Genomic DNA, 144,179 nt, shown 5'->3' on the forward strand with positions numbered 1-144,179 from the left:
GTCCTGGGATCAAGTCCCCCATCAGGCTCCCTACAGGAAGAAGAAGAAGAAGAAGAAGAAGAAGAAGAAGAAGAAGAAGAAGAAGAAGAAGAAGAAGAAGACTAGTGGACCATAGAGTCAAGGGGTCCATTTCTGGGTTCTCTATTCTGTTCCATTGATCTATGTGTCTATTTTTGTGCCAGTCCCATACTGTCTTGATGATTATAGCTTTGCAATAGAGGTTGAAGTCAAGGGTTGTGATGCCACCAGTTTTGGTTTCCTTTTTCAACATACCTTTGGCTATTTGGCGTTTTTTCTGGTTCATTACAGATTTTAGGATTATTTGTTACCAGCTCTGTGAAAAAAGTTGATGATAAGCATTGTATTGAATGTATAGATTGCTCTCGGTAGCATAGATATTTTCATAATATTTGTTCATCCAATTCATGAGGGTGAACTTTTTTCCCATTTCTTTGGGTCTTCCTCAATTTCTTTAGTTTCTTATAGTGTTCTACAGTTTTCTGAGTACAGATCCTTTGCCTCTTTGGTTAGGTTTATTCCTAGGCATCTCATGGTTTTGGGTGCAACTGTAAATGGAATTGACTCCTTAATTTCTCTTTCTTCTGCCTCTTTGTTAGTGTGCAGAAATGCAACTGATTTCTGTGCGTTGATCTTATATCCTGCCACTTTGCTGAATTCCTGTATGAGTTCTAGTAATTTGGGGGTGGAGTCTTTGGGTTTTCTGTATACAGTATCATGTCATCTACGAAGAGGGAGAGTTTGACTTTTTCTTTGCCAATTCAGACGCCTGTTATTTCTTTTTGTTGTCTGATCGCTGAAGCCAGGACTTCTAATAAATACTGTGTTGATGGGCAGCCCTGGTGGCTCAGCGGTTTGGTGCCGCCTTTGGCCCAGTGTGTGATCCTGGAGACCCGGGATCAAGTCCCATGTCAGGCTCCTTGCATGGAGTCTGCTTCTCCCTCTGCCTGTGTCTCTGCCTCTCTCTCTCTCTCTCTCTCTGTCTGTCATGAATAAATAAATAAATCTTTAAAAAAAAAAAACACTGTGTTGAACAGCAGTGGTGATAGTGGACATCCTTGCCATGTTCCCAAGCTGAGAGCTTTTCCCCCAAGGTCAGGAACATTGAGAATGATACTCACTGTGGGCTTTTTGTAGATGGCTTCTGTGTGCTATCTACACTGTGAAGAGTTTTCATCAAGAAGGGATGCCATACTTGACAAAGCATACCATTTGACAAAATGCTTTTCCTGCATCTATTGAGAAGATCATACGTTTCTTGCCCTTTCTTTTATTTATTTATTTTTTAAGAATTTATTTATTTATGAGAGACACAGGGGGGGGGGGGGAAGAGACACAGGCAGAGGGAGAAGCAGGCTCCATGCAGGGAGCCCGACGTGGGACTCGATCCCGGGTCTCCAGGATCACGCCCTGGGCTGAAGACGGCGCTAAACTGCGGAGCCACCCGGGCTGCCCACCCTTTCTTTTATTAATGTAATGTATCACATGGATTGATTTGGGGATGTTGAACCACCCTTGCAGCCCAGCCATAAATCCCACTTGGTTGTGGTGAATAATCCTTTGAATGTACTATTGGATCCTATTGGCTAGTATCCTGGTGAGAATCTTTGCATCCATGTTCATCAGGGGTATTGGTCTGTAATTCTCCTTTTTGGTGGGGGTCTTTGTCTGGTTTGGGGATCAAGGTAATGCTTCCTCATAGAAAGGGTTTGGAAGTTTTCCTTCCATTTCTACTTTTTGAAGCAGCTTCAGAAGAATAGGTATTCATTCTTGTTTAAATGTTTGGCAGATGGGGATCCCTGGGTGGCTCAGCAGTTTAGCCCCAGGGCGTGATCCTGGGATCCTGGGATGGAGTCCCACATCGGGCTCCCTGCTTGAACCCTGCTTCTCCCTCTGCCTGTGTTTCTGCATCTTTCTCTCTCTCTGTGTGTGTGTGTGTGTATGTGTGTGTCTGATGAATAAATAAATAAAATCTTAAAAAAAAAAATGTTTGGCAGAATTCTCCTGGGAAGCCATGAGGCCCTGGGCTCTTGTTTGTTGGGAGATTTTTGATGACTGCTTCAATTTCCCTTGCTGGTTATGGGTCTGGTTAGGTTTCCTAATTCTTCCCATTTCAGTCTTGGTAGTTGATAAGTCTCTAGGAATGCATCCATTTCTTCCAGATTGCCTAATTTGTTTCTTATAGAGAATAGAAGTAGGAGGAAAATGATTTGTACTTTGTACCTAGCTACTCATCACATTTTTCTTAACCCCAGCCTACTTCTTCACTTTCATTACCTGTCCAGCCAGTAGGTATTTGTATTTGAATGTAGTTAAATCTCACCTAGCCCAGTTAGAATTTCTTCCACAGGGAATTCTATTATCCCCTTACTACCAAAATTTTAGAGTTTCAGTATTTCCAAGAGCTAGATATTATGAAGAAATAAGTTTCTTTTTCTTTTCTTTCTTCCTTCTTTTTACTTTTTTGTTTATTTGTTCAAAGTTTGGAGATCTTTGTTCAAGATTAGACAAGGAGTTTTATGGCCAAATGCCCTATATCCCTAGAACCAGACTAAAACAGAAAGCTCCACTATAGAGTTTGGTATATCTGGGGAAGGAGAGAGGATGACAAAGGAGAATAAAATTAGGGAAATAATAAAAATGTTCACTGAAGTTTCCATTAAGGAACTGCTCACTTATGGAAGGTCTTCCTCAGGCAGTTATAATCACTTTTTCCCCAGTAATATCCATTTTTACATAATTTAACAATATTCCCAAATATTTCTCTAATTTTGAAAGAATCATTATGTTATTATAATAGCCAGATTTTAACAGATTTTAAAAGTTAACTTTATGATTTTAAAGTCAACAGATTTTAAAAGTTGACTTTATGTTCAAAATTTCTGGATAGGAGATCCCTGGGTGGCTCAGCTGTTTAGCTCCTGCCTTTGGCCCAGAGTATGATCCTGGAATCTCAAGATCTAGTCCCACATAGGGCTCCCTGCATGGAGCCTGCTTCTCCCTCTGCCTTTGTCTCTGCCTCTCTCTCTCTCTCTCTCTCTCTGTGTGTGTGTGTGTGTGTGTGTCTCATGAATAAATAAAATCTTTTAAAAGAATTTCTGAATAATAGCAACATTTTGCTCAGATGCTAATACTTGAAATTACCCAAGGGTGGATAAAATCCTCATCTCTCTGGTGAAATTATTGTACTACATCTGCACACATACATACACATAGTTGCTTATACATAGGTCTTGGTGATTTGGTGATCCCAGTCATGATTTCATGATTTATTATTCTCTGATGATCAATCATGCACTGAAATTCATTAACAATTGGAAAATTTGTCATAGAATTTGTCCCAGGAATAATCATGGAGTCTTTCATTCTGCAAGTTCATAAGTTAAAAACGTTTTCAAATCACAAGAGTTGCCTTTAATTAATGGATTGCTGTCACCACCCTATAATACATAGTGCTAAAGTTCACTTCTGCATTTTGAGCAGAAAGCAACTAGCTGACAACAACAATTAAAAAGAAAACAACTTGCTGACTAATTAGTAGCTTCAATGTACTCTGTCCTCTGTTAAAAATAAAATCTTGTCAACTACCATGATGACAGTTATAATGCACCACTGTTATTTATAATGCTTGAGCCATTACTCTTTGTCTCTTCCTCGTGTCTCCCCCTTGAAGTTGGAGGAAAAACACTCGCCTCATCAAACCAGTTTAAAATAGGCAATGATGCCAAGCACATTCCGGTGTGACTTCTATGCTTCAGTAATTTTCACCACTCTTTTTGTTATTCTAACAAACAAAAACTTTATTGGTTTACTTACTTTAAATCCATCAAGTATTATTTTCACTAGAAAATGACTAACAATATTTTGGGTGGGACTTCAACATAAATGCAAATAAAATTGGTTAACCCAACTTTGTTCATGAATAAATGGTCAGGTGAAGGCAATCATCTCCTCACTGCTTCTTAAAATGGAGTTCCTGGAACTCCAAGAAACACAGACATAATCGTGGGGTCCCATAAGTCCTCTGTGAGTAAGTAGTGGTCATCTACTCTTTCGATTCAATATTTCTTAAATTAGAGCATACAAACATCTCAGGGATCTGAGAATTCTCTGGTTTGAGCATCCTAGGAAGTTGGTGATAGGATGCTGAATCTAGTGAACTGGAGGAAATGTTCTTTGAAACCAGGAAAATCCCAGCCTATGAGTCTGCCATTAAAGACCTTACAAACCAGATGGTTCATCAACACCTATGTGTTGAATGAGTTAAGGAACACATCAGCTTGCTCACTGTTGACTAAAGTCTCAGCCTCAAACTTTACAATTGACCTTCCTTTACAAAAGTGTATCAGGGGTATATTCTTTGCAACTTCTATCTGGAACATACTGTGACCCAGTCTGCCCAGCACTCCTAAAACCAAAGCAAATGACTCCACAACAGAGATTCTGCAAGTTTGTCTAGGAATGTGCTACTCTAATGAGGCAGTTTCTTCTTATAAAATTCCTATGGGGTTAGAGAAAGTGAGACAGAATATCAAAAATCCAGACCCACCACTACCTCAGTGTGATCATCTCCATTTGAGATCCTTAAAATGGCCCTTGGTTTTAAGGTGTAAAACTGTAAAACTTGGTTGAGTCAAGCTTTTATGGCCAGTTCATAACATCAAATTCACAGGAGACTGAGCCATGCATCAGATGCTTAGTGCTATGTATATTTTTCTAGTAGCCAGAACATCTTCAAAATAAAATGCCTCCTCCTTCGTTGTGTCAAAGGGTTGAAAGGCCAAATTTACAATCAAAAGAAATGAAAGCAAGACAGCTGTAGAGTGCTGAGGGTTGTTTCATCCATGGCCAAGAGAAATCTGGGGCAGAATTGCTGCTATGTGGCTAAAAGATGAGTTGCCACCTTCCAGTGCTTCTCCCAGCCAAGTTATACTATAAGCACTCAAATCAGCCTCTCTGGTTTCTCTCTTTCCTGATTCTACCTCGATTCTCATCTTCCTTTCTTAAATAGGTTTCTCCATAATCAGTGAAGTCATGGTTCCTTTCCTGTTAGTCATATTCTGGTCATTCTTCTGGGAAATCTACTCTAGCCACCTTCATGGGTCCTCCTCACATCTCTTCTGCAGCATATTTACCAGGTTTTCCTGTTTTTCCCCCCCTACAAATGACTCATGCATAGTTTTATCCATCCTTTAAATCACTTTTTGAAAAAAAGTGAGAATGGGGGCATCTGGGTGGCTCAATCAGTTAAGTATCCTACTCTTGATTTCGGCTCAAGTCATGATCTCGGGGTTGTGAGATTAAGCCCTACATCTGGTTCTGTGCTGGACACGGAGCCTGCTTAAGATTCTCTCTCTCCTTCTCCCTCTGCCGCTTCTCTCTCTCTCTTTCCCTCCTCATCTCTCTCTCTCTCCCTCTATGTCTCTCTCTGCCTTTAAAAAAAAAAAGAAAGAGAGAGTAAAGTAAGAATAAGTAATCACTTCAGAAATAAAAAGTGATGAGCAATAAATGTATGTTACATACATTCATATAAATGTATAAGAATTAAATGTGTACATTATTTTTATTGTCAAAAGATGTTCTTATTTACAAATTCTGGTGATCCGAGGATATCTTGTTCCATTCCCTTTAAATTGATTTTTTAAGTAGCTCCTAATGAAAAGGAGCTTATTCATCCAATAAGCAAATACAGACAGCATACTATTTATAAGGCAGATATTATGATAAATATTAGAAGTTTGAAGAAAATTAAAATGGCCCAGTACATGTGAAGAAACGGGCTAAGAAGGTCTATAAATACATAATAACCTAGAATGAATCCACTTTTGTCCCTTCTAATCCATTTTCCACTATGCTATTGGAGCAGTCATTTGGAAAGAAAGCATCAGCATATTTTAGCTTATTTGGTCTTACAGCCATGTGTAAGATCAACAATCCAGCATAGACTGGGTTATGCCAAACCCCATCCTATTCCTCATTATTGTCTCTTCTAGTAGAAGATAAAGACTCTGGGTCCTTGGCACTGATACAAAAGATCTGGATCTCCTCCAAGCAATTCTTGAATAAACCCACATCTGCCTCCCCAAGGTTAAGCCTCCTTTACTGTACCATGAAGTGTAAGTATAAAGTCAAGAAACCTTTCCCACCACAGAAGCAACTGAGTCCCCGTGTAATAAGGACTCAACTGAAAATTAATAAAGGAAACCTTGCTAAAATGGAGCCAGGAAGCCAGAAGGGGGAGCTCTCATGCCTTGACACTTAACATCAATTACAGCAAGAATTGCAATTATAGACTCCAACAGAACTGTCAGCAGGAAAACGTCAGCAGTTATAGGTCCCGACAGGAAAAGATATACATTGCATCTCTTACATAAGAAATCAACTAAACTAGGCACTCAGCCAGATAAGAAACCATCATCATCCTGAACTCTTGCTTTTATTTAATGGACTTTCATTCAAAACAACTCTTCCTAACATTCTTCTTCTCCATGAAATAGCATTCTTCTTCTCCATGAAATAGCATTCTTCTCCTCTGTTTGTCGGACTTGCCTATGGATTTGCTGTAGCTTGTTTGTCACAAATTCCAATCCTCTGCTATTCTGAAATAAACCCATTTTTGCTGGTACAATAGCTGTTTTATTTTTAAGGTCAACAAGCTATATACAATTATTTACATTTCAAACCTGGCACTGACTAAGACTTATGTCTAAAACATCCACATCCCTGTTTTTCTTTCAGGTTTCCCTAGAAACAAAGTATAAGTATTTCTTTATATTTGTATAATTAAAGAGTCTGTTTACAATTGACTCAAAATAAGATTTTAAAACATATTTTAGTTCCCTCTATCTCAGCTCAGGTAATCCTCCCTCTAGTTTTAGTCAAAACTTCCACACCTGATGTTCCTTTTTGGCTTGGCACTGGTTCTTTCCCCACCTCTTTTCCTCCCTAGTTATTTAGTCCTTAAGAAGACTTTCCTTGATCCCAACACGGTGGGGGTTGGGGGTGGGAGTTAGGTACCTTAATTATTCTATCTTCCTACAAAGTGTTTATCAGAATTGTGTAATTACATTATCATATGAGAGATTATGTCTTTAACATTTTTGTTTCCAATTAGATTATAAATTCATTTAGGGCAGACACTAACCTGATTTAAAGTAGATATTCACTAGTTGTGAATTCATGAATACAAGGAAAATATAAAGCAAGATTCCTATATTCCAAGAATTTAGAATCTTATTAAGGAAAGAAAAAAAATCCAAGAAACACTAAGCCCAGCCATCAAAAATTAAGAACCAAAATTTATTCATTCCACAAATATTTATTAAGTGCCAACTTTCATTTCAACACTATCTTAGGGATTGAAAATAAAGTAGGGGAGGGGACAGACAAATAAATCTCTACGTATATGAAGCTCACATTCTAGCAACATAATTGATGCTGATTAGAAAAATTCTATAGGAGTAAAAATACCTTTCTACAGCAGAGGAGGGTTTAAGGAGAAACTGGAACTCTAACAGGTGTGATATAGATGTGTAGAAAAGAGAGAAGACATGAAAGAGATTGTTATGGTCTGAATGTTCATGTCTCCCCACCTACCCTCCAGAATTCATATTATTAAATCCTAACCCCCAAGTAATGGTTTTAGGAGATGAGGCCTTTGCACACTGATTACGTAATGACAGCAAAGCCCTCGAGACTGGGCTTAGCACCCTTACAAAAGAGACCCCAGAAAGCCAATTGCCATTGGGTTATTGTGAGAAAGAGCCCTCATCAAACACTGAATCGGCCAGCACCAGGATCTTGGAATTTTCAGCCTCCAGAACTGGAGAAATAAGTGTTTACTGTGGATAAGCCATTTGGTTTATGGTGTTTTTGTAGAGCAGTCCAAAGAGACTAAGACAGGAATAAAAGAGAGTAAAGTTCAGGGAGGAGTAGGAGACCTCAGTTTTGTCTGGTCCCAGAAATTCAGCTAGATAGCTACCAAATCAATCTGAACACCTGCAAACTCAACCAGGGTGCTAAGAAAAGAATAGCTACAACTCTACACATAGAAAACAGACCTCTTTCGGCAAGGTAGGAGGTGTGGAGAAGTGAATCCGAGGCAATATATTGGAAGATAGACTGCCGGCGGAGGAGCTTCCAGCCCCTGGCACTGAAAAGTGATAGAGCAGCAGAGTACAAAATCAGAACTTTTAGAAGTCTGCTCCTGTGAGGGATGTCCCTGCCTGAAAGGTACACAGGTGCCCAAGCAGAGCAGAATCCTAGGTGGGACAGTGAGGTCTCAGGATCCTCGGGGTCACAAGAAGCGGGGGTTACCTGAGTGTGGCAGAGTTACAGACATCGGAGCTGGGAAACTGCCTGCAATCAGGAAGCCCACGAGTGGGCTCTCAGCTCAGAGTTGCCATAAATCTTGAACCATGGCAGGTCGGCGCAACCACTCTGCAAGCAGGGGCCTAGCAAGTGGCAGAACCTTCGAGGCCTCCCCCCTTCCAACCCACAGGAGGAATGGCAGAGAGCATGCTACAGGAGTCTGCAGGGTTTGGACACCTGAAAGGGGATGGCATCCTTGAGATAGAAACAGTATTAGGCTGGGTAGACAAGAGTAACTGAGTGCTTTTCCCTGAGGGTGCACTGAGGGATGCGACCCCCAGCTTTCAGCTCCTGGGCTGGAGATTAGGAGGCCATCCTGTTCACTCTCATCCCCTAAAGTTGGGCAGAAAGTCTTCAGGGAACCAAAATCATACAAATAATCTGGAGCATATTTCTGAGCCTGGCCCCCTGGCAAGGGCAGTGCAATTCCGCCCAGGGCAAAGACACCTAAGAATCAATGCAACAGGCCCCTTCCCTGAGATTAGCAAGAAGAGCTGCTAAAACCAAGTTTACTGATCATAGAGAACTGCAAAACTCCAGCACTAGGGGAAAATAATGTAAAGGATACATGAGGGTTTTTTTCCCACGATTCTGTAGTCTTTCCATTTAAATTTCATTCTCTTTTCAACCAATTTCTTATTTTTTCAACTCTTTCTTTAAATCTTTTTTGATTTTAATTTTTGCAGTTATATTCTATCCTTTCATTGTATTTAATTTTTATTTTGTACATATATAAGTTTTTCTTTGTTTACAATTTTGAAGTCTAAAAAAAAAAAAACAATTTTGAAATCTAGTTTTCTAACAAAGAGACCAAAATACATATAGGATCCAGTGGATTGCTATTTTCTGTCCACCAGTCTGATTACATTCTCTCTCTTTCAGTTTGAGGTCTCTTCTGATCTGTTTAGTGTATATTTCTCTGGAGTCATTGTTGTTATTTTAGTATTTTGTTCTCTTTCATCTATTCTTCTCTGGACAGAATGACAAGACAGAAAAACTCACAAAAAAGAGAACAAGAATCAGTACTGACTGCCAGAGACCTAACCAATATGGACATAAGTAAGATGTCAGAACTAGGGTTCAGAATAACAATTATAAAGATACTGGCTGAGCTTGAAAAAAGTATAGAAGACACTAGAAAATCCCTTTCTGGAGAAATAAAAGAACTAAAATCTAATCAAGTTGAAATTAAAAAGACTATTAATAAGATACAATAAAAATGGAGACTTAACAGCTAGGACAAATGAGGCAGAAAGAATTAGTGATATAGAAAAAAATGACAGAGAATAAAGAAGCTGAGAAAAAAGAGATAAACAACTACTGGATTACTAGGGGAGAATTCAAGAGATAAGTGATACCATAAAGTAAAACAATATTAGAATAATTAGGATCCAAAAAAAAGGAGGGGGGGGAATCAGAAGGTATATTGGAGCAAATTATAGGGGAGAACTTCCCTAATCTGAGGAAGGAAACAGGCATTCAAGTCAGGAGGCACGAGAGCTCCTCTCAAAATCAAAAAGATAGGTCAATACCCCAATATATAATAATGAAACTTGCAAATCTCAGAGATAATGAGAAAATCCTCAAAGCAGTTTGGCAAAAGAGGTTCACAACCTACAAGGGTAGAAACATTAGTTGGGCAGCAGACCTATCCACAGAGACCTGGCAGGCCAGAAAAGACTGGCATCATATATTAAGGGTGCTAAATGAGAAAAATATGCAGACAAAAATACTTTATCCAGCTAAGATGTCATTCAAAACATAAAGGGAGATAAAAACCTTCCAGGACAAACAGAAACTAAAAGAATTTGTGATCACTAAACCAGCTCTGCAAAAAAATATTAGAAAGCATCCTTTAAGTGAAGCAAGAGACCAAAAGTAACATAGATCAAAAAGGAACAGAGACAATATACAGAAACAGTTACTTTACAGGTAATACAATGAGACTAAATTCATATCTTTCAGTAATTACTCTAAATGTAAATGGACTAAATGCTCCAATCAAGAGACACAGGGTATCAGATTGGAAAAAAAAGGCAAGACTCATCAATATGCTGTCTGCAAGACACTCATTTTAGACCCAAAGACACCTCCAGATTTAAAGTGAGGGGGTGGAAAATCATTTATCATGCTAATGGACATCAAAAGAAAGCTGAGGTTGCAATCCTTATATTAGATAAATTAGATTCTAAACCAAAGATCGTAATAAGAAATGAGGGAGGATCCTATATCATAATTAAAGGGTCTATCCAACAAGATCTAACAATTGTAAATATTTATGCCCCTAGCATGGAAGCAGCCAATTATATAAACCAAATAATAACAAAATTAAAGAAACACACTGACAATAACACAATAATAGTAGGGGACTTTATTTTTTTAATATTTATTTATTTATTTATGATAGACACAGAGAAGGGGGGGGGGCAGAGGGAGAAGCAGGCTCCATGCCGGGAGCCTGACGTGGGACTTGATCCCGGGACTCTAGGATCACACCCTGGGCCAAAGGCAGGCTCCAAACCACTGAGCCACCCAGGGTAGTAGGGGACTTTAATATCCCATTCACTTCAATGGACACATCATCTAAGCAGAAGATCAACAAGGAAATAGGAGTTTTGAATGACACAATGGACCAGATGAACTTCACAGTTATATTCAGAGCATTCCATCCTAAAGCAACAGAATACACATTCACCTCGAGAGTACATGGAGGGATCCCTGGGTGGCGCAGCGGTTTGGCGCCTGCCTTTGGCCCGGGGCGTGATCCTGGAGACCCGGGATCGAATCCCACGTCGGGCTCCCGGTGCATGGAGCCTGCTTCTCCCTCTGCCTGTGTCTCTGCCTCTCTCTCTCTCTCTCTCTGTGACTATCATGGATAAATAAATAAAATCTTTAAAAAAAAAAAAAAAAAAGAGAGTACATGGAACATTCTCCAGAATAGATCATGTACTGAGTCACAAATCAGATCTCAACTGGTACCAAAAGATTGGGATAATTCCCTGCATATTTTCAGACCACAGTGCTTTGAAACTGGAATTTGATCACAAGAGGAGATTTGGAAATAACACAAATACATGGAGGTAAAAGAGAATCCTACTACACAATGAAGGGGTCAACCAAAAAATTAAACAAGAATTTTTTTAAATTCATGGAAACAAATGAAAATGAAACAAAACTGTTCAAAACCTTTGGGATGAAGCAAAAGTGACCCTAACAGGGAAATATATAGCAATATAAGCCTTTCTCAAGAAACAAGAAAGGTCTCAAACACACAAACTAGCCTTATACCTAAAGGAGTTGGAGTAAAATAGCAAATAAAGCCTAGGCTTAGCAGGAAAACAGAGTAATAAGGATTAGTGAAGAAATCAATGAAATAAAAACCAAAAGAACGGTAGAACAGATCAACGAGACTAGCAGCTGGTTCCTTGAAAAAAATAAGATTGATAAACCACTGTCCAGACTTCTCAAAAAGAAAAGAGAAAGGACCCAAACAAAATTATGAATGAAAGAGGGGAAATCACAACCAACACCAGAAAATACAAACCATTATAAGAGCATATTATGAGCAAATATATGCCAACAAATTAGGCAATCTAGAAAAATGGATGCATTCCAGGAGACTTATCAACTACCAAGACTGAAATGGGAAGAATTAGGAAACCTAACCAGACCCATAAGCAGCAAGGGAAATTGAAGCAGTCATCAAAAATCTCCCAACATGGATCCCTGGGTGGTGCAGCGGTTTGGCGCCTGCCTTTGGCCCACGGCGCGATCCTGGAAACCCGGGATCGAATCTCACGTCGGGCTCCCGGTGCATGGAGCCTGCTTCTCCCTCTGCCTATGTCTCTGCCTCTCTCTCTCTCTCCGTGTGACTATCATAAATAAAAATAAAAATCTCCCAACAAAGAAGAGCCCAGGGCCTCATGGCTTCCCAGGAGAATTCTGCCAAACATTTTTTTTTAAGATTTTATTTATTTATTCATCAGACACACACACACACACACACACACACACACACACAGAGAGAGAGAGAGAGAGAGAGAGAGAAATTGAGAGAGAGAGAGAGAGAGAGAGAGATATGCAGAGACACAGGCAGATGGAGAAGCAGGCTCCAAGCAGGGAGCCCGATGCGGGACTCGATCCCGGGATCCCAAGATCATGCCCTGGGGCCAAAGGCAGGTGCTAAACTGCTGAGCCACCCAGGGATCCCCATCTGCCAAACATTTAAACAAGAATGAATACCTATTCTTCTGAAGCTGCTTCAAAAAGTAGAAATGGAAGGAAAACTTCCAAACCCTTTCTATGAGGAAGCATTACCTTGATCCCCAAACCAGACAAAGACCCCCACCAAAAAGGAGAATTACAGACCAATACCCCTGATGAACATGGATGCAAAGATTCTCACCAGGATACTAGCCAATAGGATCCAACAGTACATTCAAAGGATTATTCACCACAACCAAGTGGGATTTATGGCTGGGCTGCAAGGGTGGTTCAACATCCCCAAATCAATCCATGTGATACATTACATTAATAAAAGAAAGGGCGGGCAGCCCGGGTGGCTCCGCAGTTTAGCGCCGCCTTCAGCCCAGGGTGTGATCCTGGAGACCCGGGATCGAGTCCCACGTCGGGCTCCCTGCATGGAGCCTGCTTCTCCCTCTGCCTGTGTCTCTTCCCCCCCCCCCCCCCGTGTCTCTCATAAATAAATAAATTCTTAAAAAATAAATAAATAAAAGAAAGGGCAAGAAACGTATGATCTTCTCAATAGATGCAGGAAAAGCATTTTGTCAAATGGTATGCTTTGTCAAGTATGGCATCCCTTCTTGATGAAAACTCTTCACAGTGTAGATAGCACACAGAAGCCATCTACAAAAAGCCCACAGTGAGTATCATTCTCAATGTTCCTTACCTTGGGGGAAAAGCTCTCAGCTTGGGAACATGGCAAGGATGTCCACTATCACCACTGCTGTTCAACACAGTGTTTTTTTTTAAAGATTTATTTATTTATTCATGACAGATAGAGAGAGAGAGAGAGAGAGAGGCAGAGACACAGGCAGAGGGAGAAGCAGACTCCATGCAAGGAGCCTGACGTGGGACTTGATCCCAGGTCTCCAGGATCACACACTGGGCCAAAGGCGGCACCAAACCGCTGAGCCACCGGGGCTGCCCATCAACACAGTATTTATTAGAAGTCCTGGCTTCAGCGATCAGACAACAAAAAGAAATAACAGGCATCTGAATTGGCAAAGAAAAAGTCAAACTCTCCCTCTTCGCAGATGACATGATACTGTATATAGAAAACCCAAAGACTCCACCCCCAAAGTACTAGAACTCATACAGGAATTCAGCAAAGTGGCAGGATACAAGATCAATGCACAGAAATCAGTTGCATTTCTGCACACTAACAAAGAGGCAGAAGAAAGAGAAATTAAGGAGTCAATTCCATTTACAGTTGCACCCAAAACCATGAGATGCCTAGGAATAAACCTAACCAAAGAGGCAAAGGATCTGTACTCAGAAAACTGTAGAACACTATAAGAAACTAAAGAAATTGAGGAAGACCCAAAGAAATGGGAAAAAAGTTCATGCTCATGAATTGGATGAACAAATATTATTATATTATATTATATTATATTATATTATATTATATTATATTATCTATGCTACCGAGAGCAATCTATACATTCAATACAATGCTTATCAAAATATCATCAACTTTTTTCACAGAGTTGGTACAAATAATCCTAAAATCTGTAATGAACCAGAAAAAAACGCCAAATAGCCAAAGGTATGTTGAAAAAGGAAACCAAAACTGGTGGCATCACAACCCTGGACTTCAACCTCTATTGCAAAGCTATAATCATCAAGACAGTATGGGACTGGCACAAAAATAGACACATAGATCAATGGAACAGAATAGAGAACCCAGAATGCTTAATAAATCTACTCTTTGTGTTAAAAAATTAAGGTGAAATGTTTTTCAAATATGCTACCCAAAATACAAGGCTTTAGCATATTAATTATTTTGAACTGAAGGCATAGTGACTCTATGGTCCACTAGTCTTCTTCTTCTTCTTCTTCTTCTTCTTCTTCTTCTTCTTCTTCTTCTTCTTCTTCTTCTTCTTCAGATTTTATTTATTTATTAGAGACACAGAAAGAGAGGCAGAGACATAGGCAGAGGGAAAAGCAGGCTCCCTGCAGGGAGCCCGATGGGGAACTTGATTCCAGGACCCCAGGATCACACCCTGAGCTGAAGGCAGATGTTGAACTGCTGAGCCACCAAGATGTCCCGGTCCACTAATCTTCGACAAAGCAGGAAAGAATATCCAATGGATAAAAACAGTCTCCTCAACCAATGGCGTTGGGACATTTGGACAGACACATGCAGAGAATGAAACTGGACCATTTTCTTATACCATTCATAGACATCGACTCAAACTGGATGAAAGACCTAAATGTGAGACAGGAATCCATCAAAATCCATCACAGCCTTTGTGTCCTTGGCCATAGCAACTTCTTATTAGACACATCTCAAAGGCAAGGGAAACAGAGGCAAACATGAACTACTGGGACTTCATTTTGCACAGCAAGGGAAATAGTCGACCAAACCAAAAGACAATCGATAGAGTGGGAGATATTTTCAAATGTCTTATCAGATAAATGGCTAGTATCCAAGATCTATAAAGAACTTATCAAACTCAACAGCCTAAGGACAAATAACCCAATCCAGAAATGGGCAGAAGCCGTGAACAGACCTTTCTCCAAGGAAGTCATACAAATGCCCAACAGAGACATGAAAAAATGCTCCACGTCACTTGGCATCAGGGGAATACAATTCAAAATCGCGATGAGATACCACCTCATCCCAGTCAGATTGGCTAAAATGAACAAGGCAGGAAATGACAGATGTTGGGAAGGATGCAGAGAAAGGGAACCTTCCTTACACTCTTGGTGAGAATGCAAACTGGTGTAGGCACTCTGGAAAACAGTATGGAGGTTCCTCAAAAAGTTGAAAATAGAGCTGCGCTACAACCCAGCAATTGCTCTACTGAGTACCCCAAAGATACTAACGCAGTGATCCAAAAGTTACCCGCAAAAGTTCATAGCAGCAATGTTCACAATAGCCAAAGAAGGAAAGAGTCTAAATGTCCATTGAATGATGAATGGATAAAGTAGATGTGGTGTATATATACAATGGAATATTACCCAGCCATCAAGAAGGGAAATCTTGCCATTTGCAATGACATGGATGGAACTAGAAGGTATCTCTAAAATTCCCTTCAATTATTGTATTATTTGATGCCTGCAACCAAGGAGAATGCTTAATAAATCTACTCTTTGCGTTAAAAAATTAAGGTGAAATGTTTTTCAAATATGCCACCCAAAATACAAGGCTTTAGCATATTAATTATTTTGAACAGAAGGCATCTGAAAAACAGCAAAAGCAGAAAGAGCACTCTCATCTACTCTTTCTAACAAAAAGCAGGTCATACAATTTCTCATGAGGAAGATGGCCTCCCTCACCAGGAAGAGAACCAATTCTCATTTTCTTTGATTTTTCTCCATTGTTTTTCTATTTTCTATTTCATTTATCTCTCCTCTAGTCTTTTTTTGAATACATTTTTACTATTTTTTATTTTTTAAAGATTTTATTTATTTATTCATGATAGAGAGAGAGAGAGAGGCAGAGACACAGGCAGAGGGAGAAGCAGGCTCCATGCCAGGAGCCCGACACAGGACTCGATCCCAGGACTCCAGGATCACGCCCTGGGCCAAAGGCAGGCACCAAACCACTGAGCCACCCAGGGATCCTCTCTCTTTTAGTCTTTATTATTTCGTTCTTTCTACTAGTTTTGGATTTAGTGTATTCTTTCTCTAGTTCCTTAAGTTGTAAGTTAGATTGTCAATTTCAGATCTTTCTCATTTTTTTTTAATGTAAGTAATTATAACTATGAATTTTCCCCTTAGAGGGGTGCCTAGGTGGCTCAGGTGGTTAAGAGTCTGCCTTCAGCTCAGGTCATTATCCCAGGGTCCTGGGATGGAGCCCAGTACTGGGCTCCCTGCTCAGTGAGGAGCCTACTTCTCCTTCTCCTTCTCCTTCTGCTGCTCCCCCTGCTTGTGCTCTCGCTTTCTCTGTATCAAATAAATAAATAAAAATCTTTTTTAAAAATTTCCCCCTTAGCACTACTTTCAATGTGATGCATGGTTATGTTTCATTTTCATTTATCTCTAGAGTTTTCTAATTTCCCCTGAGATTTCTTTTCAGGCTCATTGATTGTTTAAAAGTGTGTTGTTTAATTTCCACAAATTTGTGAATTTTCTAGTTTTCTTTCTGTTATTGATTTCTCTAACTGCATCCTATTGTGGTTGGAGAAGATACTTTGTATGACATCTATCTTTTTAAATCGGCTGACACTTAAGTGTGGCCTAACACAGTCTTTACTGGAACATGTCCCATGTGCACTTGAGAAGAATGTGCAAACTCCGGGTGCTGGGTGAGGTGTTCTGCACCGGTCTGTTAGAGCTACTTGGTTTATTGTGTTAAGTCCTCTCTTCTTCCCTCGCTTATCTTTTATCTGGTTGTTTCATCCATTATTGTGAGAGGGGAATTGAAGTCACCGACTCTCACTGTAGAGCTGTCTATTTCTCCTTTCAACCCTGTTGGTTTTTGCTTCATGTGTTTTGCTGGTCTGTTGTTACATATGTAAATGTTTCTAATTGTTATATCTTCTTGCTGTGTTGAATTTCAATTAATATATAGTATCCTTCCTTGACTCTCGGAACCTTTTATTATTTAGTCTATTTTGTCTGATATTTGTATAGCAATCCCTGCTTTCTTTTGGTAACTATTTGAATGGAATATCTTTTTCCATCCTAGCTCCTGCAATATGTGTGCAAGCTGCTCCAACAACACATGTATATCTGGCTGCTGGGGGGCTGGGAATGGGACCGGGCAACTGCTACTATGCTAGGAGCTGAAATTGACCAATTACTCTAGGTAGATGGTATCAGAATTGAATTGAATTGTAGGAAACTGACTGGTATCTGAGAATTGTCTGATATGTGGAAAACCCACATATCTGGTGACAACAGTATTGTGTAGCAATAGTATGAGAGCAAAGGAGAAACGTGCAGGATAAGTGTGGTTTGTCCATGCATGTGAAGGTTATGGGTTGAATTGCGTCCCCCAAATTCATCTGTTGAAATCCTAATCTCCAGTACCTCAGAATTTGCCTGCATTTTGAAATAGGGAATTTAAAGGGGTAACTAAGGTTAAACGGGGCCATTAGGATAGACCCTAATCCAATATGAAAAGGAAATTCAAATGTAGACATACACAGAGGAAGGACCATTCGAAGACACAGGGAGAAGATGGCCATCTCCAAGTCAAGGAGAGAGGCCTCAGATGAAAGCAATCTTACCAACACCTTGATCTTAGACTTCTAGCCTTCAGAATCGTGAGGAAATATGTCTCTGTTGCTTAAGCCACTCAGTCTGTAGTATTTTGTTCTGGCAGCCCTAACAAACTAGTACGGTAAGCATAGACCATTTTGAAAATTTGGGAAACAGTCATAAAGAAGATCACAAATTATGGCAGAATTCTTTGAGTCCATGAATAAAAGTCAACAACGTATTGTAAGCTAATAACATTCTACGCTTATAGATGGAATAAAAATGTTTTCTGATTTTATCTTTTAGAAACTTTATAACTCTATTGGCATATTGTACTATATACTATGTAGTGACCTTGAGAATGACTTTGTATAAAGAAAATGTAGTGTATATACACAATGGAATATTATTCAACCATAAAAATGAAAGAAACTCGACCATTTGCAACAATATGGATTAACCTTGAGGGCATTATGCTAAGTGAAATAAGTCAGAGCAAGACAAATACCGTATGATCTCACTTTATGTAGGACCTAGAAAAGTTGAATTCATAGAAACAGTGTTGAATGGTGGTTGCTGGGGCTGGGCAGTGGGGGGAAATGGGGAGATGTTGGTCAAAGGGTACAAACTGTCATAGTTATAAGATGAATAATTTCAGGGACTCTGATGTACAACATGGTGACTACAGTTAACAATACTATATTGTGTACTTGATATTTGTGAGGAGATAAGATCTTAAGTGTTCTTGCCACACACACACACACACACACACACACACACAAAGCCAAATATATGAGGTCATGGATGTGTTAACTAACTTTATTGTGGTAATCATTTTACCATATACATCTACATGAAATCACCACACTATATACCTTAAAGTATACAGTTTTCTTTTCTGTTTTCAAAGATTTTATTTATTCATTTGAAAGAGAGACAGAGAGAGAGAGGAGAAGCAGGGGAGGGGCAAAGGGAGAGGAGAAGCAGACCCCCACGGAACAGGGAGCCCTTTTGGGGGCTCAATCCCAGGACCCTGAGATCATGACCTAAGCTTAGGTCAGAGCCTTAACCAACTGAGCCACTCAGGCATTCCACAATTTTATTTTCAATTATACTTCAATAAAGCTGGAGGAAAAAAGAATGACTCTGTTTTGACCTGCATTATGTTTATGCTGGATCAGTGATTGGAGATTTAAAATAAAAAACACTGGCATGAATTTGGAAATGGAATCTTTGTGGCTCAGAGAGACCTTCACGGGTGATATGAAAAAGCAAGCACTCTGTCCATTTGGATCCTGAGATGCAGACACAAAAGCAGGATTAGATATGAGATAGCCATATTGGGGAAAATACCTGTGAAAGGTAAGGGAGAGACAAATGAGTAAGCAGGGAGAGGCTTCATAAAATCATGCATGTCTGACACCAGGGAAACAAGTAATGGAAGGAAGGAGGATCATGGAGGAGGAGTCTCAGATGCAAAACAAGTTAAGAAAATCTCCACCAGGCTGATAGGAAATCCTTGAGCCAAAGTCCTCTGCCAAAGGAATCTGGTTTCTCATGAGGATGGGCCTTCATCAGTTTCTCCATTGTGCACGCTGATTGGCTAGGAGCTGCCAGGGTAGGGAAATGTGGCCACAGCATTCACAGAGCTACAGGTGGAGGTTTTCAGTCAACTCCCTCCCCCCATAGGTTCCCTTGAAGACTGACTGGAGTGGAGCATATCTATGGCCACACACGTTCAATTCCCTTTGAGAAATTGTATAATTAATGATATGCTGTTAAGATAACTTCTATCTTCCTTTATGATACTTACTTATTTTTATGCACATTTGTTCAAAATTTGGCCCATGTCATGAGCACAACCATTGCTTTCTATATTCCTGTTATGATCCTTTTTATGGGAAAAAATGGTTATCTAAAAATGCAAATAGAAGTGTAAAAAAAAACATGGTTTTTCCTTGAAATAATTTGAATTTGCATTAACCCACCCATTTAAAATGCCACATCTACTTAATAGAGATAAATATTATTGGGTCCCAATTTTTTAAAAAAGATTTTATTTGTTTATTTATTCATGAAGAGAAGGAGGCAGAGACATAGGCAAAGGGAGAAGTAGGTTCCCCACAGAAATCCTGATGCAGGACTTACTCCCCGCCCTGGGATCACACCCTGAGCCAAAGGCAGAGGCCCAAACTGCTGAGCCAGTCAGGTGTCCCTGGTCCCAATTGAAAAAAAAAAAAAAAAGTACTTATTTATTTGAGAGAGAGAAAAAAAGAATAGGGAGAGAGGAGCAGAAGAAGAGAGAATCCCAGGTAGACTCTGCACTGAGTGTGGAGCCCAATGTGAGGCTTGATCTCATAACCCTGAGATCATGACCTGAGCCAAAACTAAGAGTCATTGGCTTAACGAACTGAGCCACCCAGGTACCCTCCTATGTCTCTTTTCTATTTTCAATGTCTCTTGGGTTTTTTTAAGGCTCTGAAAAATAACAGTAATAGCAAGAAATTATTAGAGGCCTAAGTCCAATTAAGGCATGTAGATGTGCTGGGATTGATATATATATATATATATTCTAGAGTGTTCAACTAATCCAATAGCTGGAAAATCCAATGGTTGGAAAGTCCAGTGGTTAGAAAGACTTTCAGTCACTTCAATTGTTTCAGAATAAAATTTAGGGATTTTAAAGTTCATTGCCAAATCATGGATCTTGATCCAAAGATCATGGAGAAAGATTTTGATACCAAGAACTATAAAAACTCTTGGCATTGGGGCTCCTGGGTAGCTCAGTCAGCTGGGTGGGCAACTCTCGGTTTCATCTCAGATCATGATCTCAGGGTCGTGAGATTGAGTCTCATCTTGGCTCCACTCAGTACAGAGTCTGCTTGTCCCTCTCTCTCCTGCTCTGCCCCTCCACCCTTCACCTCTACTCCCATGCACGAATGCATGTGCTCTCTCTCAAATAAAGAAATAAATAAAATCTTAAAACAAACAAATAAAAACTCTTGTCGCAATGACTCCAATCCAAACCCATTAACTAAGAGGCTTGATCAAACTCTAGCATGGTTCCTTTCAGACTAAGGCCATGTATCTGGGATGACCACCCCTCTACCACGGAAAAGTTCAAGACTGCCAAAAGAATTTGCCATTTGTTTTAGCCAATACCTGATGATAGGCCCTTGACCCTCCTTTCTTAGAGCATTTACTAAAAAAGGACTTCCAATTATAAATCCTTCCTCTGTCCCTTTGAGATATATTTGTATTTCCTATACCGAGGAATCTTTCTCAAGGATGCAAAAACCATACCTTTGAAATGTAATCATCAGGAAGGATAAGATCTTTGCCTCCCAGTCTTTTGGGGGAGAAAGGGAGCCTAATTTTGATAACTGCTAGTTAGCAGAAACAGATGGTCTAATGATATATTGACCAACACTTATCTTTTTTATGTAATTGTTCACTTCCCTGACTCCGCTCAAGCCTGTACTTGCTCCCCTCCTTATTTCCTCATTTTTCCTTAAGAAAAAAAAGAGAGAGATTTATTTATTTGACAGAGAGAGAAAGAGAGAGAGAAAAAGAGAAAGAAAGAATGTGGGAGGAGGAGCAGAGGGAGAGAATCTCCAAGTAGATTCCTCATTGAGTGCAGAACCCAACACAGGGCTCAGTCTCATAATGCATGCAATCATGACATGAGCTGAAATCAAGAGTCAGATGCCCAACTAACTGAGCCACCTAGGCATCCCCCTAACTCTCCCTTTAAAATGCCCTATCACCCCTGCACAAAATAGAATGGATCTCACTTATTTCCCCTATAGCACTGGTTACTGAATAAGAGCTGCTTTTCCACTTTAACCAATGCCCAGCCTTGTTTATATTTGACGATACCCAATGCCACCTTTTGATATATAGAGTGTTGGAGATCGATTTCCACTTTTGGAGGTCTTCTGCTTATGGAAACCACCTAATGAATCTCAGGATCAGATCTCCAGTGGAGCTAGATATCTGGGATCTCAAACACAGGTTGATGGTATGGACTGAATGGTGTCCACCCAAAATGCTTATGTTGAAAAGCTAACCAACAGTATCTCAGACTGTGACTATATTTGTAGGTAGGGTCTTTAAAGAGGTAATTAAGTTAAAATGAGGTCATTAGGGTAGGTCCTAATCCAAGTGACTGATGCCCTCATAAGAAGAGGATATTTGGATATACAAGAAGATCCTAAGGATGCTGTGCACAGAGGAAAGACCATGTGAAGACACAGCAAGAAGGAAGCCATCTGCAAGCATAAGGAAAGAGGCCTGAGAAAAAACAATCCTGCTGGCACCTTGATCTTGGACTTCTAGCCTCCAGAACAATGAGAGATCAATTTCTATTATTTAAGCCATGATGTCTGTGGTATTTTGATGGTAGCCCTAGAAAACTAATACATCTGGGAAGCACATTCCCACAGGAAGCTCCCACATTGGAGCTTAGGAAACCTATATAAGGTCCAAAATGTTCCTTTGTAGTATGTTTTAAGGCTGACTTCTATTGGTGTCTCTTATATCTTATGGTAGTACATGAAGGAGGAGTATGTCTAGTAACGATAGTTTTGGAAATCTATCTCATATATGTTGGACATATACTACGAAAATGGTATTTTGAAAATACTGGACAATATTAGAAATGCACCAGGGCGGAAACTGTCATGGCAGGAGTCAAACCAAGCTTCATGAGATCTTCCTATAAAAGTTTCATATGGTGAAAGTTTATGGAGAGTTTGAGGTAGAGATTGTATTATTATTATTCTGGAGTAAAACTTAAATGAAGGAAGATTATGCATTTTATGAAATTCAAACTGTTTTTGCTACTATACTACTGTATAGTAGATCATCTCATTTTATCTTCTTAGAGTTTGGGGAATGAGATGCACAATAACTTTCTGTAAGTGTCCTTCATAGTTCCTTAAGTATTTCACCTGTAAAATGGGTTGTTTTTAAAAATTATCCTTAATATACTATATTAAAGGAATCCCAATGTTGAAAAAACAAGAGTATATATATTTAGCAAAATTTAGAGCATGACAGAAAAGTTTCAATATGACGAGAAAATTTACAAACTGCTATTCAAACACATTCAAAGATTTATAATTTGGGTAACTGGAGGAGGTCCATTTGTAAAAAATTTTTTAAGATTTATTAATTTATTTGAGAGAGCATGCATATACAAGCAAGGGAAGAAGCAGAGGTAGAGAATCTCAAGTAGACTCCCCACTGAGGATGGAGCCCAACTCAGAGCCCAGAGCCCATTGAGATCATGACTTGAGTCCAAACTAAGATTCAGACACTGAGCCACCTAAGCACCCCTGTAAATTTTTTTTTAATTTTTATTTATTTATGATAGTCACACAGAGAGAGAGAGAGGCAGAGACACAGGCAGAGGGAGAAGCAGGCTCCATGCACCGGGAGCCCGACGTGGGATTCCATCCCGGGTCTCCAGGATCGTGCCCTGGGCCAAAGGCAGGTGCCAAACCGCTGCGCCACCCAGGGATCCCAGCGCCACCCAGGGATCCCACCCCTGTAAATTTTTAAAATAGTTCTTAAAGTAGAGACTTGGAAATTTATTCATTTTTCAAGTTTTCCTGAGTTATGCTAATTATAGATAAAGCAAACTAAAATAAGGTTAAAAAATTTTTCAATGGTACTTCAGTATTGTTTGAATCAGTTTGTCTCTGTCGTTGTGGATTATTCCTTACAGCATTTAGTTGTCCAGTTTCTTTAGTTGTATTTAATCTATTCTCAATCTTTGTGTTTCATGACACTGGCATTTATGAAGAGTACAGAATCAGTTATTTTGTAAAATGGTCTTCAATTTGAGTTTGTCTGTTGTTTCCCTGTGATAAAATTCAGGTTTGCACTTTTATTTTTTTATATTTTTTTAAAATTCAATTTTCCAACATAAAGTATAACACCCATTGTTTATCTCAGCATGTAGGTTATGCACTTTTAGCAAGAATATCACAGATATGGTGTTGTCTCAGAGCATCACATTACAATGCATCTGATCTTGTTTTGACTCTTTACTGGTGATGCTAACTTTTATTATTTGGTTAAGATGGTATTTGTAAAGTTATTTTTTCTCCTGTCATTCATAACTGTCTGTTACTCAAACTTTATCCACTAGTTGTAGTATCTGTTTCCTGTATTGATTATTATTATGATGATGATAGTTGCCAAAGGAGATTTTTCTAATTTTATGATTTCTTCTACTTTTATTAGTTGGCATTCTACTGAAAGTAAGAACTTTCTCTTACCTTAATTATTTGTTCATTAATTTATATCAGTTTGGACTCAAAGATTCCTATTTTATTTATGGGACATAATCCATTACTATCATAATTTTGGTAGTTAAATTGCCTCAGATTTGGTCAGTATCACCCTTTCCCACCTGACTCTTATGTCAAGTTGACTATTTATAGCATTCTTTGAGCCCATCTTTATTTTCTGGGATTAAAAAAAGTTCCAGGCTCATCTTGTATTTTCTCTACTTCAGTCCTTGCAAGCAGCCTTTTTCCCAAGGACTGCTAGATCCTTTCAGTGAAGAAAGGTACCAATTATCATTTTTTATAAAGTCTTTTTTTTTTAAGATTTTATTTATTTATTCATGAGAGACACAGAGAGAGAGAGGCAGAGACACGAGCAAAGGGAGAAGCAGGCTCCATGCAGGGAGCCCTATGTGGGACTCGATCCCGGGACTCCAGGACCAATGCCCTGGGCCAAAGGCAGATGCTCAACCACTGAGCCACCCAGGGATCCCTATAAAGTTTTTTTAAAAACAATTCTATTGTTTGCGTGAATCCAGTATTTAAACTTTTGGTAAATGATCTCTTTATGGTTCCATGGACCCAGTGACATTAGTACATTAGTCCTAACTAGTAATTAACTTTTATTTAAAATAATGTTTTTAATCATAAGACAGGGAAGTGTTCCTAAATATGATATCTTAGAAAGATTAAGAACATGAATGGAAATTTTAAATAAAAGGTCTTACATTTTTGTATTAAGAATGATTACCTTAAACACAATCAGAGGGATCCCCGGGTGGCGCAGCGGTTTGGCGCCTGCCTTTGGCCCAGGGCGTGATCCTGGAGACCCGGGATCGAGTCCCATGTTGGGCTCCCGGTGCATGGAGCCTGCTTCTCCCTCTGCCTCTCTCTCTCTCTCTCTCTGTGTGTGACTATCATTAAAAAAAAAAAAAAAAAAACACATTCAGAAGTTAAAAAGCATCTGAGAAAAAAACACTTTGAATATTTGACAGACAAAACCTAATACCTTTAATATATAAATGTTCTTTTAAATCAATAAGATATAAACAGCAATAGGAAAAGAGCAAATATATATTGATGTAATTCATGAAAGAACAAATAAAAATGACCAAGTAATGTCTCAGTTTCATGAGCAAAGTACCAATTATAATAATTGAAACTACCTAAAAGGAAATCTTTGACCCATAACGTTGGCAAAGACTCCATTTAGTGACAATTTTTTCAAGGCACTCATTTCTTATGAAATTGTAAATTACCACAGTCTTACTATAGAACAATTTGATGGTATGAAGTAAAACCCTTAGCAGGTTTTGGTTTTACAGTACCAGGTGTAGAGACTGCTTTTAGGCAACCAACTTGAGCAATGAAAATCTGAGAAAGGTAAAGGGGCTCACAGTGACTCCAAGGCTGAATATAAACAGGGCCATTAGGTGACCCACCTCACAATATCTATAAGCCCTAGCTGACCAATGGGCACAGGTAACAGGAAACAAAACAAACTCTCATATTTCCTCACCTGCTCCCCCTTAACTGTAGTCCCCCCCTCCCACCACCACTGCCTCCTGGCAGACACTCTCTCCTGTGCTGTACTGTGCGTGCTGCTCTCTTGCAGTGTATTCAATAAATTTCTATCTCCTTTGTTCTGCTTTGGGTGAATACTTTTACCTCCCATGCTGCTAGTGACCTGATCAGGTCGCCCCACACTATGTAGGAAAAGTGTCCCCTAGTCAGATATAATGTTGTTACAAAACAAAATTCAACTGAGTAAATTTTAAAGATCTTATTGGCTTTATTCAGCAATTCATAAATCAGGCAGCATCTAATCTAGCAGATAGAAAAGAGTTCTGGGGAGCTGTACAAAATGAAATAGTTTTTTTTTTTTAATTTTATTTATTTGAGAGAGAAGCGTGAGATCAGGGGAGGAGCAAAGGGAGAGAGAGAACCTCCAGCAGACTCCGTCTGCACTGAGCACAAAGGCTCAGTGGAGCTTGATCCCAGGACTCCCAGATCATAACCTTAGCCAAAACCAAGAGTCAGACGCTTAACCCACTCAGCCATCCAGGAGTCCCCAGAATGAAAGACTTTTCTGGCAGAAGGAAGCAGAAACAAGGAAGTTATACTAGACAAAAAAAAGTAGGTTAGTTATTGCAAGGCTGCCTTCCTTTCGGTATAGCAGAGGTCTATCAGGCAAATTGCCTAACCAGTGCTAATTAGTTTAAGATTCCATCTCTGGGAAAAAAAAAAAAAAAGATTCCATCTCTGGGAGAGCAGAAACTAAGTTAAGTTTCAGTTTGGGCAAGGGGCTTTGCAGAAATGACTCCACTTTAGGCCTGTTGTCTTGTTTTTAACAGTATCTTTTCCCATAAAACATTCAGATAAAGGAGACACAACCTCTTCACATAAAGCCTGTTGAAATATTACAATTTTCACTCAAACTTTTACCTTAATCCTATCAATTCTCACATTTCTATATTCTTTCAATCTAATTGCAGCCCACATTAGGGTTTTACCAACAGGTGTCGGTACCACAATGCATGTGTCTCCTGTGTCCAGGAATGTCTGATAATTCTTTTCTTCATCCTCCCACCATTTACCCATTCCTGAGTGTTAAGCTTTGGGTCCCAAGCCAAGGGACTCTGGCCCGTGTGCCAATTTTCATCTTGGTTCATCTACCTGACTATTGCCCCAGGTGATTCCAGGCCAGATTTCTCTTTGGTTTCCAGCTTTTTAAATTTCTCCAAACTGGGGTAAATAGAGCAAACTTGTTTGGGGGTATTTTAATGTTGGGGAACTAGAAAGGGGTTCATTTGGTCCACCCAATCTTCAACAGTGCTATATTAAAAACTTTTTTAACCCCATCAATGTCTTATTTCTTTCATTTTTAAAAAATGTTATTTATTTGAGAGAACAAGAGAGAGAAGGAGAGGGAGAAGCAGACTCCCCATGGAGCAGGGAGCCCAAGAGGGAACTCAATCCCAGGATGTCAGGATCATGATCTGAACTAAAGGCAGATGCTTAACCAACTGAGACACCCAGATGCTCTATTCATGTCATTTCTTAATAACCATCTAAAGACTTCCACTTTACTGGGAGAGTTTTTTGACTCTCCTCTCTGCCTTTCCCCATTTCCTTGTTAACTAATTTGTTACATTAGTTCCTGAAAGACCTATAAGAGGAAGCTGAGACAAATTTTATAAGGCTGCCTAGATATTTGCTTGCTTTTGCTCAGGGAAATCCCTTTAAAAAAAAAGATTATTTATTCATAAGCAAGCAAGCAAGAGAGAGAGAAAGAGGCAGAGAGAAGCAGGTTCTGTGCAGGGAGCTCCAGGTGGGACTCCGTCCTGGGATTCCAGGATCAGGCCCTGGGCTGAAGGTGGCGCTAAACCACTGAGCCACTCAGGCTACCAGTGAAATCCTATTCTTAAGGAGTTGTAATGGAGGTTTCATTACTTAGGCATGATTGAATTATTGGCCATTGGTAATTAAACTTAAGCTCCAGCGCCTCTCACCTAAGAAGTCAGGAGTGGAGCTAAAAGTTCCAATCTAACCAAGGTTTGGTCTTTCAGGCAACTAGCTCCCCTCCTTGCATTACCTAGCTCTTGCACCCTAAGAGTCACATTAGCAAAAAGATGCTTCTATCACACTGGGAACTCCATGAGTTTTAGGAGCACTATTCCTGGATGCAGGGACAAAGACCAAATATATTTTTTATTATACCATTGCCATCCTGATGCATATGAAGTAGTATCTCATTGTGGTTTTGATTTATTTCCCTAATGATGATTATCTTTTTATGTGCTTATTGGCCATCTGTGTATCTTATTCGGAGAAATGTCTATTCAGGTTCTTTGTTCCTTTTTTAATTGAGTTGTACTGTTGTTGAACTGTAATATATATTATATTATATATATTATTATAATAATATACAATATATCATTATAATAATATTAATATATAATTATAATATATTATAATATTTTATATTATATAGCTATAATTATATAATTATAATTATATATTATATTACATAATTATTATTTATATATAATATATATTATTATATGTATTATATATATATATATATATATATATATTCAGGACATTAATCTCTTACCAGATACTTGGTTTACAGATATTTCTCCAATTCTGTAGGCTGCCTTTTCACTCTCTTGATAGTATCCTTTGACAGACAAATATTTTAATTGGTGAAGTACAATTTGTATACTTTTTACTTTGGTGTCTGTGCCTTTGGTGTCATCCTAAGACATCTTTGCTAAATCCAATGCCATTAAGTTTTCCCCCTGTTTTCTTCTAAGAATTCATAGTTTCAGGTCTAAATGTTGACATCTTTGATCCACTATGAGCTAATTGCTATCTGTAGTGTAGAAGGCACCTATATTTATTCTTTTATATTTGTTGAAAACACTGTCCTTTCCCTAATGAACGATCTTGGCAACCTTGTTGAAAATTATTTGACTTTATATTCAGGGTTTATTTCTGGTCTTTTGGAACAGTGTTACATTTTATTTTTTAATACTTAAGATCATTACCATTCCTAAAACAGAAATTAATTGAAAAACCTTTTCATAAACGGTAATTTTGCTTTAAAAAAAAGGGGGGGAGGCAAGATAATTTTAGGTAATAAACCCCAAATTCTATAAATCTGTTTTCAAGGTGTTCCTCAGCCAAACACGGCTGTCACACAACAAAACCCAGAAATGTGCAATGCTAACTCGATTCAGTAGTCTGATATTTTTGCTGACTTTTAATCATTTAAGCTTTGCGTATTTGTGGGTGGAATATTGTCAAGCCCTGGTCATCCCACTGCCCTTACCATTGATATCAAATGACCCAACCCAGCGTGGCTTACATACCATTTAATGTGAGAACAATGCTTATCATCAGTGTATTCCTTAAATCACTCAGGGTCCTTAGTTTTCTAAAACTTAGCAAACCTTCAAGGAAACCCAAATCGCCCCAACCCACCCCCACGGGATGGAGCATCACTGAAGGGTTCTAGAAGAGACGATTTCTGAAAGGGTACTAGTATTCTAGAAGTTTCAATGAGCAGAAGGCAGTATCATGCACTTTGACACCATAAACACGGCATTTCCCATGATACAAGCAATGCTTCCGTCAGCATTGCTCCATCTACAATCTGCGTCTGTGCCGCGATGGCTCAGCAGCAGCGGGCCACCCAAACGCGTGCGGCCGTGGTCTGCACAGGCGTCCCCGACACCCAGCGGCCTTTAGGGACTCAAAGCGCCCTGCCCAGGTCACCCAGGGCCGCCCCCACCAGCAGAGGGCGCCCACGCCCCCCCGGCCCCGCCCCCCCGGCCCCGCCCCCTCGGCGGCGGGCGCGGCGTCCAGTGCGCCGGCGCAGGCCCCGCCCCCTCGCTCGGCCCCGCCTCGCCGCCGCGACGCCGAAGGACCCGGCCGGGCGTGCCCCGCCTCCGCCCCTGCCCGGCGCTGCGCTCGCGGAAGCATGGAGGGCGAGAGCACGTCGGCGGTGCTGTCCGGCTTTGTGCTCGGCGCGCTCGCGTTCCAGCACCTCAACACCGACTCGGACACGGTGAGCCGACGGGCGAGGCGGGCTGCGGCGTCGCCCCGGAAGAGACCGGCGCGCGGGCGCCCCCCCAGCGGCCGTTGCCCGGGCCGCGCCCACGAGCTCTCTGCCCTGGCGCTCCGCCCCCTCCGCTCCCGGGCTGTCCCGGACGGGCGCTCCCTCCTCCTCCTCCTCCTCCTCCTCCTCCTCCCCGGCGTTTAATCCCCCCCGACGCAGTGTCCCGCCTGCCGCCGTTTCTCTCTCCCAGCAGCCCCCTTTTTCTGTGGTGAAAGTTGGTCGTGGAAGGATGGCGAGTCCGCAGAGCCTTCTCCCAACTCCGCTAGGAAGGTGCCGGTTAACTTTCCGTTTCTGACGACCGGCGGTAGCTTTCCAGGACCGCCGGGTTTTCTCGTGCGCGGCGGCGGCTGTGCGTGTCTGTGGAAGTGCTGGGCTAGGGAGCGATCGAACAAGGTGCGTCCAGTCAGCGGCGGTTTTCCAGACCTTCGTGGGCGAGAGAGTCTGGACTTGGCAGAGCAGATGCCTGACTCCGCTTGCGGCGGTTTCCGATTCATGGGATTGTGAGGCCTCTGATGCCTTCAGTTATCATTAAAATACTTCAGTTTATCCTCAAATATCAGTCACTCTTCTGCTTCTGCCACGTTCAAAATCTCCGGGTGAAGTGGTAGTGTAAATACAGTACACGTCTTAAAAAAAAAAAAAAAAAAAAAAAAAACTTTTAGGAAGTCAGAGAAATACTATAAAACTTTGAGCCTGAGAAGTAGTGTGTTCTGTTTAAGTGCTTAGTGTGCTAGTACAGTTTAGAAAATACCATACTGAACAAAGCCTTCTAATTTCTGTAAGATGATTGTGCCCTTCACTTTACAGGGTCTGTTTTATCCAGAATTGCTTTTTGGCACAATCCTGATAAGGTTGGAATTGATATCTTTCATGTCTGCAATTTTATTTTATTTTATTTTTTTAAGATTTTATCTATTTATTCATGAGAGACACAGAGAGAGGCAGGAGCCCGACGTGGGACTCGATCCCGGGTCTCCAGGATCACGCCCTGGGCCCAAGGCGGCGCTAAACCGCCGAGCCACCCAGGAAACCCCCATGTCTACAATTTTAAATAACCTTGTAAAGTAACACCTAGCTAACAGCAAATACATGGCGATTTAAAATGTGGCGCTGTGGAAATTATTTTGGAATATCTTACTGCGAATATAAACAGAATGGATCCTTAGTCTCTGTAGCTTAAAATATTAGCCCTTGAGAAGTACCATGGAATTAGAAAGGCCCTTATTTCTTACATCTTTAAAAGGTGGTTTTCCGGGTTGCTGTACTTGCATTGACCCTGCTTTCCTTTCCCAGGGTTTGTCTAGAACACTGAACTATATAGAGTTCTGGATTTTTCCCCCGAGATTCTAGGAAAGACTCACATTATTGAAGCATTCTGTTTGTGGTTTTTTAACCACAACAGTTAAATGATGGTGGGTGGGGGGCAGCATTTTTAACTACTCATAAAGAAGTTAAAACCTTTATCGTCTCTTAAGCATATTGAGTCTTTAAATGTGTCAAGTAAAATATTTGAAAAATTACTGTTGTGGCAAATATCTGCATTTTTTTTTATTTTTTTTTTAATTTTTTAATTTATTTATGATGGTCACAGAGAGAGAGAGAGGCAGAGACATAGGCAGAGGGAGAAGCAGGCTCCATGCACCGGGAGCCCGACGTGGGATTCAATCCCGGATCTCCAGGATCGCGCCCTGAGCCAAAGGCAGGCGCTAAACCGCTGCACCACCCAGGGATCCCTGCATTTTTAAAACAAACAGGGCTCAACAGCTCCCCTTTTAGAAATCAGACTGAATTTTTGTACAATTTTTTATCTAAAAACACTAATCATTGTGTTACTTAATAGCTCAGAAGCATCTACTGGCTGCTAGAAGAAGCACATGCCAGTAATCCAGAGTCCTTGACTAGTTACTTGGGATGTCCCGTTATTGGCGCTACTCCTATTTATGATTTCATTACCCAGAAAAGAGAGCCTTCTCTGTTCAAGGCAAACTGCTCTGCTCCTCCTTCTTCAAACATTGTATGCTCATTCCTGGCTTTAAGCCTTTAGTGTTACAGGTGTGGTAAAATCATGGTATTTACAATCTCTTCTCATTTTATTATTTTATTTGCAGTCTCTCTACTGTTCATGTTTCCCAATTACACTGGAAGTGCACCTGGTCCTTTACAGACCTGGAGCTGTAGCACACACTTTGTGTACATTGTGAAACACTTGGGAAGTATTGGTTAGTTAAGTGAGTAGTAAGTCAATCACGGTATTCTATATACTGCTTATTTTTATCCTTATAGGAAGGTTTTCTTCTTGGGGAAGTGAAAGGTGAAGCCAAGAATAGTATTACTGATTCCCAAATGGATGATGTTGAAGTTATTTATACAATTGGTGAGTCATTTGTTTCTGTGTCTCTTATATTTGGTAGTTTATGCTGAATGGGATCAGCATAAATTAGTTTTTAAGTTGCTTTAAAAAATAAATAAAACATTTTAAAGCAGATCTTACTGCATTCATTTCTCAATGAAAATTATGGCTGTGGACTGCTAAAGCAAGAGTGTGGGACATAGGATGCAAATAAGACTACTGTGGGGAAACAAGGATGGAATAGCTCCTGCTCATATTTAAGTGTCAGGAAGATGGCCCAGCAAAAGGAGAAGGAACCAGCAAGCAAGCAAGCAAGCAAGCAAGCAAGCAAGCAAGCTAGCTAAATAAATAAATAAATAAATAAATAAATAAATAAATAAATAAATAAATAAATAAAAACAGTTCAGACAAAAACATTGAATGCTGCAGAAAAGTTGGAAGAGGAGAAATGAAAAAAAAAAAAAAACAGTGATTAGATCACTGAAAACCCTAAGTAACTTGTGAATTGTAATGAGGGAAAGGCCAGCCTACAGAGGGGTTGAGGAGAGGGCCGTGAAGCACCTGCAGCAGATGGTAGCTGTTCTCTCAGGAAGAAAGGGAAAGCGGAGCTTTAAAATGTATAGGGGGTTTTCTGATTATCTAACATATAATTTTTTCTAAGCATATTTTGAAAAGCAATATTGGTGGTGTGCTATATAAAAAATGTGGCATCATGACATCAGATTGTGTCATGACCACTTCCCCATGTTAAACAATCCTGTCATTTTTTATGACTGCATTGTATTCTTTAGTGATTTCAGCAGTCCTTTAAATTATAATCAGTTGTTTACAGTTTTTCATTGTCCTAAGTTACACTACAGTGAACATCCTTATACATTTTTCTACATTTGTTATACATAGATTCCTGGGGGTGGTATTATGGCCTAAAGGTATGAGCATTTTTAAGGTTCTTGATTAGTATTAGCAAATTGCTTTCCAGAAAGATTGTATCAGTTTATATTCCTGTATGTCATTTTTTGTTTGCCACTTTAAAAGGTTAAAAATGGAAGCATATGTGTAAATTTACATATGTATATAAATGTATACTTATGTAAATACAGAAATTCAGTCTCATTAGACTCTTCTGTGGCAACCACTGTTTTATAATATTTTTTTGCTCATTAACAAAACATAAGTATATAAGTGTGTATATATTTTTACTTACACAAATGGGATTATACTATTCCTATTGGATAAACAGTTCCAAGATAAATATCTCTACGGATACTGTTCTATTAGGACAGAATAGTATCATTGTGTATAGTCTGCCCTTCTTTCTAATGGCTCTATATTCCCACTGTACGTCACTTATGTAATCAGCTATGAGTGACTTGTTAATACAAACAATATAATGATAAATATATTTTATAAATATAATGATAAATATATAAATATATTTAAATATATATAAATATAATGATAAACAGTTTGCCTTGAGTCTATTGGAAAGTCAAATTCCTTGTAGACCATTGTCTTTGGAAAAGTCATGCTATCTAAAGACTCCACAATATGTAAAAGTGCCCAGGTCCCCATACTCTTCCCACCACTAGGTATTATATTACCCAATCTTTTCATCTTTGCCAGTTTGATGAGTGAAAAGAAGTAATTTTAATTTGTATTTCTTAATTACAGACGAGGTTATGTGTTTATTACTTTGGGGGCAAGGACAGGTCTATATTGCATGCTTTGACTGTATTTCTGTTGAATTATTTTGGTTTTTCTTACTGATTTGTAATACCATGTTACAGCTTAAGGTAGTTGGCCTTTTGTCATGTGTTATCCATGTTTCTATAGTTTGTGATTTTACTTTGTTAATTATATATATTTTTTTCTGTTCAGACACAGCTTTATTTTTTAGATTTATTTATTTGAGAGAGGGAGAGAAAGTCTTAAGAAGCAGGCTCTGCACTCAGGTTGGAACTGACATGGGGCTCAAATCTCAGGACCCTGAGATCATGACCTGAGCTGAAACCAAGAGTCTGGTGTGCTTAACCAACTGTGGCACCCAGTCGCCCCCAGACACAAGCTTTAAAAACCAACTCGTGGGGCATATTTTCCCTCTAGCTGTAATTGGCATGCCACCCAGGGTAATCAAACATATTTTGAGGAGTTTAATTAAGTAGCCATTTATTGAGCAACTCCATTATGCTGTGAACAAGCTAAGCTTCAAGGCATTAGGCAAGTGCTGTAGGAACATGTAAGTATTTGCTCAGATTATTTTAAAATGTTGGATCATTAACGAGTAAAATCCAAGATCTACAAATTACTATACTGCTTTGGTTAATGAGGTTTTCATCATTTTTTTATTTTCCCTTATCTATACCAGTGTATATTTGGCCAGTTATCAGTAACAAAGACTGTTTCTGTCAATTTTGTTTTGTTCTCCACACAGGGATTTATCAGGGTAACACACATTTGCTAGAAGAAAAATGTCTAAAGAAAATGATCACTTTTCCTTTTTTAAATAGAATTATTTTTATTAATATACACATAAAGTTACTGAAATGATGATTTCATGTAGTTTTCTCTCTAAAGATGGCACTTGCAGGTACAAACCTGTAGAGGTATCTCCAGCCTTCAGATGTTTACTTGAAGAGATTATTCAACAGTTTTGATAATGGGTTTCCTCATCTAGCTGAAGATTCACAGATTCTCTGTAATCAAACTAATGTCTTTGATTTAAGTGACTAAAAAAATTTCTAGTAATCTGGCTAGGATCTGACCAAGGAAGAGACGCATAAATAGAACATGTCACAGGAACTATCTCAAATAGATGATTGTTGTTGCAGTGATCCAGAAAACTATGTCTGGTAAATTTGTTTTTTTGACACAAGGGACACTTAAAAGTGGGAAGCCTAGAAGAACTTGTATTGTCTTTGTTTTTGTTTTTAAAGTAATCTCTTCACCCAGTGTGGTGCTCAGATTCACAACCCTGAGATTTAAGAGTCACCTGCTCTGCTAACCGAGCCAGCCAGGTGCTCCAGAACTTCTATTCTCTTGATAAGTTTCTGTGTTACCAGATGTGGATGTTTCACTCCTGTTTTTCCTTGAATAATTTTGAAAGATCCGAAAGTTTGGAATGATAGAGGGGACACCATATTCATCTTGATGCTTTTTACAAGATTTATAATGGTGTCTTATGCAATAGAATTTAATCTTCATTGCACAGCATCTGCAGCTACCAGTATTTAGATGTATTTAGATGTATTTTTATTAACAAGAATAAAACTTACTTCCTAAAAGATACCGTTTTTTTTTTCTTAGTCTATAGTTAATATTGACAAATCCTTTATGAAGGAACTACTTGGAATAACAAAAGATAATCCCTTTAACAGCTGTTGTTGTCAATGAGTAAAACTAGAGCATAACCTTTTTTAGAATTCAATGAAAATATACCAACTTTGAATTGATCTCTTGTGTTGCTGTTCATTATTAAACCTGTTTAGAGGGAATGTAGTGTTCTAGTTAAGCCTGAGACACTGGGTTTGAATTTTGGCTCCACCATTCTTTCCGCCTATTACCGCATCTTTAAAACAGAAGAAGGAATGATAAAACATCTGTCTCATAGGTTTGTTGTAAGGATTAAATGAGATCATGTTAAAGTACTTCTTTGAAGCTCACTATGTGCTATTTATATATGAAGTGCTCAATATATACTATTTAAATGATAATTAATGTAATCATAGCACAAAATTCCTTTTTTCCAGACATCCAGAAATACATTCCATGCTATCAGCTTTTCAGGTAAGTAGTAAGAGGCAGTAAATGATCCATTAAGAAAATTACTGTCTGTAAACGAAGTAGTTTTTAAAACAAATACCTTAATTATCCTTTATACGTAGTGGTACTGATAAAAAATAAGACTTTTAAAGGAAATACCTGAAAAGTCACTTGTTCATTTCAACTCTAATAGTTCTTTCTCTGTATTTATATGCTTGCTTTAGCTGTTCTCCACACACTCTCTCCGGTACCAGTTTACCTAGAGGATTGCTTTTCTCACACCCAGCACCTCATCACATATTATAAATTCAGTGACACATTCTCATACATCAACAGCAGCCCTCTTTCTACTCTTTTATTCGGCTTATTTCATCATTTGTCTTCTCACTTATCACATATTTATTAATCTTTTGTCTGTTATTTGATTAGGTTCTTTATCCAGCCTGCTTCCTGTTGCCTTCCTATGGTGAAAATTTGTGTTTTTAGTCCTACAGATAGTAATAGTCCTAATAGGCTATGATATTTTTAAAAACTTTTCACTGAGGTATAACATACATACAGAAAAGTACACACATAAATGAATTTTCGTAAACACTTGTAACCATAATATGTAGTTTTAATGAAATAGCTTTGATTTCTATAAAACGTATTTGAAAAATCAGCATTACTATCTTATAGTCACACTGTATGTACACATTGCTAAGGTTGTGTGAGAATTGCAGTGGAGCATGTGGTAAAGGTGAAAAAGATCTGTGGTAAGAGATGACAGAAATGAAGACTTTGGTCTTAAACTGCTATACCAGAAAGAGCTTGGGATAGTGTTTAACATACAGTGGACATACAAAAATATTTGTTGAATGAGGGATTCTTGGTGGAGACTCATAAAAAGTACTTCCTTGGGGTACTCTGGACCAGCAAAAGATTAGGAAGGAAGAGTGAAAAAAAAAGTGATTCAATATTTACTGGCAACTGCCTTAAATAACTATGCTAACTTAATAAAATCTTAGAATGGAGGAAGCCCATCTGATTCTCAGCCTTTTAGCTTTACAAGATAAAGGGGAGGGAGGCATAAGGAGAACCATCTGAGAAGGCTGTCATTCAGCAAAGTTCATGATATAACCAATGCCACAGAGCTGGTTAATGGTAGGGCAAAAACTAGAAGAATGAGGATTTCTTCAGTTCTAATCCAACAGCATACCATGGTGTTTCTTCCTCGTTTTAAATAATAACAGGTAAACATGTTAAAGCCTTTTGATACATACTTCTTGGAGTCCCAGTTGGATAAGCTTTAATACCCACTTTTTATGTACCAATACAGAGCATGGCAAAGTATGGCCCATTTTTATAGGGCCGTCTATGAATAGTTAACATTTTTTTAAAAAATATTTTATTTATTCGTAAGAGACACAGAAGAGACATAGGCAGAGGGAGAAGCAGGCTCCCCACAAGGAGCCCGATGTGGGACTCAATCCCAGATCCCGGGATCAGGACCTGAGCCAAAGGCAGACGCTCAACTGCTGAGCCACCCAGGCATCCCGAATAGTTAACATTTTTTGAGGGTTGTTCAAAAAACAAAAAGAAAAGAGGAATATGCAGCAGAGACTGTGTTCAGCAAAGCCTAAAATATTTACTATCTGGCCCTTTAGAGAAAAGTTTGCCAGCCCTGCTTTAATAACATTGCTTCTCAGTTTTCCACTGAAAAACACTGAATCACTTATCAAGAATCTAAAGGATAAAAAAAAAAAAAAAAAAAAGGATAAACACCTGGAAAACAGTCCACTAAAACTTAAAACTTAGTCACTTAAAAAACTATGCATGAATTCTGCACAATATATATTTCTATATAAAAATGCCCCCATCCCAGGAACTTAACATAAAATCAGTACTTGCACAGAATGTGTACACTGTTATCCTATTATTTCTTGGTGTACTGCCTTATGTCTGAGTTTGAGAAGTGGGAAGTGGATCATGCTAGAGAAATAACAGGAATAAACTCTTGTATTCAGAGTATTCATGTTAGAATAAGTAGGTAAGGATCCCTGGGTGGCGCAGCGGTTTGGCGCCTGCCTTTGGCCCAGGGCGCGATCCTGGAGACCCGGGATCGAATCCCATATCAGGCTCCCGGTGCATGGAGCCTGCTTCTCCCTCTGCCTGTGTCTCTGCCTCTCTCTCTCTCTCTCTGTAACTATCATAAGTAAATAAATAAAAATTAAAAAAAAAAAAAAGAAAAAAGAATAAGTAGGTAAAGTGGAGGGATATATTTGATCAGTTGAAATCCCCTTTGGGTAGGTGGAGCACTTCATTTTGTCTATTTTCCCATTAAAATTTTTTGATGGAAAATTTTTAATGTCTTTGTAAGTTTTAAAAAATCGCTTATTAGGATTTACTTTTTTCAGTTTGACATAACTAAAATTTTCTGAACACATTAGAACTGCCAGTAAAAGCCTATTATGGTGAATATTCTTTATAAAGGATTTTGCATAACAGATATTTCACCATCATAGAAAAGAATATTGCTGATCACAGTGAATGTGAAAGGGAGGAAAACATTATCTGCAATCCCTGTTATTGGAGAGGGAAGAAAGCTGGAATAAACACTTTAGAAAATTTTAGAATTATCTTTCAATTCTCCCTACATCTTTGACTTTCCAACAGAACAAAGACCACAAAACTAAACCAGTATCTAAACCGCTTGCTCCCCTCCCTCAGCCCCAAAGCCAACTAACTCCTAAAGCACTTCTCAACTTGATAGAAGTAAAGCTTTTGGAATTTGCAGTGAATAAACTGTCTTTTTGTTGTTGTGCTTCATTACTCATACATTCTTTTGTATGTATCAACAGTGTAAAAAAAAAAAGTTTTAAGTAAATTGTGAATGAACTGTGAACTGGCTATGTAGACTTTAAAACTTCTTATATTTAATGGGTAGTTTGTTTTAAGCTTAATGTGGTGCCCAGACTTCTTGAAGTTTCTCCATTCCTTTTCCTTTCTTGTTGCTTATGGGCCTCATATTTCTACCATTTTAAGTTTGTTAATTTGAGAACTTTCTCTATTAATATTTTTAGAACTTCATCTGACTAGCAAGTGGATATATGGATTTTGGTTTGGTAAGGGGTAACTAAAATTAAAAGTGCTAATAAGATCATATTTTTAGCCAATTTGAAATCCTTTTATTTTGGCTTTTACAGCTTTTATAACTCTTCTGGTGAACTAAATGAGCAAGCACTGAGGAAAATACTATCGAGTGTCAAAAAGGTATTCCCTGACTTAAACTTTTGTTTTTTTGTTTGTTTGGTATTATATGTATTATTTTCAGCTCCTAAAAATGTATAATACTTTAACAACTTTGAAGCAGCATTTGTCTTCACAGTGTCCTTTAAAGCAGGTGAGGAAAGGCTTGTTCTTTCCAGAAATCCAAAGTTTTGCCCTGAGAGCAAAACTACTGATTTAAAGTTTTGATTTTGTTCTCATCCTCAGCTATTCTAATTAGCTTCAACTTTTCCTCTTCTGCATCCCTACCATATCCTTTGCTAGTATCATTTATCCTAGGACTTAATTCATTACTCTTTTTTTACATGGCTGCAGTTACTAGCACTTAGCTACATAGAACCCTCCACAGCATTTTGGTGTTTAGTTAAGACTTGTTGAGTGATCAACAAGTATTTTGTATTTTCCAAACACAATATGGGGAGGAGGGGTACTTAAAACATTTTGATCTCTGAATTGAGAATAAAAGTAGATTCAGTAAAAGAAGTTTTCTTTTCTTTTTTTAAGATTGTATTTATTTATTCATGAGAGAGACAGAGAGAGGAAGAGAAGCAGGCTCCATGCAGGGAGCCCTGGCCCAGGACTCCAGGATCACACCCTGGGCCAAAGGCAGAAGCTCAACCGTTGAGCCACCCAGGCATCCCGTAAAAGAAGTTTCTTTCAAAAAACATCCTTTGATGAAAATGCTTTGGGCTTTTCCCCCAATTGTATTTGGTTATTTAAAATATACTTCTAGGGGCAGCCCGGGTGGCTCAGCGGTTTAGTGCCCGCCTTCAGCTCAGGGCGTGATCCTGGAGACCCGGGATCAAATCCCACATCGGGCTCCCTGCATGGAGCCTGCTTCTCCCTCTTGCCTGTGTCTCTCTCTGTGTGTGTCTCATGAATAAATAAATAAAATCTTTAAAAAAAAAAAATCTACTTCTAAAAACTATTTAGTTTTAAAAAGAGAATCCAGGGTTCCTGGGTGGTTCACATGGTTAAGTGTCTGCTTTCTTCTCAGGTCATGATCCTAGGCTCCTGGGATCGAGCCCCATATTGAGAAGGGAGCCTGCTTCTCCCTTTCCCTCTGCCTCTCCCCCTTGATCATGTTCTGTCTCTGTCTCAAATAAATAAAATCTTTTAAGAAGTCCTTTTAATTTCCTCTGTTAAAAATTGCTGAAGTTGTCATACACATCTCTAAGCAAAGTGGTTGCTTTTATAATTATTTAATTCTTGGTGAATGAGATTTATTTTTCCAGTTTAAAAAAAAAAGTTTAGGGGGATCCCTGTGTGGCTCAGGGGTTTAACGCCTGCCTTTGGCCCGGGGCGTGATCCTGGAGTCCTGGGATCGAGTCCTGTATCGGGCTCCCTGCATGGAGTCTGCTTCTCCCTCTGCCTGTGTCTCTGCCTCTCTCTCTCTCTGTCTCATGAATAAATAAATAAAATCTAAAAAAAAAAAAAGTTTAATACTAAGAAGTTTGTTCAGATGTTAACAGTTTATAAAACCATTTCATATGATCTTACTCAATTTTGAAACCAACTCTGTTGGATAGGTGATAGCAGTTAAAAGTTGTTGGATTCAGTTTACTTATTTAGCAGACCAAGTACCCAAACAGGAAGTTAACTTGTTTTCAGTGGCATTTTCTCTATTTAAAGATTTGACTAAAGACTAAGATTTTAAGATTTTTATTTATTTGATGGAGCTAGAGAGCATAAGCAGGAGGAGCTGTGGAGGGAGAGAAAGAAAAGCTCTCTCTTGGATTGTGGGGCTCAATCCCAGGACCCTGGGATCATGACCAGAGCTGAAGGCAGATGCTTAACTGACTGAACCACCCAGGTGCCCCTAAAGACTAAGATTTTAAAAGAGCAAAAATAACCATAAAGAAACCAGAGGAATTTAGGAATTTTTTTTCTCATGTATACTGAGTAAAATCGTAGCCCTGTAACTGAATGGAAAGTAATCTGAGTGTAAGTCAGTTTGCCTACTTTATAAAAGTAAAGTGTTAGGGGTACCTGGGTGGCTTAGTTGGTTGGGCATCTGCCTTTGGCTGAGGTCATGATCTTGGGGTCCTGGGATCAAGCCCTGCTCTGTTGGGTTCCCTGCCCAGTAGGGAGTCTGCTTCTCTCCTCCATCCGTTCCCCTGCCAGCTCATGCTCACTCTCTCTTGTTCTCTCTCAAATAAAATCTTTAAAGTAAAATTTAAAAAAATAAAGCGTATACTTAAGTTTGCGCTTTGTTTATATATGTCCTAAATCTTGCTAAATTTAAGAAAGCCATTTTTAAGGCTGTCAACTTTATTGCTTAATTATGATAGTAAGACACATAATAATTGTAACCATTAAGGTATACACCTGATATTTTTCTGTATTTTCTCTCAGGCTGTGGTTGGTTGGTACAAATTCCGACGTCATTCAGACCAGATCATGACATTTAGAGAGAGACTGCTTCACAAAAACTTACAGAAGCATCTTTCAAGCCAGGAACTTGTTTTTCTACTGCTAACACCAAGCATAATAACAGAAAGCTGCTCTACTCATCGGCTGGAGCATGCCCTATATAAACCTCAAAAGGGGTAAGTGTTGGCCAGTCACTGGCTATTTTCAGTTAATAAAAAAATATACCCAATTTTTTTTTTTTTAAAGATTTTATTTATTCATAGAGATGCAGAGAGAGAGAGAGGCAGAGACACAGGCAGAGGAAGAAGCAGGCTCCATGCAGAGAGCCTGACGTGGGACTTGATCCAGGGTCTCCAGGATCACGCCCTGGGCTGCAGGTGGCGCTAAACCACTGCGCCACTGGGGCTGCCCTACCCAATGTTTTCATTTACTTTTTGCCTCTTATCAAATATTTTCAAATATTATTGCATTACATTGTAACAATAACCCTCTGAAGTTGAACTACCATATTTCTTTATAGATGGAAAAATGAAGGTTAGATAAAGAAATTAGAAGCCCAGTATGGAATGGGTTTGTTTTAGGCACTGAGGATTTGTTATTATTTACCATAAGATGGAAAAAATAGGTATACGTTAGATACTGGTTGCTAAAAGACATAGTATGGAACTAAGCCTTGGTATTTGAGCAGGTTTTCTCTAACCTCTGCAAGGAAGCAAGGTCGTTCTTGCTGGCCCATAAAAATGAGTTAGTCACTCTCCTCCCCCCCTCCCCCCCCAGGTTATATAAATAACATTCTCATGGAATATGAGGATTAAGTAAAAGAGTACCAACTAAAATTAATTTTATTATTCATGGAAGACAGAATAAATCTCAACACTGCCTATTTTTACATGTTAAAATAGCCATTAAAGTACTGTTTTCACACAACTATCTTAAGGCTGTGCATATTTCACCACTTTTAAAAGGCATTTGCCTCAAGTCAGTAAATTTTATCTTGAGTAAGCAGTATAGCATGGGGTTTTTTTTGTTGTTTTATGATCTTGTAGGGGATCTGTACATAATATATATAAGTATATATGCGTTTTTATATGTATTTATATGTATTATCTGTACATAATATATATAAGTATATATGCGTTTATAATAGGTGGATAGTAATATTTCACTTTATTCTAAGTTTATACTTCTAAATTTTATTTCTTCAGGCTTTTTCATAGGATACCTTTAGTGGTGGCCAATCTGGGCATGTCCGAACAACTGGGTTATAAGACTATATCAGGTTCCTGTGAGTCTACTGGTTTTAGCCGAGCAGTAAAAACACATAGGTGAGACTGCTTCCCCTAAATTTACTCCTATTTGTTTTTTGACATTAATTTTTTATTACATAGAATAAAAATGAAAGGAAAACTAATGACCATGTTCCTCAAGTAAACCAGACTTTTTTCCTTTCTCCACATTTCTTTCCAACACTTGTACATTTATAATATACAAAAAAAGGGAAGGGGGGTTGTTGTGTAGCCTGTGTGTGTCAGCATGTGTGTTCTAAGAATAGTAGCTAGTCTCAAAATAATTTTCTAAGGCAGCAATTTAGATTATAAAGGCATGAAATTAGACTGAATATAAGTAATGACAGAATATGAGGCTTTATTCATAGGCTGTTAAGCTATAATTTTGTGTTTATTAAGGGAATAGTTAATATCAGAAATAACACTGGTAGTATAGAGTGCTTACTAGAGTGGAAATTGAGAATAAAGGACTAGATTTTTATTTAGTTTTGTGTTCCATAAAGATTAACAGTTTTATAGAAATTGAATACCACATTTCATTGATTCTGAGGTGCAGTTTTACATTTATCTCAAATTGGGATATTTTACAAACTATGCCTTCACCTTTTTTTTTCTTTTTAGTATATAAAATAACGTTCCCACTTTGAATCAGTGATGACTTAAATTCATTTAAATATTTTAAAAATTGACTGGTCCCCATTGCCAAGAAAGAACCCTCCTCCCTCCTACTTCAGTATTTATTTTTACTTAACCTCTTTTGAGTCCTGGCAATAGTACTTAAGAGGCTTCAAAGTCTGCTAATGTAAAGATATACGAACTAAGTTTTCTAATTGGCTTTGCTGTGAACAAGGAGGTTGACAAAATATGATCCCTACAAAACCAGTATAAAAAGAATCTTCTTTTGTTCAATTACAAATAAGTTTTTCATTGTTGCATTAAAATTAGTTCTATATATTTGCCTGACATAATGGTAATTTTTACAGCTCTGAATTTTTTACAGAAGATGGATCTTTAAAGGAGGTACATAAAATAAATGAAATGTATGCTTCTTTACAAGAGGAATTAAAGGTAAGTTAACATTCAAACACTTAAAGACTACTTCTAGAGTTCATATCAAATTGATAACTGAAATCTTTTAGAGACAGCTTGACATTTATTTGGATTTATATTTTTGTAACAGTTTAGGTTCAGTAACAAAGACCTCAATCTCAGTGGCCTACAAAAACAAAAGTTGTTTCACTAACAATATACCTTGGCTGTAGTTTTGCTCCTGGTATAAGTGCCATCTTCATTCTAGGTTCCAGACTGAAGGAGCAGCCCTCATGTGGGATGTGGTCTTCTCATGACAATAGAAACAAGCAAAAAAGCTGGTAGAAATTCACAACAGCTTTCAAAACTTCTGCTCAGAGCTGGCATGTCATTTCCACTCACGTTTCATTGGCCAGATTATATATCCCTATTTCATGGTAGTAGTCAAGGATATATAATCTTTTTACAGGATAAAAAGGGAAGTAGTATTTGAGAACAAAACAATCTACCACAGTACCAAATTCTATCTCATTGTATCAGTTGAGAAGTAGACCTCAAGATGGGATTAGACATGTAAGAGATTTATTAAGTCTGAGAAGGATAAAGGGGAAGGAGCAAGAGCAGGCAGGGAGACTTGTAATGCTGAGTCTGACACCTGAGAAAGGAGACAGTAAGGGAGGACAGGTGGTTAGAGAGAACTTTAGACTGCAGGGCCAGAGAGGTCTCAGCCAGTCTGATGGGAGTCTTAGCAAAGTTGTCCTACAGGGATGGATTTGTACCTAATACTCCTATTGGTTAAGAGCAGCCTAGGAGAAGTGTGGCTTCAGTAGTGGGCCCAAAAGTATGGTCACTGGGACTGTTACTCAACTACTCAGATTTCCATTTAGAGATAGTATATTCCATGGCCACCATACTCATGGATATAGTACATGAAGAGAAGTTAATACATTTTACACTACTAATATTGCACACTATTTTTTAATGTGAATAATACAGGAATCTTAGAGAAACATCCAGAATCCCATTGTTGTAACAACTATTTTCACTTTGCCACATTTTCTAGTTTTTTCCAAATACATACATGCGTTTACATAGTTGACAGTGATGAGGACTTATAAACTTGTGTCATGATTTTTATTTTATGTCATTAAGCATTTTTCATTTTAAAAGCATTAAGCATTTTTGCTACGTATTCTCCAGGATCATGCCCTGGGCCGAAGGCAGGTGCTAAACCACTGAGCCCACCCAGGGATCCCCATATTCTGTAGTTATTTTTAATGGCAGTATATTTCATATAGCAATATATTAGAACTCCTATCTCAAAAGTACTAACTTGGGCTAAAATAGGGAATGTAAAGGTATGTTTCAGAAACTAGGCAGAAAGCAGCTGAGCTTCAGGAAAGAATTGGAACCAGGAGCCTGAATGCCATCAGAATTACTTTTTCCCTTTTTGTTTATACATCGGTTTCCTTCATAGTATATACAGATCTGTTTGTTCATTCACTAGCCAGCCAGAGAACCGCATTTAGATCTATTCAGAAGGTATTAGGATTTGCCAGCTGGCTATGAGGTAGCTCTGCTTGGGTCAGTTAGGGTGAAAGCTGGTCAAGGAGTTACTGGTGAACTTTTATGGCATGGTAGACAAAATGGTGAGAAGTATGCTGGGCAGATATCCTAAAATGTATCCATTTTAAAGCTAAGTGTGGAGTAAAAAACTAACATTTTAAAACTAGATGTAACAACATATTACCCAGTGATTAGAAATTAGTTACTTTTGATTTGGTATACTTAGAAACATTTTTTTTTTTTTAGAAACATTATCTTATATAAATTTATATTATTTACTTTAAAATATATTCCCAAATGAAATCAAAGAGTATTTAATTAGTGTTTAAAATTGATGACATGTAAGGCCAGCCTGCTGTTCAAAAGTAGTTTCTTTTATACTAATTAAAAGTCTGTAATAGTTTTCTTTCATAACAAAACATAGTTACTTTTCTTTATTGTCAGTTTCTTAAATGTTTGCAGTAAATATGCATCTCTCAAAATACTGTTATTTTTTTTCTTTCAAAATAACAAGGTTTTTTTTTGGTTTTTATTTGTGTATTAAGCAGATAACTTGTACAATAAAGCTGTGTATAAATGGGAAGTTAATACATCTGGGAAGTATTTTATAAATATAAAGCACCATACAAGTGCTTGTTGAGTTCTTTCAGAAAATAGCAAAACAAAATAAAATATTTATAAGGGGCCAGTAAGGGGCACCTGGGTGGCTCAGTTGGTTGAGAATATGACGTTGGTTTCAGCTCAGGTCATGATCTCATGGTTGTGGGATTGAGCCCCAAGTCGGGCTCCATGCTCAGTGTGGAGTCTGCTTCAGATTCTCTCTCCCTCCCACTCTGCCCTTACTTGTGTGCTCTCTTTAAAAAGGAAAAAAAAAAAAAAAAGATCTTAAAAAATATATATATATAAAGGCTAACAATACTTGCGACTGTGTACCACAAAGGATTTTCTATAATTTGTGAACCAAGTTGATTCCTACACAACTTGAAATTTTATCTATGCCCTTAATTTCATTTTGCAGAGTATATGCAAGAAAGTAGAATACAGTGAGCAAGCAGTAGAGAAACTACTAAAGGATGTAACCAGATTGAAACGGGAAATTAAAAAAAGAAAACAGGCACAAACCCAAGCAGCACGTAAGTAAAAAGTTTACACATCACTACCTTTTGTGCTTTAAAAGAAATTCTCACTGATGTGAATTGTGGATGAGCTGGCTACAGTAAATGATGAACTTATCAACCTTAGGGTTAAAAATAGTAGTTTTTAATACTTTTAAATCTTGTTAACAAAGAACTTGGTATTACTATAGCTTTACTATATTGTTGATATTAAAAAATACAACTTAAATTTTCTTTTAGAATATAGTGGCATGGAAATTAGAATTTGGGATTATGCATACCACTTTTCTCAATTTAGAGGATTTGATATAACTGTTCAGTTGAAGTCTTTTTGACATTACCAACAAATAATACAAAAGCTTTGTAAAACAAATATTGTTTTGAATTTTTTTATTTTGTTTAGGAGAGAACATCGAAAAAGACCCTCAGGAGAACATTTTTCTTTGTCAAGCTTTACGGACCTTTTTTCCAGATCAAGAATTTCTTCATTCATGTGTTATCTCCTTGAAAAACAGGCATATCTCTAAAAGTAGCTGCACTGCCAACCACCAGCTCAATGTGATAGACAACCTGACCTTAATGGTAGAATACACTGACGTTCCTGAAGCTAGCCCAGCTAGCGGCACACCACAGATGCTTAAACGTAAAGCTTTAGATACCGATGATGGATGGCAATTGAAGAAGTCACGGCTGTTAGAGATACAAAACAAACCATCTAAAACAGATCCTGATAGTAGTAATCAAGAAAAAGCATCCACAGTGAGCAGCCCGGAAACAGATGAAGACATTGAAAAAATGAAGGGTTCTGGTGAATATCCACAGTCTCCTACATTTTGATCCTTTTAGACCAAAAGGAGATTTTTAATTAGCTGAAGGGTAAAGCCATTTATATTGTTTTTACCAAATCCAGGTATTTGCAGAAATACATACATTCTAGTGCATTTATTTCTTAAAGTACTTTATTTTAAAACCATAACCTTTTTTGCCCCCCCACCCTTTAAAGATTTTAAGTAATTCCTCCGCCCAACATGGGGCTTAAACCCACAACCCCAAGAGCAAGTCACACATTACACCAACTGAACCAGCCAGGTGCCCCCTGCCCCCTTTTATGAAACTCTTGAGGGAAAAGCTTAAGTGATATTCTTTTAAACTTCTATAGCATTCTTTTTTTTTTTTTTTAAGATTTTTTAATTTTTTTTTTTTTTTACTTATTTATGATAGTCACACAGAGAGAGAGAGAGAGAGAGAGGCAGAGACATAGGCAGAAGGAGAAGCAGGCTTCCCGCAAGGAGCCCAATGTGAGACTCAATCCCAGATCCCAGGATCACGCCCTGAGCCAAAGACAGACACTCAACCACTGGGCCACCCAGGCATCCCACTTCTATAGCATTCTTTAGAATTGGAAAAGACTAGCCTTATTTTCATGATAGGAAAAGGAAAAAAAGATGTCTAAGGTAATATGAAGTGTATTTCATTTTTAAGTCATAATTCCTGCTCTTTAGGTTATAAATGGCTGGGGTTGCCAGATAAAATACCGGAAAACATGCAATATTAGGCATTAAAAACTTATTCATTGTTTAAGTGAATAACTGAATCTGAATTCAAATTTAATTGCATGTCTTCTATTTGTTTGCTAAATCCGGCAGTTCTCTAATTATGGCAAAACTATAATGCAGCAGCACAAATACCTCTCCCTAGTCTAGAGTCCTCTACACAAAATTCAGTGAATCCAGAATTTGAGTACAGAACAAGCCTGGTAATGCAGTGTGTCTGAGATCAGCAGCTGGTCAAGTAGCTGAAAAGGCCAGTTCAAGTAGGGCTCAAAAATGGAACATATGTGTATATATGTATACATATGTCTATCACAGATTTCACTATAACATAAGGCAGAATTGTACCTTCATTTGCCAACCTTTTGTTGCAGAACTAGGAACTTTTCTGGGAGTATATTGTTGTTCCTATGTAAATCATATTCCTTACTTAACCTTTACAATTCCCAGTTTTAGTTTCTTTAAAGTGAATTAATTTAAAGAAACCTGGAAGCAAAGCAACCTTAGTACAAAACACTACTTTTTTCATTTCACAGCACCCTCCTACTTCCAGCCTTCAGTTGTCCTAACCACACCTAACTTGACAACTGTTTTCTTAAAGCTATTTTTTTTACAAGCCTTTCAAAAGCATTTACTTCATTTTCATTGCAACAATAACTTTGATGCTTATACTTCATTAATACAATGACAAGCAAGTGACACAGGTCTGGGAACAAAATAGCTGACTCTTGGCAATGTAAAACTCAATAGGTTTGAAGAGTCATGGGCTTCACTATGATTTTTGATGATGTAAAGCCCGGTTTAATTCAGTAAGTTGGTTAAGTGGAGGTTGGCTAACAGAGCTTTTATTGTGCTTTTGTATTTGTCTTTTCCATAATTGTGAGAATTTTCCATCAAGCCTATACATCATATGAAGCCTTCATGTTTTACTCAGTGGATGAAATACTGGACATAGACTTTGACCATTGCTTTTCTATCTGCTACTTCCTAAGTGACAACAAATTCATAGCTACTATCAAAACTGTCTTTTATCTGTGTTAACATGCGTTAGTTACTGTGGGGTGCTAATGAAGCCCACGTAACAGGGATGGCCTGTACAAATGAGTTTCTGTTGGGATTGCTTAACTGGTTGCCTAAGAAGCACTGTAGTGTAACATCACCAGGCAGAAGGGTAATATGTTGGCAGTCTGCAGCCTAATTTAAAAATAACCACAAACATCACTAGAGCATATAGAACACCACATAGAATGTAGATTAGGACTAAATGCAATAAACAGCTAAACTACTAGAGGTCACCAGAACACAGGACTGCTGGTTGACCTGTGAGCTGGATTGAAGCAAAGATTCTTCACCCCCTCCTGTCTTTGGAATGTACATTTTGCTTACTGTTGACACACTGGGAGCTGTTCCAAGGACATAGACTTAAAAAAAAGTAAGGTGTTGACACCATTTGGGTTGTGTGTGTGACTGAACCCAGTTAAGGTCTCAGTATAAACTTTTAAGAGTGGCAGGCAGGTGCAGAGATCTACTTGTCTTGTGGCTACCCAAGACAAACTTCCTAAGTAAGTTACCTTGCTTATTAAGCCTGCCTCCTACATACCTGGAGCTGTCTGCCTCTTCAGTCCTTCCCTGCCCTCCATGTACCAGTTTATAAACCAACAGATAAAACAGGCTAGACAAATGCAGAAGCAGTAAGTAACCAACATAAGCAAATGTCTTCTGAAGACCATAGCTTAAGATTTTTCGAAGACTGCTTACGAAGACTCTTCAGAGTTCATTTTGTTAAAACGCTGTATAGAATGTTACTTGAGTCATACTTGTACACAACAGTCCATCTTTGAGGAAAGATGCTAAACTTTAAATCAGAGAATCTTGCTGAGGTCAGTCAATACTGGCTAAACTTCCATAATTAAGTTTCATGACCCACATTTCAGGGTATTAAATGAAAAGAAGGAAACGGGTCCTTATCTCCCCCCCCCCCCGCCCCCCGCCAATTATCATCTTTTGGCGATTAGTTTGTATCACTGGACTAAGATACAACGACATAGTCATAGACCATCTACCTATGGATCATTTTAAAAATGTGCTATCAGTTTTAGGATAGACTAGCCCAAGATTAAATGTTAGATCCTGTGACTGCTACTACCCATCCCCATGTAAAAGCTCTACAAAGGGAAGATCCACTGTCCTAGCCAGGCAAACTTCTATTTGTTAGTTAGAAAATCTGAGCAATTTCAAATCCACACCCTGTCACATGGAATTTGTACATTGATACAAGCATTCCACCTTCATGCACCCATATCCCTTAAATCCTATTTATAAGACAGAATCTGGGCCTGATGGAAAATTACAATACAAATCATTCCTTCCATGTTTGAAATCCCAATGAGTTGTTTAAGCTAACTGGGACCATTGTACAGTACCAATTTTTAAAATTTGTATGTATGTATGTAAAATGTAATAAGTATTAACGTTTTAAGTAATTTGTTTACTTTAAAACAGTGAAGAGGAAGCTTTACTCAAATACATTTTCCTTATGAGATTTCAATTATTAATTAAAAACAATACTTGGGAATGCCTGAATGGTCAGCGGTTGAGCATATGCCTTCCACCCAGGGCATGATCCTGGAGACTTGGGATCAAGTCCCACACCGGCTCCCTGAATGGAGCCTGCTTCTCCCTCTGCCTAGGTCTCTGCCTCTCTATCTCTGTCTCTCATGAATAAATAAAACTTAAACAAAAGCAATACTTTGATAAGATTTAGCCTATTTTCTACCCAAAGTTTATTAAATCTTATCATTTGGATCAGTATTAGAATCATACAACCATTTATTGTAAAATATGTTTATTGATAAAACTCCTGTAATTTACTCCCGATACTTGATGTTACAAACTTTAGGGTCTTTGAGAAATGCAGGATCCTTGTATGTAACTGGCATAAACCCTGTAAAAAAGATAATGAAAGTGCTTCACAAAAGATAATGAGCAAAGTTTTAATTAGCTCAATTCAGTTTTTCAGGTGCTTACCCATTATTTGAGCTCTCTTAATTGCTTTTGTGATTTCTTTCTGTTTCTTCCCACAAAGACCTATAAAAAATGCTTTCATATTCATAAAATATATCAACACTCAAAAAATGCGTAACAACTAGGGACACCTGAATGGCTCAGTGATTGAGCATCTGCATTTGGCTCCGGGTGTAATCCTGGGATGCAGGATCTGGAATCCAGAATCCTGCATCAGGCTTCTTGCAGGAAGCCTGGTTCTCCCTCTGCCTATGTCTCTGCCTCTCTCTTCTCTATGCCTCATGAATAAATTAAATAAACAAACAAACAAACAAACAATCTTTTTTAAAAAAAATGCATAACTACTTATCTTAAGGCCAGGTTGGAAAACCTGTAAAAATAGCCAGGCGGTAAATATATTAGGCTTTGCGGGCCATACAGTCACTGTCATAATTACTCTGATGTAGCTCACAAAGCAGCCATAGACACAATGTAAACTAAGCTACTTAAAAAAACATGGCAGAGCAGACTTGGCCCGTAGGCAGTAGGCCCCTGGCTTGAATAAGTAATCCAGGAATTATTACAGTATACTGTAAAACATCAATGCAATTTTCTTAAGTCCTAATTTTTTTACATGTCCACCTACAGTTAACTCTGAGCATAAGACGACATGTAAAATAATAATCCTTTTGGCCTACAAAGAGGCCTTCTCAAAGTACCTGTACTATTTGGTCTACTATTGATTTATAGCACAACTTGAAAATTTGACAAAATTTTTCTTAAATAACAGAGGTAGATATGTATAATAAAAAACTTTTTATAAGTTTTTATAAGTTGCTATAATAGAAAACAAAATACCTGTTATGTGCCTTCCATAAATGCATCCAGTAAATGGAGAAATAAACTGGGACAAAAGCTGTTTTGAGTTTTTTTTGGAGGAGAAAAAAAATTTACATCAATACATTTGTTTAACCTTGATTATGTAAATTAAAGAATTATATATTACTTTCAAGTTATGTAAAGGTTTATTAATTTCAGACAAACTTCATGAAATAAAAATACTAAACTGTGCTCACTCTATTAATAGATCATCTTTTTAAATGAAAAAAAAATGACTACTAAAGTTTAACATCTCTTATCCGGTGTGTCAAGATAGATTGATGTGCACATTTTTTCAGTACTAAAGCTGTTTTCCTGACTTTTCCAGAGATACTTTCCTAAAATACTATTGTTTCTAACAAGGCACTAAGCATTTCATCTCTCATGATAGGCTACTACATTGTGTCAGACTACATACGGTGAGGTCTTCAAGAGATACAGGTACATCAGGCCACTTGCCATAATTTATGTTTTACTAATTTAAACTCTAGTACTTTTCAGGAACTGGGCACTGTTCCTGGCACTACACATAATGCTCCTGATACAATGCACCTTTAAAGTTCTTGCTTGGCTTTGCTTCTAAGGCAGCTACTAACACTTTATGCTGTCAGTATACTAATTCCAGCACCATTCTCTCCCCCAGATTTGCCACTTTTAATTTGCTGAGCCCAGGACAATAGATAAAATTACATTTGAAGCAGTTATATCAGTAGTGTTATCAGTACAGAGATCAAATTTACCAGGGGAGTTTTTTCCAAACTGTTCAACTCTACCAACTAAGAGTCACTGTATAGTAAGCTATTGGTGACCCTCAGGGCAGACAAGGGAAAGAAACACTGACCTGAAGTTAACAGTAGATGAGGGAGAGCCAAAGGGCTCTCATTTGAATAGAGATGCCTTATACATAGAAAACCATATTTGAAATTATGAAGTTACTAAAACAGGTGCCTCTACACAAAGCCTGTTATAAAACTGACTTGATTCTCCTTAGTTATGACTAACAAAGGAGCAAATCCTAAAATCAAATGTCATAGTGAAGTAAAACCATATCTCACCTGTACATTCTTATAATCCACACGTTTTCCACACAAGATACATTTTTTAAGAGGCTCCTTATAAGGATTTTCCATTGGAATGGGCTAAAATAAAGGAAAGAAAAAAAAAATTGGGTAATACAGCTTAATGTGTTAAATTTTTAAAAATTAAATCTTAAAGATACCAATTTTAATCTATCCAAAGGATTAGTTGTACCTTTCTTAATATGAAAAATAAATGCAACAGCTTGGGTTACAGAAGAAAAATTGGTGTTTCTGAAAAGGAATCACCATTTTAAAGATTTCAGTGTGTTCATATTTTGTACAAGTATTCTGGTTTGGCTAAAGAGGAATTAAATCATCAAGGAGGATTCTGGGATAAAATACAATCTTTGGAGAAAACAAAGGTTTATCAGAGAATAACTTTTATGGCCCCAGATTGCTTTATACATTTATGTCATCCTTTTTGGTTTTTCTGTCTTCACTACTGCCTCTAATTCTCTGTCACCTTTCTATAATCGGTATAGGCATGTCTCCAATCAAGAGATTCTTAATCTAGAAATGGCTTTAAACCCCTTAGCCCCCTGTAGTTGTATGCAAAATTTCAACTGAATGAGACTGAGTGTTTTTTTCCGAAAGCCTGTATTTCATCAGAACCTTAGGGGGAATTTATAATCTATAAAAGAGCTCTAGTAATTTCCTTTACTCTCCTGAACTATGGTGTGCATTAGATGGCCAAGAAGGATGCTCAAGGAACTAGAGGAGTTATGTGTTTTCCAACTCCTCAAACTTTCTTAATCTAAGTTATATGCAGGTCACACGTAATGACTATGTCCCTTCTTTACACCGTGCTAATTGCTTTGCATGGTTTGACTAGTGTCAAATCATCTTTGCAGGTGGCAAGAAAACCTACACTGGCCAAGTCCAATGCTAGTACTTGAAACCCATAAAAATATACCTACAGGCTAAAAGAAATTGTATTTAATGTCCTAGTATAGAACTGTAATTTTGATCCTTCACTTACTCAAATACCCACTCCCCACTCCCAGTACTAAATGGGACAGAGAACTGAATCTACAATAGGGAAGAGAGCTAAGGCATAGGTATACATTGCAATCCCTCTGTTGGATATTCTGCAATTATTGCACCCACCAAAACTACCTTTTTTAATTTCCAAAGCACATATTCTTAAATTTAAGATCTAGGAAGAAAAATATGGTGTTAGACAAGTGATGCTTATTAGGAATCTAGGTTCTCTTCAGATCTCGTGACAATTCACCGGTGAATTATAATTTTTAATCTCAGATTATCCTCTTGTTTTGTCCTCCAGATGAACTCTATTCAAATAGTTAAAATACAAGAATTTGGTCATATTTGCAAATACCTTTAAAAAGGAAGGTAAGAGGGACACCTGGGTGGCTCAGTGGTTGAGCGTCTGCCTTCGACTCCGGGCAAGATCCTGAAGTTCTAGGATCGAGTCCCACATCGGGCTCCCTGCATGGAGCCTGCTTCTCCCTCTGCCTGTGTCTCTGCCTCTCTCTCTCTCTCTCTCTCTCTCATGAATAAATAAAATCTTAAAAAAAAAAAAAAAGGAAGGAAAATAGTCTTACCAGGTCCTCATTGCTGGCTACCTGTTCATATTGTGAACAGCTTCTCCAAAGCACTGCAATTAAACAGCAACAAACCAGTTATTTTGTTAGCAACTTCAGAAAGACGTTTAAGATGAACGTGCTTTCCAAGGCTTTGGGGGAAAGGCACGTATTTCTCCACCCCTACCACCTCTCACCAGCTCTCTTCTGAAATTTATTTTCCCTTCACTCCATGGTTAGAGGCGGACTTTAAGGCATATACTTACGGGGAAAGCAACAGAAAGGCACTATTACACCAAAGGAAAAATGTAACAGACCCCCTAAAGAGCAGTTATTGACAAAGAAGATAAAATGCAAAAAAAAGGAAAAGAAGAAGAAGAAGAAGATAAAATGCATAAGAAGAAGATGATGATAAAATGCATAAATGAGAGCCCATGTCACAGTGTCACCCTGATCTGGGACTTTAGACCGCTCCCGTGCTACTGGGTGACTGGGGATGTCTCTTCCTTGCCAATTCTACCTGGAGCTCTCAGGCAAGTCCCTGTCTCTTTTTGAGAATCACGCGGTCAGTCTTTTCTGGACATTCACGCCTCCTTCTGCTTTAAAAATACTAGCCATGGGGATCCCTGGGTGGCGCAGCGGTTTAGCGCCTGCCTTTGGCCCAGGGCACGATCCTGGAGACCCGGGATCGAATCCCACGTCGGGCTCCCTGCATGGAGCCTGCTTCTCCCTCTGCCTGTGTCTCTGCCTCTCTCTCTCTCTCTGTGTGACTATCATAAATAAATAAAAATTAAAAAATAATACTAGCCATGGGTCATTAAAGATTCCCCCCTATCTTGGAGAAGCTCTTCATCGCCTAGAAACCGGCGTCGTTTAGCTAATAGGAACAAGTCCCCCAACCTAATCAGCGCTACGGCAGCAGCTGCGATGGCGCGCAAGAGCGGTGGATATGGAAGCTGTACCCGCAGGAGTCCCAGGATCTGTGAGGCAGAGAGCAGCCTTTAAGAAGTGCGCCGACCTCTTCCTCCGCAGAGCACCGCACAGCGCAACCAGAGCCGCCATGGCTCCTCGCTCCTCCTCTTCCTTTCCTCTTTCCAAATCGTCCTGACAAGTCCCCTCCGGTGCTCTTCCCCTGTGGGCCCGGTACTCGGTTCAAAGGTTCCGCCCGCCAACAAGAGAAGACTTGGGAAGGTTTTTTCTTTTCTTTTCTTTTTTAAGATTTTATTTATTTATGCATGAGAGACACAGAGAGAGAGGCAGAGACACAGGCAGAGGGAGAAGCAGGCTTCATGCTGGGAGCCCGATGCGGGACTCAATCCCGAGTCTCCAGGATCACACCCTTGCGCTGAAGGTGGCGCTAAACCGCTGCGCCACCCGGGGACCCCCCCGTCGGGAAGGTTTTCAATGCGCCTGCGCAGCACCGCGGCTTTCTAACCCTCGCAGCCACCAGGCCGAGACACTTCTGATTGGACAAGGAAAAGGCGGGCCCTACACTTGTGCCTCCACTTCCGGTCCGGGAGCCCCGCGATTGGCTTGTGGGCGTAGCCTCAGCTGGATGCAGAGGCGAGTGCGCTTTCCCTTAGTGGCTGCCCACGCCCTGCCCCCCGCGCTCTCTTCCTCGCGGGCTCGGTTCGGGCGGGGTCCTTGGCGCCTGCCATGGATGAAGGTGGTGCCCGCATCCGCCGGTGGGTGCGTGTTCGCCAAAGGAGCCGTCCTGGCCTAGGGAGCGTTTTTGCCGCCCCCACCGCAGCCGAGCTCGAGCCGGGCGATGAGGAGGAGGAGGAGGAAGGGGGGTTGAAGGAGACCGTGGTTGGGAGCCGGCGGGAGAAAACCGTGGAGGTGGAGGTGGAGGTGGAGCCGGCGCAGGTACAATCTCCTCGGCTCCCAAATCCCTTGAGTGCCTTGTCTAATGGCCCGCTTTGGGGGAGAGGATACAAACGCAGGCCTCCTGCCGCGCGGGGCCCCCTGAAGGAACGCGGAGCCCAGCTGCAGAAGCCAGGGAACGGGAGACTCCGAAATCTTGGCTGTTCCCTTCCTCCGTGCAGACAGTGGATCAGCTGCCTACTAGCCTTCATTTGCTTCCCTCGACTTATTATCGCTGTTAATCCTCACTTGGGAGGCATCGCTTTGCTATCCTCATTTTTTAAAATTATTTATTTATTTATTTATTTATTTATTTATTTATTTATTTATATTTATTTATGATAGACCTAGAAAGAGAGAGAGGCAGAGACACAGGAGGAGGGAGAAGCTCCAGTCCAGTCCCCGGACTGGGGGACTCCATCCCGGGACTCCAGGATCATGCCCTGGGCCAAAGGCAGGTGCTAAACCGCTGAGCCACCCAGGGATCCCCTGCTGTCCTCATTTTTACAGAGATATGAAAAGTAGACCCCAAGATATAACAGTTCATGCAGCAAATAAATGGCATGGTTGAGACGTACATCTAGATTGCCAAGTTACTGCTGCTCCTACTGCAAATTGTGCCTACCATTTATCGCACACCCATTGTGTGCTGGGTACTTTGTTAAGCTACATTATCTAGATTTGACAACAGAAGTCAGGCCCTAAGAAGGTAAACTACACTTCTGACTCCAAATCCTGTTTTCTCAATTCCAAATTCCTAGTAACAGAATCTCCTTGGAGTGTCCAGTCATACAAGCATGGTTTTGTTACAAGCCAGTCTCTGTAGATTGGGAGTCTGGGCGGGGGAAAGGTGCTGCAGTTACCAGAAACTTCTCATGAGATGACATCCCAGTAGATGGCTAATGGTCTTGCTACCTTTTAAGGATTTAGGCCTGGTTTAAGAATTAGGATCCCAGTATCACCATACCCTAGGAGTGCAGCTTAGGCAAATCACTTAAACACTCTGAGCTTCCATTTCTTCATCTGTAAAGTGGAAACGATATTATCCATTTCGTAGGATGATTTACATTTAGGTCTATGATCCATGTAATTATATACTTGGTGTAGCTCTACGTTGTGATTTTTATTCTTAATGAAGCTAGAATTGACTTTAAAGCTTTTCATTTTCTTTCCAGAATAATGACAGTGAAGAGGACATGTTTGGTGACTATGATAGCTTTGCTGAAAATTCTTTTTTAGCTCAAGTTGATGACCTGGAACAACAGTATATGCAAGTTCCTCAACTTAGGAAACATGCCTCAGACCTTACCATTAAAGATCTTTGTTCAGGAAGCATCAAACACAACAAACTCAGCATTACTACTGTAGGCAACTTTACTGAATTAAAAGTGGATGAGCACACAAAGAACCAAAGTAGGCACAAAGATGTCTTTATTGAACCTGATCTTCTGTATGATGTACCCTCTTCACAAGTTTTATATTTTGAAAATTTGCAGAACTCTTCAAATGATTTGGGCGATCAATCTACTAAAGAGAAGGATTGGAACTCATCCTCTCACAAGATTGGGAATGAGGAATTACCCCAGAATAGCACAGAACACCACCGGCAAATTGATGATCCCTGTTCTAAAGTCGGAACTAGTTCAGAGGAGAATAGGAGAAAAAGTCTTAAAGAACATCTAAAAAGTGCCATGACTGGAAATGCCAAGGCCCAAACACCAGTATTTTCTAGAACTAAACAGCTCAAAGAGACTCTCCTATCTGAAGAAATTAATGTTGCTAAGAAAGCAATTGAGTCATCATCAGATGACCTTGGTCCTTTTTATTCATTACCCACCAAAGTGAGAGACCTTTATGTTCAGTTCAAGGGAATTGAAAAATTATATGGTAATGCTTTTTGCTGAAATGAAAAAAATTTACCATTATTACCATAATACTAGTGCAAGTCAATAGAAGACATGCTTCTGTGGTCCTATATCTCATCTTAAAACAAGACAGAATATCAATCCTTTCAACCTTCCATCCCTATGCTGCTGCTACTGAACCTCTTTCCTTCCCTTCATGGTCACATTCTCAAATTCTTTTTTTTTTTTTTAAGATTTTATTTATTCATGAGAGACACAGAGAGAAGGCAAAGACATAAGCAGAGTCTAGAGAAGCAGGCTCCATGCAGACAGCCCGATGTTGGACTCCATCCCAGAAACCTCGGGTCACACCCTGAGCCAAAGGCAGACACTCAACCGCTGAGCCACCCAGGTGCCCCACACTTCTCAAATCAATTACCCTTGCTGCCTCCCTTTCCTCACCTTAAATAATTCCCAGCCCACTCCAGCTCTGGGTTCTGTGCTCTCACACAGTCTGTACCAAAACTTGAAGTTCCTTTGACTACTCATGTCCTAAGTGAGTGTCAATATTAGTAATACCATTGATTAAACTAAACATCTTTAGAGATAGCTGAAGAGTTACATGCAAGGAGATAGTATTAATAACAATATATGTTGTGATGTTTTTCAAAAATCTTAGGGCCTTGTGTATATTTCAGATATGTGTCATTTTAGACAAGGGACAGTTGTTGCCATCCTCAAAGATGAGCCTACCGACCAGTCACTTCATGAGTATTTCTCAAACTCCTATGTTAGTGCCTTATGAACCATATGAAAACATGGTTCTCACCTCAGGGAGAAGACAATCAGGTGGAAAAGTAGAACTACAGGAAATAAAGTCTAATATAAGACTACAAGAGTCTAATAAATTCTAAATTGTGAGGTTTGCAGTTAAAGAGCTAAAGGTGTGTATTGCCCTTGAAGTAAGTGTTAACTTTCTTCCCTCTGCTTTTCTCCTTGCACTTTGTTCTTTGTTTAATCTGCATCTCCTGCAGTGAGTACCCTGAGGACAGGGCTCTCTGACTCCTCTTTTCTTACGTAATTAGCACTGTGGCTGGTATGCTCTGGTAGGTTCTCAACTGCTGGGGTTCATCAGCCTAGTTACGAAGTCTGGTCCTGTCACTTAAACACAAGTTTTGCACTCTGAGCCTTAGCTTCTAATATATTAAAAAGGAATAATCATAACAATAATGGTTGTTTTGTAAGTTATGTTCTGTGTCAAGGATGTGCCAAATTAGACTGTGGTAATAATGCCTGTTAGTAACTATATTGGTAGCTTCTAAGTAAGAACTTCAGCAAATAAGTTTTTAAATCTCTTTTTACTTATAAATCTGGCTTGATGACCTGACCGATTTAAAGCATAAATAGTGTGCCAGTTTTCATTGCACTAAAGCAATGGTTCTCAAAGTGTAGTTCCTGGACCCCAGCATAGCATCACCTGGAAACTTGTAATAGACATTCTCAGGCACCACCCCAGACCTACTGAATCCACCTCTAGGGGTGTGACCTGGCAATTGCCTTTAACAAGCCCTCCAGGGGATTCTAATGTGCCAGATGTTTGAGAACCACTGAGCTTGAGAACCTCAACCTTATACTGTTATTTTTGCTTTTTTATCATAGAATTGCATGCTTAATGTGTTTTATGTAAATGTTGAGAACCAAGTTAATATCATCTTTTTTAATGTGTGAAGATAAGTGGTATCACTAAGTATTTGTTATTTTGGTCATTTTATACTTTAAAAATCTGAGTTGGATAAGATGCAGAAACAGTCAAGTTATATTTTCGCACAAATGTTTGCAGTTTCATATGTAATGGGTAATACCAGTCTGAAATTTTTTTAATATGTGTTAAATATTAAGCTTAAGTATTTTTAAAGTGGAAAAAAGTCATTTGCAAGTATTTGGGAATCCCCAGACTACAAGAAATTAAAGTCACTTGGCAGTCATTCAGATGTAACTATTTTTAACACCTTTGTAATATATTCTATAAGTCATTTTTTAAATTTAATTTTTTTGAAAAATGTAATACACCCAAGTCCAACTTTTTATGTATATATTCTTTTCTAGTATCTGTACCACAATTGGGTTTATATGATCCGATACACATTTATGATCTTTTACCTAACTGTATATTGAACATGTCTAAAAATCAGTCTACCAGCTATTTTCAAGCTGCAAAGAATATCATATAATTGTGCAATAATTCATTTAACCTTTACCCCTTGATGGCTCTTTGTTATATATAAACACTGCTATGATGAACATCTTACACATAATCTTTCTGTCCTTGCTTTTATTTCTATAAGTGTAGAGAGCTAGAACTGACAATGTGCAGTTTTATTTTCAATACTGTTAGTTTGCTTTCCAAAAAGATGATGGTATTTTATGCTCTCAGCAACCACACACAAGAATGTCTATTTGACCCCAGTTGAGTCAACTCTGGATTGTCCATATGTGGGGCTTTTTGTGTGTGTGTGTGTGTGTGTGGTAGTAGTAGTAGTAGTTACTTGTGTTTTATTTGTGTATTTATTTTGCCAACCCAGTAAATAACAGTTGAACATTTTTGCAGGTATTTCTCCCTGCTGTGAAATGTCTTATTATATCTTTTGCCCATTTTTCTAGTGATAGAATATTGATGCGTGTTTTAAAGACTTTTGATGATGCACATTATTAGATTAGCCTATAGAGTACTTAGACTAATTTTCACACTATGTTTTGGATCTGATGTGATCCTTTTCATCAATTCCATTTTGCTAAATTGTGGCACTCCTAGATGTGCTAGTTAATAATCTTAGTCCTTTATATTATTTTTTAAAGATTTTAAGTAAGGTCTACATCCAACATGTAGAGATCTTACAACCCTGAGATGAATAGTCACATGCTGTACTGCCAGGCACCCCAATCCTAGCCTATTGTGGTTTAAATATTCTTATAGTTCAAAATGGTATTCAGACCAGAGTTCAGCTCCCCATGACAGCCAGTTGAATAGTCTTTCTTAGTGTGTATGAAACCTCATAGATTTTTGTTTTCCTCCTTTCCCTATTTCTATCTATGATATTGTTTGTGTAGATGAGGAAGGGAAGCTTAAATAATCTTGCAGAACAAAGAGGAAAGAAAAGAAAGCCTTAGAATCCACACAGATCCTCATACTATGCTGTAGTTCCTCTGATGTCTCAGATGATGTCCGAGGCCACTTGGAATCTTAGACCTAAGTGTGCACCTGACAAATGAGTGGCCTAGTTGCCCACTTCACTGCCCAGGCCTGAATTAGAATTAAACTCTCACTAGCTGTGTCCACTGTGCCCTGGGGATGTTTGACATTCAACATTAATGTATAATTACACTCATCATTATTAGAAGATTGATATACAGAGTGGGATTTGATTTTTCCTTAGAAAACTTTATTGAGACTGAATTGTAGAAGGGAAAAGTAAAGCATTTTTTTTTTAATTCCACAGAATGGCAGCACACTTGCTTGACATTGAATTCTGTGCAAGAAAGAAAAAACTTAATATATTCCTTGCCAACGAGTGGTGGAAAAACTCTTGTGGCTGAGATTTTAATGCTACAAGAACTGCTTTGCCGGCGGAGAGATGTTCTGATGATCCTACCATATGTGGCAATTGTCCAAGAAAAGGTGTGATTCTTTTTTTTAACAAGCAGTATTTGCTAACATTTTCACATTCAAATATAAAAGCTAGCATAAATATAACAACTTTTTATTGACTGAGAAGAGATAGAGAATATTTTTAGGATGTGCAAAAGCAGATGTAAGACCTACCCAAAATCTCATCTAATACTAATTACCTGTTGCAAAAGGAATTCTATTTTTTTTTCTAAACTGGTGGATTAAATTCCACTTTAATATTGTTATTTGATATATTGATAGTTAGCCTTCCTTTTCAAGCATAAAGTAACCAATTATTTTATCAAAATAAGTTATTCAGGGATCCCTGGGTGGCGCAGCGGTTTGGAGCCTGCCTTTGGCCCAGGGCACGATCCTGGAGACCCGGGATCAAGTCCCACGTCGGGCTCCCTGCATGGAGCCTGCTTCTCCCTCTGCCTGTGTCTCTGCCTCTCTCTCTCTCTGTGACTATCATGAATAAATAAATAAAATCTTTAAAAAAAAAAAAAAAACAAAATAAGTTATTCTGGTTTTTTTTACATCAGAGGAGATAGTTTTAATTTACTTATGTAATTAATTTACATAACTATGTAATTTAATTATGTAGTTTAAAAGTTCCATTCATTTTGCAAAAAGCCACACATTAATTATGACATTTCTTAGATATATATGTCTTATATATGACCTTGTTCTTTTTCATTGGTATTATATGCTATTTTAGATTTTTAGAAAATCAACATGAGCACTTGATAATTGAGTTATTTATCGGACTTTTTTTGTTTGTTTATTTTAACTAATATTCTAGATTTCAGGTTTGTCAAGTTTTGGTATAGAACTGGGTTTCTTTGTTGAAGAATATGCTGGAAGCAAAGGAAAATTTCCTCCAATTAAAAGAAGGGGAAAAAAGTCTCTATATATTGCCACTATTGAAAAAGGAAATAGTCTGGTGAACTCCTTGATTGAAACTGGAAGGATTAGTAGTCTGGGTCTGGTTGTTGTAGATGAGGTTGGTAACTACTTTTATAATTTGTCAACATTTTTTATTATACTAACATTTATTATGTATATCTGCTTCGTACCTCTATGAAAATAAGTAGTTTATTTTATTAATACTGAATAATACATTTCATACTTGGTAATCTTAAATTCAGTTTTGTGTCAAGTATTTTTTGAAGAGTGAATATATGTGTATATATGTTGAATTTCATAATGGTACTTATGAATTCTAGATATGTTAGGATGTTGTGCCCAAACCTCATTAACCAAAATACCAGTGATATAATGCATATGTACTCTAGTTGCTATATCCAAAATGCGTAAGAGTTATAAAGCAAAGATTACTTCATTTCATATAAACACATGCAGGTTCTATATAGGTATTACATGCAAATTTACTTTTCTCCCTCCGTCCTTTTTTTAAATCTCAAAGTTGCACATGATTGGTGAAGGGAGCCGTGGTGCTATACTGGAAATGACCCTAGCAAAAGTCCTCTACACTAGCAGTAAGTATTTTTTCTGTTATGGTCACTAATTGATTTATACTCAGGAGGCCTATGAAAGACTTAATTCTATCGCTATCTGGACTATGTAACCTACAGTAAGACACTTAAGCTTCCTGCTTCGGTTTTTTATTTCTAAAGTAAAGTTATAAATTTTTGTTGGAAGAATAGGTATATGAACAGAGTTGTGAACATGAAGGAGATTAACATTTGAGGACATCCCATATTATCCTCAATTTACCAGCTATAAGTGTGTAGGCATATGACTCAGCCTTTCTATTTCTTCATCTGTAAAATGGGGATAATGATGGTACCACCCTGAGGGGATTGTTGTGAGGATTATATGAGTTAGTGTAAAGCATTCAGCAATTGCCTAGCACATAGCACTCAATAAGCATTTCTTGCCACTGGTATCATCATCATCATACCAATAAAGCAGTAAATGTAAGTGGTCACTTTAAGGAGCTATTTGCAACATCAGATGGTCTTTCAAGGTATATGAAATATTTGCTCTAAATGTCTTCTTCCCTATCTATAGATATGCTCTTATAGTAACTTGAGTTATATATTGCAATAGCTTATATATGGGAAAATTATTAACTATAAAGTTTAAATATTAAGAATTATTTTTAAGGGGTACCTGAGTGGCTTAGTCAGTTAAGCATCTGCCTTTAACTCAGGTCATGATCTCAGTGTCCTGGGATCGAGACCCATGTCCAGCTCCCTGCTCAGTGGGGAGCTCTTCTACCTCTCCTCCCTGCTCATACTCTCTCCCTATCTCTGTCTCACTCAAAATAAATAAAATCTTAAAAAAATAATTATTTAAAAAATTTTGATAGCAGTGGTGTTTAGGCACGTTGTAGCACTTTATAATCATTCATTGAAAACATTGAGTATCTACTTTGTGCCAGACACTATTTTAAGTGCTAAGGATATAGCAGTGAATATCACAAAGCCCCTGCCTTCATCAAACCTGTATTTTAGTGAAAGTGAGTAGACAATAAACAAATAAACAAGAAAACGTATGGTGTGTCAGATGGTGACAAATTCTATGGAAAAATTATAGCCAAGGAAAGGAGGAGAATCATCACCTATTTGTCAAATCCAGTGTACACTGACTGTCCTTGTCTTATTTTTCTTCAGCATTTGGTTGTTTATCATTCTTTTTTCCTTTGAATGCTGAAGTACTCTCTCTTGCTTTCCCTGCTGTCTCTATGGGGGGGATCATGTGTTACCACTGAGAGATAGCATAGCATAATGGTTGAGGACATACTCTGGAGCTGGATTAAAATTCAAACTTACTTTTAACCACCTTGAGCAAGTTATATTAACTGTGCCTCTGTTCCCTTAGGCATCAAAAATAGATAATAGTAGAAAGGGCAAAATACGTGAAGGTAATTAAGAGATACAAACTTACAACTATAAAATAAGTCATGAGTTGAAAGGTATAGGTTGAAAGGAATATAGTCAGTAATATTGTAATAAGATGGTAGCTATACTTATTGTGGTGAATAGTGTGTAATGTATATAATTGTGAAATCACTGTGTTATATACCTGGAACTAATATAACACTGTATGTCAGCTTTACTTAAATAATAAACAAAATTTTATAAAATGGATAATAGTAATAGAACCTGCCTGATTGAACTGTTTTCCTATGGAAAGCAGCCATTTTATACTGCCCAGAAGGACATGCAGCTTCATGACTTTCATTCCACCTTTGTGGAAAAAAAAAATTGACAACCTGATCACAAAATCCCCTAAGGGGATGATTTTGGCAAGAGTTCAGGACCTATTCAGCCCTGCATCCTACTCTGTACATCTGCCTATAGCTATACCTGTGAGACATATATTACAACTCTTCATAACAGTGGTCCAGATATCAACAAGCATATTTATACTCATTATTGTTGCTTAGAAGTCTTGGTAAAGAGCTGACCTTTTTGCCAAGGGTGAAATTTTGTAAAATTCCAAATAGTGACTGTCAAGATACCTAAAAGTTTTCAGCTTTTGATTGCCAGAATAATACTCTGCTTATATCTTCATATTTTTCGTACCTCCTCCCCACTCCCTCCTTTGAGTGATCCTTCCCAGATCACTCAAAAAGAATCCAGATCACAAAAAGGTTGCTAAAATTACTATTGTGTTAAACTTAATAACATTTTCCTCAATCTTTTTGTTTGTTTGTTTGTTTTTTTAGAAACAACTCAAATTATTGGCATGAGTGCAACACTGACCAATGTTGAAGACCTACAAAAGTTCCTTCAAGCCGAATATTATACCAGTCAGTTTAGACCAGTATGTACCTAAGGTTTGCATGTATGGATATTTTTATATATCATCTTACTTAGAAAGAAAAGTAGCAAACATACTATTTTTAAAAAAAAAAAGTCTATAGAGTAGTGAAGGGGCATAACTCCACCCCCATGGCTATATGCTAATAAGAGTTTATGTACAGAGAATGTAAACTGTTAGGGATCTTGGCTTGAGTCACTACTGTATCTGTAGCACCTGGGACAATGCTTGGCCTGTGGACCTTCAGTGAATTTTTATTGAATGAAATTTTCCAGACGCATTCTATTTTTCCACTCTTCTTATTCTGTAGGGGTGAATTTTTTCATTTGGCCAAAATTTAGTCAAGTTTTGAGTTATTGGCCATAAAAACATTTATCTTAAAAGTTAAAATATTTTCAAATATTTATGCTTTGGTAGTTACAGCGTTTTTTTAATAAGTTAAGACTTCATGTGGATTTAAATTTAAGCCCATAATAATGGTATTCCCAAAAAGACTTAAGTAAATAAATATAATTTATAGTTATTTGAAAGTCACTTATAATGAACATATACTCTGTCTGCACTGCTAGTGTGCATGAATTTTTGAGAGATATTTGCTGACTTTAATAGTCAAATTAGACACTATTCTTTCAAAAGTGCAATGAACTATTTATAAACATATTTGGCTACAAATGCTTAAATTAAAAATAATATGGTGGTATTTAGAATTAAAACTGGTGTCTGAGGGATCCCTGGGTGGCGCAGCGGTTTGGCGCCTGCCTTTGGCCCAGGGCGCGATCCTGGAGACCCAGGATCGAATCCCACGTTGGGCTCCTGGTGCATGGAGCCTGCTCTCCCTCTGCCTATGTCTCTGCCTCTCTCTCTGTATGACTATCATAAATAAATAAAAATTAAAAAAAATAAAAAAATAAAATGGACAAAAAAAACCTGGTGTCTGATAAGACAGAAAATTTTAGATCTTGAGGAATAACACAAGACAATGTGAACATTGACTTATTTATACTTGTAACAAATACAAGTGTCTGCTTTTCTTTTAGCTAGTGGCTGTTTAAAAGTATTTCTTCAAGGATTTAATCCCTATTTTGATTGAAAGAGGAAAAAGAGACTTAAAGAAATGATAAAAAAAAAAAAACTTTTAAATTGAGGCATGTTTTACATACCTTATAAAAGCTCAATTTTGTCCATTTTTACAACATTTTACAAAATTTAAAACTCTGGAAAGAGGAGGTTATATATGGTATTAACTATAAATGTCCTTCTAATTCAAGGTTGAATTAAAAGAATATTTGAAAATAAACGATGCAATATATGAGGTTGACAGCAAAGCTGAGAACGGAATGACTTTCTCACGTCTCCTTAATTGTCAGGTAACATTGATAACCCTGGAATATGAGCTTTCCAGACTTGATGCCCTGGGGCACCACAGAAGATTCACAGGGTACTATGAGATAGTTTAGATATTTTAGAGAAACAGCTGGTGCTTGACCTCTTTTGGACATCATACAAACTACTGGTTCTAAGTAGTTTCCAGTTTGGACATCAGATACACTGTATTCCTTTCTATGATAACATACCTTAGTGAAGTTTTTTGTTTGTTTGCAGTTACTGTAAACAAATACCATGTGAAAATCCATGTGGGACAGAAAAAGGGTAGTCATGTCCAATCTGATTCGAAGATTTGAAAGACTTCAGTGCCCAGTTGTGAGCACATCCTGTTAGTGGGCTATTTGTGGTTAAGAATGAAATAATATTTTCTTCATTCAACTGATGTGTGTTATTTATGCAAATGGCTATTAAATTGTGAGGAAATTCATACTTAAGTTGTCTGTACCTAAATACCTAATAAACAAAGCTGTTAGGTATTTCTTTTGGCCCTGGAGCTCCATGAACCAAGAAAATCTGGAGATCTCTGCTTTAAACGTTTATTCATTCAGCAACAAGTACAAAACAAGAAATTTTTGTGGGCTATGTAGTTCAGATACTAGGTCTGAAAACATTAATGTCTGCTATGTTACTGTTCTGTGACTTATATAAAGGATATTAAAAGGGGGAGAAAGGGATTTTACAATATTTTTAGAATTCTATAAAAATATATTATTCTAAATCTGTATCTTAGTTTTCAGTAAAGTTGAAAGAAGTGAGAGTTTTAAATGATTTTATATTTTTCTTTATGTTGGGTTCCTTGTGTCTGCTTGATGAATACATTTTCTATTTGTGAAAATATATCCTGTAGTATGATTGAATCTATGTTTATGAAAACTGCTAGTAATAGTAAAAGATATATCTTGTTTATGTGGTCCTTTGACTGTTACTAGGACCAATCTGTGTTTCTCTCTGTGGACTTTTTTGTTTTGCTTTGGTGGAGATGAACATGCAGGAGAGGCTATTAATAACATTTACTCTTTTCACTTCTTTAATTTAAAACCAAATATACCCTAAAACCCTAATAACCTAAAAGTGGGACTTAACATTTTGGTGTTTCATCTGCGTTTTATCTTTTCTTTTAAATGATTAGATTTGTTAAATGAGAAATTCAGAATTACAGATAGTTTCCTTACCTTTCAAAGCACTCTGGTAAGAGGATCCCTGGATGGCTCAGCAGTTTAGTGCCTGCCTTTGGCCCAGGGTATGGTCCTGGAGTCCCGGGATCGAGTCCCAGGTCGGGCTCCCTGCATGGAGCCTGTCTCTGCCTCTGTCTCTATCTCTGTCTCTCTCTCTCTCTCTCTCCATCTCTCATGAATAAATAAATAAAATATTAAAAAAAAAAAGCACTCTGGTAAGATGATAGGTTTTCATGGTTGCTAACTGCGTCTTTCCTGCATCTTGTACAGTATTCTGATACCCTGAAAAAGATGGATCCGGATCACTTAGTAGCATTGGCAACAGAAGTTATTCCCAATCATTCCTGCTTGGTTTTCTGTCCTACTAAGAAGAACTGTGAAAATGTAGCAGAAATGATATGCAGATTTTTAAGCAAGTACGTTAATCTTTTAAAAATACTGTTTTATTTTATCATGATTTATATGCTGTGTATTCTGTTTATTCAACAAGCACTAATTATTTCTGGTAGAACATCATATTAAGTTGCTACTCTAGATTCTAAAGGCCTAACCTTGAAGAAAGTTTAACTATAAAATTCATAAATGTGAAATAGTCAAAGAAAAATTCTAAGGCTTATAAGAGAATGCTTTATAATGGCTTAGATCAATGATAATCAATCTTAACTGCAAATGAATCCTCTCAAGGACTTTTAAAAATCCTAGTCCCCACATTACATCCCAGACAGATCAGAATCTCTGAGGATTGGACCCAGGCATCATTATTTTGTAAAACTCTCCAAGCAGGTTCAACATGCAGCCAACATCAACCATTGGCTACAATAGCCAAAGGACCAGTCACTGATCACTATGAATATGAATCATATCTTTAGTTTAGCCTTCTCTTTAATATAATACTGCTGCCTTTGTTTTCTTAGTAAACCACGCTTAAGCTGTAGGGACAGTTGAATTAAAATTCTAAAGTAATTAAGAAATTTATTAGTTTGTTACTTGATAGTATTTTAATATTGGCTCTGTTATACTCCTAGAGATAAGTATAAAGTGACCTTAAGTATGAACCATTCAGTTTTTTTCTGTACCTTTGTCTCACGTGTAGTTTTATTGGATTTTTCAGACTTCTTTTTGGCCCCTTAGCCAATTCTGTATCACCATAGACCATTATTACCCTGGATTTTAATCTAGTGAGTGCCTACCTCCCCTTCCAGTCCTACTCTCATGGATTGGTCTAAGAGAGTTAAAATTATTGACCAGCACAAAGATCTAGATGTTTGGAATAGAGTCAGGGAGTTTCCCATTGCATTAACTAATAGTCTGCCTTTGCAATGGTGATACTGATTTTAAAAATCTAAGGAAATTAAATTATCGAGGTAGTCTCAGTAAATCATTTGTTTAGTAGAATAATTTAAGGGAATTTTAGCACTGGCTAAGTGATGTAGAAATTTAGAAACTAACATTTGACTGAGAGACATGCAATTTATTAGCTGTACCTCTGACTTATTTTGCTTTTTGATGATAATAGTTTATTTTGATCATAAATGTTGATGTTTAACATTGAAGCACTTGAAAATTTGGTTTTCCAGAACGCTTAGTTAATGAATTATAATGGATACTTGCTACTTTTTTTTTTTTTTTTTTTTAAGATTTATTTATCAGAGAGAGAGCAAGTGAACAGTCAGGAGGAGCAGAGGGAAAGAATCTCAAGCAGACTCCCTGCTGAGTGCAGAGCTGCAACTATGGCTTTCTCATGACCCTGAGATCATGATCTGAGCCTAAGTCACAAGTCAGATGCTTAACAAAATGAGCCACCCAGGAGCCCTAATACTTGATACTTTTTCTTAAAGATATAGGATTTGACACTTTTTGAAGGAGAATTTCCTCTAAAATACATTTTGCATATTACTGCTTTCATAAGCTGAATATTCTAAGTATAGTTTAGCATCCCTTTTTGGTGACTATTGATTAGAAAATGGTGAATAATGTTTTGAGCATTCTATTTGATATTCTGTAATTTACATGTAGATGAAGTAAAATCTAGAGCTAAATGGCTTCTGATCTGAGCAATATCTTTAAAACATGATTTCTTTAGAGTCCTGGGATATTAACTGTATCTTAATTATTTGCTTCCTTATTATATATGGCATGAGAAGCTGATATGGTAAAACCACCTGGGCAGTAGAATATGCCTCTATGTCTACTTAAGTGCAAAGACTGAAACTTTTGTTTTTAACTTTTTTTTTTTTTAAGATTTTATTTGTTTTATTTGAGAGAGAGAGAGCAATCAGGGAGAGGGGCAGAGGGACAAGCAGACTTCCCATTCAGCAGGGAGCCCCAGGTGGGACTCATTCCCAGGACCCTGAGATCATGACCTGAGCCAAAGTAGGATGCTCAACCTACTGAGCCACCCAGGTGCCCCTGAAACAGATTTTCCCAAGTGATTATCTCAATCTCAAGAAAAATTATTATCTTTTTTATAGCTGTCACTACCTTTGACTTCTAAGTCAAAAATGACTTTTAAACACTATTTGCCAACAACCGTCAAAGATCTAGTCCTATCACTTTCCCTGAAAATCTCCCCCAAAATGATACTAACACAGTGCTTTCTTAGTCTAGAATTCAGGCTGGGATCCAACTTACTTCTCCCTCCTTATTTCTTCTACTCTTCATTCACCTTGCAACTCATGTGAACTACTCATTGTTTAAGCTTTGAACTTCTCATTTAGTACCTTTGATCATGCTTTATCCTTTGCCAGGAAAGGTCGCTTCTCTGCCTCTTGTCCTCTCTGACACTCATTCTTCAAGACCCAGCTCAGATCTCAATTTCTGCCATGTAACCATATCTTACCTGATCAGTTCTAAGTAGTGTCTCCCTTCTCTAAAATTATATGGTGATTATCCATATTTTCACCCCATGTAAGACATAATATCTTAAGAGTTGAGTTCATCCTACACATCCTTCCCAAGGCCCCACATGTTGACTAGAAAGTGATAACAGAGTCTGCTGTTCCCTCCTCAGCTGTCACTTCTAATTCTTGTGCCCATAACATCTGACCATTCTCTTGCCAATTCTTTATTGTTCTTTTATCTCCTTGTACCGTTTCTCAGCTTCTCATGAAGTTATTGGCTTCCTACAGTTAACAGCAGACTAATAGAGCCAGAGCTTTCTGTCCTTTCCATGCAGCACACTGAAACAACACAGGCTGTGGGTATAATGTGTACGTCATAAACTATATTTTTTTGCTACTGGTATTCAGAAGTCAGTTCCTAATTAGTTTTACTTACTCTTTAAGTCCTTTCTCTCTTTTCAAAAAGGAATTTAAAATAATAGGTGCTTTTAGATGCAGAGATATTGTGGGGTATCATTAAAACTTCTAAAATGCTAATATTTAGGGACGCCTGGGTGGCTCAGTGGTTGAGTGTCTGCCTTTGGCTCAGGGTGCGATCCCAGGTCTGGGGATCAAGTCCCGCATTGGGCTCCCTGCAGAGAGCCTGCTTTTCCCTCTGCCTATGTCTCTGCCTCTCTCTCTCTGTCTCTCATGAATAAATAAATAAAATCTTTAAAATGCTAGTGTTCAAATAGTGTTTTACATAAATACATATGATTTGATAGTATGTTTCCATTTTCAGAGAAAAAAATTTATGACTTAAATTTTTTTAAATCATCAATAAAAATGTATGTTCTAATGAAAAAAAAAATAATTGTACCATCTACCATCTATAGCAGGTGTCTAAACCTAGCATCCTTGGATTCATAGGCAGTATAAGAATGAACTTCAAGAAGTCCATGTCCATGAACTTATAAGCAAAGTGTTATGTTTGTTATGTTTTTTTTTCCTTAGCTTTAATCAGATTTTCACAAGGCTCTGTGATTCACAAAAAGGCGGAGAGACCTAATAGTTGATGGAATCAGAATCAAAATTCTAAGAACATTTTTATACACTTCTGTTAATGAAAGTAATATGTTTTTCAATAAAGAATGCTCACGTGCATCAATTAAATTAAAACAGGCACTTTGTCGCTGTAAGATTGAGGGTTCATATTTCTAACAGATCTTTTTTCCTAGACAATATCTGAAACACAGGGAGAAAGAAAAACATGAGGTGATTAAGAACTTGAAGAATATCAGCAGTGGCAACTTGTGTCCCATTTTAAAGCGCACCATCCCTTTTGGTGTTGCTTATCACCATAGTGGTTTAACGAGTGATGAAAGGAAACTCTTGGAGGAGGCCTATTCCACAGGAGTTCTGTGCCTTTTTACCTGCACATCCACTCTAGCAGCAGGTGTTAATCTGCCAGCTCGAAGGTAAGATATAAGTAGCTATTAGCTAGGCTCAGAACTTTTTAAAATTCTTAGCTTGCCAAGAGTTTTGTTGTTCTATTTTTTCTCAGTAGTGGTTGAGAATTTATCAGATATTTTTTCATCATTTGCTGAGTTGATTGGTTTATTTCCTTTATCTTACTTATTTATTCATTTGAGAGTAGGGAGAGGGGCAGAGGGAGAAGGAGAATCTCAAACATACTCCATGCTCACCACGGAGCTCAGTGCAGGGCTTGATCTCATGACCCTGAGATCACAACCCGAGCTGAAATCAAGAGTTGGCTGCCTGACCAACTGTGCCACCCAAGTGCCCTTGGTTTGTTTCCTTTAATATTTTAATGAAAAATAACTTTAGTAGATTTCCTGATATTAGAATTCCTTCTTTGGTGCTCTCCCTATCTGGTTTTGACAGTAGGGTTTATTTTTCTAATTGTAAACAGTTGGCAAGCTTTCTACCATTTTTTATGATCTGAAAGAGTTTATTTAACATAGAGATTTCCTTGAAACCTTAAAGAAGTCATCCATAAAGACTTCTGAGTCTAGTATCTTTTTTCAGAGTAGATCTTTGATTATCTTTTCAGTTATTACCAAAGCTATGGACCTGTATAGCTATGGGCCTTTGATTTCTGCTCTTTATAATTTTTATTTTAAAAATTTACTTTAAAATTTGTGATTTTTTTTTCCAAATGTGTGGGTGATTTTTAGAAATCATCCATGTTAAAAAACATATGTATCTTCTGCTGGATGTGCAGTTTTATACATCTCCAGGAGATCACATTTTTTAATTATGTTGTTAGCTCCCTCAGTTTTCTTACTGTTTGTGGTTCTGTGATCTGTCAATTTCAGAGAGTTATGTTAGTCTCGCATTATTACTATGGAGTTGTCTTTCTCCTTTTTGCATTTCTAGAGGTTTTTGCTTTGTATTTCAAAACTGTTAAGGTATATAAAGGTTCATTTCAAATATCTTACTGCTGAATCATATTTTTTATCAATATAATAGATCCTTGTTTTTTTTTTCACTGATTCATTTCACTTTGAACACTAGGATTACATTTTCTTGGCCAAGTATATCTTTTTCCATTCTTTTATTTTTGATCTCTGTCACAGATTAAATTTTCCATTTTTCAGACAATTGGAGGATAAAAAAGGAAGTTATATATCTTATTTTTCTTATCCCAGATGTTACTCTTAAAATTGTAACAGTTGTAATCAAACATGCTTTTCTGCCATTTTAGAATTAATCGATGACTGTATCCCCTCCTGAACATAACAACAGTCTTAACATTTGGGTATTCTCCTATACTGCCACTGTATGTTGCAACTACCTAGAATTTTACTGCCAGGTTTTTAATTTTCTTTCATCTTATAGTACGTAATTATTTAAAACTTCCTGTCAATTATGCTTTTTGTTTACCACTGCCTCTTGTATCCCATGGCTTCCTTCCCTGATTTATTTTTTATTTTGCCATCCTTGAATAATTATTTTTTTTTTTAAGATTTCATTTATTTATTTGAGAGAGAGAGGGAGAAGGAAAGGGAGAGAGCATGAACAGGAGGAGTGGCAGAGGAGAGAGAGAGAGGGACAAGCAGGCTCTATGCTCAGAAGTCAGACACTTAACTGACTGAGCCACCCAGGCGACACCCAATTGGAACTTTTTAAAGTTCTTTCTGTTCCCTATTTCTGTCAGACATTTATTCTGTATATTCTTTGCTTTTCTTTTATGCCCTTAGTTTTCTCCAAGTGTTTAATCCAAGTTATAATCTTGGCTGTCCTTGAGATTTGTAAAGGAGTAGGTTGATTAGCAGATAAATGACATAGGTTTCCTCTCACTTTTAAACAGGAAATCTGGCTATAGACTTCTATATACATGAACAGGGAAATGGCCTTATTTGTAGGTCAAAAACAGATGAAACCTGCAATTTTATGTAATTGACAGTAATATAAATAAATTAGTAAGTTGGTGATGCATGGTCAGATTTTTCGTTTATGGGGTATCAGAATCAGTCTTTGGAGACTGTTGTTCTAGTAACAATTAAGCTCCGTAGCTAGGCCAACGCATTCAAACCATGGCCCTGGTAATTATTAGTTCTGTGGGTTGAGGTAAGCCTCTTAGTTTGCCTCTTAGTTTTATTATATTACTTAATAAAGTAATTATCAAATTTAGTTTGCTTCAGTTAGCCTCTTTGTAAAATAAATAAATAAGTAAATAAAATAAGGTAAAATAATAAAGAACATTATTACCAAGAATTTTGTAAGAATTACTGATAATGTACATAAATAATCTAGGACGTTGTTGGTTCTTGTTAAATAGCAGTTACTTATTATTTTGAGTTAACTGTCATTAAATTTAATATCACATATAATGAAATTAAATTTTTAAAATAGATATTATCATAAATGGATTAGTACTTTTAATTAATATTATCAATTCCATAGAGTTATTCTAAGAGCTCCCTATGTTGCTAAGGAATTTTTAAAGAGGAATCAATATAAACAGATGATTGGCAGAGCTGGCCGTGCTGGAATAGATTCTATTGGGGAGAGTATCCTTATACTGCAAGAAAAAGACAAGCAACAGGTAATAATCTGATTGTTGTTGGCTTTTTGTTTTGTCTTTTTTTGTTCTTTGGGCTAGCCCTTTTATGATATCATCTTTTAAAAATTAATTACTAATATTGTTTTCTTTTTAAAGATTTTATTTATTCTTTATGAGATACACAGAGAGAGGGGGGCAGAGACATAGGCAGAGGGAGAAGCAGGCTCCATGCAGGGAGCCCAACGTGGGACTTGATCCCAGGACTGCAGGATCACGCCCTGAGCCAAAGGCAGATGCTTAACTGCTGAGCCACCCAGGCATCCCACTAATATTTCTTTAAATAATGATTCTTTCTCCTCTGTGATTAAGAATTAGAAAGAGTACAACAAAAAGTATATTTATCTTTCTCCCATTTTCATGAGAACACCTGCTAAATTCTTATTTGTTTGTCTTTATGTCCTTAACACCACCTGCTTCTATAAGATCTATACAAAATATAAAATTTTATATGGAACACTTTATTTTTTTATAATAACACAAAACATTGCTTTAACTTTTATAGGTATTGGAGTTAATAAGCAGACCGTTGGAAAACTGTTATAGCCATCTTGTTCAAGAATTCACCAAGGGAATCCAAACTTTGTTTCTCTCTTTGATTGGTTTGAAGGTATTTTTCATTATTTCTAAATCTTATTACCATTACCCAAGAAAATAGAGATTTGAAAGTTATGAGAACTGTAAGTATGAAAACAAATGTTAGCTTCTAATCTGATGTGGAAAAGAGCAGTCTAACAGAACTCTGAACCTAGATTCATACATACCTTTTTAAATGCTTTGAGTTGTGTGAAATATGAAAAATCAACAAATCATAACTAGGCATCACTACAAGTGAGAGACTTTTTGGATACTCTAGAGGATATAAGAAACTATAAGGACATAGGTCCTGATATGGGATAATCCATCATCCCTGCCCTTGTTAAGAATAAGGTTCACCTGTAGCCCTATGATCATTCTAAGATATTATAAACATTTGTGAAATCAGTATAGCCTTTATCAGGCAGAAAATTAAAAAAAAAAAAAGAACAGTAGGAAAACTTCTTTTTCTTAGAATTTAGCTCTCTTTTAGGATTACTCTTGAATTAAACTTCTTTGTTACTTTTTTTTTTTTAAGATTTATTTACTTATTTTAGAGAGAGAGTTTGCGTGAAGTTGGGGAGGGGCAGAGGGAGAGAGAATCTCAAGCAGACTCCCCACTGAGCAGGGAGGCCAAGGTAGAACTCTACATAGGGCTTGATCCCATGATTTTGAGATCATGACCTGAGCAGAAATCAATAGTCAGACACTTAACCAATGAGCCACTCAGGTGTTTCAATGGTTATTCTTAAATTAAGTAAATTTTAATAGTGTGTCCAAGGTCATCTGGCCATAAAGTGGCAAAGACAGGGTTTGAATTTGTTGTTCCACTACAAAACCAACCTATCATGCAGTCTGGGATGCGTGCATGGCTCAGCGGTTGAGCATCTGCCTTCAGCTCAGGGCATGATCCTCGGTCCAGGGATCGAGTCCCACATTGGGCTCCCTGCAAGGAGCCTGCTTCTCCGTCTGCCTGCGTCTCTGCATCTCTCTCTGTGTCTCTCATGAATAAATAAATAAAATCTTTAAAAAAAAAAAAAAAACCTATCATGCAGTCTACCTTCGTTAACCTGAATAGTTTAGGTGAAAATACAAAAAGTAATTATCAAATAAAAAATACCATAAGTTTTAATTACCTTGTAGATAAATAATGTTATAATATTCCCTGGCAGTTCAGAATAGTGAAAGGCTATAAGGAAGAAAAGGAATCAGTGCTGGGTAGTAAAGGAGATAGACATCTTAGATAAGCAGAGAGAAGGAATAAGCCATTCAAGGTACTTAATATAGAATTAATAAGAGACAGTTTAAGATGGTGTGAGATGAGTCAACAGACTAGATTCTATAGATCTAGAGGAGAGCTGCAGATCCTGAAGAGTTGAAAGTTGGGTGGAAAAAATTAAGTCAGACTGTGTGCTATAAATTGGGAAAAATGGGAGAGTATGCTTAAATGGTAGACTACAGAGTTGTAACACTGTCATTCATCAGAGGGAATTCTTTTTTTTTTTTTTTCTTTATTTATGAGTGATAGTCACACACAGAGAGAGAGAGAGAGACAGAGACACAGGCAGAGGGAGAAGCAGGCTCCATGCACCGGGAGCCCGACGTGGGATTCGATCCCGGGTCTCCAGGATCGCGCCCTGGGCCAAAGGCAGGCGCCAAACCGCTGCGCCACCCAGGGATCCCCATCAGAGGGAATTCTAAAGTGTACTTCAGAATTCAGTTCAGAAGCAATTGTAGTAATCCATATATAATGTAATAAAGACCTGTAGTAGGAGGGTTGCCAAGGAGTTAGTAAAGGAGGAAGAGATCATGAAGATCATCAAATTATATATTAAATTATATATATTAAGATATATATTAGATAAGTTATATATAATATATATTAGATATTAGATAAGTTATATATTATATAACAGACTCAGAGAATTGATGAGTAATCTAAGATCATTCAGTGAATTATGGTTTTGATGGGACTATAATGTAAGTTCTGCCTTGCTGGATTGTACTCTTTCCAGTGTACCATCATATGTGTGGAATATTCCTCAAGTGCACGTGAAATATTTCACCAACATAGATCATATTCTGAGACCTTAAACAAGTCTCAATACATTTAAAAGGATTGAAATAATCGAATATAGTAAAGTGTCTAATAGAAATAATTATTGTATACCAACAATAATAGAGGGATATCAGGGAATTACCTAAATATTTGGAAATTAAATAGCATACTCTGACTGTGGTCAAAGTAGAAATCACAAGGGATATTAGAAAATATTTTGAATGGAATGAAAATGAAAATAGATATATCAGAATTAGTGGCATGAAGCCAAAGAAGTGCTTAAAAGGACGTTTATGGCTTTAAGTGCTTATTAGAATAAAAGAAAGATCCAAATTCAATAGTCTAAGTTTTACTTTAGGAATGAGGGGAGGGGCAAAGTAGAAAGAAGGAAATAATACAAAAAACAAAAACAAAACAAAACAAAAAAACCCAGAAATGAAATAAAAAGTAGACAAGAGAAAAAAATAATGAAACTATAAGCTAGTTCATTGAAAAGATCAGTAAGATTATTGACTGATTTGATCAGAGGGAAAAGAGAGAATACATAAATTACCAATATCAGGAATGAAAGGAGGGTCATCACTAAAGATCCTAGAGATATTAAAGGGATAGTAAAGAATAATCCTTGAGTAACTGTATCCTTGAATACTGAAAATTGAATTCAACCACTTAGATGAAATGGGAAAAATTCTTGGAAGACAATTTCCAAAACTGACTGAAAAAGAAGTAGAAAGTCTAGTCCTATATCTATTAAAGAAATTGAATTTTTAACTTAAAACCTCCCACAATGAAGAGTCCAGGCCCAACTGACTTCATGGTAAACTCTACCAAACATTTAAGGAGGGAAAACACATTCTTCCAGAAAGTAGAGGAAGAGGGAACACTGCTCATCTCATCTTATGAGACCAGCAGACAAAGACATTACAAGAGGAGAAAAGTAAAGGCCAATATCTGTGGTAAAAATAGTTATAAAAATCCTTATCAAAGTATTAGTAATCCAGCAAAACAGAGTTTATTCCAGTAATGCAAATTCAAAAGTCAATGTAACTATTCATTTGACATTCAGAATTCAATGTTACTATCCATTTGACAGAATTCAGCACCCATTTATGATAAAAACTCAGCAAACTAGGAGTAGAAGAGATTATATTCAACCTGCTAAAGGGTGTTTATTTACAAAAAAAAAAATTACAAGTAACATCACACTTAATGGTGAAAGACTACATGTTTTTCCATCTAAGATCAGGAAAAGAAAAGAGGTCTGTTCTTACCTACTTTTCAGCATACATCAGAAATCCTAGCCAGTACAAGACAGGAAGAAAAACGAGGGCATATAGATTAGAAAGGAAGAAGTAAAACTGTCTTATTTGCTGATATTAGGTTCAAGAAAAATCCAAAGGAAAAAAACGTACAAGAAAACTAGAGTGTAATCAGCATGTCTAGGATACAGGGTCAATGTACAAAACTCAATTGTATCTACAAATAATACACTCACTACAAATAATTAGAAAAAACAACTTTCACAAGAGCATCAAAAGACATTCAGTATTTAGGGATAAATTTAATATATGTCAGATCTATACACTGAAAATTGTAAAACTGCTAAGAGAAATTAAAGGAGACCTAAATAAATGGAGAGAGATACCATGGTCAAGAATTAGAACAGTCAGGACACCTGGGTAGCTCAGCGGTTAAGCATCTGCTTTTGACAGATGATCTCGGAGTCTTGGCATCGAGTCCCACATTGGGCTCCTTGCAGGGAGCCCGATTCTCCCTCTGCCTATGTCTCTGCCTCTCTCTGTGTGTCTCTCATGAATAAATAAATAAAATCTTAAAAAAAAAAAGAATTAGAACAGTTTTGATCTGTTGATACTTCCTAAATTGGTATATAAATTTAGTGCAATTCCAGTAAATAGACTTGTTTAGTGGAAATTGAAGGCTAATAGAATTTATTTTGGAAACACAAAGTAGAATAGCCAAAATTAATTTTGTGAAAAAATAACAAAGAGTGTTCGCACTACTTCGAGACTTACTATAAAGCTTCAGTAATCAAGGCAGTGTGATATTGGTGCAAGGTTCATATAGACCAATAGATCAATAAGTCCAGAATTAGGCCCACACATACATGATCAATTTTTTTAAAAAAATAGTTTCTGCACTCAACATGGGGCTCGAACTCAGTACTCCAAGATCAAGAGTTGCATGCTCTACTGACTGAGCCAGCCAGGCACCCCTATAAATGATCAAAATGATCAATTTTTAACAAAAAGTGTCAAGATATTTAAATGGACAAAGGATAGTTTGTTTGTTTTTTTCAATAAATGGTGCTGGAACAACTAGGTATCTATATAGAACAAAACCAAAAGTTAATCTGTACTCTTACCTCACTCTAATTTTGTCCAGAATAATTAAAAATGGACCATAGACCTAAACTTAAAAGCTAAAAATATAATTTCTAGGACACATAGGAGAAAAATTTTTGTTACCTTGGGTTAAGATTTCTTATGCGGGAAACGAAAAACATAAACCATGAAGGGAAAAATTCAATTAAATAGACTTCATCATAATTTTTACGATTATCTTCAAAAGACATTGCTAAAAAAGTGAGAAGGCCCAGAGGAAATATTCATAATGCATACATCTGACAAGTATGTATATGAGTTAGGACTCAGCAAAAGTAGTGGAATTGGGAGGGAGTTGGAACTTCCCTTAAGATGGAAGTGCTCAGGTAACAGGGAGACTAGGAAAACTGACTTGGCCACAGGGATATGGTTTTCTGGACCTGGCAATACAAGATCTATGGGGCACAAACAGTCGCGTTTAAATTCTGTTTTAACAGTTGAAGTGCCCCAGCAAGAAATCAGGCAGCAGTTGGTTCAGGAGATTAGCAGGTAGGCAGCTGTTGTTCCAAGCTTGCCCATAGGAGGCAGAACTCAAGAAACTGGACCCAGTCAGGAGGAGGCCAGGCCAGCAGGGTTCCTCTTACACCATGAAGTGGGGGTTCACAATAGGGCTCTAGTTGTGGAAGAATGCTGGAATTCTAGACATGGTGGAGAGCAGGAAAACCTTTAGAGCTGGAAATGAAGCAGAAGTCCTCTAGACAGAAACAATCAGGTGGAAGAGAAGTGAGAAGCAAGAAGGGTGAGGTCTGTGAGTTGGGCAGTGAGGTCAGGGCAGGAGGGTACAGATGAGCACCCCTGGAGAGACTAGGCCGGTGTTTGGTGGAGAGAAGGAAACTCTAGGAATTGATGAGAGAACGTAACAGTGGTTGGGCCATAGGATTCAGGGAGCCTCCGGTTATCATCTATTTATCACAGCCACACCTTAGACACCCTGTTAGACACTTTATGTATTTAATCTCTGATCCTTGCATACCTTTGAATTAAGTAATGTGACTCCTCTTTTGTAAAAAGAATCTGAGGCAAAACGAGGCAGGTAATATAGGCTGCTTGCAGCCTGCTCTCTGCACCGGCACACTGGGGCCCGTGCTCCTGCAGTCTTCTGCCTGGGCAGTGTGATCGTCCCCTAACTGGGCTGACTGCCTTGCATCCATTCTGCCATGCTTTCCCACATCCTCTCCAAATAACTCTTCACAGACTGATCTTGTCAAAATGTAAACTCAGAATGTATTACCCCTCTCTCCTTAAAATTTGTCAGTGGTGGTTTCCATTGCCTTTAAGATTAAGCCCAAATTCCTTATCATGGTCTGCCGTGGTAGATTTGGCCTCTGCCTGTCTCCATCCTCATCTCTCACCAGCCTCCTTGCACTCTGCACTCCAGGTATACCGGCCTTTTCGGTTCTCAAGCGCGTGATGTTCCTTCCCACCCCAGTGCTCACTAAGTGTGAGACTGGTGCATCTTCCCCACCCCATCTCCTGTCTCACCCTTACCCACATAACCATCGCTTCCTCAGGGAAGCCTCCCTGTGCCTCTGAGTCCAGTCAGTTTATTGTATCTTTATAGAACCACATTGCTTTAGTAGAACCTATCAGTTTGTAATTATATTCTGGTTAGTGCAGTGATTTGGCTGATTTTACCCCCACAGGAATGTAAAACCTGTACAAGCAGAATCCATATTTATTGTTATTTGTCCCTGAATCCCAGTGCCTACCTAACACAATGCCTGGCATGTGGTTGGTGCTCTGCAAATACTTGAATGAATGAATGAATGAATGAATGAATGAATGAATGAATTGATTGATTTACTTTGGAGTTGGGCATGGGTGAACCTGAAGGTTGGGGCAACAGTGAAGAATCCAGCTTTGAGAAGCTGTGGAGGCCAGAGGCAGAGGCTGGACCAGTGGGTCTAAATCACTGTATCTCCAAGTTTTTCACAAAGGGATAGAAAGATAACATGATGGTAGCTAGAAGGATCAAGTAAAGGATTTTTTTTAATATCCTTAATGTTAACTATAATCAACCAAGTAGAAAACAATTCAGCTAAGTTCATCAGTAATCTACAAACTGAGTATCAGTCTTGAATACCTTAAAACTGCCGTTTTAGCCTCATTATATTAAGAAGGAGTTTTGGGTGCCTGAGTGGCTCAGTCAGTTAAGGATCCTACTCTTGATTTTGGCTCAGGTCATGATCTGAGAGTTGGGAGATCAAGCCCCACATTAGGCTCTATGCTGAGCATGGAACCTGCTTAAGGGTGTGTGTATCTCTCTCTGCCCCTCCTTCACCCACTTGTGCACACTCTCTAAAAAAAAAAATAATAATAATAATAATAATAAAAAGCATCAAACATTTTTTAATTGAGTTTATTAAAAAGAAAATAATAGTAAATGTCTCTGCCTCATCATATTTTTTTAACTCTTATATTGGTTTAGTATCAAATAATTACTTAAGTTTTCCAGTTGAAAAAATATCATCAGAACTGTAAGAATGAGTGATACATTTATTGATTGACTATATTTTAGTAGAACATGATGATTTCATTGAAATTGGCTAATATAAAATTATCGTAATTCAGCATTAACTTTATATCTGAATACCAAATGGAGGGTTGAGTATTACTTAATGATTGCCACTATAAGTTTTAAATAGTGACTAAGAGGGGGAGAGAGAAAGGCAGCAAAAGAACAGGAATGAGAGAGACAAAAGGAGAAGACTGCTATATATTTTTAGGTATATATCGGGAAATATTGCCTGATCCTGTTTCAGTGGAGACTTTCAGTTGTGTTTTGCACGTGTGTGGTGGTTTTTTTTTAATACAATTTTTATTGCTAAAGAAGACTTTCACAGGTGGATGGAAAGGGGTAAAGGAAGGATTTCTGAAGGAGGCTGAGTGAGAATTAGTGATAATTGGTTGGAGAATAAACAAAGCACAGCTTTGGAGACACTGAAAAATTATTTAAAAATGTGAGGAGTTTTAGGTGAAAAATATGTAGATGTTTTCATTAAAAGTATGAATATGATAACTTTTTTAAATTGTTTCTTGTTAATTTTAAAATGCCGCTTATAAAATTATCTTTATATGTGCAAGTATGTTAGTTTTATGCTAATTTATTTCAGTAGCTTTGCGGTATGGAGATTAACATGCATTCAAAACAATGTCTTAAATTAAGGAAAATGTTCCAATGATGTCTTGAATTGTTTCAGATTGCAACGAATCTTGATGACATATATCACTTTATGTGTGGTACATTTTTTGGTGTTCAGCAAAAGATTTTATTGCAAGAAAAAAGTCTGTGGGACATAACCATCGAATCACTTAGATACCTGACAGAAAAAGGACTTCTACAAAAAGACACTATTGATAAGCCCAAAGAAGAGATCCAATATAGTTTTCATATTACAAAACTGGGACGAGCTTCTTTTAAGGGTAAGAGTTTACCTAAGTTTCTGAGGAAATGTGCCGGGAAAAAAAGAAGTTAAATCATTCTCTTCCTTTAAATTGGAACTAATTTCATATTAATAACATTAATCTTATTAATGTTAACAATTAATCTTAACAAGCTATTATACTACTTTCGCTTTTAAAAGTTAAAAAATGGAGGCACCTGGCTGCCTCAGTCAGTAGAGCATGTGACTCTTCGTCTCAGGGTTCTGAGTTCAGGCCACATGTTGGGTGTAGAACTTACTTTTTAAAAAGGGTTTTTTAGTAAATAAATAAAAAGTTGAAAAAGTATTGGGTTTTTTGTTTTTGTTTTTGTTTTTTTAGAGAGGAAGTAGGGAGGAGCAGAGAGGGAGGGGAAGAGAGAGTTTTAAACAGGCTCCACACCCACCATGAGCCTGACTCATGGCTCCATCTTACAACCCTGAGATCATGACCTGAGCCAAAATCAAGAGTTGAACTGGCTGAGCTACTTAGACACCCTGAAAGGTGTTTTGAATTACAAGTAATTTAGGATACTCCAGAAGTATTTAGAGGGAAAAAGATTATCATCCCCCTTCACACACCCCTCTACTAACAATCGTACAAATCTTAATATCCTACCAAGAATAGCAATTTGGTATATGTCTTTTCAGACATGTTCTGTACATTTCATTTCAATGCATAACATATACTTAATATACAAGTTTAAGATTTTTTTAAGCTTTTGTTTTTAAGTAAACAATCATTGGTTTTGTTCCAGAACTTGCTTTTTTCCTTAAAAATTGTTTCTTGACAGGGAATAGTTTTTTTCTTAATGGCTACATCATAATTTACTTAATGAAAAATAATACATGTCTGTCATTTAAAAAATTCCTTAGAACTCAGAATTATGTAATGGAAAATCCCATTCTCCTGTCCCATTTCCACCCTCCAGGGGCAACCACTGTTAACAATTTGATGTGTATTGTTCCACATATGATTATGCATACAGATAAATATGTATATGTATATTATATATGTATGTTTATATGTATATGTGTATAGATTTTATGTATATACATGTATATACATTTATATATGTTATTTTGTAGTTTATTTTTAAGATAAAATCATAGTTGTAAGTATTTTTTGGCAGCTTACTTTTCTCACTTAAAATATTAAGGAGTACTTTAACATGTCAGTCCCTTTAAATTTACCTCATTTTTCTTTTACTACTATAATCATCCATAGTCTAGATACTGTAATTTAATTAACCATTCCCCTATTGATGGACATTTGCACTGTTTTTTTTTTTTATTTTTCTCAACTATAGACAAAACTGCAACGGGCATCTCTGTTTATATCTATTTTTGGGTATGTGTGGAAATGTTTCTCTGGGTTAGATTTCCAAAAACAGCAATTGGGTCAAAAGGAGTAATCTTATTAAATGTTGATGTATCAAACATTTGGAGGTCTGTCAAAATGACCTCCAAAATAGTTGTGATAAATTACATAAGAAGGGATTTTGGTGGAAGGATGAGTGAAATAGGCGAAGGGAATTAAGAGTACGCTCATCATGATGAGCACTGAGTAATGTTTAGAATTGCTGAATCACTACACTGTACACTGGAAACTATAAAACTGTGTTAACTATGCTGGAGTTAAGAGATTTTGAAGACTTTTTGCTATGCTTAGGTAACTTCTCAACAAGACATTTTCAAAAATCACCTTTCTCCCCCTTTGGTAATTATGAAAGATGAAATTTTGATCTTTCTTTTAGGGACTATAGATTTGGCTTATTGTAACATTCTGTACAGAGATCTGAAGAAAGGTCTTGAAGGACTTGTTCTCGAAAGCCTTCTTCACCTGATTTATTTAACAACTCCCTATGACATGGCTTCTTGCTGTGACCCCGACTGGATGATATACTTCAGGCAGGTGAGAATAGAAGGCTCTTCAGTATGGTCTGTCTTATTTATTAATGATGATGCAATTTTTATTAAGTGATTATTCACTTTTTTTCTCTACTAAAATATGTTTGTAATTGGGCCTTTCATGTGTCAGTTTTTAGAAGAGTAATATGGAAATAGCATTTTCAGTTTGTGTCACTTAAATATTACTTTTCTGTTAAATATAAACATGTTCATTATCAAAAAAATAACAAAAAGTGCAGAAAAGAAAAGATGATCATCCCTGATCTCATTCCCCGAAGATAGTTACTGTTATGTTTTAGGGGCCACTCCATTTTATGATGCCTACAATGTGAAGAAAACCATGAAAGCTGTTTTTTGTTTTTGTTTTTTTTTTGAGATTTTAATTACATGAAAGCTCTATCGGAGCCAAGCAAAATAACTAAACTCAGTGACGTTCACTACCTGAGAAGCAATATCAGTTTTATCACTAACAGGAAGGTGGAGCTGGTCCTACTTGTTACAAAACCATGTGGTAGAGTACAGTCTGTTAGGATTTTACTATGAACAGAGCAGATGCATGAACACATGGTAGGCAGAAGCAGTATGCTGCTCTTAATTTGCAGGAAATTAATTTTCTTTTTAATGTCATATTTTAAATTGTAACTAAGTTTTTTAAGTGGTCCTATATAATGCAGTTACTGTCAAAAGCTTTCCCTCCCCTTCCTCCCCGCAGACCTCTCAATTTTAAACATAACCACATGGACCATGGAAACCATAGTCCATAGTCACAGTGCTTGTGACCATGCCTTTAAGTATTCTACTAAAATGTTATGTTTTAATAATACATTTTTTGAGCTTTACAATATGTATAAGTAAAATTTGTGTTTTTTCATATCCTTTAAAACCATGATAATGTGATATCACAGGAAATACTAAATTTGGTTCAAATGGCAGATTTTTAAAAGTTACAATTTGAAAGGTGCCTAGGTGGCTCAGTCAGCTAAGCATCCTACTCTTGATTTTGACTCAGGTCATGATCTTAGGGTCGTGGGATTGAGCCCAGAGTCGAGCTCCACACTCAGTAGGGAGTCTGCTTGAAATTCGTTCTCCCTCTCCTTCTGCCCCCCTACCTCACCACATGCTTTCTCTCTCTCAAATAAATAAATCTTTTTTTTTTTAAAGTTACAATTTGATTTTTCTCTGTTTACTCTTTTCAAATGTAGTTTAGCCAGCTTAGTCCAGCAGAACAAAATGTAGCTGCTCTTCTTGGAGTCTCTGAAAACTTTATTGGGAAGAAAGCATCAGGTCAACCTATAAAGAAGGTACCATAGTCTTTTTTTCTCTCCCTAAATAACCAAGTTAAAATAGCAGAATTAATGCTGTTGTATCATTGGCTTTTGTTGATTTGGTCTTTTTGTTTCATATTTTTTTCCTTTAAATTAGTATAATTCCCATTTTACTATTTAAAACATTTGAGGAGCAGAAATTTGGGCATTTTTTAAAAGCAGTATTTATTTTTGAATGGTGTGATGGCCTTTTTTGTGTGTATACCTTTGCATTTCTGAAGCACTCTGTCATGCACATATAAGCTTCTTATCATAGGAAATGGTAAACCCTATTAATCTATTTTTCTTAGGCTACTTATGGCTTATAAAAAATGTAAAATATTTATTAAATGTTTTTATGATAGTATATAATCCTGAAATAAGTTCAGTTCAAGGGAAAAAATGAATTTTCTAAAAACTTGTTTTTTAAAATAATCTTTACACCCAACATGGGGCTTGAACTCATGATCCAAGATCAAGAGTCACATGCCCCTCTCACTGAGCCAGCCAGGCCCCCCTGACCTAGAAACTTTTTATTAGGCATTCTACTTGGTATTAGGGATTCTAAGATAGGTTCGGTTTGAGGTTTTTGTTGTTGTTGGGTTTTGTTGTCCTTAAAGAATTCCCAGTCTAATTAGTACTTCAAGTACATAGAGCTCTGTAGAAGGTTGAAGTTGATAAATTAATGCCTTTTTGTATAATATTCTTATATTTTAGTGTTTTGAAATTTAGTCAACAAATATGAAGTGTCTAATACACTAACTTTAAGAGGAATGGAAATAATCCATGCCTTCAAATTCCTTAAGTTAATATTTTCCACCTTATAATACACTTTTTATATTTATAATTTTGTTGGTAATCCAATTTTTATTGAAACCAAATTATCTTACCTGCCATTTCCTCCATATCTTTAAATTTACGTAAATATTACTAATTTCATTTTGAAAAGTGAAGATGGTGTCTACACACATTTGAATTGAATGATGCCCTGTCCTATGTACTGCTGAATCATAAAATTATAAATGTCGGTGTAGTACTTTAATGTTTATCTTATCACAGTATTTTGATTGAGTCCTTTACCTCAGAAATGCATACATTTTGTTTAGATGTTCAAAATGTTAAAAATATTTCTTAAACCTTTTATATACAACTTTAAAATATAAATTAAAACAAAATCATATTAATTTGGAACTCATTACCAAATAATAAACATCTGCAAAATCTTATTAGACTAATGCATCTTTTTAAACTTGAATCAATTTATTTTTGTTACATTTTAATGTAATATAGTCAATAAATGTTCAGCTGATTTAAATTCTAGAGAGCATATTTACTTAAAACCAGATTTATTTATACATTGAAAAAGACATCCCCACCTTTAAGTATTTCTTGTAAAAGATCTTGAAATTGGCATAAAGCATCTTATCTTGCCTTGTAATATAATTAAATCATTTTTCTTAGCTTAGAAAATATATTCTAAGCAAAATCTACATTGACTCAAATTATAGTTAATAATGAAGGTACACTAAAATTGGGAAATTAAAAAGCAGTCTCTCCCTATTAGCAATTCAACTATCATGGTTTTTCAGCTTAATACTTTTTAAAACGTATCAACACATAGAATCTGTAATTCATACAGTCTTTGATATGCCACTAAGTTCTCATCCCATTCTTTTACCATCATAAGGGATATAATTTTGTATTTTATACCCACTTTTTCTATTTTCAGTTTATCCTTTCTTTCCTCTGATTTCAAGCATGAGTTACTCAGTTTCTAAGTTTCTAAGTTTCTGAGTTTCTAAGTTTCTGAGTTTCTAAGTTTCTAAGCCTTGATATTGGCTATGAAATACTTTATACAAAAACTGACCACTAGATACTGCAAGCAAAAGCAGGTACACAGAAATTGTCAACTACAGGTAGCATTTTTCTCTTTCAGTGTTTTAACTTTGGAGACATTAATTATTTATCATGACCATGTGGAAATCATAGAATCTAATATTTACTTAGTTTACAATATGGACAAGCTTATTAACATACCTATCTAAATAAATGCATTTGTCTCATTACATTCACAAATATATGCAACCTATAATTACCACAGTAAATGTAAAGGGCTTCCCAGCTCCTTCCTTTATTCTTTTCCTAGGGCTACCCTAACAAATTAGCACAAACTGAGTGTCTTAAAACAGCAGAAATTTATTCTCTCGAAGTTCAGGAGGCCAAAAGTCTGAGATCAAGATGGCTTCTTCTGGAGGCTCTGAGGAGGAAAATATGTTGCCTTTCTCCTAGCTTTTGGTGGTTGCTGGCAACCTTTGGTGTTCCTTAGATCGTAAATGTATCCCTCCAGTGTCTCCATTGGATGTTGCCATCTTCACATTGCCTTGTCTATGTCACTCTGTGTCCTTTCTTCTTATAAAGACACCTGTCACTTAATAAAGAGCCCTAATGGGTCCACTGTACATCCAGGATGATTTCATCTCAAGATCTGTAGCTAATTACATCTGCAAAGATTCTATTTCCAAGTAAGGTCACTTTCACAGCTACCACAAAAAGGTATGGGGTGGCAGACACAATTCAACCCACTACAGCTCCCCTGTAGAAGGGAGTTTAAGTTGGAAATAATAAATAAATAAATTGGAAATAATTTGGCTTATTTTCTTTTTTTTTATATTTGGAAAAATGATCATCTGAAAGTACATATGCTGAATCTTAGTTTTATTTCTTTGGAAGCATTCTAGTCTGGCTTTCCTGTCGTATAACTTCATTCACATTACCTTTTGTCCAAATTCAACATAAGCTACATTCTTAGCAGGTCCAGTACATAAATTTGTTTGTGTCTTTCTAGAAGGTGGACAAGGACATTGTCAACAGACTGTACCTGTCTTTTGTTCTTTATACCCTGCTCAAAGAGACCAACATTTGGAGTGTGTCTGAAAAATTTAATATGCCTCGAGGCTATATACAAAGTCTTCTCACTGGAGCTGCCTCATTCTCCTCTTGTGTGCTACATTTCTGTGAGGTAATTCCATTAACTAGATGACACATGCCTTGTGCATCTTTTTGTTTTAATTGCTGCTAAACTCATAAACTGGTTAGTCATTATTTCTTCATTGTTCTACTAATACAGAGCGCTCAAAACTTATTTAAAATACATTTGTTGGGCAGCCTGGGTGGCTCAGCGGTTTAGCACCGTCTTTGGCCCAGGGCGTGATCCTGGAGACCTGGGATCGAGTCCCACATCAGGCTCCCTGCATGGAGCCTGCTTCTCCCTCTGCCTGTGTCTCTGCCTCTCTCTCTCTCTCTCTCTGTGTGTCTCTCATGAATAAACAAATAAAATCTTTAAAAAAATAAAATTAAAATAAATAAATAAAATACATCTGTTTTTTTCTGCTTATAAGAATCCTATATACTAACTTATGGTAAAGATACAAAAATGACAGAATCACTCAAAATATATAGCAAACAAGTTGAAAGCACTTCGTTCCCCTACTCTTAGAACCATCACTAATAGTTGCAAGTATTTAGAATCAACTCTTAAAACAACAGTTCTCCATTGATATAGACTGTGTAGGAGTATCTCTCATGGTGATAACCATGGGAAGTGTTTGTTTGGTGCATCACCAATACCCAGGAGCTGCCTCGTCACTACTTGGGACCACTTGGATCACTCCCGTGATCGCCACAGTATTTGGCCTTTTTTTTTTTTTTTTTTTTTTTTTGGCCATTTTTTATTCTAATGTCTGGCAGCTGCTTTAGGTTTCTATGTCAAATGTTTAATTATAAAGTAATTCAAGAATAAACTTTATTTTGGCCATATGCATTTGGGATGGATTTGTTTAAGACTTTACTAAAAGAAGCTTTCAGACTTTCCTTAAGTATCATAGTAAAGCTTACCAGACTTTTCTACTTGGACAGTTTTGGGGATGAATTTACTATAGAAGCCTTTTTTGGCTGCATTTAAATTTCTTTTAATTGAATGGTGTAATAATCCTTTCCATATTTGTTTCTATGCTCAATTTTTTAAAAAACATTTTTCTTATGTGAATTCTATTTTTAAGTTTGAAATCTTCATTTTCCTATCTTGAATCTCCATATTTTATATATATATATATACATATATATATATATATATATATGGAATTATTTCTGTCATATGTACTCATAAGTAAATAATACAAAATACTTGACTTTGGGTTGAATAATAATTATTTTAGCAAATTCATATTTCTTAATATCTCCTGCTTATGCTAAGTTTTAAATATTAGCTTACATTCTGTAATCACATGCTAACTAAGCAGTAGACAAAAATTATAGGTAATAAGGAGAAGCTAGCTTTAAAATGTATTTTCTTAACTTTTCTGTGTTGTTCCTCATATTTAAAGATACTTCCCCTAATAGTCTATCCCTTTGTTTTACTTAGGACTGTAAGGACTTCAGCCTTATGGAATTGTTCAAGTAAAAGAAACTGTATTGAACTTGAAAAACAACTATAATCTGATGGTTGATCCTAGAAACAGTCTACCTGACAACTTGTACCCTCATGAGTGTACTTTCAGTATTTTAGTGTTTTTTTTTAAAGTTATGTAAGTGGTATAAAATAGTATACCAATAGTATTAGTTAAGATGCCTTTAACTACAAATTATGGAAAAACCCCATAGAAGTTTAAACAATAAGGAAAAAAGATTATCATGTGCAGGAAAACTGGAGCTAGGGCAGTTTATTATTGATGGATTCATCGTTCTGTTGAAGATTTTCTTCTCTTTACTCTGCCAGCTTTAATGCATTGACTGCTTTGCTAGTGGTCACAGAATACCTCCACATATCTCATAAGCTCACAGTGGCACCCAAGGTTAGGAAGCAACCTTTAAAAAACTATTATAGAAGATTTCAAACATAAGACAATATAATAAATGTCCATTTACCCACTCAGCTTTAACAGTTATTGATCCATGGCTTCCAGTATTTTTATTGTCTTAAATACTGCTTTCATTATTTTAAAGTATTGCTACATCTTGTATTGGAATCCTTCCACATGTGATATTTTGTCTTCAGGGTAAATTCCCAGAGGTGGGAATTGTTTTCAGTCATCTGGGAAAGAAAAACTATGCATTCACTTGCTGGTGTTTTGATTAAAAAATGAATAGAACTCCTGTCAATTATCAGTCTTCTTCCTCATCCCAAAACTACGTCATCAAATTCCTCAGTCTCTGCCATGTTTCCTTATGCTAATTTTGTGTGGAATTATTGTTCATCTCTGGCTTAATCAAGTTTCAGAACTTGTATCAGGGAACATCCTCTCTGAACCCCCTACCACGCCAATCAAACTTTGAAATAACTTACCAGATTTCAATTCCGTTTATTTCTTTATATTCTGCAGGAACTTGAGGAGTTTTGGGTGTATAGAGCCCTTTTGGTAGAACTTACCAAGAAGTTGACTTACTGTGTAAAGGCAGAGCTAATCCCTCTCATGGAAGTGACTGGAGTTTTAGAGGTTAGTAGTTTCCCAGTTTCCCAACTGAGATGATTTCAACTAACAAAAAAATCAGATTTTACTAATTAAATAGTAAAAGACTTCTTCATAAAATAAGTCATACCACAGGTAAGTAACAACAGCCTTATTCCTCATTTGTCATGAGAGGGTGTTTTGTTGTTGTTGTTTTTTAATAAAGTGTTATGGCCTCCCAGAAATCCCTTGTAAATCTGGAAGCCATCCTGATTGGGAAAAAAAAAAATCACATTTGTGAAAAAAAAAATAACAGTAGGGTTAAAAATGAGACTCCCCAAGTGTATCTGAAAAACAGTAGGGATAAAAATGAGACTCCCCATTTGTCTTTAGCATCTTTCTTCCTCTGCTCCAATGAAGAATTTTACCTTCTGTCAGTTTAGATTCCCTGCTTGTTTCAGGAAGTAGTGATTCGGTGGGAACAAGGCTTATTTCCATTTCCTAAGGGAGTGAGAAGAGAGTATCCTTACCTGGTTTCTCAGCTTTCTGGGTTTTGTTTTGCTTAAAGAGTTTATTTATTTATTCATGAGAGACACAGAGAGATAGGCAGAGACACAGAGAGAAAAGCAGGCTCCCTGCAAGGAGTCCAATGTGCGACTTGATCTCAGGACCCTGGGATCACACTCTGAGCTGAAGGCAGATGCTCAACCTCTGAGCCACCCACGCGTCCCACAGCTTACTGTTTTTAGCCAGCTGTTGATTTCAGCGTGTTCTGTCATTCAGTCCTTCAATCAGAAGCATTTTTCTGCCCGGGAACACACACGCCTGTGTTCCCCAAGTGCCCTAAGTAGATGGTGAAAACATTTTAAGGATATTGGACTAGAACATTGTGATTGGGTGTCTAAAATAATGCCCCTCCCCGAATGCCTTAATGGATTCCTCATTCCTGGTTGCAACACACATCAGTTAACTTAACGCTGCTCAGAGAGCTATCTTGCACTCAGATTGGAACCACCCAAATTTATCTTTTAAAATTTCTCAGGGTTGGGGATCCCTGGGTGGCTCAGCGGTTTAGCGCCTGCCTTTGGCCCAGGGCGCGATCCTGGAGTCCCAGGATCGAGTCCCACGTCGGGCTCCTGGCATGGAGCCTGCTTCTCCCTCCTCCTGTGTTTCTGCCTCTCTCTCTATGCCATAAATAAATAGATTAATTAATTAATTAACTTAAAATTTCTCAGGGTTCAGATGTGTTACCTCTTCTAATAACTTTGAAATGATTACTTCGAAATCGAATAATTGATTTCTTATTACCTAGTCTATTTCTGTCTCTTGCATGTGAAACTTTTCCCTTCAATAACAGTTGATTATTTTTTCCTAATCTCAAATTCTGGCCCTAATGATTTTTGTAATACTTTTCAGGGTCGAGCAAAACAGTTATACAATGCAGGTTATAAAAGTCTGACGCACTTAGCTAACGCAAATCCTGAAGTGCTAATAAGAACAATTGATCATTTATCAAGACACCAGGCCAAGCAAATGGTTTCATCAGCAAAGGTGAGCAAACAAACCATTTTTTACCCTTCATGATATTTTGTAATATTATCTCCTTAAACTCTGGTCATAGAAGCAAAAACATTTAACTGTAGATACAGAAGTGTATACTCACAATACGTGAATAAAAATAGTGCATCTGTTACAATACAAGGCTTGCCAAAAAGAGAAAAAGCACCGCTTAGAAATTAGACCATCTCAAGAGTCCCCTGAAGTACAGGGAATGTGAGAACTTGCAGAATCCTGCCTCCTCACCCTTTTCACAGAAGTCCCTTCCTCAGCATCCCTGACATTTGGCCTTCCCACCATTGCACGCCTTCACTGACAAGGAGTTTACAACCTCAAAAATTAGGTAGTTCTATTTTTGAACACTTGTAGTGTAAAGCACCCCAATCTAATGAGGCAACTGTTGCCTTCCTACAGTGTCCACCATTACATTATAAGTACTGCCCTCTAGAACTATTCTATTTTCTTTGTTCCTCCGGTAGTTTTTCACATATTTGAAAACAGCTCTCTTCACCTCCAAGAGTTTCTCTTTTCTGATTTTTTTATTCACATTAAAGGATCTAGTTTTAGGCAATTTCTTTCCCAAATGACTGAAAACAATTCCCACTCTGGGAATTTATCCTGAAGACAAAATACCACATGTGGAAGGATTCCAATAGAAGATGGAGCATTACTTTAAAATACTGAAAGCAATATTTAAGACAATAAAAATATTGGAAGCCATGGATCAATAACTATTAAAGCTGAGTGGGTAAATGGGCATTTATTATATATACTATTCTAGTTATCCTTTTCTAGATGCAGGCCAATTTGTCTTTTTGACCTGTCCCTATCATTATTGGATTTTCTTACTTTTGGGATATATCTGTCAGGGTATAATTATTAGGAACAGAAACCACACAGTAATTTGAAGAGGAAAGTTTAATATAAAGAGTTAGTAACTAGTAACCAAGGTGATCAGATGGCTTCTAAGGGCTAAACAGAACTTCATCAACCATGGAAAGGAATAATGAGAAGAGTGTCCACTCTCACCCCATGCCACCCACTGTGGATGGGAGTCATACTTCCTTGGAGAGGGTGTGGCTGTGGCTCACTGGACAGCAGATAAGTTCATTGTGTCGCAGCCAAGGCTGGCAGGCAGGAAGCTACCCACTAGGATGCCAGCAAAACTGCCAGGAAGCTCCCTGGAGTGTGCTTGCCTGGAAACTAGCTTGAATACCCATGGAACATGTTGGAAAGCTGTCTGCAGGGATGCTGTTGAAACTCACTGGAATGAGTGCCACCAGATATTCAGCATCCCGGACTAGCACTGCAGGAGCCATAAGAAAAAGACACCTCAAAGCCAGGAAAGATAAACCCCTTCCTCCCACAGTCCCTCCAGTGCCCTCTATTGGCAAAGCTTAACATTGTAGCAGCTGGCAAAGAAGAAATGTTGACAAGATCTAGCCCTAGTATCTATCTCCAACCGGACAATGAAGAATGATTTGGAGCTGAGAAACAATAAAATTAATAACTAGTACTCTTGCACAGGATGTTCCACGTTCAGCCTGCCTTGGTCATAGAATCAACCATTTTTCCAGAAAGCCCTAGTTCTTTTTGGTGAGGAATGGTATTTTAGAAACTTAAGTTTTAGGGGCAAATATGCTCATTACCGGAGAGAGATAACATTGTTTCTAGGTTCTCTTAGCAGAGAGAATCCATATAAGCCTGTATATTTTTTTATACTTACATGTAAATAATTAAAAGCAATGAACTCATACTGAGAACTCCAATTCTAATTTTTCCAGGTACATTCTGCTGCATAACAAAGTTTTACCTCAAAATTTAGTGGCTTACAGCAGCTATTTTATGTTTTTGTGGATTAGGAATTCTGGAAAGGTTTAGTTTGCATGATTCTTACTTGGAGTCTCTTTCGATTACAGTCAGGTTTTGACTGGGCTTGACTGAATTGGATATCCAAGATGGTTCACTCACATGACTGGCGGTTGCAAATGGGGGCTGTTATCTGCCACTTTCAGCTGGAACAACTACATATGGCGTTTCTATGGGGCTTGAGTTTCTTATGGCAGCACAGTTTCAAGTGGAAATGTCCATAGAATGAACATTTTGAGAGATCAAGGCAGAAAAGGCAGGAAATCTTCTGAGGTTGAGTAGTGTCACTTCTGCTGTATACTATTGGTTATTAGAAGGCTGTTAAGATCAGCCCAGATCTAAAGGAAGAGGAATTAGACCCACCTCTACATGAGGGGAGTCCCAAATAATTTGCAGTCATTTGTAGTGTCTGCCCTCTGGCCACAGGTTATTTACATTCCTCCCACATGCAAAATATACTCATCCCTAAAAGATTTATCCCTTTATGGCATCAGACTCCGGCTCAAGGTCCATTCAATATTTCTTCTAAATCAAGTCTAGGTGCAGGTGATGCTCCTTGAGCACAATTTCACAGGTCACTCTGAAGATCTATGAACTAAAGAGGTACACATACAATGGTGAGCAGAGATAGGATAACTACATTATACTCCCATTCAAAAAGGGGGAAAATGTGTGGTATGTAGAAGCATTTCTGATATCCAGTCATGCATACGTGGCCAGTTCCTTGATTAGGACTTAATTCTCCCTGGGAATGATTCTTCCTGGCTTTGAATTTTCTCATCTAGATCATTCTTTCTTTTCCATAAGTAGAGGCCCATGTTTGCAGCTGAATAGCTTTCTCCGTCTTTTCTCTGTCCTTAGAAGTTCAGGGCTTCAAAGGTAACTCTGTCCCATTTTATTTAATCTGGTATAATTTCTTTAAAATAGTGTGTGTTTCTTATTTACCTATAGCTTAGTCCTTTTTCTTTTTCTTTTTTTTTTTTTTTTTAAAGTAAGTTCTGTACTCAACATTGGGCTCGAACTCATAATCCCAAGATCAAGAGTTGCAAGCTCTACTGACTGAGCCAGCCAGCTGCTCCTAGCTTGGGTTTCTTATAGCATGGTACTGGGATATGGGAGGGAGCATTCAAGAGATCTTGGAATGGTCTCATCCTAAGAAACCAATGCAGAAGCTGCAATTTCTTTTGACAGGCCATTGGAAATCATGCAGCATCATATCCATTACGTTCTGTTAGTTACAAGTGAAACACAGGTTCAAGAGAAGAATTAGGTCTCATCTGTTAATGTAAACATCAAAGAATTTCTAGTCACCTTTAATCCACATTGATCCCACACTAAAGGACTCATTGTAGTCTTACTCTTCTCATGTTTTTAGTTCCTTTCTCTAACAGTGAGAAACCCAGCTCCTGTTTTCATCAGTGTATTTGTTTTGCTCAATACTAGAATGTACTGCGAATAATTTCAGAATTATTAAAGCATACCATTGCAGGGCAGCCCGGGTGGCTCAGCGGTTTGGCGCTGCCTTCCAACCAGGGTGTGACCCTGGAGACCCAGGATTGAGTCCCACATCGGGCTCCCTGCATGGAGCCTGCTTCTCTCTCTGCCCCTCTCTCTCTCTAAATAAATAAATAAAATATTTTTTTTAAAAAGCGTACCATTGTGAAAAAACTAACTAAAGTTCAGTATTATTTACAGCTTTTTGTCTTTCGTCTGAGAATATATAATTGAAATAATGTGTTCAAATGTTACTTTTTAAAAAAGTCTGCTTCACCATGCTTATGTTACTCATTTGAAGAGCAGTTAGATTCTGTTTGTATTCTGAGTTCCCCCCATCCTTAATATTTTTTTTTAGTATGTAAAACATGAACCTATTTTCTTAAGTTGAAATAATTTTACTAAGATATCTTCGTTTTCTTTTATTTCTGGAAGTTTCCTTGGATTGTAGTTTTTTAATTAATTAATTTATTTGAGAGAAAGGTAGCATATACGTGCATGCGCACCTGCGAGTTGGGGGTGGGGGACAGAGGGAGAGAATCTCTAGCACAGCCCTTGCTGAGCATGGAACCCATCAGGGCTCGATCTCACAACCCATGAGATCATGATCTGAGCTGAAGCCAAGAGTCAGACACTCAACTGACCAAGCCACCTAGGCACCCCATAAACTAGTTCTAAGTATTAGTTCAATATGATCCACTGTTTGATTTTTTCTTCTTAGCAACTCCAATTATATGTATATTGAATTTTCTTTGCCCATCTTTCATTTTTTATCTCTCTGGCCATTTTTACTTTTTTTTTTTTTTTAAAGATTGGTTTATTTGTTTGAAGGCAGGGGAGGGAAGGGCAGGTGGGCAGAGGGAGAGGGAGAGAGAACTCTAAGCAAACTCTGTGCTCAGCACAGAGCCCAGTGCAGGGCTCAGTCTCACCATCCTGAGATCATAACCTGAGCCGGACACTTAACTGACTCTGCCATCCAGCTGCCCCTTTACTTCTTTACCTCATTTTCATCATCTTGTAATCTTGCCCCCTACAACCATCCCCACTACCATCACCCTAATTAAGGTTTATTATAATCTGTTCTTCTTTGGGCACTTTTTTAATTTTTATTTCTAATATGATTTTGCCTATTTCTTCTTTCTTCCTTAAATTTACTCAGCTTTTATGTCACTTCTTCCTGTTCTCGGTCCATTTCTGTTCTTAGTTTGGGGCTTATTCAGGATATGTTTTCCCCCCATATCTCCAAATGTTTATTTGGGAATATTTAAATCAATTTAGAATGTTGCATTACAGTTTTCTGCTTCATAGTTTGCTTTCAGGAGAGGACATTTTTATGAGTTGAAGAGCTTTGATTCTCATTTTCAGTTTCCTTTTATGTAGTAATTTAGTATAATAAGAACTGCTTATGCCCCTGCATTTCTCAGACAGAGATGGCCATCTGGAGCAGTTGATGAGAATTCTAGTTCAAGAGTCTTCTGTCAGTGTAGCAAAGGTTAGTTCAATGAACAACTTATGGTGGGAGAAGAGTGCAAGGGAGAGTGTGTTCTTTGATTTTTTGAATTTCCTTATGTCCTACAGGACCCTAAATTTTACCCTTTATTTCTTTATCCCCTCCCTGCTCGGCCTAAGGGGCTCCCTAAGGGGCTCCCCTCTCTTTTTTACTCATCTTCTCCCCCATAGGCATTGCCTTTCCAAGACTGCCTTTCTAGAGTTTCATGTACTTTAAGTCCCTTCTTATAGACAGTGTTTCAATCTGCCAATAGTTTTTTCTCAGTATTTTTATACTTGGGATAGCCTTTCTCTCTCTGAAGGTGACAGTATTTACTCTAAGATCTTCTGTTTCCCTATTCTCCTTCCCTTGTATTTTTTTTCCTCAATCTCACCTTGATCTCTGCAATCCCTTGGAGTGGGAGCTTGAGAAATGGTTCTACTGGAAATTGGCAGGTAGTCTTAACTATAATATGAAGATGATAGTGTTCTCTGTATTCTAGTAATGCTGGCACATGGGTTTTGTGCAGTTTACTTGCTGTTCTCATTGATCTGAGTAGTTTTTAGAGGATATATTGGGAGATTAGTTTTACATGGTCACCATTACCTCAGCTACTGGAAAGCTTACTGATAGCATTTTAATCCATCCTATATATAATGCTGTGTAATGCTATGCTTTATGTCAAATGGGTAGAGTGGGCCTTTCACTTTCATTTTATGTCCTGTGAATTTTGCCTTGATATGATTTTGCTGAACTTTTTTGTTATAAAACTTTTAAAACAGAAGGAATGCAAATACTGCACCCTAGTATACACAACAACCAGCTGCAGCAAATACCAAAACTGTATTTTTGGTTTTTTGCTTTTTGTTTTTAAAGATTTTTTTAGTGATCCCTGCACCACTGTGGGGATAGAACTCACAACCCCAAGACCAAGAGTCTTACACTGAGCCAGTCAGGCGCTCCTATTTCTGGTTTTTAAAAGAAAGAGGGAAAATCATTATTCAGCAAATATTCTTTGACATCTACTATGTGCCATGTTCATAAATACTTTCTTGGCTCATTATGTTTCTTTTGAAATTAGCTATGTTAATTTTAGGAGCTTGAATAAAACTTTTCTTTGAAACATTGATAGGTTTTTAAAACATAGCATACTAAACTTTGAAGAATAATAAAAAGTATATATAAAGGATAGCATTTTAAGAGCTAATTAAATTTTTGCAAAATTGCCTTAAATTTTATAGATCAAAAGTTAATTTTTAAGTGGTTGAGTCTTCAATAAAACAAATCTTTGAGAGTATTAAAGCTCCTTTATTTTTGGTATACCAAATGCAATGATCAGCTAAAATGACTTTAGCTAAATGCTTCAGTTTCATTTACTATAATCGCTTGTGCTTAAGTGGCTATTTTTCAATCTCATTATTAGTTTTAATGTCTAGAGTACTGATGTGCAGGGATTCAAGTATCCAATAGACAGTGGTAAAAATGTTAGCAATTCTCTGGCAATGTATATTTTGGCCTCATGTCTTGATGTTTTTATTGTAGATGCTGTTACATGAGAAAGCAGAGGCTTTACAAGAGGAAGTGGAAGAGTTATTGAGATTGCCTTCTGATTTTCCCAGTATTGCAGCCTCTTCTGAAAAGGCATGAAGCTGTCTGACAAGCACTTTCAAATATGAATGATTTATTGTACATATTTTTATTAAGTATTCTCTATCATTTATAAATGAAAAAATACATTTTAATTATATATTAAGAACTGTGGATGATGTTTGAATATACCTCTCACCCTTCCCACTAATAATCCGTCTTCTTCAATACTTGCACATTATCTCTCTGCTCAAAAATCTAGTGTCCACCACAAAATGAAATCCAACGACCTCAACATATCTGCAGCTTACCTTTATAGCCAGACCTTTTATTATTCTCTTATACATTTTTTCATCAAACTAGACTATTTGAAATCCCAGAATTTTCCCTGGGATTTCCAAACCCTTCAGTTCCTAATTGTTTTATGCTACCCCTAGTATATGAAAAATTAGTTTAAAATGTGCTGTATGGGGGCACTTGTGTGGCCTAGTTGGTTGATCATCCAACTCTTGATTTTGGCTCAAGTCATGATCCTCAGGGTGGTGAGATCAAGCCCCGTGCCCCCTGGCCCTCCCCCAACTCATTTGCACACACATACTCTCTCACTCAAGTAAAAAAAAAAAATTTTTTTTTTTTAATGTACTGTTTGGGGACACCTGCATGGCTCAGTGGTTGAGCATATGCCTTTGGCTCAGGTTGTGATCAGGATCAAGTCCCGCATCATGTTCCCTGCAGGGAGCCTGCTCCTCCCTCTGCCTCTCTCTCTGTGTCTCATGAACAAATAAATAAAATATTTTTTAAAAAACATACACTATATGCTTCAAATGTCAACTACAAATTCTCAAATACTGTCTCCTCTATGAAATTGTCCAAGTCCATCCTCATCCCACCCCATACATGGGTTCTTCCCCTCCTCAGAGTATCCTGAGCCCTTTATTATGCTCGTGGCTTTTTTCATACCGCTCATTTGAAATCTCCTGGAGGGTCTAGACCTTTTTTATCATCTTAGTATGCCACATGGCACTCAGCCCGTCCTTCATGGAAAGTAGGAACCTGGGCAAAGAATGAACACTACCCAAATTAACAATTCAAAGATTCTCGTTAAACACAACTTAAATATTACCTCTCTCCCATCCCTTTTTTAGATTTATAGTTCAAATGTACATGGATGGTCATCTATAGGAAAAAAGGTAATAACTAGCAATGTTTTTGAGCGCTGGCCTGGCTTAAAGTTTTACTCGCCTATCTGAGACATCCACTGGAAACATTGCAAGAAGATCCACAGTCTGAGTTTTTTGTGCCTTAACATTTTAGACTATTAGAACCATCGTTTACCTAGTAATTTCTATAAGCCAAGTACAGTTATACATCCTTCATATGACTGATTTAATCCTTACAACAACACTGTAAGGCCCATATTATTATTATTATTCCCATTTTACAGAGGAGTAAGCTAAGACACAGATAAAATAACTTTTCCGAAGTCAGGTACAAGTTAGTTGCACAGGAGAGATTCAGACCCAGGCTCTCCCATCTAAAGTCTATGCACCTAACATTCATACAATATTGTCTTAGTAGAATCTGCCCATTGTATCCCTTCCTAAGTGTCCCTTTCCTGGCCTTGATTTTATCCCTAGCATTACATCTCTTCATTTACACTCCACCCTTCATAAGAACCAAAGTATGGCATCCAGTGTCTTAGTAAAACCTTGGGCTTCACTACACATGTCCCACTTGTTGCAGCTAAAGAGGTTCTAAAAGAGCAGCTGGCTAGCCTGCTGGCCACTTGGGATGCGCTCCTAGTGGTTCAGAGCCCAGTCATTTTTTCTTGAATCCAGAAACCTCCATTTCATTAATCTGTCCAAGTAAGCAAGCCTGAAGGTAAGCCCGATTCTTGCTAAACCAATTTACAAGAAACTGAGTAGTAACCTCGAATTAATTTATTCTTATTTATTTTTAATTGAAGTAGAGTTGACCAACTTAATTTAGGATTAGAGATGGCAAGATTGCGGGGGAGGTGGAGGTGGTGTGGGACCTTTACAGAAACCAAAATAGCTAGATCTGCAGTCCAGGATGACCTTCCCCTGCCCCAGTCAATGGTTTTCTAGGTTAATTCTACTAAAAGGCTGTATGAAGCGTAATGATGGGGACTTAGTCCTAAAGATTTTAAAATGTAGAGAAATTTAAACACTAGAGAAGAAGGGAAAAGTAGATCAGTGGGAACAGAGTGAAAATAAAAATAGACACAAATACACTTAAGAATTTAGTATATAAGAACGTTTTTCCAGTTCAAGTAACAGCAACCCACACAGATCTAGTTTACACAAAAAGGAATATTTAGTGATCACACTGTCAAGCCACAGCAGTGATAGAACTGGCCTCAGGACAACTAGAACCAGAGCCTCAGCATGATGGGGACTTGCCACCCCTTCTTGATCAGACAACTCTAGACTTCCTTACACATTCACGATCAAAGCAGATAAAGCTCTCTGCTACCAACCCCAGGTTGAAAAGTTCCCTGGGACGGATTCTAATGGTCTGATTGGTCTTTTGCCCACCCCTGTGGCCAGGGTGTAGTGTTTTGGTTTTGTTTTCATTTTTTCAGAAGTCAGGGAGAAGGGGTTGGTAGGCAAAGAAACCAATAGCTACTACAGGCTATAGTCCTGACTACTTGAGTCCCAGTGGAAAAGAGCAGTAACTTAGTGACTGGAGTTGGAACAATTGGCTACATTATGATTTAGAAAAACTGTAAGCTGAATTTCTACCCATCTCCTTAAACCTGATTCAATTTTAGGGAAATGAAAAGATTTGAATGTGAAGTCTTTGATGATGTCACCTGACTGTACTGAAGCACCAGGAATGTACCTACAGTTCCTTTACATCAGGCTTGAAAACATTAAAATTTCAGCAATTCCAATGTGTTGTCTACTTTTCCTTTTAGTTTTTATGTTTTGGGGGAGGGGTCGGGAGAGGGGGAAGCTATGAACCAGCTCACCCATTTCTAGGATACTTAACTTCCCCAAGATCTTTCTAATGTCCTGGCTTCTTTTGATTTGCCCTATGAGCTTCAACAAACCACCACCAAAAAAAGGCTTTTCTATTAGGTACATCAAAGTTTAAATCTTTTCAAAGCCAGCTGCCCTCTCAATAAATATCTAAACTGATATTTTTTCAGGAAGGACTAACTAACACAAGGCTTTTCGCTTTATGCTTCCATTTGTAAGGATCACAAAAGAATCACTGAAGCTTTTGAACTACATCCCATTATGGCAAAGGTAACACACCAACAGTATGTAAGCATTGTTATACTTGGTTTTCTTTGACAATTTCCAGTAACTTATAATTACATTGATCAGTGTATATTTTCTTTCGTTACTCTTAATGGTAATAAGGATGACAAGAAACTATCATTTATTGAGGGCCTTGTCATGTACCCGCACTACTAAACATTGTGTATGTGTTATCTAGGCAATTCCTCTAGGCCATGTTATTTTTTCTTCTAAATATTATAAACAAAGAAAATGTGGCTTGACCTGGATCACCCCATTAAATGACAGAGCCTCATTCCTGGAACATGTTAATAATTCTTTTTTATTATTATTGTTGGGTGTATTTACATTAGGAGCTACCCTACAAGTGTTTGGAAAAGAGTTAGTTGATCAAGATGGCAGACTGAGCATATGTATATTAGCCCTTCCTCCTGCCTAAAATCCTGTCAAATAATTAAAAATAAAAATTTGATGTGCTAAATTAGCACACTTCATTTCCTCCATTTTGCATTTTAAAAAGAGTCTTTGATCCCTTTCTTCAGTAAGTTGTTACTCAAGTGATAAGTGGCCATTTGGAGTACTTCAAGATGTGGCCAATTGTCTTTCAGGAAAATGTTAAGTATGTAATGTGTGAAAACTTTGCTATTTAGAATTATAATTGACACTCTGGAAGAAATTAATGGCTTTGCTCTAGCTGAACAAAACATGTGACACAATTAAACCTCCCCCAAGATGAGATGCACACACAGAAACTGCAGGAGAAGCTTCAGTTTAAGGGCTACACTAAAACAAATGAAATTGGCAACCCAAGTTAATACACTGGTAGTATCTGGTGTTTAAAATTTGGTACGTCCTATCTTCCTGTAGCTTTGTTTCCTCTGAATGTATTTTTTATAATTTTTTAAAGGATTTTATTGTTTTGAGAGAGAGAGAGTATGCACACGTAGAGGGTAGGGGCAGAGGGAGAGGAGCTGAGCAGGGAGCCCAACTTGGGACTCGATCCCAGGACCCTGGGATCATGACCTGAGCTGAAAGTAGATGCTTAACCAACTGAGCCACCCAGGTGCCCTTGTTTCTTCTGAGTATTTCAAATAATTAACCTGTTTTTGTTGTTTTAAGAATTTTCACTCAAAGCAGCCCAGGTGGCTCAGTGGTTTAGCGCTGCCTCCAGCCCAGGGCATGATCCTGCAGACCCAGTATCGAGTCCCACATCGGGCTCCCTGCGTGGAGCCTGCTTCTCCCTCTGCCTATGTCTCTGCCCCTCTCTCTTCTCTCTATGTTTCTCATGAAAGTAAATAAATTTAAAGATCTTTAAGAATTTGGGATCCCTGGGTGGTGCAGTGGTTTGGCGCCTGCCTTTGGCTCTGGAGACCCAGGATCAAGTCCCACGTTGGACTCCCGGTGCATGGAACCTGCTTCTCCCTCTGCCTGTGTCTCTGCCTCTCTCTCTGTGTGTGTGACTATCATAGATTAAAAAATCTTTAAGAATTTTGACTCAAATACTGTATGTTTTCATTTATATGTGGAATCTAAATAAGCCAAAATAATAGAAACAGAGTAGATTGGTGGTTTGCCAGAGGCTGGAATGAGGGAATAGGAGGGATGGGGAGATTTTGGTCAAAGGGCACAAACTTCCAGTTATAAGATTTAAGTTCTGGGGATCTATGAACAGTACGGTGCCTATAGTTAACAGTACAGTATTATATACTTGAAAGTTGATAAGAGAGCACATCTTAAATGCTGTCACCACACACAAAAAGTAATTATGTGAGAGGTTGGAGATATTAACTAATTTTATTGTGGTAATCATTTTGCAATATATGTATGTATCAAGTCTTCACATTGTACACCTTACATTTATGTATGTTATATACCAATAATGCCTCAATAGACCTGGGGAAAAAAGTTTAACTCAAATGTGTATGATATCTGGTGTGGTAGACAGAATTAACACCCCACTACCCTACCCCAAAGATCCCTACTTCCTAATCCTTGGAAAGTATAAATATGTCATGTCACATGACAAGGGGGAATTAGGGTTGTAGATGGAATCAAGGTTGACCTGGGGATGGGGATGTTATCCTGAATTATCTAGGTGCCCCACTATAATCACAAAGGTCCTTATAAAGGAAAGAGGGAGTCAGGAGTGTCAGAGGCAGTCAGATGATATGATGTAAGAAACTCTTGCTGGAGTTGAGGGTAGAAGGAGGCCTCAAGCCAAGGAATACAGACAGCCTCTAGAAGCTGGAAAAATCAAAGGGACAGATTTTCTCTTAGAGCCTCAGGAAAGAACTCAAGTCTGCTGACACCTGTTAGCCTACTGAGACCTTGAGACTTCTGACTTCAGAACTGTAAAAATAATAGAATTATATTGTTTTAAGCCAGAGATTTGTTGGTAATTTGTCACAGCAGCAATAGGAAACTAATAAATCTGAAAGTAGCATGGAACACAGTTGGAAAACCACCATTCTGGAGGACCCCTTGTGGATCACAGCATACGAACAATCTAAGTTAAATGTGTTATGCCTGTCGAAGGGATGATTTTATATTCCTGAAAATTGTAGAAGTTAACTGTGACAAATGCCTGCCATTTTCATTATTTTTTGAAAGATTTATTTATTTGAGAGAGAGAGAGAGTACAGTAGGGAGGGGCAGAGGGAGAGGAAGAGAGAATCTCAAGCAGACTCTGTCCTGAGCATAGAGCCCAATGGGGGGCTCAACCCCATGTCCTTGAGATCATGACCTGAGCCAAAATCGAGAGTCTGATACTCAACCAACTGCACCATCCAGGTGCCCCACCTACCATTTTTATTAATCACACTTTCTCCAGTGCAAAGGTTTTTTTTACTTATGCTGTTAACAACAGCTTAAGTAAAATATAAAAGTCCTACCCCTGGTTGATTAAAACAAAACAATAAAAAACATCCAACTGCTATGGACATTGGAAGTTTGAGTCCCTAACTCTGAAGAGTTTTATAAGCCAACTAGTCTATGACATTTTCCCATATCTTTCTTTCTCTCTCAAATAGGCATAGAGGGTGTTAGAGTAATAAAGAGATCTGTGTAAAACTATGAAAATGTATGCCAACAGCAAGGTAAGTATAAAGAACTAGGTGTTATAACTTACACTATACAACTTTTTTTTCTTGTGGTAAAATATAATATTGTCTGATCACACACAAAATTGGAAAAAATCCACAGGCAATAGACTGGCTCTCTTCATTCTGTATAAAATGCCATAACAACACTTCAATTTGCATATATTTATAAGCACTTTGAGCATTATAATAACAGCCTATTGCCCATCCTAGAAATGATGAAGGAATTTAACCTCATTTTCTTAAAATTTATCAAAGCTGTTTGAAAGCTCAATGAGTATGTGTAAATGCATTTTACTGAATGGTTTCAATACACTGAACCTGATGCTTTGACACTGATGGAAAACATAAGGTGATTGGATTATTTCTTACATAGTTACATAAACCATGAGCCACTGATGTAACAGAATGAAACAAGGTACAAAAGACAAGTGCTTATAGACACTAGTGGGAGGTGGAGTTTTTGAGAAAGACCTGGTGGAAGATGTAGGCCATGAACAAGATGCTAAAAGGGCAGGAGAATTGTGAATGTCTGAGACAGAAAAGGAGAAGGGTATCTGGGGGAGGACAGACATAGAGGTAGTCTTTTAGCTGAGGTAAAGACAAAGTGAAGGCTATATGCCATACCATCTGGATATTTGAGCTCTTAAAAAGTAATGAGAAGCCAAACCAAACAAGCAGCAGAAAATGGTTTGTGTTGAGCCATCCCTACTTTCTAATCTGATGTCCCCTGTGATCAATGAGAGGCACTCATGAAACACCTGACAGAGGTGTGTGCATGTGGTCACGATATGGACAGAGCCATACGGAGATCAAATTCATAAACTTAGTCCTGTTAGCACTGTGGTCTGGCTAAACTAACCTTTGCTCCCTAGGGCAGATACAAGAGGATATGGATTTGCCTTTGTCAAAAATAAGCCAGACACTAGGATAGACTTTTCTCAGTAAAACCACTGTAATGGGGAAGAAGTTCTAGTGTGAACAGAGTTCAACTTCTGTCCATGCAGAGGTGATGGGTGTTTTAAAGCTAAGATGAAGGAGGAGGGAAGGGAATAAGTGCGAGACCCAGCAGACTGGGTTTATTCATCACTCCTTATCTGAAGGAGAAGCAAACATCTAGTATCTTTGTGACTGGAGATAGTGGTGCAAGTTAGAGCAAGCTGCCCATTGCCTCGGTGGGAGAGCAGGAGTTGTTGTCCTGCATGTTTGCATTTCCACAGGTAGCTCTGGGTTCTTGAGAAGGTGGTGTTGGGTGGTAGAGGGTCTGCATCTCAAAGCTGGGGAAATGTTCTTTAACCTCCATGTATTTGTGGTCCTTCCAAATTTTTTCCTTGTGGTTGACTTCTATTATGGCCTGAAAATATGCATGGTATGATCTCAATCTTTTGGTATCAGTTGAGACCTGATTTGTGATCCAGTATGTGATCTATTCTGGAGAATGTTCCATGTGCATTCAAGAGAAATGTGTATTCTGTTGCTTTAGGGTGAAATGCTCTGTATCTGTGAAGTTCATCTGTTCTAGGGTGTCGTTCAAAAACCATTGTTTCCTTGTTAATCTTCTGTTTAGATAATCTGTCCATTGCTGTGAGTGGAGTGTAAATGCATTTTAGTCCCCTATTATTATTGTATTATTATCAATGAGTTTCCTTAATTTTGTTATTAATTGGTTTATATATTTGGCTGCTCCCAAGTTGAGGGCATACTTATAATTATTAGATATCCTTGTTGGATAGATCCTTTTATTATGATGTAGTGTCCTTCTTCATCTCTTATTAGTCTTTGGTTTGTTTTTTTTTTAATATTTTATTGTTTAATTATTTGAGAAGAGAGAGTGAGAAAGAGCACAAGCAGGGGGAGCAGCAGAGGGAGAGGGAGAAACAGGCTCCCCACTGAGCAAAGAGCCTGATATGCCACTAGATCCCAGGATCCCGAGATCATGATCTGCCAAAGGCAGATACTTAACTGATTGAACCACCCAGGTGTCCCTACAGTCTTTAATTTAAAATCTAGTTGGTCTGATATAAGGATGGCTACCCCAGCTTTTTTTCATGTCTGTTAGCATGATAAATGATGCTCTATCCCCTCATTTTCCATCTAGAGATGTCTTTGGATCTAAAATGAGTCTCTTGTAAGCAGCATATTGATGGTCTTGTTTTTTTTTTTTTTTTTAATCTATTCTGATACCCTGTGTCTTTTCATTGAAGCATTTAGTCCATTTACATTCAGAGTAATTATTGAAAGATATGAATTTAGTACCATTGTATAACCTGTAAAGTCACTGTTCCTGTATTGTCTCTGTTCCTTTCTGGTCTGTGTTACTTTTGGGCTCTCTGTCTCTGTTCAAAGGAGCCTCTTTAATATTTCTTGTTGGACTGCTTTACTGTTCACAAATTCCTTTAGTTTTTATTTGCCCTGGAAACTCTTTATCTCTCCTTCTATTCTGAATCAAAGCCTTGCTGGATAAAATATTCTTGGCTGTATGTTTTTGCCATTTAGCATGTTGAATATATCATGCCAGTCCTTTTCTGGCCTCCCAGGTCTCTGTGGAAAGTCTGCTGCCAGTCTTACATGTCTACCCTTATAGGTTAAGGACCTCTTGTCCCAAACTGCTCTCAGAATTTTCTCTTTATCTTTGAAATTTGCAAGCTTCACTATTTTATGTCAAGGCTTGACCTATTTTTATTGATTTTGAGAGGGTATTATACTAACCAAAACAAGTCAGTCAGAGAAAGACAAAAACCATATGATTTCACTCATCTGTGGAATTTAAGAAACAAAACAGATGAACATAGGGGAAGGGAAGAGAAAAAAATAAGATGAAAATAGAGAGGAAAGCAAACCACAAGAGAATCTTAACTCTAAGAAACAAACTGAGGGTTGCTAGAGGGGAGATAGATGGAGGGATGGGGTAACTGGGTGATGGACATTAAGGAGGGCACTTGAAGTAATGCCCTCTGGATGTTATGTGCAACTGGTGAATCACTAAATTCTACCCCTGAACTAATAATTCAGTATATGTAAGCTAGAACTAATTTTTTTAAAATGTTGAGGATATTACCTATTTTGAGTGGGGGTATTCCTGAAGCCTCATTTTTACCAGGTTTGAACTGGAACAAACAGTAATTTTCTGAGCAATTTTTTCAAGTAGATACTTTAAAGGGCTCTGGGATTACCCTAGGGGTGCAGCCTTGAGCATTTAGAAATTATGTTAGTGTTTGTTCAGGTCTTTTAGTAGGGGCTTCCTGGAGCTGGAGAATAGATGAAATCATCTGTTCTGAGAGTCTGCAGGTTTCATAGGTCAAAGTTGAGGCCTTGTCAAAGAGAGAGCCCTGAGAAGCCTGTCTGAAGTGTGGTCAGAAAAAAAAAAAGAAAGAAAAAAAAAAAAAAAACCTAAAAAGCAAAGAAACAAAACACATACACACACAAAAGTGTAGTCAAGGAGAGGACTTCCGTCACTCTTTAGTTATGTTAAAAATGCACCACTTACTCACTTAAAAAAAATGCCATCATCAATATTGATATTTGGTTTCCTTCTATCTATATTACACAACCTTAGTTCTCGGTTCTTTTTCTCAGCGTGATCACAGGGGAGTAGGAAGAGAGTTTTGCATAAATAATCCCAGCTCTTCACATAGCTTTTAAATCAACTTTCAAGACCCCTGTAGCAGGAAGAAGCTGAAATGACCTTGAACAGCTTCCTCTATCCCTCGCTTGGGCCTGAGCAGGTGCAGTTCAGAATGACCTCAAAGGGGCTTGAACTTTTATAGGCAACAGGCTGCACTTTAGCTGTTCCAGCCAGTGCAGACATACTAAATCAAAATTAAATGTTAATGATGGTGGTGTCTGTGCCACTCTACTGGGGAAACTAAAATGCCAAGAAACGAGGCTCTAACAGCTGTCAGTAATTGGGTCACTGCCTTCCCCTGTGCCCTGGCTTCCTAGATTTATGCCAACTCCCACTATCATTAATGGTCCTGCTGCCAAAAAGACTCGCCTTTGCCAGGATGTTGGGCTGGAGGAACATGTGTTCTTGCAGGAGAAGCTGAAAGTCCTTGAGAGAAGCACAGAGGAGGGCATGAGTCCACATCCACACAGAGAAAGGGTAAGAACATTGTGATGCCTCCCTAAATGGTAGAAGAACAAGAGGAACAAGCTCGGCAATTGCTGCATCTGTCCTGTTACTGAGGGTAGTGCATACTTTGTTATCTTTTTCTGCCAAATGAGCAGATTCCAGAAAGTGCTGCCAAAACTTCTTTCTTGTCAAGAAACTCCTTTCTTATCAATTTGACAGAGAGAAAGTTTTTCCCATTATTTATTCCAATGCGTGATTTGGGATGTTTCTGATTCATAATAGCTGGTGATTTCATTCATAAATAATGGTTGATTGGATTTCTATGTCTGATACAAGCCACTAAGCAGGCTAAGACCAAAAAATCCCATTCCAGACTTCTGCTCTTACATTGTGAACTTCAGTGATCTCTGGAGAAAGAGAAGGTGAATCCCAGCCTTGGAACAGGTTCCCTGGCTGGTCCCTGCTAGAATTGTACTGCAATTGTTCCACAGGTACATTGACTTCATTCCATATCTCTGGGAATGCTTGTCACATCTATGTTGTGAATTAAGAAGCTTCCAAGTGTTATTTGGGTGTTTTATTTAGATAGTTTAGTTTGGTGTTGCTTATAAACCAAGATATCAGTAGTTTTCATGTATGTGACTGTTGAGGGCATGGTGGAAGTCTCTCAAATACAAAGCTCTGCTGGCTATTTAGGTAGTACCACTAAGCCACTTAAGTAGACCCAGCAGTGAATCACTGGGCTTGCTGTTTGACCGGTGGGCATTGTTTCCTTCACAATGCAGGACTTGGGAAGAGGCTAATGGTAAAGCTGTATACCACAGGAGACCACAGAAAAAGAGGCCCGTCATTTGCCTGTTTGCTCTTAGAAGCATTCCCTGCTTCTTTCTTCTCTGAATTTGAGAGCCTGCAAACTGGACACTTGCATTTCCCAGGCTCTCTTGCCCAACTGACCCTCCACGGTTAAATCTATGGAGACTGAAGGGAAGGAAAAAGTTTTTCTCAACCCACCAAGGTCCCTGGCTGGGTCTGAAAATTAAACCAACAGGAACAGATTAATAAGAGAAAAGCACACAAATTTATTTATTTTTTTAAAGATTTATTTATTTGCTTATTTATGATAGACATAGAGAAAAAGAGAGAGAGGCAGAGACACAGGAGGAGGGAGAAGCAGGCTCCATGCCGGGAGCCTGACGTGGGACTCGATCCCGGGACTCCAGGATCGTGCCCTGGGCCAAAGGCAGGTGCTAAAACCGCTGAGCCACCCAGGGATCCCCCCACAAATTTATTTAATATAGGTTTTATGTAATGCCAAAGAAACAGTTAAACCTGAGTATTTTTATGGTTTAATGAAGAGTGGGCAGTTGTATAGAAATGTAACAAGTAAAAGAGTATGGGATAAGTATAGTAGAGAAAACTTAGTAAGGCTTGTTTGTTCAGATACTTCCCCATGTCCCTTTGTCTTTAGAGATAAGGGTGTTCCTTCCCTGGGGTAAAGGGAGAGTACTTCTCACATGAGGGTTTTAATACCTATTTTGGAAGAAGGGCACAGTGACCTTCCCGCTTCTGTTTTCTCAAACTCCTTCAGCTTAGAATATTCAATATGCTACGTGACATATTTGCAGGTGGTGTATCCTGAAACTGCCTTCCTCTGGAACCCCAGAGTTGGTATAAAGATTATCTTAACTTGAAGATATTTGATTCAACAGATATCATAAGAAGCCCCCTCAGAACTTCTCTTACCTGACTAAAAGGAGAAAATTCTGGGGTGCCTGGGTGGCTCAGTTGATTGGGTGTCTTCCTCTGGTTCAGGTTATGATCTCAAGGTCCTAGGATCGAGCCCTGTGTCAGGGCTCCCTGCTCAGTGGGGAATCTGCTTCTCCCTCTGCCTCTGCCCCTCTCCCTGCTTATACTTTCTGTCTCATAAATAAATAAATAAATAAATAAATAAATAAATAAATAAATAAATAAATAAAATCTTTTTTAAAATAAAAGGAGAAACTTCTGAGAAATTTAATTTACATAAATTCCCTCTAGGAGTGGGTCTGTTCCCAGGAGACAGCAAGAGTAAGCCCACCATATTTCCCCTCTCTAGGGGAATGTCATGGCAGAAAGACCACCTGCACCCGTATAAATAGACATCACCACACATTTTCTTATCTCTTATTTGTTCTCCTAAAAACCATTTGTCTTTCTTAAAGAAACCTATTTGTTCCAGTAGAAGCCTTTTCTTCAGCCTCCCCCTCCCTTACTAACTTAGGTATATAAACTCCCAAATTCTAACCTCCCCTTTGAGTTACTCATCAGAACATTCTGGCGTGTAAACTAATTGCACACACTAACTCTGCCTCTTCTTTTGTTAATCTGCTTTTTGTCAATTAAATTCTCAGGGCCCCCGTTATTCAACCTGAGAGGGTAGAGGAAAAGTTTTTCTTCCCCAATTTCTCCAATAAGAGGCACCGGTAGGAGATTGGACAGCATCTCTGGCCATGGTTCCCCCAAAGTTCCAGCTTCTGTCAGGTAGCCCCTCCTCAGTCTCAGCTCCTCTGGCAGTGTGGGTAGTTCTGTCAGGGAGCAAGACCTCATACCCCATTCATGGTCCTTCTAGCCAAACTAAGAATCAAATTGACATGAAACAGATTAGCAGGAGAAACAAATCAAATGTAATAGTATATACACAGAGAATCTACATAGACATGGAAACTCCAAAGACAGTCAGGCAACATGAAGTGTACCTGTCATTCTGAACCAAGCAGAAAGGGACAGGGGTCTGAGTCTTCCCTTAAAGGGAAGAAATGCAATCTTCAGGAAGAATGAAAAAAGTAAATGTTTAGTAAACAGATGTTTGCTGGGCCACTCAGAAACAATGGGACATAGAGGATTTTGATCCAACAGGCCTCGCTAGGTTCCTCACTGTCTACCATGATTAGTTCAGAGTATATGTAGTTGTCTATGGTGAAAGCTCTATACCTGAAGCAGGACCTCTATCTAAATTCTTTTTAGGCAGTTATTTGGGGATTGGGGTGGTAAAAAGCTTTTCCTGAATTGGCTGGGTCTTGATTGCTTTTAACTAAAAATAATCTTTATGTTAAAGTAGTCCATCTTGGGGTGGCCTGCCCTTGGCCCCTACAGTTCGCCCAGATGATAGTAGCTCTGGCTTCCAGCCTCTTGATACCATCTTCTCCCTAATGGCAGCTTTCTGCTATTGCTAATATATGGCTTATTCCTCCCTTCTTCCTCCTCCATCCTTTCTTTCTTTTTTTTTTTTTAAAGATATATTTATTCATGCAAGGCACAAAGAGAGAGAGGCAGAGACACAGGCAGAGGGAGAAGCAGGCTCCCTATGGGGAGACCGATGCAGGACTCAACCCTGGGACTCCAGGATCACCACCTGAGCCGAAGGCAGATGCTCAACTGCTGAACCACCCAGGCGTCCCTCCTCCATCCTTTCTTTGACTTTTCAACTCTTTCAACACTTTGTAAGCAGTTGCCTACATCACATTCCCTCAACTGAATTATCTAGGATAGACTCTGTTTTCCAAACTGCATTCTTTCTGATAAACAGATAGTCACAGCTCCGTCTTCCTCAGCAACATCAGGGATCTTCCACTGCCTTCCATCCTTAAACTCTTTACAGGAACAGGGAATCCACTGATGTTATGAAGACAGCAGGAACTTGGGAACCATTGTCTGGCAAAGAAAGGGATAATTGAGGTGTTAGGCCATGGCATGTGTCCCTAGCTATGAGCAGGGAAGAATACAGAAAAAGGAGAGATGGACTCCAAACAGTTAAGGGGCAACAAATGAGCCCAGTTCCCAGAATCTGAACACTGCTAAAAATCTCCCTCTAATCTTACTGCAAAAATCAGGACATCAATTTAAGACACACGTAGATCACTAATTGTGGTCCCCATTGAAGCTGTCTCATGTAACCCGTACTTTTGAGGGCCTGATGTATGCTGCAGAGGATACAAAGATGAATCTGATAGGATCTGGCCCTTAAGAAACATGTAACTTAGTAGCAGAGAAGACATTCTCATAAATAAACCATAACAAAAGTGATGAGAGAGGAGCTTCAGGACAAAAGTAGATTAGTGCTGAGGGAGATTAGAAGAGGATGTTAAGGGGCACCCGGGTGGCTCAGTCAACTAAGCACCCTCCTGTGGCTCAGGTCATGATCCTGGGGTTCTGGGATGGATCCCTGGGTCAAGTCCAATGTCAAGCCCCTTGCTCAGCAGGGAGCCTACTCCTCTGTCTCTCTCTGCTCCTCCTCACCCCCCCCCCCACTCTTCCTCTCTGTCACTTTCTCTCAAATAAGTAAATAAAGTCTTTAAAAAACCCAATGTGTTAATAACCATTTATGAAAATTAATAAACTCATACCAATACAATATTAATGAAGCAAAACTTTATTAAATTTCACCAAATGTTCCAATAATGTATTTCCAATAATTTTTCTTCCTGTTCCAGGAACTGAGATTTATATTGCATTTAGTTATCATGCCTGCTTAGTTAACTTTGGTTCCTAACAGTTTATCGGTCGTTTCTTGTTTTCATGACCTGGACCTGAAGAAGACCAGTCAGTTATTTTGTAAAATGCCCCCACATGTTAGTTTGTCTCATATTTTCTCATGATTACACTGAGGTAGTCCATTTTTGGAAGAAATATCATGTGGTACAATATCCTTCTCGTATCATATCAGGGAGAACAACGTACCGTCCTTCATTATTGTTGGAGATGTTTCCTTTGACCACCTTAGTTCAAGTGGTGTCTGCAGATCTTGATACTGTGGTTAGTACAGTTCCATGTCCATCCTCTACTCTCTAGAAGTGAGTCACTAAGTCTACTTAGTTCATAATTAAGGGGAGACAAATTTAGCTCCACTTGCTTGATAGCAAAGTATCAAAGTATTTGTGGAAATATGTTAAAACCACCACAGAAATAAAAAAAAATATTTTGAGGCAAAATTTTTGCAACTAAAAAAAGAGAGAGAGAGAGGATTAATATCATGACTCTCATCCCCCTCCTCCACCCCATCCATTTGGGAAGAAAGGAGTGCGTGGAGAGTGTGTGAGTGCTGTTGAGTGTGCTGAGTGAGTGTGCCAGTTGCACGCTAACTTCCCAGCCCCAGCTTCCATGACTCACAGTAAGAAACGATTCAAAAGCAGTGGTTTCAGACTTGGCTAGAGCCAGGGCTGAAGGTGTGTCCTCAGGATACTGTCCCCTGTTACCCTAATTCTCTTCCCCCCAGATTGCCTCCATTCTCAATCAGGCTCCCCCATGATGGTGGCCAGATGGCAGCCGGCAGGATCATATCCTCTCAGCCAGGCAAAACCATCCAAAAAAGGATTCCTCCTTTCTCTTTTTCAGGGTAGCTCTGAGAGGGAGGGGGAGAAGCAGGTTCCCCACTGAGCAGGGAGCCCGATGGGGGACTCTGGGATCATGACCTGAGCTGAGGGCAGCCATTTGACTGGCTGAGCCACCCACGCGTCCCTTGTTTTGCTTTGAGAGAGAAAGAGAGCTTTTGTTCGCAGGCCTATAAGCACCAACCAGGGTGGGGGGATGAGAGGACAGGGGCAGAGGTGGGGAGAAAAAGAGAGCCTTAAGCACACTCCCCTCTGAGCACTGAGCCCACGGTGGGCTCGATCTCACGACCCCAGTTCATGACCTGAGCCAAATCAAGAGTCAGATGCTTATCAGACTGAGCCACCCAGGAGCCACCCCAATCATTTGTTGAAGCCCGTACTTTTCAACGGAGGGTGATTCCCACCCTCACTCCACTGGGGGCATCTGATTATAACTGAGACATTATTAGTTGCTGTAGTGTTACAGGGTTACTGGGTTTGTCTCACGGAGTCAAAAATGAATCTCACGGACACAAAAGGGTGAAGTGAAGTGAAAGTTTACAAGGTGCAGGTGAGAACAGAAATAAAAGAAAAAAGCTCTCTTGAGTGAGATGGGTCCCAAGGGGGTTGCCATTGAGGGCTTTGAGGGGCAGTCTTTTATTGAGAACTGACCGAGGAACTTAAATCTTCTTGATGCCTCTCTCACTGAAAGCACCATGTTTACTTTTTGTTTGAAGTTTGGTAACTCTCAGTGGTCCAACTGTCACTGTCATAGAGATATCCCATCGCTGTCGTTTAGGACAAACAAGGTAGTCTCCTCAGTCCCGTTATGTTCCCTTACCTCTGGTTTTGTCCTCAGCATTTCCCAACATCTGGGATTTCTGTGAGTCTGGTCACGTAGGCCCCTGCCTGAGCCTTGTCAGGAGAGTGGGGCAGAAGCAGGGGCTCCTGTCTCTCCCAGCCTATTCCTTAGCACTTTCCTCACTCAACAGGTTGGGGAGGGGGTTATCCTACTGGCATCTAGTGGATAAAGAGGCCAGGAATGCTGCTAAACATCCTACAATGCACAGGACTGTCCCAACCACATAGAATCATCTGGCCACAAAATGTTAGTAGTGCCATGGTTAAAAAACCCTAGTCTAGGCAATCAGAAAAAGAGTATGCTTCTGCTGTTTTGCAGAAAAGGAAAAACTGCATACCTGACATTTGCTGAATTACACCCCCACCCCCACTGCCCCCCCCCGCCCCCGTTATCTGACACACAGTAAGTGAATTGAGAAGTCACCCCACAGTATGTGTAAGGGCAGGTAAGGGGCTTAATTCTTCCTTTTGGAAACAAGGAAACAAACCTCCCTTTCCCTTTTCTTTCAGAATTTCTTTCTCTGTTTTTTCAAATGTATATAAATCTTTGTAATGGCTAAATAAGCCTCTTGCCAGTCTCACGACTCAGGAATGTTTTCCGGAGGACAGAGGACCTGGAGCCATCTCTGTGAAATGTAATCATCAAGGAAGATCATGCCCTACCTCCCAGTTTGCTAGGAGAAGACAGGCCTAACTTCAACTATCAGCTGACTTCAAATTGCAAAACCTACCGAATGTCACGGGTGCGATCACTCACTCAGCTGTAAGAGAGCAAGATTTCCTTCTGTCTTTGCCATCTTTAGCAGATGGCCTGAGATGTGCATCACATTCTGTCTTAAGGCTTATTCAATAAAAAAAAAATTTTTTTTCTTTCTCTTTGTAGAGACGTTTTCTGCGTCATGAAGACATTTCATCTTTAATTATATTTCCCCAACAAATGCCAGTTTATTAGAATAGTTAAAAAGCAAAATCTGTCAGAGATGTGAACACGCATTTCTTATCTTTTCCTCATAAGGCTGTTTGACACCAGTTTATTCTTATTTTCTTTTTATCTCGATTCAGTTCAAGGTTAAGTTTTCTGTTAAGTGTTCTTATAATCTGTCCTTAACCAAATTATAATAAACATTAGTATTGTTTTCAAATAAGTAGTATGTGATCTTAAAATCACCTTTGTTTCAAAAGGACATTTCACTATTTCACCTTCCTTTCCAAGAAATCATTCTATCCTTTCCTTTGTTAATTTCTTCTTTCCTTTGTTAATAGGAGCTGTGCTTGATAAAAGCAGCACCCAGAGCTAAGCTCTAGTAAAAAGTTGTGACCAGCTGGAGTATTTTTGGCAAATAAAATAAAATGAGTTCTGGTTTCAGGTTTGGGAGGCAAATGTTCAACCTCTGCATTAAAAAAACCAAAATTCAATTGAGTAAATTTTAAAGATCTTATTGGTTTTACTCAACGATTCACAAATCAGATCACATCTAGCAGATAGAAAGGAGCTCCAAAGAGCTGTACAAAATGAAAGACTTTCATAGGCAGAAGGGGGCAGGACAAGGAAGTTACTAGCAGAGTGGATTTTTCGTGGCTAAGTCACCTTCCTTTTGGGGACAGCAAGGGTCTGTCAGGCAGAATTCCTCTCTAGTTCTAGTCAAGTGATTCCAGACTGGTTCCAGACTCCATTCCAGGGTGAAGACAGGGTTTGAGACATGACCTAAGCATAAAAAGGAGTCCCCAAATGTTGGGTAAGGTCATCAAAAAGAGGTGACCTCCAACAGACCCCTGTGCTAGACTGGGGCACTTGGGGACACCCCGTCCTTGGAATGTGGGTTCCACTTGCTTTTCCCGCTCCTAGAGGCTGCTCCAAGGACATAGTGTTGAGATGGTGACATGATGTCAAAAACACCGGTACAGTTATGTTTGACTGAGCCCAGTCAGGGCCTCTTTATAAACTCCTAAGATTTGGAGGACAAGTGCGAGGGTCCATTCATCTTGCTGCCGCCCAAGATGAACTTCGCATCTAAGTTCCCTTTGCTGTTCTTAAAATTGCCACCTGCCAACCTGGAGTGGCCTGCCTCTTCCTTTGGTCTCTCCCTGCCCTGTGAGTACTGGGGCAGGTTTCAGATTACACTGGGAAAGCTCCCCAGAGGGTGGTGAGCCAGGATGAGAAAGATGAGACAGTGCTTTTGTGAAACCAGAGGTCATCTTAGGCGCCCAGCTACTTGCCCAGGTCTGTGCCTCCCTGGTCCAAGCACATGCTGGTGGAACTCCCCGGGAGGTGCTGAATTACAAAGAAATGCAAAAATCTCAGTGGTTAAGGATGTCCAGGGAACAAAACGAATGCAAAAACTAACAGTCTCTACCAGGCCTGGAAATAGTCAGATCAGATCAGAGACAATAAGTCAGCGCTGTTTCAAAAGTAAGCAGGGCCCTAGCCCCTTCCCATTGTCCCACTTTCTTCTGCCTGTTATGTTAAAATCTCCACCCAAGGAGGAGCGCAAACCTCCCTGACATAACATACAAGGCACGCACAGTCATGTTTCCGTAAAATGCACGCACAACTTCATGCCTACCTCAACGTAAGATGACAAAACTCCCCTTTCTGAAGATTTATCTTAACTCCAAATAAAAAAAACCCACTCTCGCCCGCTCCAGGAGTTATGGCTTTGGAAGTTACTCCTTGTGATCTTCTTACATGCCGCAAATAAAATTCCCTTTGTGTGACAACTTCATTTGGTATAGTCTCCGCCTGTAACTCACCAAGGAGCAAACTCACGTGAGTTCAGTTACAATCGTGGTTACATTTAGTTAGGTATTAAGTCTTGGTTTAGCGATGTGGGTTTGCACAAGTGACTCCATTTGGGGCCTGTTGTCTCTTTCTCTCTCTCTTTCTCTCTCTCTCTTTTTTTTCAACACTTACCTCGACTACAAAACCCGAGAAGAAATGACTCTACCTTCTAGGTGACCAGCGAGCAAGGAATGTTGAATATGCAGTTAATGTTTAAAAAGCCATGTCAAATCTGGATTGAAGGTAAAAAAAAAGAAACAAAACAACAACAATAAAAAAAAAAAAAACACACACCAGCAAACGAGAGTGGTCTAGGAGAAATCGCCTACCTTGTATTTCTAATTGCTTACTTTTGTTTTTAAAATATTTATTGAGAAAGAGCCTTTTTATTATAAAACCAATATTTTAAAAAACCCTAATATTCGCTGCTGAAAATTTACAAAATAAGGGTCCCCCCCCAAAAAAAGGACATTTTAAAATGTCTTCATCCAGAAATAATTCATGCTGACACTGTGGTATGTATTCTTTCCTTCTTGCCTTGGGAGCCTACACATTTTAATGATGTATATTACACGTGCTCCCTGTTCGTTCTGTGTAAGGGAGAAAAGGGTCACTGTGGACATCTATGGTTCAGACGTGGTTCAGCAGTTGCTAGAAGCTGTTGAGAGCAATAATGATCAGACTGTTTTATGGCAGAATCATCCATCCTTATTAAGATAATGTTCCAGGATGTTTGTATTTGTACATAGTGGAGCCACACAGCCAAAAATGAAAAAAAAAAAAAAAAGAATTCTTTTCCAAACCCTTCGTAGCAAAGGAAAGACTTTTTCCTCTACTCGCTTAGGTTAAGTGCCCAGGGCCTGTGAATTAAACTGACAAAGGACAGATTAACAGAAGAGAAAGGTTTATCAGTATGCACACAGAGCTAGTAAAAGAAGTAGCTGGCTAGTTAAATGGTTAAAGACTTGTATGTCTAACAGCTTCTATGGGAAGAAGAAACAGACTCCTCTAGCAAAAACAAATGGATTTTTAGGAGAACAAATGGGAGATCAAAAAAATTGTGAGAATGTTTGTTTATACATGTGCAGGTTGGCCTTTCTATCTTCTTCATGGCCTTGAAACACCCCTGGAGAGCGGATATATAGAAGATTTATTCCTGGTCCCGCTCCTGGGAGTAGAAACCACGCCTAGGAGAATTTATGGCAGCCTCATTTCTTAGGAGTTAGCCAGATCAGGGAAGCTCTGAGAAGGCTTTTCTCTACATCTGTTGAATCTCAACTATCTTCACCTTAAAATAATCTCCATACCAACTCTGGGGGTTCCAAGTGAGTCCCCACACCTTCAAAGACAGAAAAGCAATGAAAGGGTTGGAAGCAAACACTTTCTAAACCGTGGCACTGGTCTGGGTCTTTTATTCCCACAATTCCACAAGTTAGTTTCAATTAATTCTATTTTACGAATAGCAAACTAGAGGCTCGGAGGAGCTAAGTAGTGGGCCCAATAATCTGAGCCAAATTGTATTCGAGAGTCTAGAACATCCTACTTTTGTTCAACAAGCTTTTGGCGAGTGAGTCCTATGTGGTGGGTTTGATACCAGGCACTGAGGATGCCAAATAACAAATTGCTCCTGCCCTCAGGGCATTGCAGGTTAAGGAAAGCAAAGCAAAGTGGTGATTATTGTGTAAAATGTAACAAGTGTTGTGATAGAGACGGGTCCTCTGCACACAGGTAGAAACAGGTGCTATAGAAACACAGCGGAGAAACACCACTATCAGCCAGCTGACACCCCTCCGGCTGAATCTGGCCTTCACAGGTCTCTTATTTGACCTATATAACCATTACGGTTGGAATTGTGCCCTCCAAAAAGATTTGTTGAAATCCTAACCCCAAGACATCAGAAGGTAATCTTATTTGGAAATAGGTCATCATAGAAATAGTAAGACAAGGTCTTCATGGAATGGGCTGGGCCCTATGTCCCATATGGCTAATATCCTTCTGAGAAGATGACGTGAAGACACAGGAAAGAATGCCAGGATGGAGGCAGAGACTGGAGCAATGTGTCTACAAGCCTTCTCTCAATTTCCTCTTAGGAATGATCCTGCCCTAAGAGAGCCTCTATTCTGTCCAGCTCTTCCATGTTATGAGTGTTACGGGGCAGGCTTCCCTTTGGGGGTGGGTCTTTGGTTAGGTTCCCCAGAAGCAGAACCTGAGATGTGAATTCACGTTCAAGTGCTTTACAGGGGAAATGCCTCAGGAGCAGCGGAAGGGGGAAAGCAGGACAGAATAGGGGAATAAAGTGAAGCAAGCATGTGGTCTCCATGGAAGCCTAGCTCAGTCTAATAACCCGGAGATGCCCTGGAGCACATACATACTATGATACAGAGTCGGTCTCCTTTGAGGCTGCTTGGACCCTTCCTCATCAGTCAGTCATCGGACAACTCAGGGATGGGCAAGAGGGTAGCAGAGCTTCCGGGGCAGGCCAAGTCTGCACCTACTGGCTGAGGGCAATTCTCTAGCTAGGGCAGCAACAGGGGGTGTTATGAGGCCCCCCACTCCACCCTGCCTCACAGTAACAGTAGGAGAGTGTGTCCACCTGCTGGCAAAAGGGATCTGGGCCCCTCACACCAACCACCTCTACCGCAGGGAGCCTGCTACGGCGCAGTGCTCTTCCACCTGAGCACTTCAGTGAGAAATGATGAAGCTCTGGTTGTCGAATCTGGTCACAAAGGTTATCAACGTAGCCAGAGCTTCTCTTTTGTCCTCATGACTTTTCATAATGCAAACTAAGCAGTAATACATTTTCGTAAAAACATTTAAAAATTATATTTATAGGGGCATCTGGGTGGCCCAGGGGTTGAGTGCCTGCCTTCGGCTCAGGTCGTGATCCTGGAGTCTGGGGATCGAGTCCCGCATCTGGCTCCTGGCATGGAGCCTGCTTCTCCCTCTGCCTGTGTCTCTGTGTGTCTCTCTCTGTGTCTCTCATGAATAAATGAATAAACGTCTTTGAAAAAATAAAAATTAAAAAATAAAAAAGTTACATTGATATTTTCTATTAAAATATATTTGAGGGCAGCCCCAGTGGCTCAGCGGTTTAGCGCCGGCCTTCGGCCCCGGGTGTGATCCTGGAGTCCCCGGATCGAGTCCCACCTCGGGCACCCTGCATGGAGCCTGCTTCTCCCTCTGCCTGTGTCTCTGCCTCTTTCTCTGTGTGTCTCTCATGAATAAATAAATAGATAAATAAATAAATAAATATCTTTAAAAAATAAAACATAAAATATATTTGAAAATAAATTTCCAAGAAATTAACCAAAAAAAAATAGAATAACATCTATTCTAGATGTTATTTTATGTAAAATCTATTCTAGAAAATAAACTATTTTCTAGAATAATATTTTCCAAATAATATATTTTTCACTGTTCTAAAGCGAACACTTTGTCATTATTATCCCCAGAAGATAGAGAGGACAATGTGCAAAGCACCATGTAAGGTCTTTTCCCATTCTATTCCCCATTGTGATTGATTTCCAAAGTCAGTTTCAAATCATGTGCTCAGCCTTAATTTAGGATGTTAGAGCTGAGTGAACCTGTCAGGCACTGAACTCATTTATACTCAACCTTGCAAAAAACAAAAATCAAACTGCTCACTGATATTACGCACTTCCTTTCATCCTTTTTCTTTTTTTTTTTTTGTCCTTTTTCTAAAAAGATATTATTACTTTTTATTATTTATTTATTTATTCAAGAGAGAGAATGTATGAGAGCACAGGTAGGGGGAGGGCAGAGGGGGAAGCAGACTCGCTGATGAACACCCTGCTCCCAGCCTGATGCAGGGCTTGATCACAGGATCCAGGGATTTCAACTTGAGTGGAAGGCAGATACCCAACTGACTGAGCCACCCGGGCATCCCTAAAGATATTATTTTTAAGTAATCTCTACACCCAATATGGGGCTCAAACCCACAACCTGAAGGTTAAGGTCACATGCTCTACCAACTGAGCCAGCCAGGCAACCCACATACTTTCTATTTCTGTACATTAGGAAATAGCTTTACATTACTTGTGTTGCTGGATTTTTTTTTTAGCTTTTAATTGTGCACTTACATGTTTCAGAAAAGCTATTCATTTTTTCCTAGTGATCAATTTAAAAAGTACTAAAAATAAGAAAATATCATCATCCTTATGGGACGATTTTAGAAATTATTATGTTCTAAACTTTTCAGGGAACAGTGCCATTTAGAGGATTATTGGCAATTAGTGAAAACCATAATATGGTATACTTAATGAAACTGTCACTAATGTTCTATTTAGTTATATCTATTTTTGTGAATGAAACAAACGCTTTAAAATATTTGTCAACTTGATGACACAGGTAAGTCTGGTGAGCAGATTGGAGCAGAACACGGTGGAGCTGAGTACTAGTGATTTCTCGGTAGCCCCATCCAATGGCCTGCTCTCAGGCTTCATTTTGTTTGATCTCTTTGAAATGCCTAATTCTGTTGCTCCTTCCCCTGCTCTCATTATTCTCAAGTGCTGTTAAAACACTGATTCTCTTCTCTGTGCAATAAGCCATATTCTCTGTTTGAGCCTGCTTCTCCTCGGCGCTGGCGTACACAAGACTGCGCTCCCTCTCCTCTTCACTGTAATCACAGGAGTAAAATGCATGCTCCTGGTCTCAGTTCCAAATGCCCACCCCTGAATTACCTTTCTCCAGAGGTTTGCATGAAACTCTCATACCCATCTACAGGTTCACAGCCAGGCCTCTAGAAAAGCTTGACCACAAATCAGAAAACCCAAACCCCAGATTTACTCCCTGTGTGAGCTTGAGCGTATCACCTTGCCTCTCTGAACCTCAGTTTCCAAATCTGTAAAATGGGGATTTTAAAAAAGATTTATTCATTCATTCATTCATTCATTCATTCATGAGAGACACACACAGAGAGGCAGACATACCGGCAGGGAGAAGCAGGCTTCTTGCAGGGAGCCCGATGTGGGACTCGATCCTGGGTCTCCAGGATCACACCCTGGGCTGAAGGCAGCGCTAAACCGCTGAGCCACCCAGGCGTCCTGAAAATGGGGACCTCTGTCCTGCCTTGTGAGATCATACATGAGAAAACACTGTGTAAAAGAATAACTCTTCTTTATAAACATCTTACAAAAATGCTGATATTATTGAGGATATTTACACTTACTATTTCATTTGATTCTAACAAGAACTCTTTAAAGATATATTCTTATTTCACAAAATGAGAAAAATTGGGGCTTAGAATGCTTAAGTATTTTGTCCAAGGCTACAAAGTTGGTCCCAAGGACAAGACTAAAACCTGTGCTTGGCTCCAAAGCCCACCCCCAAGTAAGAGTGACAGAGACTGGTACTGACAATTTTAATAGAAGGATAGTGCAGGTTTATAGTATTGGCCTGGGGCCTGCGGGCCACACCAGGAAAACTAGCCAGAATGAAAGAAGCTCCAGGGAATAAAAAAGGAAGGACACGGGATCCCTGGGTGGCGCAGTGGTTTGGCGCCTGCCTTTGGCCCAGGGCGCGATCCTGGAGACCCAGGATCGAATCCCACATCGGGCTCCCGGTGCATGGAGCCTGCTTCTCCCTCTGCCTGTGTCTCTGCCTCTCTCTCTTTCTCTCTTTGTGACTATCATAAATAAATAAAAATTTTAAAAAAATTAAAAAAAAAAAGGACACAAAGTCATCTTTTAGCCATGACAGGTGGAAGGGGCACAGTGACATCAGACACTGCTGCCATCTCCATAGCAGTTGCCAAAAATAGCTATTTGTTCCAGATTCAGAGTCCCAGGTGAGCATCAGATGGAGGGAGCCTGGCACATACCACCCAGCCCAAGAAGAAGGAAGATGCTGTGACACGTCAGAGGCAGGGACTCTTCCATTTCTGCACACACCTCTACAGATGTGTGCACACACGCATACACACACAATCCCTTTCCATTCCTTCCTCCTCAGAGGATGAAGCGTTTTCTCTCTGGTCCAAGGCTAATCATTTCTGAGCCGGATAATGTCCCATTCTCTCCATCTCTCTGAATTCAGCCTCTCCACCTCCTCTTGTTTCCAATCCCTATACAGAGGAATTCACATTCCCCGACCATCCTCAAGAGTCGCATGCACGTAATGGAGCAGGTGGCTTCCACCAGAGATTGATGGTCACCAACTTTAAGTGGGGCTCAGCCCTGCCCATGAATCACACTACATTCTCTGACCAAATAATCCCTTCTTTCATTTACCAGAATTGCTATTTCAAACCTCCACAGCCATCAGATCTCTGAACGATGTAAGGATACACTGCCCTCTAGGATGGAGAGAAAAATCTATTTTATCTGTCTCTGATGCAAAGGGCAAAAAATTTCACAGGCTTCAACTACTAAGTGGAACAAAATGGAGTCTGGAGCCCAGGGAACAGCAGAGGAGACCAGGGCAAGGAGGGAGCTAGATTTGCAAGTGACCATCCTAAGCTGTTTCCTCATAGACTTAAGGATGACCCAGCTGAAAACATGCGCTTTCCCACTCTTTCTGGTACTGGTCTGAACCTATATATATGTCTTGGGTGTAAAGCAACAGAATTATATACAAATATTTACAATATTATAAAAAAGATACCATCACATAGCAAATGGAAAAAGGAAGGCATATTCAAAAGCCGATGTCAGAAGGCAACCTAGGTGGCTCAGTTGGCTAAGTGCATGACTCAGGTCATGATCTCAGCAACCTGGGATCAAGCCCTCCACTGAACTCCGCCTGAGCTCAGCAGAGGCTACTTCTTCCTCTCCCTCTTCTCCTCCCTCTGCTCATGCTTTCACTCTCCCTTTCTCTCTAACTATCCCTCAAATAAATAAATAACTTTTTTAAAAGGTGATGTAGGAATAAATAATTAAAAATTTAGAGAAATAAAAACTATTTAGGTTTTTGCTTGAATAATACCAAAATAAGTTTAAGAGTGTTTTTGTTTGTTTGTTTGGTTTTTTTTTTTTTTAGATTTTATTTATGTGAGAGAGCACGAACAGGCGGCAGGGAGAGGGAAAAGCAGACTCCCCAAAGAGCAGGGAGCCTGACACAGGGCCCGATCTCAGGATCCTGGGATCATGATCTGAGCTGAAGGCAGATGCTCAACCAACTGAGTCACCCAAGTGTCCTGCTTGCAAGACTTTAATTATATAAATAAATAGAACAAAAAGTTAAGGGGTACCTGGATGGGTCAGTTGGTTACAGCATCCAACTCTTGACCTCAGTTCAGTTTGTGATCTCAGGATCATGGGATCCAACTCCTCATGGAGCCCTGCATCAGCTCCAAGATCAGCAAGGGGTCTGTCTGTCTGTCCCTTTCCCTTTGCTCCTCACCCCACTCACATTCTCTCTCTCTGATAAATAAATAAATAAATAAATAAATAAATAAATAAATAAATAAAATCTTTTTTTAAAAAAAAAGAAGAAAAAATTTAAAGACTATAATTGAAGAATTGAACCAAAAGATGAGCATTGTTTGACTACATAAAATGTTTTAACTCCTGTATCTAAAACTAAAGTTAGATTTGGAAAAAAATGTATTTGGTATGAAAAATGCCAAGACAATAGCTTTATTGGCAAAGGATGCTGTTATGTGCTGAATTGTATCCTCCTAAATTCATATGTTGAAGCCCTAATCCCCAGGACCTCAGAATATGACTATATTAGGAGATAGGGAATTTCAAGAGGTTATTGAGTTAAAATAGGGTCATTCGGGCAGGCCCTAATCCAGTGTGGCTGGTTCTAGAAGAGGAGATTAGAACTGAGAAACACATGGGAAGGCCACCTGAAGACACAACCGTCTATAAGCCACAGAGAGGCCTCAATAGAAACCAACAGTATCAACACCCTGATCTCAGACTTCCAGCCTCCAGAATAGTCAGAAAACAGGTATCTGTTTTTAAGCCCCCCAATCTGTGGTAATTTTTACGTCTCCCCTAGCAAACTCATGCAGACATGTAGAGATCTTTCATAGAAGAGAATAGAGTTAATACACAAAAGAGACACCTGGGTGGCTTAGCGGTTGACCTAGTCTACTTTCGGCTCAGGGGGTGATGCCCGTCCAGGGATCAAGGCCTGCATTGCGCTCCCCGTGAGGAGCCTGCTTCTCTATTTCTTTACCTCTTTCTCTGTGTCTCTCATGAGTAAATAAATAAAGTCTTTTAAAAAATTAATACACAAAAGTACTCAATGCCAGAGGGAAATCCTCACGAAAGAGATGCCTTTTGAGTTTGGTTCTAAGAAATGAAGGGGAATTGTTGACAGCCAATGGGCTTGTGATCATTTTTCAAAGTTAGTTTGCTCTGTTTTTAAAGAGAAACACTTTGTATTTTGCCAAAAATGAATAAATTTGAATCACTAGATTTTAGTAATTTTGTATGGATGAAATAAACACAGGCAAGAAACTAAATGAAGCGTTGTTCAAACAAGAGGTGCGTCGGATACAATGTGGAAGCTGTCCCTGTCACTTTGATAGGGTTCTGTAGTGAGCTAATCTTTGGGTAGCAGACGACAGATTCAGTGCATTGAATCTATTTGTGCTGAATCACTGTTGCTGTGGCATCTTTGTCGGGTGAGCCCTGGGTCTCAAGCCGGCTGGTGGGGATGGACGTGGTGACAGCCCTTTTGCTGCCTTCCGCACTGCCTCGAAGGCTGCAGGGGTGGGGAAAAAACAGAAGTGTCCCTTTGCTTCCCAGCGTTCCTTGCAGCTGGGGTCTAAGCACGAAATCAAGTCCACCAATAGGAGGCATGTGCAGCTCTACCGCTTCTTGCTCCTGGTGTGACCTGAGTAGGTCTCCTCTCTAACTCAGGGTCCTTGTCTGCATAATGGGGGCAGTAGTAACAGCATTTACCTCGTAGGATTGTTGTGAGGACTAAGTGAGTTAAGTCACATAAATTGCTTGGACTGGTACATAGTACTGGGAAGTGTTAGCTTTACTCACATTTAATAATCATTGTTGCTGTTTTGAAGGTGGAAGCCAGGTAGAGGCTATCTTCCTACTGCGCAGCTGTCTTCCTCTGGCAGGTACTGTCCTGGAGTTCTGATGTCCCTCAGTAGCTTCATGGATGTCCAGAGGCAGCTGGCCCTGGACCAAGGCTAGAGTCTTTGTTTGTTTGTTTTTTAAAGATTTTATTTATTTATTCATAAGAGAGAGAGAGAGAGGCAGAGACACAGGCAGAGGGAGAAGCAGGCTCCATGCGGGGAGCCCGATGTGGGACTCGATCCCGGGACTGCGGGATCACACCCTGAGCCCAACCGCTGAGGCACCCAGCTGACCCAAGGCTATGGTCTTTGAAAACTATGAGTCCCACTTCAGCCTCTGATTCCCTGCTGAGCCAATTCTACAATATGTTCTTGAGCTTCATCCCAGAGGTCCAGTCTAGGGCCCTTCTTTGTAGCCCCAACAATTCTGTAGGTGCTTACTTACCTTTTTGAAAATCCCTTTCTGCAAAATATACATGGAATGGCATCCGTTTCTGACAACTGAATCATGCGCGATCTACCACGTGAGCCCTTCTCAGTTTGCCTTTGCCCCAGTTACAGTTGTGAAAATAAACAAGGAAACTGGCTTAGGAAAAGGCTTCACGGATCTGTGTCAGTACTGGCAAAGTCCAGCTTTTTTTTTTTTTTTTTTTTTTAAAGTCCAGCTTTTAAAGCAAGTTTTTAATTCAGTGCTTTTCTGCTAGATCAGATTCCAAGGAAGATGGCTTGTTTAGACCAAAGATGGGGTGACCACACTCCATCTTCCCATAGAGCCCCAACAGCAGAGAAAGGAGAGGAAGGGAATTCACATGTATTGGCAATCCCTCTTCATGTGTTTGGCACTCCTCTAGAGGCAAGAACCAATCTCATTCATCCTGTTTTGCCAATATTGGTATAATCTATTATACGCTTATTAAATGTCTGCTAAAAGATCTGAACTGAGCTGTGGAATAGAGTATATTGCCGAATTCACAAATCTCCACTGGAAAGGAAAAGTTTCTGAAAAAAAAAAAAAAGAAAGAAAAGTTTCTGAGGAAATCAAGGGGAAATGATGATGTGCTTATTTTTATGCAATTTTCACTCTGGTATTTTAAAGTGAACTTACTGTGCAGTTTTTAAATTTTCAGACAGGAAGGGAAATCCTAACAACGGTAGAACCTAATAAAAACTCTCTGGACTGTGATCTTTCTTTCATTAAGATTGTATTACTCTTTTTTTTTTTTTTAAGATTTTATTTCTTTGTGACCGAACAAGTGGGAGAGGGCACGAGCTGGGGGGAAGGGCAGAGGGACGTGGAGAGGTAGGTTCCCCGCTGAGCAGGGAGCTGATGTTTGATTCCAGGACCCTGAGATCATGACCTGAGCAGAAGGCAGACTGAGCCACCCAGGCGCCCAAGATTTCATTACCCTTAAACAGGCTCTTAACTATAGAGGACAAATGATGGTTATCAGAGAGGAGGTGGATGGAGGGATGGGTGAAAGAGGTCCCGGGGATTAAGGAGTGCACTTGTCATGATGAGCACTGACTATGTATAGAATTGTTGAATCACTACATTGTACATCTGACACTAACTCTGTTAACTATAGTGGAATGAAAATTAAAAACAAAACAAAACAGAAAAAGATTGTATTATTCTTCTCCTAAGTTAATTTTTTTAAAAAAGATTCAGATTCTGTACCTACTATTTAGTAAGTGGCCTTTTTTTCATAATCAAAGTTCTTTGGGTTACATGTAATAAAAACCCTTGCAAAGTAACCTAGGATGAACGGGAGGGTTTATTATAAAATGCAGGGTCACTTCACAGATTCCAAGGACAGGATGTGCACTTGGGCTCACAAGGGATTGGAACCAGGAACCATAAAGCCATGAAAAATGAGCTGCTCCATCTCTCTCCATGGCTGCCTTGACCTTATCTAGCTTTACTTTATTCTGCACATCTGGTTCTCTCTCTCTCTGTAGATGGGCTCTTTGGCTCTACAGGTGGGGTGAAGTCTGGCTGCCCCACATCAATAGTTTCTGAACCCTGTTCCCGGAGCCTCCCACTTGCATGCCAGTGGGCAGTCTTCCGGATCTCTCAATTTTCCAAAAGGGATGACCAAGTTGAGATTGCATTTCTGTCCTTGGTCAATCAACTATGGCAGGAAACAGTGGCCATAACGTAGCACAAATTTTCTGCGCAGAATCAACTCTGTGGACAGGTGGGAGGAGCAGGTCTCAGAGGTGTGAAGAGTAGTGTGTGCATGACAATATCCCAGGAAACAAAAACTTGGTAACTTTAATGTGAAATTAACATAATTTTAACCTCCTGTATATCAGAATATCATGACCTTCACATTTAAAAAATACTTTTTGGGGGGCACCTAGGTGGCGCAGTTGGTGAGGCATCTGCCTTTGGCTCAGGTCATGATCGTAGGGTCCTGGGGTCAAGCACCCCTGCATAGGGCTCCCTGCATTGTAGGAAGCCTGCTTCTCCCTCTGCCTGCTGTTCCCCCTGCCTGTGCTCTCCCTCTCTGTCAAATAAATAAATAAAATCTTTGAATAAATACCTTTTGCATATGAATATGTGTATTATACATCTGCATTATACCTCATATAGCGACTTAAAATAACCCACATTAGTTCAGTGTCTTTAATATACCCCTTAACCAAGCGATATACTATGGCTACTCTAAGAATAATTCTCCAAGTAACTAGAAAGTTAATTAATGAGATAAATAAAAATAGAATTCTAGATGTTGCTGGGTGGCTAAATCCTGCTCAGGATGTGAATTTTAGGCAATTTGAAAGGGGGCATGTGTTTATTCAGGCCACCAGGGCAGCATTTAAGGAATTATTATTCTGTTAAATGAAGGTATAGGACCCTAGTGACTGAAAAATTTGAGGCTGCTTTCCAAAGCTTTAATTTGCACCATGGGGGTAAAAAGAAGAATCTGGGTGGAATAAATAGCCAGATAAATAATGCAAAAGCAGAGAGTCTGGGTCAAGGAGGAAGCCATATTTGAGAGACCAAATACTGATGAAAAGATTTAAAGTGTATTTTGTAGGAAGGTGACCATAGCAAATTGACACAGGGCTTTGACATTGGGGTGTCAGTATTTAGGACATATGGCATATGACTTCAGAGACACATGTTTGAGCATGGGACCAAGGTCCAAACAGGGCAAATATGAGGCTCGGGTAAGGAGCAGGCTCCCCTTGGCACTTGGCTCCTGGGATCCCTGCTTTATGCAGCCTGTCCTCATCACTTCATTTCTTTCATTGTCACAATATATATCATCAATACCACGACTTTAATGTCCTCATGGATGGCTTTTGTGGCACACACACACACACACAGAGAGTTATTTTCATTTTAAAAATTAGTATTCAAAATATTCAAAATCTATTTCTTAAGCTTTTAAGAAACCACAGTTTTATTTATTTTTTTAAAGATTTTATTTATTTATTCATGAGAGACACACACAAGAGAGAAAGAGGCAGAGACACAGGCAGAAGGAGAAGCAGGTTCCATGCAGGGTGCCTGATGTGGGACTTGATCCTGGGATTCCAGGATCACACCCTGGGCTAAAGGCAGGCGCTAAACCACGGAGCCACCCAGGGATCCCAAAACCACAGTTTTAAAAAATGTTTAACTCTCTTGATAAATCCAGACAATTTAAGCACTCACCTTAAAGAGGGATTATTAAAGTGAGTAGATTCCCTCAAGTATATACAGCTATATTTATACATTGAACATATTTGATTTTTCTTTCAAGTACTGCTTAGACAAACAAACCTTTCTATGCTCTTAGGTAAGTTAAAATCTAAAAGATTAAACTTATAACACTTGAACTTAAAATCATGGGCTGAATCAGTTGCTCAATTATACATTTAGTTGGGAATCACAAAGCCGAAATATTAATCTAACAGACCCAAATCTCTTAAACCCTTAAATACCAAATAGGTACAGTTTCTTTCACCTTCAAATATTCATGAATAGGTGTGATTTTCCTAAACATTCCTATACTTAACGCTTTCTGATGTTGGAAGATGCTTACTCACCAAGGAAAAGGTTACATTGTCCCACACTTTGGGTAATTACCTTCTCAGATCCTTGAAATGTTACAGAACAACCAGAAGATTCAGCCTGGACAATGAGCCTGGATTACAGACCTCAGGGTCTCCTTTTCTCACAACCCAGACCTAGGGTGGGTTCCCTTTTATAATTACTATAATTTTCTACGCTATAACTTAAGGAGGAGGTGGTCAATAACAGGAATGACCTTCAGTTTTGAGACTGGCACAGTGTCTAGGACCTACGATACTTTTAGGTGCCTACAAATATACTTCCATTTTAATTTAATTTATTTATTCGTTAACATTTTAAAAATTTCCAGTAGGCTCCATGTACAATGTGGGGCTTGAACTCACAACCCCGACATCAAGAGCTGCATGCTCTACTGACTGAGCCAGCCAGGCACCTCTGAATTTCTTTTAAAATCAGAAGAAAAATATTAATGTAATAATAGTGAATATATAATTCCAAACCAAGCTTGGATTATATTCATCTTTATACCAATGCAGCAGTAGAATACAATTTCTAATATTTTTTCTCACAAAGGCAAAAGTGCCCCAGAGCCTCTGAAAGTCATAATGTAACCCTGACCATGGTCCACATCTGTGGATGTGAGTTTTATCAGATTCTTAAGCACTTTTTTTTCATTTTTATTTTTTTTTAATTTTTTATTTATTTATGATAGTCACAGAGAGAGAGAGAGAGAGGCAGAGACACAGGCAGAAGAAGAAGCAGGCTCCATGCACCGGGAGCCCGATGTGGGATTCGATCCCGGGTCTCCAGGATCGCGCCCTGGGCCAAAGGCAGGCGCCAAACCGCTGCGCCACCTAGGGATCCCAGCACTTTTTTTTTAAAGATCGTTATTCATTATTCATGAGAGACACAGAGAATGAGAGGCAGAAAGATAAAAAGAGAGAGAAATAGGCTCCTGGCAGGGAGCCTGATGTGGGACTCGGTCCTGGGACCTAGGATCACGCCCTGAGCCGAAGGCAGATGTTCAACTGCTGAGCCACCCAGGTGTCCCAAGGTCCCGATTCTTAGTTTACAGAACTCTGACACCCCACCTAGACAGGGCCATCATGCAAATACATTTGGCATTTCTTTGGCTCCTCAGATATTTAAATATCTGAATCCACAGCACTATGTATTCTTTTTCTATTTTTGCTATCTGGCATACAACCCTTACATATGGTAAAATGCTATACAATCAACTAAATTTTGGACAGTCATTTCATAAAGGAAGCTATTCAAATGGCAAATAAGCATATAAAAAACACCATTAGTCATCAGAGAAATGAACATTAAAACCACAATGAGATAGGATTATATGCCCTGTCCTGTCCGGGCACATACAGCTACCATTTTTAAAACTGACAATGCTTACTTAATGTTGGTGGGGATGTAGAATTACCAGAACTCTCATACATTGTCCATGGGAATGTGAAATGGTACAATCACTTGGGAATAACTTTTGGTGATTTCATAACGACCCTATGACCCAATAATTTCACTCCTAGCTATTCACCCTAGAGAAATTAAAATATATGTCCACAAAAAGACAGAGGTGAGGGTATTCTTAGCAGCTTTATTCATTATTTTAAAGATTTTATTTACTTATTTATTCATGACACACAGACACACACACACACACACACAGAGGCAGAGACACAGGCAGAGGGAGAAGCAGGCTCCATGCAGGGAGCCGGATGCGGGACTCGATTCCAGGGCTCCAGGATCACCCCCCCCCTGGGCTGAAGGCGGCGCTAAACCACTGAGCCACCCAGGCTGCCCTAGCTGCTTTATTCATATTAACCCCAAACTGGCAACAAGCCCAAATGCCCATCCATAGGAAAATGGATAAACAAACTGTGATATAATCATACAATAGAAACTGCTTAGGGGGGAAAAGAGAAAAAATGAACTTTGATACCTGCGACAGCCTCACTAATTCCCAAGTTTCTCTCTTCCTCTTCCTCTGCCTCCTCCCCCGTATTCTGTTTCTCTCTGCCTCTCTCTCTTTCTCTCTCATAAATAAATAAGTAAATCTTTTTTAAAAAAGATCATGGGCAAAGAATCTAAACAGACATTTCTCCAGAGAAAATATAAAATGGCCAATAAGAACATGAAGAGATGCTCAGCATCATTTGTCATTAGGGAAATGCAAATCAGAACCACAGGAAAATATCACTCCACACCTACAAGACTATATTCAACAAGTGTCCAAAAGGATGTGGAAACATTAGAACCCTCACATATTGCTGGTGGGAATGTAATATTCAACATTAGAGTTATCATATGATTCATCAACTTTACTCCACTCCCAAGAATTGAAAACATATATCCCCACAAAAATTTGCATACGTGTTCACAAAAACATTATATGTAATAACTAAAAAATGGAACAACACAAATGTCTGTCAACTGTTAAAGAGACAAATACGTGCGATATGTCCATACAGTAGAATATTATTCGGCCATGAAAAGGAGTAAAGTACTGACTCATGCTACAACATGGAAGAACCTTGAAGACACTGTGTTAAGTAAAAGAAGCCAGACACAAAAGGGGATATTGTATGATTCCGGTGTATGAAATGTCTAAAATGGTCAAATCCATGGAGACAGAAAGTAGATGGCAATTTAGAGTTGACTGCTGACTGGGGTAATGAAAATGTTCTGGAACTAATGTTGATGGTTGCACAATCTGGTGAAGATACCAAAAACTATTAAATCATGCACTTTAAAAAGGGGAGTTTTGGGCAGGACCACAGCGCACCTGCTGCCCTGCCCGGCCCCCAGTGGCCCCGCTGGGTGTCCCAGGTCCAGGCTCCCAGGGCCCAGGATGGCCCAACCTCTGGGGGCGCTGCTTCCGTCCCCTGACCTGTTTTGCCAGCGCACCGGGTGGTTTTGGCCTCAGCAGGGCCAATAAACGTGTTCCCGGATCAAATAAATAAATAAATAATAAATAAATAAATAAATAAATAAATAAATAAATAAATAAATGGGGGAGTTTATAATATGAGAGTTATACCTCAATAAAAAATAAGATGGATTGATAGAGGGATGGTTGGATGGACATAACATAGCAAAATGTTAATTGCAGCGTTTAGAGGGTGGTTATATGGGTGTTCACTGTATAATTCTTCCAACTTTTTTATGTGTCTGCAAATTTTATAATACAATGATGGAAAAATCATGAGTAGTTAACAACTTTTAAGATTATTCTATCAACATGTAATAAAGACCTTTTTTAGAAAAATAAAAAGCAGGGGCACCTGGGTGACTCAGTTGGCTAAACATCTGCCTTTGGCTCAGGTCATGATTCAGGGTCCTGGGATCCAGCCCTGTGTCAGGCTTCCTGCTCAGTGACAAGCCTGCTTCTCCCTCTCCCTCTGCAGCTCCCTCTCTGCTGGTGCTCTCTCCTTGCTCTCTCTCAAATAAATTAATAAATACAATCTTTTAAAAAAATAAAGATGAGTACAAGGTTGGGAAACTGCACTATGATGAAATGTTACCTCTCAGGCACCTCATACAATCTCCTTTATGGATTTGGTTTTCAGCTTTTGGAAATGAAAGCTTTTTTTTTTTCTTTCCTTGCTTTTCAACCCCACTCCCCAAGCTCCATAATGAGCCTAGCTGGCTACTTGTTCAAAAGACAAGACTAGAAAGAAGAAAAGAACAATGAGAGGTTGGTAAAAGGATGCAAATTTTCAACTATAAGATGAATACAGTCTGAGGATCTAATGTGAAACATGGTGACTATAGTCAATAATGCTGTATTGTATAATTGAAATTTGCATAGAGATTAGTCTTTAAATGTTCACACACACAAAGATAAATATGTGAGGTAATGGATGTGTTAGTTAACTAGATGGGGGAGTTTTGTCACATTGTACACTTTAAATATCTTACAATTTTATTTATCACTATACCTCAATCATACTGAAATTTAAAAAAAAATTCAAGGACACAGAGCAATATCTATGAAACAATGTTTCTTAAAATGTGGTCCATAATCCATGAAAAGTCCAGGCACCTTTGTAAGGTCAAAACTCTTTCCATAATAATACATAATAATTTCCATTTTCATTCTCTCATAAGAGTATACGGTAGTTTTCTAGAAGCTACTTACATAATGTCATAATGGATTGATTACAGAAGTTGGTATAAGAATCCAGCTTTTTTTCTATTAAGTTAGATATGAAAGAGATTTACAGAAATGTAAAACAATGCCACCTTTCACACTAATTTTCTTCTTTTAGAAAATATAGCTAAGGTGCCTGAGTGGCTCAGTAAGTTGGGCTTCCCAATCTTGATTTTGGTTTGGGTCATGATCTCAGGGTCGTGAGATCAAGCCCCACGTCAGGCTCTACCCTGGATGTGGAGTCTGCTCAGTATCCTACCTCCTTCTCCCCTGCATGCTTACTCTCTTTTCTCTAAAAAGAAAAAAAAAGAGAGGAAAATATAGCTATTTCTCATAAAAATGGTATTTTATATTAATATGAAATGAGTGCATTATAGTTATTTTTAAATGAATTAATAAATTTTTTAATTTATCAGGTTTTTAAAAATTTTTATTTATTTGAGAGAGAGTGTGCAGGAGCAGGGGGAGGGGCAGAGGGACAAGCAGACTCTTTATTGAGCACAGAGCCCACAGCAGAATTTGATCCCAGGACCCTGAGATCATGACCTGAGCTGAAGGCAGACACTTAACTGAGCCACCCAGGTGCCCTAATTTATCAGTTTTAATTTAGTACACTAAATATCACAGATATAATGCACAAAAAATTATTTGGGAGTCTCAGTAATTTTTAACTTCATTAAGGTGTCCTGAGACCAAAAACTTTAAGAGAGACTGCCAAAGTTTTATTGTGCCATATGTCTAAATGGTGGAGAACTCTGCAGCCATTGATATGGTACATGAAAACATATTTACTAAATGAAAGGATATCCTCTTTATTATTAAGTGAGTATGATCCCCTATTTAATTAAAATTGTGTGCGTATGGGAGGGTGTGTGTATCCATAGGAAAAATGTATGGGAAGATACATACCAATTAATGCTAATTATTTCTAGGTTGTAAGATAATGGAGATATTTATTTTCTTCTGTGTTCCTTTTCTGTATGTACTAGCTAGAAAATTTTTTATTGTATTAAAAAAACACATAAAATTCACCATTTCAACTGTCTTTAAGTGTACAGTCCAGTAGTGCTAAGTATATTCACATTATGCTAACCAGATCTCCAGAACTTTTTCATCTTGTAGGTCTGAACCTCACCCATTAAACTACTCCCATTCCCCACTTGTTCCAGCCCCTGACAACCGCCATTCTACTTCTCGTCTCTATAAATCTGACTAATGTAGGAACCTCATATAAGTGGGGGGTTCACTTATCTTGCAAGGTTGCTCTATACTGTAGCGTGTGACAGGATTTCCTTCCTTTTTAAGACTCAGTAATATTCCATTGCTAGGACATACTTCCTTGCTCATGTTATATTCACCCATCCAATGTAAATTTGATTTGCTTCTAGATATACTACTTTTGAACAAAGAACACAGATTCAGTTTATAAACAGAAATAAGACAAAGCCATTTCCATTTTGGGAAAAGACATGCTTCCTCATGACACACAGGTAACAGAGATGCCACAAGCATTCCAGACCTATTGCCCTGTTGCAATAATTGTTTACTCACAGGCAATCTTACTTCGCCCCTACCCATACCCACCTTCCTCCTCTTGCTGAGTTTATTTTGAAGCAAATCCCAAAAACTGTATCAGTGAGTTCACAAACACTTCAGTCTGTAGCACTAAAAGATAAGGAATCTTGAAAAATAGCCACAATCCCACCTTAAGAAAATTAACAATAACTGGTTTGATACCATTTACTATCTAGTTCATGTTTCCCCAATTTCTTCATAATTTTTAAAATAAAGTTTATTTGTCCAAGTTGGAATTATAATAAGATTATTTCTAGCATTTTTGAATAGGCTCTTTAATATGAGTTTTTCCTTCAGAAGTAAATGCACATTTGGGCTGCTTACATCTGAAGAATATCAGATCAAGGATAAAGATTTGTCTCTATCAGCACACCTAATCATTTCCCTACCTGCTCACAAATGAAGGGACTTAATGAGAACCACGTTTCTCACCCACAGTATTTTCCATTTTCTATTCATCTTATGAACTAATGATAAAGGCTAATGCGATATTTAAATAATCGCACAATCATGCCTGAACCAACTATTCAATAAAAGTTATAGAAGCAATTGCCTACCTTAACTCATTGACCACTCAACATGCACTTCGGCTGCAGTCTGGGTGCTAAGAGTAGCCATTATAAGGCCTCAATCACTCCCACTAAATCTCTTCCACTGCAAGGACTACTTCCTACATACCCCACCTTCCATATTAACTCCTTATCTAGAGCCAACAAAGCAGGAAGTACTTTCATCCCACTTCATAGCTCTTCTTTCTTTTTTTTTTAAGTTTTAATTTGAATCCCAATACGGCTAACATACAGTATTATATTAGTTTCAGGTGTACAATATAGTGATCCAACAATCCTACACATTACTCAGTGCTCATCAAGATTCATGTATTCTTAATCCCCATATCTATTTCACCCATCCCCCTACCACCTCCCCTTTGGTCCCATGTGTTTATTCTCATGTTATTTATATATGTATATAACACATCTTCTTTATCCATTTGTCTGTCAACGGACACTTGGGCTGCTTTCATTATTTGGTTATTTGAAATAATGCAGCAGTAAATATAGGAGTGCACGCATCCTTCTGAATTAATGTTTTTGTATTCTTTAGGTAAATACCCAGTACATAGCACTTATTTCTTGAGAGAGCCCAAAACTACCTGATTCCTGGTCAAAAAGTCAAGAACAGAGTAGAGTCTTGCCTACATATATATTATATAATGTGTGTAATAATGTAATACATAATGTGTATATGTAACACATAATATTAGGATAGGACTCCTCCTCCCTATTCTTCCTCACCACAACCACTTCCTTATTTCCAGTGCATTTCCTGGAACTCTTTCTCTATGTTTATATTATTGAAGCCTGAGGGTAACCATAAATAATATCTCACTTAATTCACCTTATTATGCCTTAATGTCATAAGTATAATTATTAGGGTTTCCAAGGCTTTCATCATCCCAGAGAAGGTGACCAAAAATTAGGCAGTCAGTTCTCCTCTGGGGACTTTGGATAACCCTTCCGGCTATACCATAAAAACCCACCTGGTTACTGTATGTGTGTGTGACCACTGGAACTTTTGAGTCATTCTAGAGACATTTCCTGCTTTCTCTGATATCCTCTGACTTACTTACTGGCTCCAAGTAGCCACTTTCCTACAGACACAGAGAAATACGTATTTATAGGGCATATATAAAAATCAACTTTTTTAAAAAAAGATTTTATTTATTCATGAGAGACACAGAGAGAGAGAGGCAGAGACACAGGCAGAGGGAGAAGCAGGCCCCACGCAGGGAGCCCGACATGGGACTCAATCCTGGGTCTCCAGGATCAGGCCCTGGGCCGAAGACGGCGCTAAACCGGTGCGCCACCAGGGCTGCCCCTAAAAATCAACTTTAAAAAAAATATTTTATTTATTTATTTGAGAGAGAAAGAGAGAGCAGGACCAGGGAGCAGGGACAGAAGGAGAAGGAGAAGGAGAAGCAGACTCCCCGATGAGCAGGGAGACTGACTCGGGGCCTGCTTCTTTAGATCACTGCTTAACCGACTGAGCCAGGCAGGCACCCCATAAATTTTTTTTCTTAAGATTTATTTATTTGAGAGAGAGAGAGAGAATGTGAGTGGGTGGAGGGGCAGAGGGAGAGGGAGAAGAGCAGACCCCACACTGAGCCTGGACTCCAAAGTGGGGCTCAATCCCTCCATCCTGAGATCATAACCTGAGCCAAAATCAAGAGTCGGTGGCTCAACTGACTGAGCCACCCAGGTGTCCCTAGACATAAACTTAATAGCAGAGAATGTAGGTTTATTGCTGCTTAGCTGAATGCTTGGTACATGGTAAGCATCCAATAAATATTTAAATGACTAGACGAACAAATATGTGAGAGCACCTTGAAGAACAGCATGCACTCAATACATGTTAACATCCCTATTTCCAAATTCTAGCACATATTTGCTTTTAGTTTCTCCTTGTTTTAGAGTATAGCTTGAGAACCAAAAAATATAAACTAAAATTTAAATTTAGTAAGTCTAACCCAATATCTTTAAACAATATAGTTTATGTGAACTATTTACACAGCCTAGAAGGAACAAAAAATGCGTAAGAAATTACCACCCCCAAGGGAGTTCTACATCAAGAAAATCTTAATTTTCTATACAGTTGAGTATAAAGATTATTCTTTTCTTTTTTTAATTTAAATTCCATTAGCCAACATATAGGAGTACATCATTAGTTTCAGGTGTAGAGTTCAATAATTTATCAGTTGCATATACCACCAGTGCTCATCACATCACATCACATCACATCACATCACATCACATCACATCACATTCCGTCCTTAGTACCCGTCACTCAGTTACCCCATCCTTCCACCCACCTCCCCTCTAGCAAGAGTATCTCATGGTTTGTCTCCCTCTCTGATTTCTTCCCAATTTTCCCTCCCTTCCCCTATGAAGATTATTTTTTCTGAAGATGCCCTGAAATCAGCCTGTTGTCTTACAGGTGTTTCTAGTAGTTCACCGGGTAAACCTCGTGTAAGTCCCTAAAAACGCAATGCGCGCACCTGCGGGCACGTTACCAGGACGTGGGGAGGCTGGCGCACGACCTCCTGCCCCCCCCCAGCCCCCCGAGGTCTGCGGTCTCCTGAACCCGCAGGCATCTCCGCCAACAACGAGACGTGCAAGGCTGTGGCTTCGACTAGGGCCACACGCTGGCCCAGGACGCACACGCTGCGCCCCAGCTCTTCGGTGCTGCCCGTGCGGTCCCGAGCGCGCCCTACCGGTACCCAGAGGGGATCCGCAAGGATGACGAGGACCCCAGCTTTGCCGAGGCCTCCACTGCCTCGTTCACAAGAGCCTCCTGATGAAGACTGATGCCTTCCCTCCGTGCAGCTGGGGACGGCCTCCGGGGCCGCCAGCCTGTGCCCGAGGAGGAGGTGATGGGTTTATGGGGGGGCACCCGGCACCCCCTCTGTACCAGATGAGCGGCTCCTACGGCAAGGGTCCCTCCATCCGGCGGCTCGTGGACATCTCGCTGCGGGAGACGGCGCTGCTGTCCTGCGTGCTAGGCCACTTTCGGGGGCACGGCCTGGAGTGTGAGCAGGGGTGTGCCGGACGCCGGGTGCCGGTCGGGACGCGCACGTGAGGGGCCTCGCGGAGCAGCGCATGGAGCGGGGTTCGGAGAAGTACATCCTGGGAGGGACGGGCCCGCGCTGGCCTGCGCCGCCGGGTGGCACGTGGGAAACAGCTGCTCCTCAGCAACAGCCCTTCCAGCGTCGTGGACGAGGGGACGAGGCACAGGGCGCGTCCCGACGGGCGTCGGCCCTTGGACGTCCAGGCTGACAAACCCGCTTCACCACCGACGGCGCAAGCCTTCCCGAAACCTGGATGCGAAGGGCTCCCTGCACTGGGGCCGCATCGCGCGCCTGAGAAGGGCAAACCTGCCGGCAGGGAACCCTGCAGGACTGCCTGCGCCCCACCGGACGGCGGGGACCCCGCGTGCCCCACCCCGAGGCCACCTGTGCAGGGGCCCGGCGGCCTCCCGCTGCCGCGCGGCTGACGACCCGCTGCCATCACCCCGAGCCGCAGCGCGAGCCGCAGCATCAACACGCAGCGGCAGGTGCGCTCCCCGGGCTGCGGGAGCGCACGCAGCCCTGCCAGGAGGCCGAGGCGGCAGGTGCCGGCGCCCGGGTGGAGGAGCCGCAGGAGCCGAGGCCATCGCAGGGCCCTGCCCAACGCTCAGTCTGGGAGCATCTCCCGCACCTCCCACACCCCCGCTGACTCTGCCCGCGCCGTGTGCGCTCGTCTGACCTCTACGCGGCCTCCCTCCGCTGCACACTTCCCCTTCCCCTTCCCCTTCACCTGTACCCACGCCGCCCGCCCCTGCAGCGTGGGGCGCCGCTCTGCATGGACCAGCTCTGCGCCCGCTGCATGAACACGCCCTTTCTTGGCGACGCGGCCCACATCCGCAGAGGGCACCTTTATTGTCCACAGCAGGTCCCAACCCCTCCTGTCCCACCCACACTGGGCTCCGGTCCAGGGCGGGCAATAAAAGTGGTCTCCCTCTTAGAAAGAAAAAGAAAAGAAAAAAGAAAAGAAAAGAAAAAAGAAAAGAAAAGAAAAGAAAAGAGAAAAGAAAAGAAGAGAGAAAGAGAAAGAAAGAAAGAGAAAGAAAGAGAAAGAAAGAAAGAAAGGGAAAGAAAAGAAAGAAAGAAGAAAGAAAGAAAGAAAGAAAGAAAGAAAGAAAGAAAGAAAGAAAGAAAGAAAGAAAGGAAAAAGAAGGAAGGAAGGAAGAAGAAAGAAAAGAAAGAAAAAGAAAGAAAAAGAAACCACTTTATAATCATTAAAGGATCCATATGAACTGTCCTAGTTCATTCTAAGATTTTTATTTCTTTTTAAAAAAGATTTTATTTATTTATTTGATGGGGAGGGGCAGGAGAGAATCATTTTCTTAAAATTTATTTATTTTCCATTTAAAAAATTTAAATTCAATTCGTTAATATATAATGTATTATTGGTTTCGGAAGTAGACTTCAGTGATTCATCAGTCTCATATAACGCCCAGTGCTCATTACATCACGTGCCCTCCTTAATGTCCATCATTACAGGCCAGTTACCCTGTCCCCTCACTCTCCTCCCCTTCAGCAGCCCTCAATTTGTTTTCTATGATTAAGAGTCTCATGGTTTGCCTCCTCTGATTTCATCTTGTTTCATTTTTCCTTTCTTTCCCTATAATCCTGTTTTGTTTCTTAAATTCCACATGAGTGAAATCATATAATTGTCTTTCTCTGTTTGACCTATTTCTCTTAGCATAATACCTTCTAGTTCCATCCACATCATTGCAAATGGCATGATTTCATTTTTTGATGGCTGAGTAGTATTCCGTTGTATATATGCATGTACATACCACATCTTTATCCATTCATTTATCAATGAACATCTGGGCTCTTTCCATAGTTTGGCTATTGTGGACATTCCTGCAATAAACAGGGGGGGGGCAGGTGCCCCTTCAGATCACTACATTTGTATTTATTTTAGAGAGAGAGACAGAGAGGAAGAGCACGAGCTGGAGGGGTAAAGCAAGAGAGAGAGAGAGAGAATCTCAAGGAGACTCTGTGCTGAGTGTGGAGCCCAACATGGACTTGATCTCATGATTGGGAAATCATGACCTGAGCCAAAAACCAAGAGTCCGATACTTAACTGACTGTGCCTCCCAGGTGCTCCCTGAGAGAGAGAATCTT

General features: G+C 38.8%; 3 protein-coding genes across 15 annotated transcripts; 2 read left to right on the forward strand and 1 right to left on the reverse strand.

Moving 5' to 3' along the window:
• The first annotated feature begins 29,498 nt into the window (after positions 1 to 29,498).
• ABRAXAS1 (abraxas 1, BRCA1 A complex subunit) lies at positions 29,499 to 52,072 on the forward strand. Of its 3 annotated transcripts, none has more exons than XM_038582252.1 (10): positions 29,525 to 29,652; positions 29,897 to 30,096; positions 31,987 to 32,077; positions 35,800 to 35,836; positions 38,998 to 39,064; positions 41,435 to 41,628; positions 42,658 to 42,777; positions 43,722 to 43,806; positions 46,352 to 46,466; positions 46,852 to 52,072. In XM_038582252.1, the coding sequence occupies exons 3-10, from the start codon at positions 32,047 to 32,049 to the stop codon at positions 47,283 to 47,285; spliced, it is 1,083 nt and encodes a 360-aa protein (XP_038438180.1). In that variant the 5' UTR covers positions 29,525 to 29,652; positions 29,897 to 30,096; positions 31,987 to 32,046; the 3' UTR covers positions 47,286 to 52,072. The 3 variants fall into 3 exon arrangements, with proteins under 3 accessions (XP_038438178.1, XP_038438180.1, XP_038438179.1); XM_038582251.1 differs by having other exon boundaries at positions 29,530 to 29,652; positions 29,894 to 30,096; XM_038582250.1 differs by lacking the exon at positions 29,897 to 30,096 and having other exon boundaries at positions 29,499 to 29,652.
• MRPS18C (mitochondrial ribosomal protein S18C) lies at positions 50,827 to 55,710 on the reverse strand. Of its 2 annotated transcripts, XM_038582253.1 has the most exons (6): positions 55,466 to 55,621; positions 54,525 to 54,577; positions 52,936 to 53,019; positions 51,860 to 51,917; positions 51,026 to 51,085; positions 50,827 to 50,942 (listed from the first exon to the last, which is right to left on the reverse strand). In XM_038582253.1, exons 1-6 carry the CDS (start codon positions 55,563 to 55,565, stop codon positions 50,866 to 50,868), a joined length of 432 nt encoding a protein of 143 aa, XP_038438181.1. In that variant the 5' UTR covers positions 55,566 to 55,621; the 3' UTR covers positions 50,827 to 50,865. The 2 variants fall into 2 exon arrangements, with proteins under 2 accessions (XP_038438181.1, XP_038438182.1); XM_038582254.1 differs by lacking the exons at positions 50,827 to 50,942; positions 51,860 to 51,917; positions 52,936 to 53,019 and having other exon boundaries at positions 51,014 to 51,085; positions 55,466 to 55,710.
• A 317-nt stretch (positions 55,711 to 56,027) lies between these two features.
• Positions 56,028 to 100,416, forward strand: HELQ (helicase, POLQ like). 10 transcript variants are annotated; one of them, XR_005382890.1, is made up of 18 exons: positions 56,028 to 56,369; positions 57,542 to 58,253; positions 61,708 to 61,886; positions 62,680 to 62,880; positions 63,304 to 63,376; positions 65,575 to 65,672; positions 66,938 to 67,036; positions 68,501 to 68,646; positions 72,288 to 72,527; positions 74,980 to 75,121; positions 75,642 to 75,746; positions 83,374 to 83,596; positions 85,350 to 85,507; positions 86,706 to 86,804; positions 89,653 to 89,826; positions 91,228 to 91,390; positions 92,186 to 92,299; positions 93,668 to 93,682. XR_005382890.1 is itself a non-coding variant. In XM_038582241.1 (18 exons), the coding sequence occupies exons 1-18, from the start codon at positions 56,160 to 56,162 to the stop codon at positions 100,305 to 100,307; spliced, it is 3,213 nt and encodes a 1,070-aa protein (XP_038438169.1). In that variant the 5' UTR covers positions 56,030 to 56,159; the 3' UTR covers positions 100,308 to 100,416. The 10 variants fall into 10 exon arrangements, 9 of the variants coding, with proteins under 9 accessions (XP_038438171.1, XP_038438170.1, XP_038438173.1 ...); XM_038582241.1 differs by lacking the exon at positions 91,228 to 91,390 and adding an exon at positions 100,203 to 100,416 and having other exon boundaries at positions 56,030 to 56,369; positions 93,668 to 93,802; XM_038582246.1 differs by lacking the exon at positions 91,228 to 91,390 and adding an exon at positions 100,203 to 100,416 and having other exon boundaries at positions 56,030 to 56,369; positions 57,542 to 57,779; positions 93,668 to 93,802.
• The last annotated feature ends 43,763 nt before the right edge of the window (positions 100,417 to 144,179 follow it).

Source organism: Canis lupus, chromosome 32 (assembly GCF_011100685.1).
Source record: "Canis lupus familiaris isolate Mischka breed German Shepherd chromosome 32, alternate assembly UU_Cfam_GSD_1.0, whole genome shotgun sequence".
NCBI lineage: Eukaryota > Metazoa > Chordata > Mammalia > Carnivora > Canidae > Canis > Canis lupus.

Bases quoted from the DNA above. Each gene is read 5' to 3' on its own strand.
- ABRAXAS1 (XM_038582250.1), top strand. From the start codon at position 29,566: ATGGAGGGCGAGAGCACGTCGGCGGTGCTGTCCGGCTTTGTGCTCGGC. The intron at 29,653-31,986 runs GTGAGCCGACGG...TTATCCTTATAG, and splicing joins TCAACACCGACTCGGACACG to GAAGGTTTTCTTCTTGGGGA. The intron at 35,837-38,997 runs GTAAGTAGTAAG...TGGCTTTTACAG, and splicing joins CCATGCTATCAGCTTTTCAG to CTTTTATAACTCTTCTGGTG.
- MRPS18C (XM_038582253.1), bottom strand. From the start codon at position 55,565: ATGGCGGCTCTGGTTGCGCTGTGCGGTGCTCTGCGGAGGAAGAGGTCG. The intron at 51,918-52,935 runs GTGAGATATGGT...AACTCAAAACAG, and splicing joins TGGATTATAAGAATGTACAG to CTTTTGTCCCAGTTTATTTC. The intron at 51,086-51,859 runs GTATTTTGTTTT...CATTTTTTATAG, and splicing joins TTATGGAAGGCACATAACAG to GTCTTTGTGGGAAGAAACAG.
- HELQ (XM_038582241.1), top strand. From the start codon at position 56,160: ATGGATGAAGGTGGTGCCCGCATCCGCCGGTGGGTGCGTGTTCGCCAA. The intron at 62,881-63,303 runs GTTGGTAACTAC...TAAATCTCAAAG, and splicing joins GTCTGGTTGTTGTAGATGAG to TTGCACATGATTGGTGAAGG. The intron at 72,528-74,979 runs GTAAGATATAAG...TCAATTCCATAG, and splicing joins GTTAATCTGCCAGCTCGAAG to AGTTATTCTAAGAGCTCCCT.